The sequence below is a fragment of the Neofelis nebulosa genome, chromosome 12 (genome assembly GCF_028018385.1).
Source record: "Neofelis nebulosa isolate mNeoNeb1 chromosome 12, mNeoNeb1.pri, whole genome shotgun sequence".
Lineage (NCBI taxonomy): Eukaryota > Metazoa > Chordata > Mammalia > Carnivora > Felidae > Neofelis > Neofelis nebulosa.
In genome coordinates, this window is record NC_080793.1 from 93,250,306 (window position 1) to 93,394,484 (window position 144,179).

The 144,179-nt window shown below is 42.3% G+C and overlaps 2 protein-coding genes, 2 long non-coding RNA genes and 1 pseudogene across 7 annotated transcripts; all 5 read left to right on the plus strand.

Moving 5' to 3' along the window:
• Nucleotides 1-9,604: 9,604 nt before the first annotated feature.
• Nucleotides 9,605-9,916, plus strand: LOC131490912 (protein transport protein Sec61 subunit gamma-like; annotated as a pseudogene).
• Nucleotides 9,917-12,305: 2,389 nt separating this feature from the next.
• CDK20 (cyclin dependent kinase 20) lies at nt 12,306-19,461 on the plus strand. 2 transcript variants are annotated; one of them, XM_058695903.1, is made up of 8 exons: nt 12,306-12,647; nt 13,073-13,186; nt 15,319-15,507; nt 15,720-15,841; nt 16,026-16,088; nt 16,756-16,879; nt 17,201-17,356; nt 17,786-18,439. In XM_058695903.1, exons 1-8 carry the CDS (start codon nt 12,573-12,575, stop codon nt 17,789-17,791), a joined length of 849 nt encoding a protein of 282 aa, XP_058551886.1. In that variant the 5' UTR covers nt 12,306-12,572; the 3' UTR covers nt 17,792-18,439. The 2 variants fall into 2 exon arrangements, with proteins under 2 accessions (XP_058551886.1, XP_058551885.1); XM_058695902.1 differs by lacking the exon at nt 17,786-18,439 and adding an exon at nt 18,453-19,461 and having other exon boundaries at nt 12,307-12,647.
• A 1,121-nt stretch (nt 19,462-20,582) lies between these two features.
• LOC131492190 (F-box/WD repeat-containing protein 12-like) lies at nt 20,583-69,586 on the plus strand. 3 transcript variants are annotated; one of them, XR_009251926.1, is made up of 12 exons: nt 20,583-20,827; nt 23,491-23,528; nt 31,021-31,184; nt 31,614-31,732; nt 35,207-35,416; nt 59,075-59,233; nt 59,690-59,900; nt 61,183-61,361; nt 61,439-61,566; nt 65,600-65,880; nt 67,046-67,189; nt 69,074-69,586. XR_009251926.1 is itself a non-coding variant. In XM_058695901.1 (10 exons), exons 1-10 carry the CDS (start codon nt 20,621-20,623, stop codon nt 65,724-65,726), a joined length of 1,542 nt encoding a protein of 513 aa, XP_058551884.1. In that variant the 5' UTR covers nt 20,583-20,620; the 3' UTR covers nt 65,727-66,155. The 3 variants fall into 3 exon arrangements, 1 of the variants encoding a protein (XP_058551884.1); XR_009251925.1 differs by having other exon boundaries at nt 67,046-69,586; XM_058695901.1 differs by lacking the exons at nt 67,046-67,189; nt 69,074-69,586 and having other exon boundaries at nt 65,600-66,155.
• Nucleotides 23,535-25,952, plus strand: LOC131492193 (uncharacterized). Its single transcript, XR_009251928.1, has 2 exons — nt 23,535-24,757; nt 24,856-25,952. It is a non-coding gene; the product is annotated as an uncharacterized LOC131492193 (long non-coding RNA).
• Nucleotides 69,587-77,772: 8,186 nt separating the features above from the next.
• On the plus strand, nt 77,773-83,940 carry LOC131492192 (uncharacterized). Its single transcript, XR_009251927.1, has 3 exons — nt 77,773-78,648; nt 79,140-80,049; nt 81,635-83,940. It is a non-coding gene; the product is annotated as an uncharacterized LOC131492192 (long non-coding RNA).
• The last annotated feature ends 60,239 nt before the right edge of the window (nt 83,941-144,179 follow it).

Here is a 144,179-nt window from a genome sequence, read left to right on the forward strand (position 1 = left end):
TGCTTCAATTTCATTGGTGGTAATCAGTCTGCTCAAATTTTCTATTTCTTCCTGCTCCCATTTTGGTAGGTGATGTTTGTAGGAATTTATCCATTTCTTCTAGGTTGCCCAATTTGTTGGCATGTAGTTTCTCCTAACATTCTCTTATAATTGTTTATATTTCTGTGGTGTTGGTTGTTATTTCTCCTCTTTCATTTTTTATTTTGTTTATTTGAGTCCTCTCTCGCTCCCCCTGCCCTGCCCCTTTTTTATGAGTCTGGCTAAAGGTTTATCAATTTTGTTGATCTTTTCAAGAACCAGCTTCTGGTTTTATTGATCTAATCTACTGTGTTCTTAGTTTCTATATCATTTATTTCTACTCTAACCTTTATTATTTCCTTCCTTCTGCTGGCTTTGAGTTTTGTTTGTTATTTTTCTAGCTCCTTTAGGTGTAAGGTAGGTTGCTTATTTGAGATTTTTCTTGCTTTTTGAGGTAGGCCTGGATTGCAGTATACTTCCTTCTTAGAACAGGTTTTGCTGCTTCCCAAAGATTTTGGACCATTATGTTCTCAATTTCATTTGTCTTCATGTATTTTTTTATTCCCTCTTGATTTCTCTGTTGACCCATTCATTGTTTAGTTACATGTTATTTAACCTCCACATATTTGTCCTCTTTCCCGTTTTCTTGTGGTAGATTTCTAGTTTCATAGCATTGTGGTCAGAAAAGATGCATGGTATGACTTCAGTCTTTCTGAATTTGTTGAGACTTGATTTTTGACCTAACATGGGATCTATTCTGAAGAATGTTGCATGTGCACTTGAAATGAAAGTGTGTTCCACTGTTTTAGGATAGAATGTTCTTAATATATCCATTAGATCCATCTGGTCCAATGTGTCTCATCTTCTGAAAGAAAAAAAGAAAGAAGGAAGGAAGGAAGGAAGGAAGGAAGGAAGGAAAGAAAGAAAGAAAGAAAGAAAGAAAGAAAGAAAGAAAGAAAGAAAGAAAGAAAGAGGAAATAAAGAAAGAGGAAGGAAAGAAGGAAGAGAAAGAAAGAAAGATAGATTTCTCCCTGCCCCAACAACTATGCAAACAATGTTTGCAGTCAATGAGATACTGCCACAACCTTGAACTCCTACTCTTTCCCAGTAAACTTTTGTTGAAAACAACCTTTCCCAATTTCTTTCTAAAACCTAATAAAAGCTTCCCTTCCCTTTGTCTCTTCTGATTTGCCTGTGGTTCACCATAGCATGCATGTTTCAAATTATAAGTCCTCTGTTATCCCCAAATAAGCTCATTTTGTTAGTGAAATAACTGGCTCTTTTATATTTAAGGTTGATGCCTTAACATAAAAATTATTTTGAGCTGAAGCATATTGAGAAGCAGCGAACCCAGAAAAAGCTGTCTCTTTACTGCCTAAAAGCAGGAAATAAATTCTCCTTTACTGGAGACAGACTTATCAGGCCAGTGATGGCACCAGAGGAATCTGCAGAAAACCTTATGTCAGTAGTTTCCTCCCGTGTTTCTACCTTCCCACAGTTTGCTGCCTTTGGAGCCTAAAATCCTCCCTTGTCTTATCATTTCTCTGCAAATGTATTATTGTTCATTGAAGATGGTACAGAAGCTGGAGTGCTAAGCCAGACTGCTTTTGAGTTACTTTTTTGAGGTTTCTCTATGCGATGTTCGCTGCTTGCACTATGTAATGTTTTTCTCTTGCTAACCTGTCTTTATGTTAAAGAGCCCCAGCTGAAAACGTCAGATAGGTGGGGGCCATGTTGCCTCCCCTACAAAGCGAAGAAGTCTACATTCCTTCCAAAGAGGTCACAGTCTTAGACACCTGGTTCTATCACCACACTTGATTACCCCCTCACCTCCCAGCCCACCTTGAGACCCTGTACCCCCACACCTGGACTCTTTAATCTTTATTCAAATTATCCCACGGCATGTAAAGCCCCCCTTCAAATGCAAGTCAATTCTATCACCTTCCTCATAGAACTATCTCCAGTTCCTCAGCTGGAAATAACAAGTTCCTCCCTTTGGTTGTCCATCCCCCTTAGATAGTAGCAGGCGAGTCAATGGTAAAATGACAAGAAAAAAACCCTGTAGGGGCGCCTGGGTGGCGCAGTCGGTTAAGCGTCCGACTTCAGCCAGGTCACGATCTCGCGGTCCGTGAGTTCGAGCCCCGCGTCAGGCTCCGGGCTGATGGCTCGGAGCCTGGAGCCTGTTTCCGATTCTGTGTCTCCCTCTCTCTCTGCCCCTCCCCCGTTCATGCTCTGTCTCTCTCTGTCCAAAAATAAAAATAAAAAACGTTGAAAAAAAAAATTTAAAAAAAAAAAAAAAGAAAAAAACCCTGTAAACCCAGCTATGGTGCTCTAGGCAAATCAATTAATAGCTGTGAAATTTCTGTCATCCAGAAAAGAAAATCATGTTGCAGTATATGAATAATATTATGTAAATGATGTACTGTATCCACATATAAATAATATCCTAATTGCTTAAAATGTCCATTTAACTGTTGTAGCTCCTATAATGTGTTATACATACGCATGAAATACATACTCCTAGTCAGTATAACATTTCATAAATGTAAAAGAACAATAGCACTGTTCTCTGAGTGATAAGATTGTGAGATTTTCACCACATCTTCACTGTTTTGAAATCAAGGTACTTTGTCCCCTTCTGTAGCCACACAGCTTCTGCCGATTTGTCAGTTTGTTGCTTCTCAGCTTCAAATTCACCCTTCTTGCCTGTTCCGGACAATGGGCAGCTGATCTGGCCCTTTCCTTTCCCTCCTGTCATGATAGGTATGAATCTCTGCCAGTGGACCATGCTGGAGCACAGAGGAGGAAAGACTTTCCTTCCTGTTTCCAGTGTGCTTACTCATCAGGCCCTCCAAAACTTCTGTCCAACACAAGAGCAACAGGAAACCTGGAAAAAATGGTCAGAAACAACATTTTTGAAACTCTAGAAATTAGGGCTGCCCGGGTGGCTCAGTCGGTTAAGCGTCCGACTTCAGCCAGGTCACGATCTCGCGGTCCATGAGTTCGAGCCCCGCGTCGGGCTCTGTGCTGACAGCTCGGAGCCTGGAGCCTGTTTCAGATTCTGGGTCTCCCTCTCTCTCTGCCCCTCCCCCGTTCATGCTGTGTCTCTCTCTGTCTCAAAAATAAATAAACGTTAAAAAAAATAACAAAATAAAGAAACTCTAGAAATTAAACAAAGACGTAGAGCAATGCAGGAGGCTTTATTCGAGGAAAACAGTGGGATCTCAGTAGGAACAGCAGGCCTTGTGATACCTGCACGTGCCCTACTTCCTTTCCCTCTTCTGAAACCCTACAGTAGCCTCGACAATGAATAGCCCTCGATCTTGGTGAGAATCGAGATGAAAAGGAAGCATGGCAGCTTATGCAAGGGAAGCAGCACTCTGGAAATGTGCTGGAGGTACTTCCAAGCCTCACTCCCAGAGCACCGCCATTACTTGGCCTGTCTGGGAGCTCCCTGGAATCCCCCACTCATAAGGCTATCCTTATTTCACCTGATTCCCAGCTCACCCAGTGCACAAAGCCTTTACGCTGGAGCATTTATTAAGGATATCCCAGGCAATTGACAACTTTGTGGCCACGTGATGCAGAGCATACTAGTGGGGTAGACAACAGGCTAACTAAAAAGCTTCAAAGGAAAAGCTGAGGCCTGAGATGCCCACAGGGGCTGTGAAAAGCTCCGGCATGTTCCTGGGAAGCTAGAAGGCCGTGTGCATATGTAGGGATGTATGCATGCCTGCACTGTGCATGTATCCAGGAAAGGCCTGCAAAGGCTAACCCTGAGGCTCTGCCCAAGCAGCAAGAGAAGCGTAAGGCAGACTTGTCAACCGTCTGACTGAGCGTGAGAGATGGCCCCAACACACACACACACACAGAACCCTTCCGCAAAGACTGGAAAGTCTATAGGAAAGCTCTCCCCAGTTGTTCACCGACAACTAAGCTCCCTGAGCAGAGATTTCAGGGGCCATGCATTGTAAAGAAAGCAGACATTACATGATTAGGTCAGAAAATATACCAAACAAACATCAACAAAAAGCAACAACAGCAAATCTGGCAAGGGAAGATAATCTGATTTCTAGAGCTGCCAAAATATTTTATTTTATTTTATTATTTTTTTCCAAAATATTTTAAAAGTCTAGTTTTTTTTTAAGTTTATTTATTTTGAAAGAGAGAGAGAGAGACTGAGAGTGCAGGTGCTTATAAACAAGCATGTGAGCAAGCAGGGAGAGAGAGAGAAGAGAGAATCCCAGGCTCCAGGCTGTGAGCACAGGGCCTGACATGGGGTTCAAACTCACGAACTGTGAGATCACGACCTGAGCCAAAATCAAGAGTCAGATGCTAAACCAACTAAGCTACCCAGGCACCCCAAAAGCCTAGTTTTCAATACAAAGTTGTAAGACATGGAAAGAAACAAGAAATTAAGGTTCACATGCAGGAAAATATGCATACAACAGAAACTGTCCCTGAAAAGCCCACATATTGGTTTTGTAGACGGACTTTAAATGGTCTATTTTAAATATATTAAAATAACTAAACAAAAGCAAGCATGTCTAAAGAACGAAAGAAAAGTAGAGGAAAGATGTCTTACCTGATAAAGAATGTCAGAAAGAGAGAAAATATAAAAAGTAAAAATTCTGTAGTTTAAAACTATAACTGAAATGAAAAATTTAATAGAGGCTCAATATCAGATTTAAGCATTCAGAAGAAAGACTAGCTAACTTGAAGATAGAGCAACAAACCTTTATCCAGTCTGGGGACAGAATGAAAAAAATCAAGAAAAATGAGCAGAACTAAAAGGGACCTATAGGAAACCATCATGTGTCAATATACACATAATGGGAGTCCCAGTAGGAGAGAAGAAAAGGGAAAAAAGAATATTTGAAGAAATTATGGCCAAAGTTGTCCTGATTTTCATGAAAAACATTAATACGTATATTCAAGAATCTTCACAAACTACAAATGGAACACACTCAGAGAGCCATCTCTAGACATGTCATAGTCAAACTTCTGAAAACCAAAGAAAAAGAGAATCTACAAAGTAGCAGGAGAGAAGCAACCCATTACTTAACAGATCCTCAATAAGACCTAATCATCATGGAGGTTGGAAGGCCAGAAGGTAGAGGAATGGCATATTGAAAGTGCTGAAGGTAAAAGACTATCAGCCAGCCAGTCTACATCCAGCATGATTATCCTTCAAAAATGAAGAAGGAATTGAGACTCGCCCTACAAGAATACTAACAGGAGACATTTAGGATGAAATGAAAGGACACGAGGCCATAATTCAAATCCACATAAAGAAATGTGGAGCTCCAGTAAAGAAAATTATATAAGTAAATGTAAATGTCAAAGACAGCATAAATATATATATTTTCTTTGTAACTTCTTTCCTATCTTATTTAAAAGGCAACTACATAAAGCAATAATTATAAATCTGTGTTGAGCATACTCCATATAATCGTTCATTTGTATGGCAATCACCACATCAAAGAAATGGAGAGGAACAGAACTATATATATAGGAGCTATATAGCAAAGTTTTTCTATAGTGAAATTAAGTTGGTCTTAATAAAAACTAGACTGTGGCAGCTCTTTCTGCCCATGCGTTCCCCATGCTTTAATAAAACCATCTTTAAGGGGAGCCTGGATGGCTAAATCAGTTGGGCGTCCAACTTCAGCTCAGGTCATTATCTTACGGTTCACAAGTTTGAACCCTCGTTGGGCTCTGTGTTGACAGCTCTGAGCCTGGAGCCTGCTTTGGATTCTGTGTCTCCTTCTCTCTCTCCCCCTCCCCTGCTCATGCTCTGTCTCTCTCTCTTTCAAAAATGAATAAACATTAAAAAAAATTTTTTTAAAACACCTTTAAAAGAAATAAAAAATAAAAAATAGATTCTTAGAAGATGTGAATTTTAATCCCCAGAGACACACGAAAAAAAAATCTAAACATACAGTAAAAAAAAAAAAAAAAAAAAAAAAAAAAGGCAAGAAAATTAATATAGAACACACTAGAAAACATCCATTTAACACAAAAGAGGTCAATAATGGAGGAGCAGAGAAATGAAAGGAGACATGGAAAACAGTGATTGGCAGATGTAAATCCTACTTTATAAATAATTACAACAACAAATGAATTAAACACTCCAAAAGGGAGAGATTGGCAGAATGGATTTTTAAAAACATGATCTAACTATGCATTGTTTATATGAGGAGGCTCACTTTAGATAGTAAATCAATGGGAAAAGATACAGCATGCAAATAGCAACCAAAAGAGATTTGGAGTGTTTATGCTCACATCAGTCAAAATGGACTTTTAGGCAAAAATTGTTATTTGAGACAAAGAACATTTATAGCTGTATTTAGCGAAATAAATGGGCCAATCCAATAAGAAGAATAACAGTGACATGCATATATGCACCTAACAACAGAACTCTAAAATACATGAAGCAAAAGCAGACATAATTGAATAGAGAAATATATACATTTCAACAATAAAAGTTGGTAACATCAATGCCTCGCTTTCAATAACGGATGGAACAACTAGGCAGAAAGTAAACCAGGAAATAAAAGACTAGAACAACACTAAAACACAATCAGACCTAATAGCCACCCATAAAAGGATCCACCAACCAACAGCTAATACACATTCTTCTCAAGTGCACAAGAACATTCTCCAGGATACCTCATATGCTGGGGCATAAAATAGTCTCAGTAAATGGAAAAGGAGCGAAACTACACAAAATGTGTTCTAAACTCACAACGGAATGAAATTAGAAATCAACAACAGAATAAAACTTGGCAAATTTACAAATATGTGGAAATGAAGCAGCAGTGTCCTAAATAACCAATGTTTCAAGAGGAAAAACAAAGAAAATGAGAAAATGATACTAATGAAACACAAATACCAAAACTTATAGAATGCAGCAAAAGTGGTGCTCTGAGTGAAATTTATGATTGCAAATGCCGGTATTTAAAAATAAAAAGAAAGAAAGATCTAAAGTCAATAGCCTAAGGAGAGGGCATTGCTACTGACCTAACAGGAAAATAATTAAAATGGAGTGTTATGTACTGACAAATTAGATAATCCAGATGAAATGGATAAATTCATGGGAAGACATGTACTCCTAAAACTGACTCAAGAAGAAACAGAAATTTTGAACATATAGCAAGTAATAAATAATCATAAAGTTTCCCACAAAGAAAACCCAGGAACAGATAATTTCACCAGTTCATTCTACCAAATGTTTAAAGAAGAAGTATTATTAATCCTTCACAAACTCTTGGAAAACATAGAAGAGGAGGGAACACTTTCTAATACGCCGGGAGCCAATCCATCCAGCCTTCCTGATGGCACAGCCCAGGTGGTTGGAGGAAGGGCAATGCACAGCGACCCTCCGAATGGGAAGCTACTGGTATCCGTCCTCTTACTCATCATGGCCATCCCCATGGTCCAATTGGCACTGATGACTCAAAAGAAACCCATGGGGGCAAACTCGGGGATATATTCTGGGGATGAGGGAAAAACCCTGAGAATCCGAAGATGGATAATGAAACCTTATATCCAGCCGGTGCCACCCCTGCCTGCCCGTCCCCTACCTAAAGGAAGGATAGCCCCATATATCTCTCAGCCAGGGAGGGGGGCAAATGGGTTCGAAAGCCCCACTCCGGCAACAAAGGGATGTCTCTATGGATACAAGTTACTCCAACCCCTAGGCCCACTTGGCCCCCAGGAGGCATTCCAGATGGTAACTGGACCTGGCGGGTTAAGGTACAGAATGGTTCATTAGTTCCCAGGTATACACTGTCTCTCTGGGAGCGCATAAGGTGTGGGTTCCCAGGGCCCTCTTGGCTCCCTCCCGGCACCCAGACCTAAGCGAACGCTTTTGTTCCTTGTGCTGCAAACGGTTCAAAGGAACAATCAAGAAGCCAGGTCCCTGTAAACATTCCACTTGAGGTGTTGAGAGCTAGATGACCTTCCATGAAAATAGCAAAGCAAATGCTTTATAGACTATAAATAAACGTAGATACATAATGAAAGTCGTATGAAGAAATCAATCAATAAGCAAAAGGCAGGAGGAAACGTTACAAAGAAATAACCGTGAGGTTCCTTAATGGGTGATCACACCAAGGAACGTTTTTAGAATCAGGTAAAGCCGAGAAACATAGATGACCACGCGACAAGAAAACTGCTAACAAACATAATGCCACGTTTGCCACAATAAAGCGGCCAGTCGAACACACTGCTGTCGTGTCCATTTGTTATTTTCGCCGACGCCGTTCATCCTTCAGGAGCCCCTGGACCTGCTGGGGCTGGACCTCGTCACTAATACATTCTATGAGGCCTGTATTACCCTCATACCAAAACTAAACAAAGATATTACAAGAAAAGTACAAACCAATATCCTTTACGAATATGGATTTTTTTTTAACTCTCGAAAAAAAAAATACTAGTGTCATGAAGCTAGTAGCAAATCATGAGAAGAGAAGCCACAGACTAGGAGAAAATATTTGCAAAAGAGGCTGTAATCCAGTAATAAAGGGCTGTTATCCAAAATGGACAAAGGACCTGAACAGACAATTCAACAAATGAGATATACAAATGGTAAATAAGTGTATGAAAAGATGTTCCACATCATATTTCATTAAGAGATGCAAATGAAAACAATAAGAGACCACTACACAGCTATTAGAATGGTGAAAATCTAAAACACTGACAGCACCAAATGCTGGTGAGGATGTAGAGGAAGAAAAAAGCTCATTTATTGCTTAGGAGAAGGCAAAGAGGTGCAGTCACTTTGGAAGAAAGTTTGGAAGTTTCTTACAAAACAAAACATACTCGGGGCGCCTGGGTGGCTCAGTCGGTTAAGCGTCCGATTTCAGCCCAGGTCACAATCTTGCAGTCTGTGAGTTCGAGCCCCGCGTCGGGCTCTGGGCTGATGGCTCAGAGCCTGGAGCCTGCTTCTGGTTCTGTGTCTCCTTCTCTCTCTGCCCCTCCCCCGTTCATGCTCTGTCTCTCTCTGTCTCAAAAATAAATAAACGTTAAAAAAAATTAAAACAAAACAAAACAAAAAAACATACTCTTACCATTCATTTTTTTTTTAATTTTTTTTTTTAACGTTTATTTATTTTTGAGACAGAGAGAGACAGAGCATGAACGGGGGAGGGTCAGAGAGAGGGAGACACAGAATTGAAACAGGCTCCGGGCTCTGAGCTGTCAGCACAGGGGCCCGATGCGGGGCTCGAACTCACGCACCGCGAGATCGTGACCTGAGCCAAAGTCGGCGCTCAACCGACTGAGCCACCCAGGCGCCCCATACTCTTACCATTCAATTCAGCAACTGTTCTCCTGTTTTGGCGTCTACCCAAAGGACTGGAAATCTCATGTCTATACAACACCTGCAGATGGATGTTTATAGCAACTTAATTCCATAATTGCCAGAACCTGAAAGCAACATAGGTTTCCTTCAGTAGGTGATTGGATAAATAAACCTTGGTCTATCCCGACGATGGGATATTACTGACGTGCTAAAAAGAGATGAGCTCGTCCACTTTTGTGTACATGTCCTTGGCAACTGAGGTGTTGGCAGGCAGGCACCATGGATCAGGTAATGGAGTGCATAAAGCCAAGTCGGCAGTTTGTGAAGGACTCAGTTTGACTGGTTAAAAGATGCACTACACCCGACAGGAAAGAATTCCAGAAGATTGTCATGGCAACAGCAATAAGATATGCTATAATAGGATTCATTGGCTTTTTTTGTGAAATCGATGCATATTCCTATCAATAACATCATTGTTGGTGGCTGAATATCTTTGAAGAAGAGTTTTTCATCTTGGGGATTGGTAAACAAGTGAGAATTTAAGAAGCTCATGGAGTAAAAATTTGCCTGTATGTTTTGGGTTTTTCTATCATTTTTTTTCCTCCAGATGTTTTGTATTTCTAAATTAAAATAATTTTGAAATAACAAAATAAAAATTGAGCTATCAAACCATGAAAAGACATAAAGACATAAAGGAAAATTATATGCATATTACTAAGTGAAAGAAGCCACTCTGAAAAGGCTATATACTGTGTGATTCCAACTCCGTGACATTCTGGAAAAGCCTAAACTGTAGAGACAGTAAAAAGTTTGGTGCTTGCCAGGGGTGAGGGGAAAGGATATGAATAGGATGAACTCAGGGGATTTCTAGGGCAGTGAAACTATATACTATAATATAATACCATAATGGTGGGTATGTGTCATTATGCATTTGTCAAAATTCATAGAATGTACACCAAGAATGATGTAGACCATGGTCTTTGAGCAATAATGAAGTGAAAAACTGCTAATAAGTAAATAAATAAAATTTTTACCTAACCGAAAAGTCATTAAGATATTTTGTTTTCATCTAAAAGCTTCATTGCTTACATTTCATATTTAGTTTTGCAGTACACCTGGAATGAATTTTTGTGTATGGTGTGTACATTTTTTTCTTCATATGACTTTCCAAATGACTCTGTACTATTTTTTGAAAACCATCCTTTTCCCATGCTACACTGTATTTATCCTCACCCTTTGTAATAGCTATAAAGTATTCCATTCTAAGTCACTCCCATTACTTATTTACCATCTGCCACGGTCTCTGCTATCATCAAACAGCATGAACATCTTTGGATATCAAGGCATTCTTCTGCAATTGTTAAAAGAAAAGTGGAACTGAACTTCTGAGCCAGAAAACATTTTTTGAAAATTAATAAATGAGGGGCGCCTGGGTGGCGCAGTCGGTTAAGCGTCCGACTTCAGCCAGGTCACGATCTCGCGGTCCGTGAGTTCGAGCCCCGCGTCAGGCTCTGGGCTGATGGCTCGGAGCCTGGAGCGTGTTTCCAATTCTGTGTCTCCCTCTCTCTCTGCCCCTCCCCCGTTCATGCTCTGTCTCTCTCTGTCCCAAAAATAAAAAATAAAAAACGTTGAAAAAAAAATTAAAAAAAGAAAAAAAGAAAATTAATAAATGATATGGTTCAAAACTGAAAGAATACAAAAAGGCCCAGTGAAAAGTTCACCTCCTACCAATCCTTCCAGTCCCTCCACCAGGTAACTGCAGTCATGAAATCTTGAGTATCTTTGCAGAAACCTTATAATGGACGAACAAGCATTAGTTACATGTTTTTCTTTACATAGCTAGTGGCACACTGTATGTTCTGTTCTGCATCTTGCCTTTTTAGCTAAACAATGTATGTTAGAAGTCTTCCTATTACTGCACATAAACAAGCATCGTCATTCATTTTTGAGGCTACATATTCCATTGGAAGGGTATACCGCCACTTAGTCTCCTACTGATGGACATCTGGAACGTTTCCAGTTTTTGCTGTTCCAATAATGCTACAATGAGTAACTTTGCACATGCCGTTTTACATGTGTGTGGTACATCTGTTGGGGGAATTTCTAGAAGTGGACTTGCTGGGTCCAAGGGGATATGCATCTGGTATGCATCTGTCATTTGATCAGCATCACCAAATTACACTCCCACAAGCAAAGGGTAAGAGTTCCTGTTTTCCCATAGCCCTGGCCTTTTATTTATTTATTATTATTATTTAATTTTTTAAATGTTTATTTACTTTTGAGAGAGAGAGACAGAGACGAAGAGACAGAGCACGAGTGGGGTAGGGGCAGAAAGACGGAGACACAGAATCCCAAGCAGGCTCCAAGTTCTGAGCTGTCAGCACAGAGCCCAACTGGGGGCCGAACCTACGAACCGCGAGATCATGGCCTGAGCCGAAGTCAGACACCTAACCGACTGAACCACCCAGGTGCCCCTGACTAATGGCCTTTTAGATCTGGGATCTTTAGCCATTTGATAGGTGGAAAATTGTAGATTATTTCGCATTTATTTTATCGTGGTGAGATCGCGCATCTTTTCCGAAGTTTAACTTCGCAACTTGTGTTTTTTGTCAAAATCCTTTGTATACACTTCTTTAAAATCGCTCACTGCAATTTCCTCCTAATGTTTCCTCATGAGAAGCCTTGACTTGGGCTTCCTGGTCAGAGTTCGAACTTTTTAAAAGGTCCCAGCTGACCGTCCAGAAGGGAGGCCCCGTTGATGCTCCTTCCACAGCTTGGTCCTGAACCGGGCTCCCTTCCTCACTGACTCCTGAGTAAGCTTGAAGCTTGCATCTCCAGCTACAGATGGGGAACCCTGGCCGGCTGGGGAGGAGTTGGCCCCGCCCAGTCACCAGGAGTCCCCGCCCCAGACGCGTAGCCCCGCCCCCGCCCCGGCCTATCGCTACCACGCGGCCCCGCCCCCTCTGCGTGCCCTGGCGTCGCACGTCACGTGACGTCCAGAAGCTGCGGGCAGGGGAAGCCGTCCGCCATTGATCCCCCGCCCCGGCGCTGGCGCCCTCCGCGCACGATGGCTTCCCCCGAATGAAGGGCGCTGCGGCCGGACCGCGGGGAACCGGCGAAGGCGCAGACGACGCCCGGACACCGTCCCCAGCTCCGGTCGGCCGCCCGGTCCGGCTCCCGGAAGCAGCCCGTTGCTAGGCAACCGCGTCGCTCCAGCGGGGAGGGGCGGGGCGTGCGGAGGGTCTGCATGGACCAGTACTGCATCCTGGGCCGCATCGGGGAGGGCGCGCACGGCATCGTCTTCAAGGCCAAACACGTGGAGGTGAGCGGGGCCGTGGGATCTCCGTCTGCAGCGGTTCCTGGCCGAGGGACGCCCCCCCCCCACCCCCCGCTACCGTTTCCCCTGCCCGCGTGTGCACCGCTGCGCCTGCCTCCTCGCCCCGCTTCGTGGTGTGCGCCCACCACTTTGGCCCCCATCAGTGGGGGCCGTCCGGGTTGCAAGCTTCCCACCCACCCGCGAGGCCACAACAGCTATGCCGCGAGTGCCCGAGGAGCGTGGCCTGAAAGCCTCTTAGCTGTTTGCGCGGCGCTGGGACAGCTGGTCCCGGGCTGTACCTGATTTCCCTCCCTTCCCACCCCATGAGGCCCCTGGGCCTCTGCGTCCCACCCAGGTGGCGCCTTTCCCGTCCCCGCGGCCCCTTTCCCAGCCTGGGATGGGTGGCAGTGTCTGCGTTCTGTCCTGCACAGACTGGGGAGATCGTGGCCCTCAAGAAAGTGGCCCTGCGGCGGCTGGAGGATGGCATCCCCAACCAGGCCTTGCGGGAGATCAAAGCCCTGCAGGAGATCGAGGACAATCAGCACGTGAGTGGGGCTGGGGTTGGAGGGCCTCTCCTTCCCTTGTCCGCCTCATCCACCCACCCACCGGCTTCACTCCGCACTCATCCCTCTTACCCACTGATTTCTTCCCTTACTCATTCTCTTCTTCACTGACTTCTTTCCATAAAGCATTTAGTGATTTTTAATGATCATGATCACTGCCACCCATTGAGCTTCTGTTCTGGTCACAGGCTGGGTTAACTGTTTCAGGTATTTGTCATTCTGAGTTCTCCGCTGCTCAGCCAGGCCCATTTCAGGATCTCCCCTCTGCCAGCTTGTGGGCGCTCAGCTGGTCCCGGGAGGCTTTGGTCAGGGTCTGATCGAGGACATTCTAACCTTGGGTCCTCTCATGGGCCCTACCCTGTGCTGGGCGTTGGCCCTGAGCGGACTTCTGATGATTTAAGTGCTGCAGGGGAGATGGACAGAGGCTGCAGGGCCCACGTGGCTTGGTCCATGGGGCTGGGAGGCGCTGTGGGCACGCGAGGAGGGGCACTTCCCCCCAGCCCCGTTGTTCTTCACGGTGCTCTCTCTCATCCCTGGGAGGTGACTGGTGTATCCTGTCGTGCTCTGACTTGCTTGTTATCCTCTGGAGATGTCCATGACGTGTTGGCTATGTAACAGAAGCACTTTGTAAACTGCTTGTAAAACACATAAACTATGCGCCCTAGTTTTGTACAAACATGTGTACCTATATGTGAGTGTGGGATTGTACGTACCCTGTCTGTTGTAAAGTCGGCTATAAGAATGTGCTATAAGTTTGATTGTAGGTGATAGGGTTTTTCTTCTGTTGTTTTTCCTTTATAATTCTGTGTATTTGAGTATATGTGTGTGACGTGGGGAATGATTGGGTGCTATCTTCAAATTCTGAAAACCAGCAATAAAAGTCCACGGGCTCAGGGCACCTGGGTGGCTCAGTCGGTTGAATGTCTGACTTCGCTCAGGTTGTGATCTCACGGTTTGTGAGTTCAAGCCCCACATACGGGCTTGCTGCTCTCAGCTTAGAGCCTACTTCAGATCCTCTGTCTCCATCTCTCTGCTCCTCCCCCTCCCCTCAAAAATAAACAAACATTAAGAAAATTCAACAAAAAAAAGGTCCACGGGCTTGCACACACAGCCCATACATGGGAGGGTGACACGGGCCCTCCACCTGTGAGTCAGCAGCCCTGGAGGTCCCACCTTCAGATGCCCCAGCGTGGAGCCCAGACTGCCCTCGTCTCCGACCCGAATGATCGCTCCATTTCCTTGCTGGTGCTCCCCTCCCCACCGTCCAAAAGTGTGGATGAAACCCTTCGCTTCCCTGCTGGAAAAGCCCACTGGCTTTTCTTCACACCGAGAGCTGCAGCCCCTCTTCATCCTACATGACCTCTGAAGCGTCCCCTGTGACGGGTACCGTCCGGGCCTCAGTACAGGGCAAACGTCCTTCCCGTAAAGGACCCTACATGCCTGTGTCCCTCCTGCCGCCTCACTGTCCCCTCTGCCCCCAGGGCTTTGTGCTTGGTGCTCCTCTGTCTGTGCTCCTTCCGCATCCCTGCCCTACTGACTCCCCTCGCCCTATTTATTCTGTCTGTCCTCGTCAGAACCGGGACACCCCAGCCGTTGGCTCGCTCAGTTGTCTGTCTCCCTGTGCTGTGAGCACAGCACAGGCCCTGCCAGGCCTTGCTCCTGCTCCATGTTGTGCAGCCTGGCCCCGCTGACCCGTGGTCCCTTGGGAAGTGTATGTGACGTGTGTCCAGCTCTCCTGGTGCTGGGGTTTCATGGCCCTAGAGGAGCCCAGAGGAGACCTGTGCCCTGTGTGTGTTTGTGTGTGTGTGAGTGACGGGCAGGGGGTGGGGGTGGGGGGACACTGCAGGTGGTTTTCCAGTTCCTGGGCTGGGGGGATGCCCAGTCACTGCCCTGGGTGACCTTCCCACCTCCTCTTCCCTGAGTGAGTGAGTGGAGTGTTAGATGGGGACCATCTTCTCTCTGGAGAGGGGAACAACTGGGGGTTCCGCATCCCTGGTTCTGAGCTCAGGTCTCACGTCACCCACCCGCCTGGTCCTCTGTCTGGGGCAGGGCTGGGGTCCCCCAGCGGGTCTGAGTGATGTGGGTCCCAGGGCTGACGGGATGCCTGCCCGCAGGTGGTGCAGCTGAAGGCCGTGTTCCCGCACGGCGCAGGCTTTGTGCTGGCCTTCGAGTTCATGCTGTCGGATCTGGCCGAGGTGGTGCGCCACGCCCAGAGGCCCCTGGGCCAGGCACAGGTCAAGAGCTACCTGCAGATGCTGCTCAAGGGTGTGGCATTCTGCCACGCCAACAACATCGTGCATCGGGTCAGTGTCAGCACGGGCTGCGGCGGGACCTGCGGGCCAGCCCTTGAAGAGGGGGGCAGAGGGGCAGGACCTGTGGTGTGGCCACACCACAGAGTCAGTGGCCCTGGAGAGGGTGGGGCCTGGGCTGACCCGGGTGCTTAGCCTCCCGCGTCCTCCTGCCCCAAGGTCCTCCAGGGGTGTGGAGGAACTGATGCCTCCTTTGGTGTCTTCAGGACCTGAAACCGGCCAACCTGCTCATCAGTGCCTCAGGCCAGCTCAAGATAGCAGACTTTGGCCTGGCCCGGGTCTTCTCCCCAGATGGCAGCCGCCTCTACACACACCAGGTGGCCACCAGGTAGGGAGGGCCAGTTCCCAGGCAGGAGTTGGCAGAGGACAGGCCCCAACCTTCTCACCGGGATGGGATGCTTCTGGACCTTCTGTTCAGACATTGCTTGTGGGGCTGATGTGGGGTGGGGGTGACCTTTCTGGGCAGCCTCCGTCAGACTAGCGAGCTGGCTGTGCCCACCCCCTCCTCCCAGGTGGTATCGAGCCCCGGAGCTCCTGTATGGTGCCCGCCAGTATGACCAGGGCGTCGACCTGTGGTGAGACTTCTGTGGGCTGGGCACGGGGGAATGTGGGGTTGCTAAGCCATTTGGGGGTGTCTTCGTGCTGTGAGCTCTAGGTTGCTTTGGGGGTGTTTCCCCTCGTTGGGGAGTCTCTAAGGAGTCTGGGGTCAGTTTTCACTTGGGTGGGGGTCAGGTGTGATGGGAGTGGGAAGCATCTGGGCTGGAGTCAGGGAGGCAGTTGAGGCTCAAGGCATGGATCCTCTAATCTGGTAGGCAGGGGTTGGTTATATGCCTGGGTGTGAAGGCTCTGAGCCTTTATTTGAGTAGGATGGTTTGCCCTTGCCTAGGCACTTGAGATTTAGGGGCTATTTTGGAGGTCTGTCCCAGAAAGTGAGGAGTGAGAGACGGTGGCTGCGTGTGCCAGAAACTGAGGCTCTGAGAAGTCTCAGAACCACTGAGGGGGTTGCTATGTTTTCTAGGGTTGAGGCCAGTGAGCTGTTGGAGAGGGGGATGTGGTCTGTGTTCTAGGCTTGTGGGTTTTGTTTACGAGTCTGTAGCCTCAGGTACGAAGCTGCTGTGCTATTCTGTGGTTCCTTGGCCCTAGTATGGGGTGTGGGTGCAGTGTGGGGAGATCTGTGTCATAGTGTGAGGCGACCGAACTGGTGTGGGGAGATCTCTGAGCTGTCTGGGTCTGTGTCTGCAGGGCTGTGGGCTGCATCCTGGGGGAATTGTTGAACGGATCCCCTCTCTTCCCTGGGGAGAATGACATCGAGCAGCTTTGCTGTGTGCTTCGAATCCTGGGCACCCCCAGTCCTCAAGTCTGGCCGGTTTGCAGGGGTTCCCGGTGGGGAATGGGTGGGGGCAGGTGTCTTCCCTTCCCCCCAACAGCTAGGACCACCCTCTGTGCCTTTTCTCTTGTGGCTCCACACCTCCCTGGCCCCCTCCCGTCCCCCCAGACCACTGTTCTGGCCTCTCTTGGCGGCTCCTCCCATCCTGCCCTGCTGGATGCAGGAAGCCGGGTCCTGTCCCTCCCCTCCTGCCGGCACACTGGCACTTTGTACACATGCCTGAGATGTGGGGGGGTGGGAGGTGGGATGACCGGTGAGCAGGTGGGCCACGGCCGCACGGACTGATGACCATGGTCCTAGGAGATCACGGAGCTGCCCGACTACAACAAGATCTCGTTCAAGGAGCAGGCACCTGTGCCCCTGGAGGAGGTGCTGCCCGACGCGTCTCCCCAGGCCCTGGACCTGCTGGGGCTGTTCCTCCTTTACCCTCCGCGCCAGCGCATCTCAGCCTCCCAGGTAGGGTGATCCCGTTTCCCTGACCCTCCTCACTCGGGGCCCTGTGATAGGCTGGCACCAGAACCCGGGGGGCCACGGGCAGGCGGGGGCCCCAGTAGAAGGCATGGCCACCTTGCCGGAGAGCGCGCCTGGGTTGTGGGTGACCGGCTGCCTCATCCCTCCAGTGGATATTTACTCTGCATCTGCACATGCCTGGCATCTTCCTGGGCCCTGGGGGTGGGCAGGTGGGACTGACTCTGGGGGGGGTGCCAGTTTAAGCTTGGGGAGGTGTTTTTCAGGGAGAAATGATGAGCAGAGGTCTGGCGAGGGGGACCCGGAAGGGGGTTGTGTGGCTGGGAAGGAGAGGCAGGACCATGGGCTGACGTGGGAGCCTCTCTCAGGTGTACCCGTGCCCGCAGCCTCACCGTCCCCGTGCCCTGCCCGCCCCAGTACTAGCAGGCCCCTGGTGAGCCATCTCAGCGGACCAAGGCTCCTGGACCAAGGCCACCTGTCCGCCTCCCTGTCTACGCCACTGCCTCTCAGATCCTGCTTGTGTCTCTTCGGGGCACCCTCCCCTGGCAGGCCAGCTCAGACCCCAGCAGGGCTCTCCTGTGGCTCCCTCTCCGAACAATCACATGCTGGGGGACATCACCTCTGTGACCCTCCTGGCCACTCTCCCCCCGCCCCCGGGCCCCAGGCCTGCTGTGTGTCCTCAGGCCTTAACTGTGCACCTCTGGGATCTCTGCTCCGGCCCCCCTCCCTGGAGCTCGCCCACACTGCTCTGCAGGCCCGCAGCCTCTCTGGTCCCCTCAACCTCCGCTGTCGCTCTGACACAGCACTAGTCATCTGACGCTCCCTGTCCCTTTCTCCTCTGTCTTGTCTGTCACCCATACCCCTGACTTGGGGAAGACTCACGGGGAGGCTCTGTGTTCTGCCCCCTGCTGGCTCCCGAGAACCTGTAACGGTGTTCAGGTGCTGAGCACGTGGAGATGCTGTGGAGCAGGTGTGGGAATGAGCCTTGGCAGGGCAGTGCTCCATCCTCCCTCAGGGGCAGGTGAGCTGAGGTTGGGACGGGGAGGTGACTCATTGCCTTCTGTCCCTTGCTTGCCGCCCGCAGGCCCTCCTGCATCAGTACTTCTTCACGGCTCCCCTGCCTGCCCACCCCTCGGAGCTGCCGATTCCCCAGCGCCCAGGGGGACCCACCCCCAAGGCCCACCCGGGCCCCCCCCACGTCCATGACTTCCACGTGGACCGGCCTCTCGAAGAGTCACTGTTGAACCCGGAGCTGATTCGGCCCTTCATCCCTGAGGGCTGACGCTGGGCCCGCCCTGCCGTCCTGTCCCCCAGAGCCCCCTGGGCTTCTTGTTTCTCTGCTGGGCCTGACCCGACCTCCTGTGGCCTCCACACAGCCTCACCAGGTCCACCCCTCACCTGGTCTGCTCCCAGGCTGGGGATGAGGACATCTGGCTCCAGCAGAGAGGACCTACAGCCGGTGCTGTTGTCCTCCCATGTGCGTGCTGCCAGCTGACCCATCAGAGGGAGACCGTGAGCTCTGTGGCTGTGGCTGTGGCTGCCGTGGTGCTGGTTGTCCAGGCCCTGACTTCCCGGTCAGGGATGGCCCTGGTGGGGCCATCTAGGGGAGCGGAGAGTGTAAGGTGTCCTCACGTGGGAACACGAGTGGGAGGGCAGCTTTGTTTGATTTTGTTTTCAGAGGCATTGAAGGCTAGTTCACTTTGGAGGTTTATCGTAAAAAGCCCAGGTAGTTCTGCCTGGTGTCAGCCCTCCTCCATTCCTACCGAGGGAAGTGGCCAAGGTGGCAGTCATCATTTCCTGGCCCTTGTTTCTCTGTGGTCACCAGGAATGCGGCTCCATTCACGGCTCCTCCGGTCCTGGGGGCTTCATGCAGTGGGGCTCCCATTTGGAGGTGCAGTGGCAGGATTCAAGCCCCAGGATGGCTCAGGTTGGGGACCGATCAGGGTCAAGCCACTTACCAGCATCTCTACCCTGAGGACAAGGGTGAGCCAGGACCAGACGTGCCACCTCCTTACTCAGGTACAGAGCAAGTGAGGAGATAGGCATTCTTGGAAGTCATTTGTTAATTCAGTAAATCCGAATATTTAAGCCCAGTTGGCTCTTGTTTGCTTGCTTAATAAATTTTGATCAGCTGATTCTATAATCTACACAGAAATGAAAGGGTTAAGAGAAGGCAGAAGAGAAAAACCAGGGAAGGACTCACTGTTAGACCTAAGACTTTTCATAGGGCCTGTTGAGACAGTGCAGTCCTGGTTCAGGAAGTTAAAAACGGACCAGAGAAACAAACATATCCTTAGCAATCTCTTACTCTTAAAATGTGCATTTTGTTCTTCATGTGGCTAAACCCGTGTCAGCCCTGAGCACAGGTGACACTGCCAGGCATTGCCTCCAAGCTTCTGGGGAAATACAAAACAATAGACACAGCGTTGCTTTCAGGGAGAGGTCTGATGTTTTAGGGATCTGTCCTCTGCCTGTTTGTCCAGCCACATCTTCTGTCGATGCCAAGCTCCAGTCTAGCTAATTTCTGGGAGCTCTCAGCTCCGTATAAATTTGAGCCTGTACCCACCCTCCACCAACTCCATCCACAGGATACTCTAAACTTGCCCTTGAACCTGACCTCACCTTGAATGTCAAGGTCAGAGTGAAGCTGAGGGTCACTGTGAAAGCAAAGGTGAGGCCAGGGTGAAGATCCCAGTGATGGTCACAGTGAGTGTGAGGGTCAGGTGAGGGTAGGGATTCAGGATAGCGTGGATGGCAAGGTTGAGGGTTGTGAGCAGGGCGAGGTTGGAGGAGGGTCAGGGTCAAGGGTGAGTGTCGGGACCAGGGGCAGGCCCGAATCTGGTAAATGAGAGGCCCATGTCAAAGGCCAGGTTGAGAGCGGCAAGGGTCCGAAATGGAGGACAGGTCAAAGGTGAAGTCAAAAGGCCAGAGCAAGGGCTTGGGAGGGGCTGGGTTCAAGACCGCCACAATGTCCAACGTGAGGGTCAGTGCAGGGGTGAAGGTCAAAGTGAGAGCCAAGGGGTGGTCAGAGGCAAGTGGAAGGTCAGGGAGGAGCGGGGCCGACTGGCTCCAGCTTAAGGCAGAGGGCTGACAGGCTGGCAGAGGATTGACCCAACAGAACGGAAGCATTGAGCACTGGGTGGGTGTAGTCTGCGGGGCGGAAGTGGGGTGGGATGGGCGGGGTTTGGCCGTCCGGAGCGGAAGGAAGCATCTTGGCGAGCTCCCCGGCCTGCGGGGCAGAAACACGGCGTGATGGGCGGGGTTTGGCCCTCGGGGCGGAAGCGTGGCGAGATGGGCGGGGTTTGGCCGGAAGGCCAGAAGCGCGTGGAAGGCGTGGCCGGAGGGCGGAGGCTGGGCGGTGCGGGCGAGATGGAGCCGAAACTTGGGTTCCATGAGCTCCTGCACGTTTTCTCCTTCCTGGAGGCCCGAGACCTGCTCTGCGCCGCCCAGGTGGACAAGGTAGCGCGCCCTGTCCGGGAGGCAGGACTGGCTTTATGGTTCCTGCGTGTCCAAGGCTGGCCCTTTTCTGGGCCTCAGTTTCCCCGTTTGGGGGGCGGCGTCCGGCGGCCAATTCCGTGGTGGGCCGAGCGCGCTGAGGCCGGGGTGGTGACCTGGAGGCTTGTGTGGGTGCTGCGAGCCGCCGCCCCGGGGACTCCCAGAGCCCTGTTCGCTGGTCTGCTGCGGCCCCCCTGCCATCAGCCTTCACTGCCTGGATGGGCTTGGGGGACCTGTTTCCTTGCCCCTCCCACCTCTTCTGGAACATTCTATAATTTCCCTCTGGGTCTTGTCTGGGAAGCCAAGAGTTTCCTGGGAGTGGTGAGTCCCCTGGGGTCAGGGCGCCCGCACGCCTGGGTCCTGGCTGTCATCCGCCCCGTGTGCACCTGCGCCGGCTCCTCCTAGGGCTCCGTACCCCTTAACTGCTGGTATAGTGTATGTAGTTCATGTCCTCTTTCCCCCCGCTGGATTCATGCCCGACAGCCAGCATCCTGTCTCTAGCACCCAGCGTGCCCTTTGTAAATACTTGTCGAGTCAGGGAATTTCATAAAGGAACCTAAAATACATTTGTTAACCTTAGATAGAAAACTGCCAGTTATCTTACCGGCAAAAATGGGTTTATTTGGGAATAACGGAGAATTGCAATTCAAGACCAGCGGGGCCTGGCAAAACAATAGGCGAGTCCAGAGAAGAAAGCTGAAGAGAGGCTCTTTTACAGAGGAAGGCGAGGCAGGAAGGGCTGTTGTGAACTAAAAGTCCATTGCAGTAAACTGGGGACTGGACGTGTGGTGGCTTGTCCCTGGCTGGGCTGTGACGGTCTCCTTTGCTGGGCTGTTGGGAGGTGGGGTGGGGAGAAATCTTACTCCCTCTGAGGCAGTGAAGGAGTAGCTAAACTAGCATTGGTTTGCAAGGTGCTGGGTCTGCAACTGACCGGGGCTGTGGCCTGAGAGCCCCCCTGCTGGTCTCCAGAGGATTTTCTTTTTCTTTTTTCGTTTTTAAGGTTTATGTATATTTTGAGAGAGAGAGCGTGAGGGGGAAGGGGCAGACAGAGACGGAGAGAAAGGATCTGAAGTGAGCTCTGTGCTGACAGTAGAGGGCCCGGTGTGAGGTTGAACTCCCAAACCGTGAGATCGTGACCTGAGCCCAAGGCAGACATTTAACTGCCTGAGCCACCGAGGCGGCCCTCCTGAAGATTTTCCTTATTAATTGTCACACATTATCATATCGTTTTACAGAAAGATCAATAAACAGATTCGTGTTTGGATTCCATAACTATATTTAAAATGTGTCAGGTAAAATACCGGGTTTTCATCCCCTTTTTTACCAATAAAGAGACAGTCCCACCCAGCTAGTCCCATACAGGGCTGGGACTGGATCCCTGCAGCAGGCTAGGGATGGCACAGGGGCAGAGTTAGGAAGGAGGGCGACTGGTACCCTTGGGCAGCACAGGCTTCTCTGGGACATGGTTTCCCTGCTGGGTAAGATGAAGTCACTTATCCTTGCCTCACTGTGTTGTCGTGAAGGCCAGCATCTAACAGAGGGGTCCTCTGGGTGGGTGGTATTTATTTTTCAGATTATATTGCACATCATACCATACTCTGTGTTTGGGAAATAAGGTCTCAATTAGGTTTTGAACTGGGAACTCCATAAAAGGAAAATGCGTAAATCTTCTTGACTGTCTTGGCTTGATTTCTGCAAATTATAAACTTCACATTCCTGCCAAAAGGACCGAGGCACTTTGATCCAGCAGGTGAGCGAGGGCTGTGTGAGCGGGGCCCGGGCTGCGAGGATGGTGTTTGCTTCTGCCAGGGACTGGACAGCCAGGTTCTGGGATGGGGCCTTCAGTGCGTCTGGACCACAGACAACTCTGCAGAGTGGTTCCCTCCGGGATGCAGGCTGGCCTAGCTGGAGAGGCCAGGGCGTCCCAGCACGCAGCTGTGGGTCTGGGTGAGGGCAGGCACGGCACTCTGGTTCCCTCCCAGGACTGACGGATCCCGAGCCTCTCTCAAATACTTCTGCAGGGGGCGGTTTGTGGGAGCAGGGCTGACCGTCTCCCAAGACGGCTGTTCTACCACCTTGGCGTCCCTGGGATACCCTCCAGGCCAGTGCCTTTAGTTACTCGCTGCGGCAGCCTTTCTGGAGCCTGTTGCCCTGCCCTCATTTCCAATTCTTCCTTCTCGAAGGAGCCAGTGATCCAACTAAACAGGCTACCCCGCCACTCCTCCATTCACAGTTGCCAAGTGGCTTCTCACTGGTTTTGCCATTACGACTTTGCGAGTTGGGTCTAAGCAGATTTCCAGCTCCTTTCCCCAGAACGCTTTACTCCACTTAAGGCAGAATGCTCACTAGTTTTTTCACACTTCACAGTCTTTGCTCCAGCTTCAGCTATTGGGGATTTTGTCAGTAATCACTTCTGAGCCCCTCAGCTCCACCGACACTGTTATACTCCCCTTTCTCACTCGTGGTTGTTTTTATTGGGCCGTCCACATATGTCTGATTCCCCAGGGTGAGTTTTCTTGCCCACAGGCACTGAGTCTCATCTAGCTCTCTGTCCCGTCTACGGTGCCTGGCAGGCTAGGTGCCAACTGCATACAGACTGACCAGACTTCTCTGTCCTCTTGTTCTAGGTCTGGAATGAGGTTTCAGGGACCAAGGAACTGTGGAGGTAAGTGAAGGAAGAGCCAAACGTGGGCAGGAGAGGGTCCTGCGAAGGTGAGGGGTGTAGCGTGTAAGTGTTTTGAGCACCGTGTGTCTGGCTCTACTAAGTACATCAGAAAGGACAATCCGTAGCACCTGTCAGTGGGGAGCTACTCCTGTCATGCATGTAGTGAATACTTTTTTTTTTTTTATAGTATATTGAAATATAAGAGATTTTATTAATTGAATGGGAGGTTGACACGCATCAGGAGTACCAAACTTGGGCAGATATGTACAGCAGATGCATGTGCCAGCTGATAGAAGACAAATCAACAAACCACTTTTATTTTTTTATTTTTAAATTTTCTTAAATGTTTGTTTATATTTGAGAGAGAGACACACAGAGTGCAAGCAGGGGAGGGGCGGAGAGAGAGGGAGACACAGAATACGAAGCACGCTCCAGGCTCCGAGCTGTCAGCACAGAGCCCGATGCAGGGCTCGAACTCAGGAACTGTGAGATCATGACCTGAGCCAAAGTCAGATGCTCAACCGACTGAGCCACCCAGGTGCCTCCAAATCACTTTTATTTTAACTCATCTTTGGTGTAACAACATAGCTGTATATGAACGCATATGGTATTAGAATTTTTAAAAATTTAAAAAATTAAAGTTGAAAATAAAAAATATCTTAATCGTTAATTTATTAAGTTTTTTTCTTATTCTTTTTTCCTTTGGAACCTGACTCCTTTTGACCCCAGAGAGGAGTCTCACATCTTCTGTCTCTTGCTGAACACAAGACAGGCCTTGGCCTTGGCCGTCCACTAGGAGCTGTGTTTAGTTTTAGCCACTTATGATGGAAAACAGCTGTTCACACACAAAGAATCTTCCACGCTTGGAGGAAATCTCTGCTTGATGGGTTTTGCTTTCAGGGTAATGTTGCGGTTGTGGTCCTTGAGGATTCTGGATGCCAGGCCTGCCACTGCCGTGTTCGGTGTTCTGTGGCATCTGTTGCTTCTCATCCACTTCTTATTGCTAATGTTTGTTAGAAAAATGATGCTGATCTCTTCAGTTAGTCTTGAAGAGAGCTTTTATCGGATTCCAGTCTTCATCTCTGCACTTTGGGGAATGTCTCTGGAGAGAACATTCAGTTCTGGACGTTGATTTCTCTGTAGGGGAGTGGACAAGATTTTTTGTCTTCCCAAATGTGATTCCCAATGACATTGTGTCCTGGGAAATAAATGGATTGACTCCTGGGTTGGTGTATTTGTGGAAGTGCTCGCAGAGCCGTATTCCCACATTGGAATAGGTAGGAAGCCAGCCCTAACCCTGCTCTTTGTTCTTATCTCTGCTGAGAAGCCAGGAAGGAATTTGAGTGATGGGAGTGAGTTCCTTCCCACAGCTCAGAAACTATCTTCTGAGGCTTATCACCTGACCTCTGCGCGTATGTGTGTGTTATCACGTTGTGCTTCCAGGTGCCTTGGGTAGATGGTTTGGCGTTTGCAAACCAAGTCACAGAGTAGTTTCAGTTCATCACTGTTTCATAATTGGTGCTAAACTTTTAGCATAAAGTCATTCCTCAAGATTGTATCCTTGGACTGCGTTCTTATAAAAACCCTGGGTTTAGGGGCGTCTGGGTGGCTCAGTCAATTAAGCATCTGACTCTTGGTTTTGGCTGAGGTCATGGTCTCACAGTTCTTGAATCAAGCTCCACATCAGGCTTCGGATTCTCTCTCTCTGCACCTCCCCTGCTCATGTGTGCGTGCGCGCTCGCGCTCTCTCTCTCTCTCTCTCTCTGTCTCAAACTTAAAAAAACACACACATACAAAACAAAAAACACGGAGTTTATGTTTCTGGAGCTGGGACAACAGCATTTCAGGAGCATTGTCATCTGTGGTCACATGCATGTCATTTCTGATGCTGTGTCTTATGAGGACCGGGCCCCAAAGTTCCCCAGGCCCGTTAGAAATTCTCATGGACACAGTAAATTAATGTAGTTAACTGGTCATGTATTTTTAATATGTATTGTATAATTTTATTTTGTTTCTTTTATTTTTTAATTTTTTAAAGTTTATTTATTTTGAGAGTGAGAGAAGAACAAGACTGCGAGCTAGGGAGCGGCAGAGAGAGGGAGGGAGAGAATCCCAAGCAGGCTCCGTGCTGTCAGCACAGAGTCCAAGTGGGGCTCGATCTCATGAACCATGAGAACATGACCTGAGCTGAAATTAAGAGTTAGCCCCTTAACCAACTGAGCCACCCAGACGCCCCTGTATTGTGTAATTTTAGTTGGAAATGCTGCAAGGTCCTTTTTTTAATGCCTCAGGACCTTTTAAATTCTGTTTCTTCAATACAGTAAGCGTTATGTTTTGGTTAGAAATAAAATCGCAGATATTTGCTTTTGTTTAAGGTACATAATTTCTGTTGTGTACAATAGATTATTTTGTCATTAGTTGCTATCTGAAAAGTTTTGGTATCAGTATTTTTTTCACTTGATATATTGCCATTCAGAGGCATATCACATAATTTATTCATCTTCATACTTCAACCTTTTTGATGGTCTGCCTTCATTTTTGTCAAATCACTTTTTCATTTCTCAGTATTGCTCATAGGTCCTACTTAAGTTTTGAGTGTGTAATATGTAGAAATAGACTTAACTTCCACAAAGAAATGTGCCTTCTCCTCTTTTTCTTAAGCCACATTATTTTCTTGGTCTAGCTTTTGTTTTCACACTTTTCAGATTGAGGTGCGGGTGCAAGAAATCTGTCTTCTTATTTCAACTCAAAGCCAACAACAGGAGTGGTGGTTTGAGGTGTCTCGGTCTCACCACCCAGAAGAGAAAAGAGACGGTGAAGCCGAGGGCTCGTTCTTGTGTGAAGGGCTCAGCTTCATGTGGCTCCAGACCCCTTTTGTCCAATGGGAATTTAGGTTCAGCATAACCAGACCACCTGCCTTTTCCTGATTTTTATGTGAAAACTCAAGAGTTTTAAGTGTCGGCAGCTAGTTCACTGGGCTAATCCTGTGCAAGCCAGACAGAATAATCTGGGGGTCCATTCTGCCCACAGGCTGCCAATATGGTGCTTCTGATAGAAGGACTAGAGTTCCAGAAAACACAGTAAAACCCGTTCGGAGCGCAGGTGGGGGGTCCTTCTCCGTGTGTTAGAAGGTCCCTAGTGCCTAGCACAGGCCTGGCGTGGAGGTACTCGATGAGTGGAGAGGCAATGAGGACTGGGTGTGGTACTTGTTGAGGCCACGGACCGTGAGCATTTCCCACCTGACCTTGTGTTCTCCGTGAGGTAGGAGTGCTGGGCTGGAGCCACATGATGCCACTTCAGCTGTGGGGACAGTAAATGCTGGAAGCCTCTGCCCGTGAAGCCTCCCCAGCCCCCTCCCGGCCGGACATCCGCTCTTGGTGCTCAGTACCCATAGCTCCACATGTTGCCCCTCCTGAAACACCACGTTTCTCCCCCGCACTTTTGTTCTGCTCATCCTCCTCCCAACCACTGGCTGAGAGTGCCCTTGGCAGAAGCCATGTCTCACTTGCTCTGGTGCCCACAGACCGGGTGGGGATTCTGTAGTTCTCTACAGTGTGGCTGAGCTAACATTTCTCTCCTGAAAAGTCTCATGAGAGAGGTGCTGTCAGAGAATTGACACTAGTCGCACGGAAGCGCAGAATGCAGGCTCTTGGGAAATGGTGGATTTGAAGTTTTTCTCCTCCCTAAAAGCAACGAGGAAACTGACACAAAGTGTCAAAATCAATTTTTTCAGGACTCTGGAAATTAACAAGAGACTTGTAGTAGCTTAGGAAGTGTTTGTTCAAGAAGAAATATTTGAATCTTAGAACACCAGGTTTTCTTGCCCTGTTCCCATAAAGCCCTCCAGTTTTGTGTTAGCCTTGAATGTCATCAGCGCACAATCACAGCGAGACCAGGAGCCTGGCAGTCACTGGAGGGAGAAGGATGGGATTGGATTTTTGTTCCTGGAAAATTGTCATTATTTGACCTGTCTGGTATTTCTTGGAAGACCCCATGGGCAGACTGTTTTTATTTGGTCTGACTTCGAGTTCACCCAGTATGAAAAGCCTTTTCTTTGGGACCTTTGTCCAAATAATAACAGACAATTGATGAACTTTGTGATTGTCAGAGCTGATGGACAGCAATTGAGCAAACAAGTAGGCTAACCAAAAAGCTTAAAAGGAAAAGCCGAGGATGTGACATCTTTAGGGACTTGGACCTTGAAAAGCTGTCACATTCCTAAAAAGCCCAGGCATGTGTAACAGGGTTGTGCACAAACTCAGGGAAGACCTAAGAAGGCTCTACACTCACATGTTTGGCTAACCCTGAGGTTCTGTGCAAGTAGGAAGTTAAGTCTAGGGCAGAGTGGTCAACTACCTTACTGGGTGTTGAGTCCATGCCCCAGCATGCACAGAAGCCCTTTGGTGATGACTGGGAGAGTTGGTGGTTCTAGGTGTTTGGGAAATCCCTGTCCAATCATTAGTGAGCACTAATTTAACTGGGCGAGAGTTCAGTGGCCACAGGTAACAAAGAATGCAGGCTTTTCAGAATTTATTCAGAAATATCACTAAACAAACAATAACAGTAAGGAGGTAGAACAACAAATCTAGGGGTGGGGTCAGATTTCCAGGGTCCACATTATTTAAATGTTCAGTTTTCAACAAAAGTAATGAGTCATGCAAAGTAATAAGGTGTAGCTTCTACACAGGAAACAAAGCAAACAACAGAAACTGTCTTTGAGAAAGACCAGGCCTTGGACCTACTAGATAAAGACTTTAAATCAGCTATTTTCATTATGTTCAAAGAACTAGAAGAAACCATGTACAAAGAACTAGAAGTAGGACAACATCTCATCCAATAGAGCATATCAGTGAAGAATCATTATAAAAATAACTAAATAGAAATTATGGAGTAGAAAAGTATACTATTGATCTTTTTAACTTTTTTAAGTGTTTTATTTATTTTTGAGATAGAGACAGAGTATGAGCAGGGGAGGGACAGAGAGAGGGAGACACAGAATCCAAAGCAGGCTCCAGGCTTTGAGATGTCAGCACAGAGCCCGATGCAAGGCCTGAACTTGTGAACCACGAGATCATGACCTGAGCTGAAGTTGGACTCCTAACCAACTGAGCCACCCAGACACCCTGACCTTTTTAATTTAAAAAACTCAGGATTTGAGCAGATAGAAGATAGACTCAGTGAATTTGAAGATAGGTCGGTGGAGATTATCTGAAGAATAGAATCAATATGAAGAAGGAAGAAAAGTCAGCAGTGCCTAAGAAACCTGTGGGCCACCATCAAGCATGCCAACATTGTATAACAAGAGTCCCAGAATGAGAGGAGAAAGGGAGAAGGAATAAAATATTTAAAGAAATAAGGTGTGGAAACTTCCCAAATTTGATGAAAAATGTTAATTTATACATGCAAAAGCTCAATTAGCTGCAAGTAGGATAAACTCAAAGAGTTCCACATCAAGACACATTGGAGGGACACCTAGATGGCTCGATCAGTAGAGCATGCAACTCTTGATCTTGGAGTGATGAGTTCAAGCCCAACATTTGGTGTACAGATTGCTTTTAAAAATAAAATATTTAAAAGGACCCATTGTAATCAAGAGCTGAAGACCTAGAATCTTGAAAGCAGCAAGAGAGAGGCAACTCATCGTGTAGAAGGGAACCCCAATGAGATGACCAGTTGATTTCTCATTAAAAACCATGAAGCCCAGAAGGTAATGGGATGACATATTGAAGGTATAGGAAGAAAAGCTTGTTACTAAGAATTGTATGTCTAGAAAAATGAAGGAGAAAATGAGGACCTTTTCAGATTAGCAAAAAGCTCAGAGGGTTTGTTGCTATATGCTTGTCCTACAAGAAATCCTAAAGGGAATCTTTCATATTGAAATGAAAGAACATTAGGCAGGAAGTTGAATCCACATTAAAAAATAAAAAACACTAGTGAAGTAACTCTATAGGCATATAGAAAAGGCAGTATAAATATATTTCTTATTTGTAAGTCTTTCTTTTTTCTGTATTATTTAAAAGACAACTGCATAAAACAACTGTAAGTCTCTATTCGTGTATATTTAACATGTAAAATGTAATTTGTAGATGTAGCGGCACAGTTGAGAGGAGCAGGAAATGGCGCTACAAAAGCGAAATTTTTGAATAATGTTGAAATTAAGTTGCTGTTGGGGCACCTGGGTGGCTCAGTAGGTTAAGCGTCTGACTCTTGATTTCAGCTCAGGTCATGATCTCATGGCTTGTGGGTTCAAGCCCAGTGTTGGGCTCTGCACTGACATCATGGAGCCTGCCTGCTTGGAATTCCTCTCTGCCCCTCCCCTGCTCAGGAAAAAAAAAAGAAAAAGAAATTAAATTGATATTAATTAAAACTAGATTAATCCTCAAGGCAACCACTAAGAACTCAAAAAACATGATAGAAGAAATGACAAGGGAATTAAAATAGTATATCAGAAAATATTTAAGGGGTGCCTGGGTGGCTCAGTTGGTTAAGCATCTGACTCTCGATGTCAGCTCAGGTCATGATCTCACAGTCCTGAGATTGAACCCTGCATCAGGCTCTGGGCTAAGTGTGGAGCCTGCTTGGGATTCTGTCCCTCCCTTTCCCCACCTCCCTCACTTGCACCTGTTTTCTCACTCTTTCACAAAAATAAAAATAATTAAAAAATAAAATATTTAACACAAAAGAAGGCAATAATAGAGAAAATGCATCAAACTTATAGAAATAAGTAGCCAAATAACACATAAATTGTGCCTTATCATTAATTACATTAAGTGTATTTAATGTACACTCCAATAGAAAGAGGTTGTTAGAAGGGATAAACAATATTCAACTTTATGCTGTCTACAAGAGACATACTTCAGATTCAAGGACATAGATAAATTGAAATTAAAAGAATGGAAACAGATATACCATGCAACAGTAACCAAGGGAAAGCTGGAATGGCCATGCTAATATCAGACAAAATAGACTTTAAGACAAAAAGGCATTACTAGAGAAAGAATGCCATTTCATGATAAGTCTATCCATGAAGATCAAAAAATTATAAACATATACGCACCTAATAACCGACAAAATACACGAAGGGCTGGCAGAACTGAGAGGAGAAATAGGCAATTCAGCAGTAAGAGTTGGAGACTTCAAGAAATACTCTTGAATGGCAGTTGCATGACCAAAGCTGCATGCCCTTGGCCTTAGGTCAATTGTTAAAGTTCCCTGTCGTATACAAGGGGATCAGGTAGACTTCATGGGGGTGTCAGGAAAACTGGCTAATACACAAGAACCACTGACACCTGATGGTGGTGAGCGCTTGCTCATTGTCACTTCCTTGTTTTCCCCATTTTACGTTGGGGACAGTTAAGGCATAGGTAGGCAGAGTGAGTTGTCTAAGCTACTAGATGGTGAAGCCAGGAATCAAAGCTAGACCTGTCGACACCACAGTACCTTCTTCTAACGTGTGTTCTGTCCTGCCTGGGATCATGGGTCTGTTTTCCAGGCAGCTGTGTCTGAGACGCTGGTCATCATGTAAAACCTCCCAGATGACCTTGGGCACACAAACATGGAAAGAGTACTATCTCTGCCGATCTGAGCTGGAGTTCCGAATGGAATGTGGGCGGCCAGAGAAGGACTTCATCTGCAAAGCCATTCCCGGGCACACAGGTATGGTGGGGAATGTAGTCCTGCGTGCTTTCCCACTGCTCACTCCTGGTCGAGTGTCGTGGGACTTGGTGTTCAGCCATTGAGCAGGAAGGTGACACTTGATGAGTACGTGCCCTGCTGCGTTCTATATTTGCACTGTGTCACTTGGTGCCTGCGGCTAATCCTGTGAAGAAGGAATCGTTACATTTATTTCAGAGTAGAAAGAAAGAGAGATATTAGGCACTTGTTTGTGGCTTTGTGGGTGGTGGAGTGGGGCAGTCCAGGGTGTGAAGCCCTAGTTCTTTCTGTCCACTGCTCACCCCTAACGAGCACCTGTGTGCTTCTGAGAATGCAAGAGGAATGAGTGTCCTGCCTGTCTTTCCCCAGTCTGAGTGTCCATATCCCAGGCATCTGTGTATGCATTCAAGGCCAGTCTGTGTTCTCTTCCAGGAGAGATAGACGAGCTGGCTTACATCTCAACCAAGGAGTGCCGGTTTGATGGGCAAGAGAAGTCCATGGTGTGCACCGTGTCCTCGGACAGCACCGTCCGTGCCTGGGATGTGCAGGAGGTGAGCCTGCGGAGGGGCCAGGGTGTGACCCGCTGGGTCTTAGTGAGGTCTTTCCCTTTCGCCAGCTATTCAGCCCTCCTGGCCAGCTTGGAGGTGGTGGGATCCCCGTGGTACGGACGAGAACTCTGAGCTGCAGGAGACCTGGTCACACTTGGAACTCAGGTCTGATCGCAGATGGAGCCTGATCTGCCTTTGACTCTGTGCTGCCTGCCTCGGAGAGGTGGCCACCTGCCTCAGTGCCAGTCCCGGACCTGCGGTGTCTACTTTGGAGCCAGTGCCCAATCTGGGTGGTTTTTCCCAGACAATTGCCACTTTTAGTTACCCTCGTATACCAATTAAGCGTTGAGACCTTGATAACACAATCGGCGTTTTCACGCTTGGTTGTCACAGTTAAAAAGCTTCCTGGTCTTATTTTCTCACGTGGTTCTCACAGCAGCCAAGCAATATGTGCATTGTTATCATCATGATTTTATAGACCGTCAGCCTGAGACCAAGAGGGAAGGTGTCTCGGAGTCTTGAATCATGTGGTTCCCTGTAAATCCATGGGTTCTGTGCATGTAGACAGAACCCAACCTCCTATAAAGGACTTTTTCCTGGATAACTACAGATCAACTCACGATTTTCCAGGTCCTTGCTACATTAGGTAGGGAGCCTGCTCATGGCCCCGTTGGTCAGGTCTGCTGGAAGTGCCCGGTCCTGCTCATGGGAGCCTCGTGCACCAAGAGCAGAGGGGCTCCCCCGACCCCCCTGGCCCCTGTGAACAGGGCATCCTGACTCTCAGCAAACTTCCTTGTCAGTGTGCGAGGGAAGCAGACCACTGGGAGCTGCATCTTTGCGCCCCCATGCTAGCCGTGGGGTCACTGCTCTGCCCAGATGTCACGTTAGAGTCTGGTAAGTGTGGGTGTGCACCACATTTGGCCACATGGGGACACTTGAGAGGCCACCCGAGGCTCCTGGTGGTGAGTGAGCCTCAAAAGCCTTAGCTGGGCTCTCGCCAGATCGTGAGGACCAGGGGGCTGGGGCAGGGTCTGGGGACAGAGGCAAGTGGTGCTGGGTGGGGGGACTTTGGGGATGGGCTGTGGTTAGTTACAATTTATTTTGCTTTTGAATCATGAAAGTGAAGCAGTTGAGGGTTTGGGAAAGTCAGGACTAGGAGATATTTCATGAGTGAAATAGTTCTCCCTGCCTGTTCTCAGCAGCTCTTCCCAGAGGTGACCACTGTTCAAGTGCTGTCTGAACCGGTTCCCGGTTCAATTCACCAGTGTTTATGTTAGTAGACTCGGTTTCTCGATCTGCATGCTTCGGAGGACATGTTGTCTGCCTACTTTACAGAAACTTCTCTAGTTTCCAGGTCCCCATTCTTATCCCCTATTGTTCTGTTTTGTTTAAAGGGTCCAGAGTCATTTGTGTCCTTTCTCTCTTCTCCGTGGTCAGGTTTTAGGTTGTTGTTGGGTTCCTCTTTCTTGTGCTTGGTTTCTAGGGTCATTTCATGGGAGGGCCCTGCGTGTGCCGGTGTGGGGGCTGCCCGCCTCCCTGTGCCTTCTCTGAGGACCCGCCTCAGCTGCAGACCCCTAGCTGAGGTGTGTGGCTCCGGGTGGGGACCCGGCAGGAGACCCGGTGGCTGGGAGGGCCCAGTGCTGCCCAGATACATGGTTCTCAACTTGAAAGGGGCGGGCGCCTGGGTGGCTCAGTCAGTTAAGCGTCCGACTTCGGCTCAGGTCATGATCTCAGTCTGTGAGTTCGAGCTCTGCGTCAGGCTCTGTGCTGACAGCTCAGAGCCTGGAGCCTGCTTTGGATTCTGTGTCTGCCCTTCCCCTGCTCATGTTCTGTCTCTCTCTGTCTCAAAAAGGAATAAAAACATTTAAAAAAAAAAAGGGGAGAGTGCTTTGGTGCAGGCTCAGCCGACATTTTCTGGAAAGAGCCCTGTGGTCCTGTTGCAACCACTCAGCTCTGTCCTGCAGGAGCGGAGAGCAAAGAGAGATACGCTGTGTTCTGGCTGAGCTCGTGATGTGGCTGATGGACAGGTGCACGTGTTTCCATGTGTCGTGAAGTATTCCTTTGATTTTTTTTTTTCCACCAAAATACAAATATGGGCAGTGGGCCAAGTTGTACTTGCGTGTGGTCTGTGTTTCCATCATGGGCCTGTTTCAGAGCGGTCTGTGCACATTCTGCCTGGTTGCACAAACTCAGTACTGTGCACGAGCAAATCTCTTGTAGAAGACGACCCCTCTTTCCTCCTCCTACATCCACACAGGATAACCTTCCCGTCCCCACATAATAATGTGTATTCTTAGTATTACAATCATTGTGTACAAGCTGTTCACACCAAGCCAAGAGGCGAACTAACATTTTGCTTTTCCAGAAGTGAATAAATATTCCTAATCTGTTGAGACCACATTTTTGACTGGTGATACTGGGGTCTGATCTGGCTGTCCATCTGGTTGTATCCGCTGCCCCCGGAGAATTCTAGGGTTTGAGTTTGTCTTTTTCTGGCATCAGTCTTGGTGCCACCAGCAGAGCCCCCTTCCTTCCTGTGGCAGGCGTGTGGCCTGCAGTCCCTGGCACATTCCTGCGCTCTGTCCCCCTGACCTCCTGCAACCAGGAGTCTCGTGCCTTCTTCACTGACGCTGTGTTCCTCAACACTCCCTGCCCTTCCCCCATCACTGGTGCCCAGCTTCTGCTCGCCGAGCTGTTGCTGGTTGATGATGGTCATCACCTTGCTGCTTGAGCAACAGAAATCAGCTGAGAAAGCAACCCATAGAGGAGTCAGACATCTGGTTGGAAAGAGATACAGATCGTGGTACAATGCACATGTGCTAGAACAAGGTCGTAATGACCCGGCACTGGAAAGGAAGCCCGGGGGCAGCCCTGGGACACTGGAAGAGTGGTTAGTGGATGGTTCTCTGCCCCCATTCAAGTACCCTGGGCCTACTGGCACTGACTCTTTACCACTGATTCCAGTTGTACAGTCCTGGGAGAGGCTGTGGAATCACCCAGCTCGGGCCTCGGCCAGGGCACGCCATAGGAAAGGGGGTGTTCTGCGCAGGGCAGCACAGACATGCCCTGTGAATATTCATACCTGCGAGCCTGAGTTAGCCGATCTAAATGGGGCTGCCTGAGGACAGGTGAGAAGTTTTCTCTATGCAGCCATAGTGGCCCCAGCTGCGCTCCCTGGCCAGCCTTCCTCAGTGGAGCTGGGTAACCACCGTGTGCACGCCTGGCCCCCCGCCCCCCAGTCCCGGTGGTGCCTCTCAGCCCTGGGGAATTTCCACACACCCTCAGTTTAGCCACTGCTCTCCAACGTCTGTGTTGTGCTCTTTGCTGCGTGGATCCCGTGAGGGTGGGGACCCTGCTCTTTCCCCCTGTGCATCCCCTGTACGCACTAGGGAATGATTGTTGAATGAATAAAAACAGTACGTTTGTGAAACGAACAGCCCCCAAGTAAGTTGTTATGTTCCTTTTGTTGTTGCCCAGGGCACAGAGATCTGGTCAAGCCCTCTGCAGCCTGCTGCTCTGGTGAACGTGGTGACCTTCCCTCGGCTCCAGCTGGCCATCACCGTGGATGAACGGGGCCTCATCAAGGTTTGGGGAGCGGAGAATGGATGGGAGCAGGCCTCCTTCCGCCTGCCTACATTCTCGTCTGCATTGCAGGCCTGCGACCATCCAGAGGGCCCTTTCCTGCTGGTGAGTGACTGGCTCTCAGGAGCCTCTGCATGTCCTAGCCGTCCCCCAGGGTCGTGGACACTGTGATGGGGGGCGCCTGGAGCTGGGCACTCGCTGTGGCAGACCAGGCAATGATTCTGCTGTCTGCACAGCCGGTCTCCCTGGCCCCCCTCTGCCAGTCCCCAGGTGTCAGCGAGACCGGGCCGTGGGCTGCCTGTGCCCTTGCTTTCTGCCTCCTGACCTTGCTTGTATTCTTTCTTCTTCGGCAGTTCCTTCTCTCTTCTGCATTCTTACCCTTCCTTCCCTTGTTTCAAGTCCCAGCTATGGTCCCACTCAGGAGAAGCTGAGGCACGTTTGACAAAACATGAGCGTTTGCCCAGGACACCAAAGGCTACTGTTACCAGGATGTCCATTTAGAAGTGACTCAGGCATCAGGAGGGTTTGGCAAGAAGAAACCAGGAAAGTGGGTTTACAGTGGCAGGTGGACGAAGTGGCTCTTGGCTGGAGGCAGTGTCCCCACCTGTGGGGAGGAGGCCCTGGAAAGGACGGGCAGGCTGGTGTCCCAAATATCAGGAGGAGCGGGTATCCTGGAGCAGCTTTACGTGCGCACAGAATCAAATGGAAAGGGACTAAGCTCAGCAAACAAAACAAGTAATGTCTAGTGAAACAGATTTCTCATAAACCACTCTGCAGTTGTTGAAGACTTTAGAATAAGTGTGATTGGTATCCCCAGATGCGTTTGAGAATCTGTCACGCAAATGAGGAGGCCGTGGGCTGTCCCTGGGAGTGGTAGACGGTGTGATGCCCAGTTACTTGTCTGCGAAGGGCAGTTGGAGAAGTTAGAGCGCACACAGTAGTGGAGAGCAGAGAGCTGGGTGCAACAAAAGGGTCTGGACCGAGGTTCAGGAGATGCGGCGGAGACCAAGTGCTGAGCCCAACGCTGCGGCTGCTTTGCCCTGGAGACGCTTTCCCCAGGCAGCCGAGAGGCCACAGACCTTTGAGAGCTGAGGGGACGAGTTGGGGTGCGGGGCCACTGAGGGTCAGGCCCCGTGCCTCCCCTTTTACTTGGGGGTTGTCGAGTGGTACGGCCCAAGAGGAGGGTGTGAAGGTTGGCAGTTGCCCACCCTGGCTGCAGCCTGGCACCCTGGCCACCTGGGAGGAGTTTGCGAAAATCCTTCCTGGACCAGGATAACACCACCGAGACCTCATGTTATTTCCGTTTGCAAGTGTAGCATTCAGCACACACTTAGAGCTAAGGGGACCACGAGAGAGGAACTAGTACCAGCCACAGTGGCTGGGTGAACCGCGGGTGACGTCGGGAGAGCCACAGGGTTTCAGACGCTGCAGTTGCTGCACACTGAGACAGCTGTGGCCTCTGTGTCCAGGGAGGTGACTTTGAACAGAGAGCTCAGAACTATGAAAAATGACGCAACAGATTTAGAAAAGAGCCAAGTAGAAATTCCAGAACAGAGAAATGGGGCACAAAGGTTAGCTCGTGGGCTGGGGGTCATAGCAGGGTGGACAGTGGAATCACTCCAAGATGGGGGGCATAGGGGAGCTTGTGGGCCTCTGGCAACATCCTGTTTCTTACTTGCATGGCGACGTGAATATTTGCTTTGTAACAATGTATGGAGCGCTATATTTGTGTTTTGTGCACTTTTCTGTCTATGTGTTTTCTGCATCAGTGAAAAGTTCATAAGAGAGGTTACCTGGAGTGACATGGAGATGTCGAGTGAGGTGAATGGGAAGAGAGGGGAGGAGATGTAGACAGTGCTTCTCAGGCTTTGGTGGGTTGTGAACCACCGAGATGTTGTTTAAATGCAGATTCTGATTCGATGAGTCCCTGGGGGTGACTAAATTCTGACTTTTTAAGAAGCTTCTTGGTAGTATTGGTACTGCCTGTCCGCAGACGACACTTTGAGTAGCAAGGCCATAGAGGAAGACCCATGACAAATTCTGATATTTGGTAGCAGGAGCAGGTGAGGGAGTGCATGGGTCAAAGGCAACATTTGAAGAGGTGACGGCAGACGTTTTCCTAAAGTAGACTAAGGATGGATGTTAATCTCTGGAATCAAGAAGGCCTGTGAACCCCAAGGGGGATAAACCAAAATAGATCTGCACATGGGCCTGTCAGAGTGAACTGAGATTATCCAAGGACCAAGGAAGCACACGGGCCCATCAGAGTGAAGATTATCCAAGGACCAGGAAAGCAGTCTGGGGACGTAGACTGCCTTTAGCATCTGACTTGTTAACAGCAACTATGGGACCTCAGAGACAGTAGAATGGTATCTTGGAAGAAATAATTGCCGGCCAGGAATTCTAGAAGAGAAAGTGTCCTTTAGGAATGAAGGGGAATAAAGGCATGTCAGATAAAATGGAGAATTAGCACCAGCCACACCACCAGTGAGAAGGACAGGCGTGGGACTTGAAGCAGAAGGAAGATAAGCAAAGCTGGCATCCAAGGGTGTTGGGAGACGTTGATGAACAGCACTGGTGGGGGCAAGGAGATCTGAGGGTACCGACTGTAGAACAGCAGTAACCATGTCTTGTGGATTTTAAACTTAGGTGCAGAAAAAATATTTGTGATGTCAGCATTTACATTAGGAGAAGGTTAGGAAGCACTAAACAGCCCAAGATCCTTGAATTGGGCAGGCTGAGTCATGTACTGATGGGCAGGGACGTCTGTAAGGCAAGGCTGCATGTAACAGCCTGTTCCCTGACTCCCAGAGAGAAATGGAGGAGCGTGTAACCTTTAAATCGTGAGAGGAAAAGGGGTAGGATCAACTCTGGCACCAAATTTGGCTTATCAAGCCTGATGAAGCCACATGAGCCCCAAGAGGATATGAAGAGGTAATCTGCCATATAACAATCTGCTTTTGGGGACAGTGGCTCCCAGGAGGCTGGTCTGAATGGCTGGAGGCCAGCAAGTGACTGGCTTACTCTTCCTGTGGGTGGAGTAGGTGGTGGGAGGGCTAGTGCGCAGGGGCCGGGTTTCTGTGGGTCGAATTCTCCGCAGGTGCTCTTTATCTGCTCGGCCTGATTGGGAACAGAGCCAGGGGACCAGCAGGCCTAAAAGCTGTCAGCAACCAAACATCAAAGATGGAGTCGGACTCCAATATGCTTCCCTTCTGATGACTTTACTGTAATTCTGTCTTCGGGCCGATGGCTGAAATGTGCAGATTTTATCTCCTTGAACCAGGACTTGTGTAAGCCAGCCATTTGTGCGGTGCCCCATGAGGTTCATAAGGTTCGTTCGGGTGCTCAAGTGTTGTGTATTTGAGAAGTGAAGTGAGTACCTTGGTCACTGTTGGTATGTCTGGGTCTCCAGAGGGGAGGCGGTGTGTGCTGTGTGCGGAGACATGTGTGATGGCCATTTATGTCTTGGTGGGGGGGTGGGGAGTCCAGGGTTCCTGAGGTCTTCACCAAGAGGGAGAATTTTGGACGAGACGCTTTGTTTCTGGCCACATGGCTGCAGCGCTGGCAATGGCCTGAGAGCGTAAATGTGCATCTGTGGCTGGTCCTTACTTGGGGCTTCCCAGGCTAAGGTGACCGCCCAAAGTTAGGTCCACATTTTTCAGGGATGTTCCCGTTAGCAGGTGGGCTGCGGTGGTGGGCCCTTCACGTGCGATGGCAGCAGTGCGGCCTGTACACTGCAGGATCGCTCTTTCCTGTTTATCTAGAGGGTGGCCTTCTCCAGGGTCCTTGCATGTGACAAGGGTCTGAGGACAACAGGAAGCTCCTTCCTTGTGCAGAGGGAAAGCCCAACATGACCCAGGCAGGCCATTTTTAGGTCAACAGGGAGGCTTCTGTGGCTGTGCTGAGCCTGCAAGGTGCTGCCCCCACATCCCCAAGACGTAAGGCCTCCCTGGGAAGTTGGGGGCTCAGGCCCTCTGAGCACCAGCCACACCACAGGGCCCAGATGTGACCGGCAGCATTCGCTGGATGGGTTGTGTGGACAGCTGGCTTTGGCCACAAGCACTCGTGTGTTTTGGGTTGCCCTGTAGGAGGATGGGGCAGGGTCAATTCCCTACTGAGATTTGGCTCAGATTTGGAGATTGCTAATTCTGTACATGTACCTGGAGAGGATGGTAAAGGGTATCCCCACTCACCACCCCCCAAATTCATGTCTACACAGAGCCTTAGAATGTGACCTTATTTGGAAATGGTGTCTGGTTAAGGATCTCAGGTAAAATCATCCTGGATTTAGGTTGGGCTGTCATAAAGGGAGGAGAAGACACAGACACACAGAGAAAGCCCTGTGCACACTGAGGCAGACAAGTCAAGGAAAGCCCTAGAGTCTTTAGAAGGAAAGGGCCCTGCCGGCACCTTGATTTTGGGCTTCTAGCCTCTAAAACCATGAGAGAATTAAAAAAAATAAATAAATAAAAAAAAAAAAAAAAAAAAAAAAATATATATATATATATATATATATATATGTTTAAGCCACCTGATTTGTTACTGCAGCCCTAAGAAGTTAATATAAGACTCTAAAATGGAACACTTTGGGGCCTCTGGCTGGCTCATTTGGTAGAGCGTGCGACTCTTAACACCAGGGTTGTAGGTTCAAGCCCCATATTGGGTGTGGAGATTTATTAAAAATAAAATCTTTTAAAAAACCCAAAAAACAAAAAACAGCACTTAAGGACGTTTGGAATGAAAAGGATGAGAAGAGGACACGCACTGGAGATGCTAACCAAAAGCAGGCTGATAAGCTATTAATGTCAGGCCAGAAGACTTCAAGATGAAAGTCATTGCTAGATATTCAGGGACACTTTGCAATAATAATTAGATCAGCCTCCTAGGAAGATACAGCAAAGCTAATTTTGGATGCACCTCAAAATTGGCCTGAACATACATAGAACAAAATTTGTGGGATTTCAAGGAGACTGGTCAAATCTACAGGCATTATGAGAAGTTTGTTACACAGCTAAAGGAAAATGATCTGGGTGGGCCCACTGAAATCCCATGAGTGCTTTGAAGGCAGAGAGTTTTCTCTGGCTGGACACAGAAGAAGTCAGAGGCTGGAGCCCTGGGGGGCAACTCACGTGAACCGGTCATTGGCTGCCATGTTGGGGGGGGCCTGGGAACCAGGAACGCCCCACCCCTCACCACCAGGGAGACTTCAGTTCTGCCTGCAGCCACAAGGGACTGAGCTGCCAACAACCCTAGTGGGCCCCCAGGTGAAACCCTGGCACCTAGACTCAGCTTTGTGTGACTTCTCTTACCCATGGATTACTTGGAAGTGCTACATGTAGATCGCTTAAAGTTAAATTATATGTGTGTGCAAGGTCAGCATTGAGGTTCTTTTTTATTTACAAATGGATATCCGGAACATGTAGGAAAGGCCATCCTTTCTTCACTGAATTACATCAGCACTTTTGTTTGTCAGTATACCAACATCATGTGTGAATCCATTTCCACTGCTCTGTGTGTCTGTCTTTAAGACACAGGCTCTCGTTAAAGTAAGTCATGATCTCTAGCAGCTTCTTTCTTTCTTTCTTTTTTAATGTTTATTTTTCGGAGAATGAGAGGGACAGAGTGTGAGCAGGGGAGGGGCAGAGAGAGAAGGGGACACAGTATCCAAAGCAGGCTCCAGGTTCTGAACTGTTATCACAGAGCCTGATACGGGGTTTGAACTCATGAGCCACGAGATCATGGCCTGAGCTGAAGTCTGATGCCCAACTGACTGAGCCACCCAGGCGCCCCCTCTAGCATTTTCTTATTTCAAAATTAGATTTCTAAAAATTTTCAAGTCAGCTTGTCAATTTCTATTAAACTGCTTACTGAGATTTTGATGACATTGAATCTGTAGATTAATTTGGGGACAGCTGACATCTAAATATGTAATCTAAGTCATAATAAGGCATATATGTCTCTATTATAAAGTTTTTTTTAATGTTTATTTTTGAGAGAGAGAGAGCAAGAGAGAGACAGAGCACAAGTGAGGGAGGGGCAGAGAGAGAGGGAGACACAGAATCCGAAGCAGGCTCCAGGCTCCGAGCTGTCAGCACAGTCCCGACACGGGGCTTGAACCTACGAGCTGTGAGATCATGACCCAAGTTGAAGTTAGACACTTATCCGACTGGGGCACCCAGGCGCCCCAAAACATATCCATTTAGAGGGGACTTTACTTATGTCTCTCAACAAAGTTTTGTAGTTTTAAGTGAAGAGGGCTTGCATATATTTTATTAAAATTATTTGTTTGTATTTTATACTATTTTAAATGTTATTGTTTAAAAAAATAATTTTCCAATTTGTCCTTGCTAGAATATAGCATATATAGAAATATATGGAAATGTGTAAATAATTTATAAATGCATAGTTTTGCATTTGTAAATTGCTTTACATACTATAGCACACATAAAAATTATTTCTATATAAACATACATGGGAATACATTTGAATTTTGTATATTTTGTATCTAGCAGCCTTACTAAGCTTGTTTTTTAATTTTAATAGGTTTTTTTTTTTGGTGGATGAGAAAATTTTCCTAGGTAAAGATTTCTTAGGACACAAAAAGCACTAACTGTACAAGAAAAAAATAAATTGCACTTCATCAAGTTGAGCAACTTTGCTCTTTGAAAGCATTGTTCAGCAAAAGAAAAGGCAAAACTTAGGAGAAAAAATTTATAATAATGCAAACTGTCTCAGGACTTTGTCTAGAATATATAAAGAGCTATTATCACTCAGTAGGTAGGAGACAGCCCCACTTTTAAACTAGGCAGAAGATTTGAACACTTCACAAAAGAATATAAACAGGTAGCCATTAGCACATGGAGAGAGAAGCTCTATCAGTCATCAGTGAGATGCAACTTAGAACCATGGTGAGATCCAGCACCATATTGTCCTAAAGAGCTGAAATTAAACACGTGTTTACAAAGATGCAGCACTTTGGAGAATTGTTTGACAATTATTTTAGTATTAAAAAATGCTTACCATATTTTCCAGCAGTTTTCACTTTTAGGTATTTACCCACGAGATACAAAAATCTTTACACAAAAAGACTTGTACACAAATATTTGTAGGAGTTTTAGTAATAATAGCCAAATTGGATGCACCCCAAGTGCTTATCAACAGGTGAATGGATTTATAAAAATGGTATATGTGTACAGTGGAATATTAATCAGCATGGAAAAAGAACAAGGTTGTGGATCTGTGCAGCAATGTGGATGAAACTCAGAAACATGCCAAGTGAAAGAAACCAGCTACAACAGAGTATGGATATACCATAGGATTCTATTTCTGGAAAGTCCAGGCCCAAGAGAATAATCTGTACTGTCAGCAGACTGGTGGTCCTTAGGTATGGAAGGGACTGATAAAGGACACAACTTTTTAGATGATGGAGATGTTGCAGAACTGGATTATGGTTGTGATATCTAGTAAGTCTGCCTCCCCTTTTATTTTTTCAAGGTTTCCTTAGCTACTTTCATGTTTATTTTTCATATGAACTTTCTATCTCCTGGAAAGAAAATGATGTTTTCATTGATACCAAGTTCAGTTTAAATACCAACATGGAGAAAATGGACATCTTTATGATGCAAAGTCTGTCCAAGAATAAATGATGTATTTCCATTAATTCAGGTTTGCTTTTTTGTTCTTCAGAAGTGATTTATATTTTTTTCCTCAGATTAGTTTAGCACATTTCTTGTTGTTAACTTTATTCCAAAGTATTTTATTTATTTTTTTGTTCCACTAATATGTGAGAGTATTTTCTGTCCTATTGTTTTCTTTTTTTTTTTTTTTTTTAACGTTTATTTATTTTTGAGACAGAGAGACACAGAGCATGAACGGGGGAGGGTCAGAGAGAGGGAGACACAGAATCCGAAAAAGGCTCCAGGCCCTGAGCTGTCAGCACAGAGCCCGACGCAGGGCTCGAACTCACGGACTGCAAGATCATGACCTGAGCCGAAGTCGGCCGCTTAACCGACTGAGCCACCCAGGCGCCCCTGTCCTATTGTTTTCTAACCAGATGGTGTTTGTTTAAATGAAGGCTGCTGTTGTTCTTTTTTTTTTTTTTTTTTGATTTTTTTTTTAAATTTTATTTTTGTATTTTTAAAAATTTACATCCAAATTAGTTAGCATATGTGCAACAATGATTTCAGGAGTAGATTCCTTAGTGTCCCTTACCCATTTAGCCCATCCCCCCTCCCACAACCCCTCCAGTAACCCTCAGTTTGTTCTCCATATTTATGAGTCTCTTCTGTTTTGTCCCCCTCCCTGTTTTTATATTATTTTTGTTTCCCTTCCCTTATGTTCATGTTTTTGTCCCTTAAAGTCCTCATATGAGTGAAGTCATATGATTTTTGTCTTCCTCTGACTAATTTCACTTAGCATAATACCCTCTAGTTCCATCCACGTAGTTGCAAACGGCAAGATTTCATTCTCTTTGATTGCCGAGTAATACTCCATTGTATATACATACCACATCTTCTTTATCCATTCATCCATCGATGAACATTTGGGCTCTTTCCATACTTTGGCTATTGTTGATAGTGCTGCTATAAACATGGGGGTGCAAGTGTCCCTTCGAAACAGCACACCTGTATCCCGTGGATAAATGCCCAGTAGTGCAATTGCTGGGTCGTAGGGTAGTTCTATTTTTAGTTTTTTGAGGAACCTCCATACTGTTTTACAGAGTGGCTGCACCAGCTCACATTCCCATGTTGTTCGTTTTATATTCTGTCATCTTATTGAATTCTCCTACTTGCATTTATTTTATAATTGATTCTCTTAATTTATAACGTTTATTCATTCATGAGAGACAGAGAGAGACAGAGCATGAGTGGGGAAGGGGCAGAGAGAGAGGGAGACACAGAATCTGAAGCAGGCTCCAGGCTCCAAGATGTCAGCACAGAGCCCGACGCGGGGCTTGAACTCAGGAGCTGCGAGACCATGACCTGATCTGAAGTCGGACACTCAACTGACTGAGACACCCAGGCACCCCCTTTTTTTTTTCCAATTTTTTTTTTAACATTTATTCATTCTTGAGAGGCAGAGAGTGACAGAGCATGAGTGGATTCTCTTCATTTTTTTTTTTAGGTAAATACTTTATCATCCAAAAGTAGAGATACTTATTTTTTCCAAGCCTTCGGCATCCAGCTTTCTTTTCTCTGACTGCTCTGGCTAATACTTCCAGGAAATGTTAATTAGTGCTGGCACTGGTGGCCATTTCTCCATGTAGCTGAGCATAGTGGGCCGACCTGGAGAGCTTGGCTCTGGGGGAGGGGGATGCTGGCTTCAGGAATGATGTTAATGAAAAAGCCATCAATGACTATTTGACTATTAGTTTTGTTTTGTTTTTTCTCAAAAAGAGTCCATGAGTTTTATTAGATGTGCATGTGAGTGGAAGAGAGAAGCGACAGTTTCTGGTTTGAAAACTCTCTAGATATTTACACCTTTTAGATAATAGAAATAACCATTACAAATTCATTACCAGGCAGCAAGTATCAAATAAAACAGTCTTTCAGAGTTTTTTTAAGATTTTTTAAAACTATATAAAAGCGTATTTTTAAAAATAATTCATTGTCAAGTTAGCTAACATACGGTATATACAGTGTAGTCTTGGCTTTGGGAATAGATTCCCGTGATTCATCACTTACATGCAACACCCAGTGCTCCTCCCAACAAGTGACCGCCTCAATGCCCATCACCCATTTCCCCCACCCCCATCAACCCTCAGTTTGTTCTCTGTATTTAAGGGTCTCTTATGGTTTGCCTCCCTCTCTGTAACTTATTTTTCCTTCCCTTCCCCTGTGGTCTTCTGTTAAGTTTCTCTAATTCCACATATGAATGAAAACATAATATCTGTCTTTTTCTGACTAATTTCACTTAGCATAATACCCTCCAATTCCATCCCTGTTGTTGCTAATGGCAAGATTTCATTCTTTCTCATTGCCAAGTAGTATCCCATTATATATAAACCACATCTTCTTTATCCTTTCATCAGTTGATGAATTTGGCCTCTTTCCATATTTAGCTATTGCTGATAGTGCTGCTATAAACATTGGGGTACGTGTATCTCTATGAAGCAGCACTCTTGTATCGTTTGGATAAGTTCCTAGTAGTGCTATTGCTGGGTTGTGGGGTAATTCTATTTTTAATTTTTTGAGGAACCTCCACACTGTTTTCCAGAGCGGCTGCACCAGTTTGCATTCCCACCAACTTCACTATTAGTTTTTAAAAATCATGATAAGGTGTAGAATTTTGTGAAAGGCTTTTTCAGCATGCAGATATAATTACAGGACTTTTCTTCTTAGGTTTATTATGGTGATGTTTTTAGATTTTAAAGTATTAAATCACATATTTCCTTTTTTTAATATATACATATATATGTGTGTATATATATATATATATATATTTTTTTTTTTTTTTTTGAGAGAGAGAGAGAGAGCACGAGTGGGCGAGGGACAAAGAGAGAGGGAGACACAGAATCTAAAGCAGGCTCCAGGCTCTGAGCTGCCAGCACAGAGCCCATCGCTGGGCTCGAGCTCACTAACTGCGAGATCACGACCCAACCCAAAGTTGGAGACTTAACCAATTGAGCCACCCACACACCCCATATATTTCTTTTTAAAGTGCTTTTTAGATGCTAGTATTTTAGTTGGATTTTGGATCTATGTGAAGTAGGTCTTTAGTTTTTTGTAGCTTCCTTTATCAGGTTTACATATAAATGCTATACTTCATTTGAGGAATCTGCACATTTTTATTCTTTTTTAATGCCCTGGAACAATTTAAGTTACATTGGGATTATATGGTTTTTTCAGTTTGGTAGAATTTATTTTTGACATTATTTGGTGCTGGGTGCTTTTCTTGTGGGGAAGTTTTAAAACAGTTTTCTCAGTGTCTTCTATGGAAATTGGTCTGTTCAAGCTTTTCTTTCTCTGCTAGGATCAAATTTTAATATATTGTATTAAACTACCCACTGTATCTAGGCTTTCAACTTTTTTATGCATACGGTTGTCTAGAATACTCTTTAGAGATTCTTTCCTTAAATTTCCTGTTTGAACATTTGTTTCCCCTTGTCATTTCTTTCTGTATATATGTCCTTTTTCCCATTTTTTGTGCTTATTTTAGCTGGCACCTTGTCTATTTTATTTAATATTTCCATTAATTTCTAGTTTCATTTCATTTCATTGTGATCATTGTGATCAGGGACTGTTGTATTACTTTACCATATAGAATTTACTGAGATTTCTTTGTGATGATATATTCAAGTTCTGTGAAAGTTTGTGTGTGCTTGCAGGGAAGGGGTATTCTCCATTATTATGATGCAAAGTTCCAAATTCTGTCATTAATTATATTGTTAGGTCTTATATTTATTTACTGTTTGTCTACTTGGCCTGCCTTAGACTGCGAGCATTGTTACTATTTATTTTTATATAATAATATATTTAATTCTGGGGCACCTGGGTGGCTCAGTCAGTTAAACAACTGACTCTTGATTTCATTTCAGGTCATTATCTCACAGTTGTGGGATCAAGCCCCATGTGGGGCTTTGTGCTGGGCATGGAGCCTGCATGGGATTTTCTTTCTTTCTCTCTCCCTTCCTCTCTGTCTCTCTTTCTTTTCCTATTCCCCCTCTTGAAAAGTCACAATATATTCATAAATATTTATTTATTATTTTTTAATGTTTATTTACTTTTGAGAGAGAGAGACAGAGACAGAGACAGAGAGAGAGAGGGGAAGGGCCAGAGAGAGAGGGAGACACAGAATCTGAAGCAGGCTCCAGGCTCTGAGCTGTCAGCACAGAGCCCGATGCGGGGCTCGAACTCACAAACCATGAGATCATGACCTGAGCCGAAGTCGGATGCTTAACCGACTGAGCCACCCAGGCGCCCCATAAATATTTAAGTATTATTGTGTTTCACTCTGTTTCTCCTTGTATCTGCTTCATAAAGGTGATTGGGGGTGTTTCTTTAATAGGTGTAATAGGTTTTATTTCTTTGTTGTGAATTACAGCCTTTAATATTGTTAACTTTGAAAATAAAACTTCCAGTTATTTTATTAGCAAAAATGGATTTATTTGGGAATAGCAAGGAATTGCAATTCAAGACAAGCTGGTCATAGCAAAACTATAGCTGAGTCCAGAAAATAAAGGAGAGAGAGGCTCTTTTATAGAGGAAAGGGGGTATAGGGAGGAGCTGTTGTAAACTAAAAGTCTGTTGGAGTAAACTGGGAGCCGGAAGTTGAGTGGCTTCTCATTGGCTGAGCTGTGACTGCCTCTCATTGGCTAGGCTGTACTGGTGAGGAAGGAACCTTCCTCCCTCCTGCTGGGGTAGTACAGTAGCATCCACCTGTGAGCTCCTTCTCTTCTTGTTGGGTCTACAAGTAACAACCAGTGTTTGGCATGGGCACTCCCAATGCCCACCTCCTGACTCCCATCTTATTTTATTATTATTTTTTTTAAGTTTATTTTTTTTGAGAGAGAGGGAGCACGAGTCGGGGAGGGGCAGAGAGCTAGAGGGAGGGGAGAGAACCCCAAGCAGGCTCCGTGTTGTCAGCACAGAGCCCAGTGCAGGGCTCGAACTCACAAACTGTAAGATCATGACCCGAACTGAAGCCAAGAGTTGACACTCAACCAACTGAGCTACCCGGGTGCCCTGGACTCCATTCTAAACGAGGTTTCCTTTTGTTTATTTTCACAGTGTGGGGAAGTGTCTATTGTTGCATTTCCTACTTTGGGCCTGAGTCCTCCCTTTTCTGGTATCAGGCCCACTTCACCTGCTTTCCAAGGATTTGTGTGTGCCTGGACACCATTACCCTTCCATCATGGTTAAACTTTCTGTTTTGATTGAGCCTCTTGAATATTCAGCCATGTTTTCTTTTGTTCATCAATCTGATCATCTTTTTATTCTAACAAAGTGAGTTAAGCCATTTATATTGAACAGTGTAACTTACGTGCCTGATCTCAACTTTTGTTTTATGTCACATTTAGGGTGTGATGTGGCCCATCACTGAGCTCCTTTCTCTGAATATGTTTCCCCATTTTTACATGTTTTTGGGTAGTGGTGATATCTTATGTTATTTAGAAAGGTTTGTATTTTTGTGGGGGTGGTTACCTTTGTCTTAATACTTTCTGTCTCCATTTTCTCTATTCAAGCCTATGTACTATTTTGTTGGCTTTAAATGATACCACTTACCTCCCATGGCAATCGGTGAACTTATTCTACTTTGATACTTCGCCCTTGTCTTCCCACTTTTGAAGATCCATTATTCCCACCTTTTTGAGAACATGCAACATTTACACACCTTTTCCTTGTCTCCTTTTTTTCTTTTCTTTTTTTAATTCTTTGACCCATAGTGTACTGTACGTAGTAGCCACACCAGTTCTGTGACATTTTCCCTGTATCTTGTGATCTGGTGGGACCCATTCTCTAGTAGATCCCCAAGGAAGTCTCGTGGATGCATCCTTGTGCAGATTCCAGTGGGCCTGACACTGCTTTTCTGTAGCCTGGAGGCTTGAAGGATGGCCTGGATGGGCCTTAAATCCCTGGCTCAACTTGTCTTGAATTTTGTGAAAATATTATTTCACTGTGTATGTGTCTTTTGAAAAGTCTACTCCGACCTTGACTTTTCCTTGTTAGACACTTGGGACTTTTAAATCAAAGACCCATACGATTTTTGAAATATTTAAAGGGTAGTAGTTTTGTTGTGAGATGTCTATGGTAACTGTCTGGAGTTGAATTTTCCAGGAACATATGTACTCTCAGTATATGGATTCAGGTTTTATTTGCAGAAAGTTTCATTGTACATGAGTTTTAAGTATTCGTCTGTTAATTGTTTGCTTTTCCTGCAGGAGCTTCACTTGTCTTTTTACTAGCTCGTCTTTGCCTGTCTTCTTGGACACGTACTCTTGGATGCATCTTAACTCTTTATTCCATCTTTGTTCTCTTGCCCATTTTCCTTCTTCCCTTTAGTGTCCTTATGGGTCCAGTAGAATGTATTCTCCCTTAGGCATATTGCTATTCTTAAGATAATTTTTTCTTCATAATCTTTCCTGAATTAATTTAACTCTTATTTCACATCTTGGCTTTTTGTCCATTTCGGTCTGAGTGTAAAATTTCTGATTCAGAGTGTTCTTTCATGTCTGCACATGCTTATTTTATGATAACTTGATTCATGTTGGGGTGTGGCTACCGGTATCTTGGTTCCTGGTTGTTCTTTGGGGAATCAGCTAAAAAGTTTTGCTTCTCACTTACTTTCTCTTCCTTCTAATGACTTTGTTTGAATGTTGCCTGCCATTTTCTGCAATTGTGAAGCTTTTGTGTTTTCTTGGCCAGTAGAACAGGTATCTTTATGTAAGTTGAACAGAATACAAAGTCCGGAGAGGACTTTGTGTAAATGTAAAATTTACACAGGTTCCATGTGTAAATGCCTGTGGAAAGATGTCCTTTTAAAACAGTAGGTGAAGTCTTTTTTCCAAGATGGCGGAGCAGCATAGACGTTCTCAGCTTGTCTCATCCCTGAAATGCAGCCAGATCAACACCAAACCATTTTGCACACCTAGGAAATTTTGTCTGAGGATTAACACAAGAATCTGCATAACTTGAGCCACAGAACTTGGCAGGTATGTGAGGTGGAGAGGTGAACTGGGAGAGAAAAATCCGTGGAGGGTAAGGAGCTGTTTTTGCAAAGAGAGGACAGAGAAAGGGAAAGGGGGAGAGTGCAGCACACCAGGATCGTGCAGGAAAAGCACTCCCCGGAAAGTAGCTGGCGAGAAAGAGAAAGAGTGGAAACTCTTACAAAGGATTGAACAATAAATCTGTTCCCCAAAGACATTCATGGGAAGAAAGAAGAGGGTTTCACCACCATTAGGATTCTATAAACAGTGGAGCATAGAGTTGGAAATTCTGGGGCTCAATATCTGGCAGTGCTCTGGTGAGGAATGAATCTCCAGGAGCAGGCAGTGAGGTCCAAGGGGTCTGTGGGCCACATGAGAAGCGGTTCCCCTGCTTGGAGTGCATTTGGTAGAGGCCATACAGCCTCCCCACAGGCAAAAGTCCCAGCCGACCCTGGAGAGCAGCCATGCTTGCTGGTATTGGGACAAAGGTGCCACAGTGTGGTGAAACCTGATGCTGGCTGTGTGTTGTGATCTGTCACAATCTCTCAACCTCTTGTTGCAGTGTGATTGCTGAACATTTTCTGGGGCAAGCTGGCACCCGGCCATTGCTCAGCGAGACCCTCCCCCAGAGTGTCAGGGGGCATCCAAGCCTTAGGGTTCTCTGAAGTGAGGGGTTTGGAGATACAGCCCCATCTGAGCTGAAACTTGGAAGGGAGGTGCACCTGGCAGGCTGACAGCTTGAACACAGACAGGATAGAAGTGGGGAGTGGACAGAAGCCTGAGACAAAGCAAGGGGCTTGATTACCAGTCGGTGAGAGCACAGAGTTCTTGTGCCAGAGGCTAGGAAGCTAGGTGAAGCCATTTCCACCCCACCCCACTCACACGCGCACACACACACATACACATGTACATCACGCTGATCCACCTCAGTAAGCTAAGCAGTGACATCTAATGGAGAATGGAGCCATTACACCAAACCCCGCCCAACTGTACCCTCCAGGCACATCCCCCTAGAAGACCAGCACAAGTCACTCTGCCTGCTTAGTGTACAGACTATACAGTGCTTCATAGTTTTATTTCCAGGGAAACTGGATTCATTTGGGTTTCAATCTGTTTGCTGGCTCATCTTTTGTTTCTTTTGTTTCTTTTTGCGCCTGTCTTTGTTTAAATTTTTTTTTCTCCTTTTTCTTGGATACAGAAAGAGAAAATTTTATTTTTCTTTTCTTTTTTTCTTTTTTAAAGTTCTTTTTACTATGTTTTTTATTTTTTCTAAATTTTAAATTTTTTTTTTTTAATGTTTTTTTATTTATTTTTGGGACAGAGAGAGAGACAGAGCATGAACGGGGGAGGGGGAGAGAGAGGGAGACACAGAATCGGAAACAGGCTCCAGGCTCTGAGCTGTCAGCCCAGAGCCTGACGCGGGGCTCGAACTCACGGACCGCGAGATCGTGACCTGGCTGAAGTCGGACGCTTAACCGACTGCGCCACCCAGGCGCCCCTCTAAATTTTAAAATTCTATTTCACTTTCTTCATTTTATTCTATTTTATTATATATATTTTTAAATTTTTAAACTTTTTCTTACCTTTTCTTTTAATTTTCTTTTTTTTCTTTCCCTTTTTTCTCTATTACATCAAGCTTCTTTCAACAACCAGACTAAAACACACCTAGGATCTAGCTTCCATTATTTGATTTTTTGTGTTGTTTTTAATTTTTAGTTTTTAATTTTTATTTATTTTATTAACTTTTTCTTCCTCCAAAATGACAAAATGAAGGAATTCACCCAAAAAGACAGAACAGGAAGAAATGACAATCAACACAAATATAAGATGTCTGAACTAGAATTTAGAATCACGATAATAAGAATACTAGGTGGGGTTGAAAAAAAGCATAGAATCCCTTACTGCAGAGATAAAAGAAGTAAAATCTAGTCAGTACAAAATTTAAAATGCTGTAACTGAGATACAATCTCAAATAGATGCCATGGTGGCAAGGATGGACAAATCAGGGCAGAGAATCAGCAATATAGAAGACAAAATTCTGGAGAATAATGAAGCAGAAAAAAAGGGAAACTAAGGCAAAAGAGCACAATATAAGAATTAGAGAACTCAGTGACTCATTAAAAAGGAGTAACATCTGAATCATAGGAGTCCCAGAAGATGGAGAGAGAAAAAGGATAGAAGGTTTATATTAGAATTATAGCAGAAAACTTTCCTAATCTGGTGAAAGACACAGACATCAAAATCCAAGAAGCACAGAGAACTTCCACTAGATTCAACAAACACTGACCATCAACAAGGCATATCATAGTCAAATTCACAAAAAACACAGACAAGAAAAGAATTATGAAAGCAGCAAGGGGAAAAAAATCCTTAACCTATAAGGGAAGACAGATCAGGTTCACACCAGACCTACACACAGAAACTTAGAAGGCCAAAAAGGAGTGGCAGGATATATTCAGTGTGCTTAATTGGAGAAATATGCAGTCAAGAATTCTTTATCCAGCAAGGCTGGATTCATTCATAATAGAAGGAGAAATAAAGAGTTTCCCAGACAAAAACTAAAGGAGTTTATGACCACTAAACCAGCCCTGCAAGAAATTTTAAAAGGGATCTCTGAGTGGAGAAAGATGAAACAAAACTAAAAAGACCAAAAGCAACAAAGACTAGAAAGGACCAGAGAACATCACCAGAAACTCGAACTCTACAGGCAACATAATGGCACTAAATTCATATCTTTCAGTTCTCACTCTAAATGTCAGTGGACTAAATGCTCCAATCAAAAGACACAAGGTAACAGAATGGGTAAGAAAACAAGATCCATCTATATGCTGTTTCCAAGAGACCCATTTTAGACCTGAAGATAACCTTCAGGTTGAAAGTAGGGGGGTGGAGAACCATCTATCATTCTAATGGTGGACAAAAGAAAGCTGGAGTAGCCATGCTTCTATCAGACAATTTAGATTTTAAAATGAAGACTGTAACAAGAGATGAAGAAGGGCATTATATCATAATTAAGGGGCCTATCCACGAAGATCTAATAATTGTAAACATTTATGCCCCCAAGTGGAAGCACCCAAATATATAAATCCATTAATCACAAACATAAAGAAACTAATTGATAGTGATACCATAATAATAGGGGACTTCAACACCCCACTTACAACAAAGGACAGATCATGTAAGCAGAAAATCAATAAGGAAACAATGGCTTTGAGTGGCACACTGGACCGGATGCACTTAATAGATAATAGAACATTTCATCCTAAAAGCACATTCTTCTCAAGTACACATGGAACATTCTTCACAATAGATCACATACTGGGACACAAATCAGCCCTCAACAAGTACAGAAAGATCGAGATCATACCATCCATATTTTCAGACCATAATATTATGAAACTCAAAATAAACCACAAGAAAAAGTTTGGAAAACCAAGAATACCTGGAGATTCAAGAACATCCTACTAAAGAATGAATGAGTTAACCAAGAAATTAAAGAGGAAATCAAAAACCTCTGGGATGCAGCAAAGGCAGTCATAAGAGGGAAGTATAGAGCAATCTAGGCCTTCCTAAAGAAGGAAGAAAGGTCTCAGACACACAACCTAACCTTACACCTTAAAGGACTGGAAAAAGAATAGCAAATAAAGCCCAAAGGCAGCAGAAGTCAGGAAATAATAAAGATTAGAGTAGAAATCAATGGTATTGAAACCAGAAAAAAAACAAAAACAGATTAATGAAACCAGGAGCTGGTTCTTTGGTTCTTTGAAAGAATTAACAAAATTGATAAACCCCTATCCAGTTTGATCACAAAGAAAGAGGAAAAGACCCAAATAAATAAAATCAAGAATGAAAGAGGAGACATTACAACCAACACAGCAGAAATACAAACAGTAATAAGAGAATATTATGAGCAATTATATGCCAATAAAATGGGCAATCTGGAAGAAATGGGAAAATTCCTAGAAACATATAAACTATCAAAACTGAAACAGGAAGGAATAGAAAATTTGAACAGACCCATAACCAGCAAAGAAATTGAATTAATGGGGCGCCTGGGTGGCTCAGTTGGTTAAGCATCCGACTTCGGCTCAGGTCACGATCTCACAGTTCGTGGGTTCGAGCCCCGTGTCAGGCTCTGTGCTGACAGCTCAGAGCCTGGAGCCTGTTTTGGGTGCTGTGTCTCCCTCTCTCTCTGCCCCTCCCCTGTTCATGCTCTGTCTCTGTCTCAGAAATAAATAAACATTTAAAAAAATGTAAGAAATCAAATTAGTAATCAAAAATCTCCCAAAAAAATGAGTCCAGGGCCAGATGGCTTTCCAGGGGAATTCTACCAAACGATTATTTTTTTTTTTAAGTTTTATTTTATTTATGTTGAGAGAGAAAGAGTGAGGTAGGGGCAGAGAGAAGGAGAGAAAGAATCCCAAACAGGCTCTGCACTGATGTGGGGCTTGAACTCACAAACCTTGAGATCATGACCTGAGCCAAAATCAAGAGTTGGACGCTTAACCAACTGAGCCACCCAGATGCCCCCAAACATTTAAAGAAGAGTTAACTCCTACTCTTTTGAAGCTGTTACAAAAAAAAGTAATGGAAGGAGAACTTCCAAACTCATTCTACAAGGCCAGCATTACCTTATTTCCAAAACCAGACAAAGACCCCAATAAAAAGGAGAACTACAGACCAATTCCCTCATGAACATGGATGCAAAAAATCTCAACAAGATACTAGCCAGTTGGATCCAACAATACATTTAAAGGGTCGGGGCGCCCGGGTGGCTCGGTCGGTTAAGCGGCCGACTTCGGCTCAGGTCATGATCTTGCGGTCCGTGAGTTTGAGCCCCGCGTTGGGCTCTGTGCTGACAGCTCAGAGCCTGGAGCCTGTTTCAGATTCTGTGTCTCCCTCTCTCTGACTCTCCCCCGTTCATGCTCTGTCTCTCTCTGTCTCAAAAATAAATAAACGTTAAAAAAATTTAAAAAAATAAAAATAAAAAAATAAAGGGTTATTCACCATGATCAAGTGGAATTTATTCCTGGGATGCAAGGCAATATCTGCAAATCAATCCATGAGATACATCACATTAATTAAGGAAAGAATAAGAACCACATGATCCTCTAAATAGATGAAGAGAAAGCATTTGACAAAATACCCCATCCTTTCTTGATTAAAACCTTTAAGACAGTAGGGATAGAAGGATCATACCTCAAGATCATAAAAGCCATATGTGAAAGATTTACCGCTAATGTCATCCTCAATGGGGAGAAACTGAGAGCTTCTGCATAAAGTCACAACACTGTCCACTCTCGCCATTCTTATTCAACATAGCGTTGGAAATCCTAGCCTCAGCAATCAGACAACAACAACAAAAAATAATAGGCATGCAAATCGTCAAGGAGGGAGTCAAAACTTTCACTCTTTGAAGAAGACATGATACTCTATGTGGAAAACCCAAAATATTCCACCAAAAAAACTGCTAGAAGTGATCCATGAATTCAGCAAAGTTGCAGGATATAAAATCAATGTACAGAAATTGGTTGCATTTCTATACACCAATAATGAAGCAACAGAAAGAGATATCAAGGAACTGATTCCATTTACAATTGCACCAAAACTATAAAATACCTAGGAATGAACCTAACCAAAGAGGTGAAAAATCTGTACACTTAAAACTATAGAAAGCTTCTGAAATATATTGAAGAAGGCACCAAAAAAAAAAAAAAAAAAAAGGAATACATTACATGTTCATGGATTGGAAGAACAAATATTGTTAAAATGTCAAAACTACCCAAAGCAATCTACATATTCAATGCAATCCCCACCAAAATAACACCAGCATTCGTCACAGAGCTAGAACAAACAATCCTAAAATTTGTATGGAACCAGAAAAGGCTCCGAATAAGCCAAAGCAATCCTGAAAAAGAAAACCAAAGCTGGAGGCATCATAATTCCAGATTTGAAGCTGTATTACAAAGCTGTAGTCATCAAGACAATATGGTACTGGCACAAAAACAGACACATAGATCTAAGGAACAGAATAGAGAACCCAGAATTGGATCCACAAACATGTGACCAACTAATCTTTGACAAAGCAGGAAAGAATATCCAGTGGAATAAAGACAGTCTCCTCAGCAAGTGGTGCTGGGAAAACTCGACAGCCACATGCAGAAGAATGAACCTGGACCACTTTTTTACACCATACAGAAAATAAATTCAAAATGGATGAAAGACCTCAATGTAAGACCGGAAGCCATCAAAATCCTCGAGGAGAAAGCAGGCAACAACCTCTTTGACCTCGGCTGCAGCAACTTCTTACCTGACATGTCTCTGGAGGCAAGGGAAACAAAAGCAAAAATGAACTATTTGGACCTCATCAAGATAAAAAGCTTCTGTACAGCAAAGGAAACAATCAGCAAACTAAGAGGCAACCAATGGAATGGTTTCCAAACACCGAGAAGATATTTGCAAATGACATATCAGATTAAGGGTTAGTATCCAAAATCTATAAAGAACTTACCAAACTCAACACCCAAAAAACAAATAATCCAGTGAAGAAATGGGCAAAAGACATGAATAGACACTTCTCCAAAGAAGACATACAGATGGCCAACTGACACACGAAAAAATGCTCAATATCACTCATCATCAGGGAAATACAAATCAAAACCACAATGAGATACCAGCTCACACCTGTAAGAATGGTTAACATTAACAACTCAGGCAACAACAGATGTTGGTGAGGATGTGGAGAAAGAGAAACCCTTTTGCACTGCTGGTGGGATTGCAAACTGGTACAGCCACTCTGGAAAACAGTATGGAGATTCCTCAAAAAATGAAAAATAGAACTACCCTACGACCCAGCATTTGCACTGCTAGGTATTTATCCAGAGGATACAGGAGTGCTGTTTTGAAGGGGCACATGCACCCCAAAGTTTATAGCAGTGCTATCAACAGTAACAAAGTATGGAAAAATCCCAAATGCCCATTGACAGATGAATGGATAAAGATGTGGTATATGTATGACAATGGAATATTACTCGGCAATCAAAAAGAATGAGATCTTGCCATTTGCAACAATGTGAATGGGACTAGAGTGTATTATGCTAAGAGCAATTAGAGAAAGACAAATATGCCTTCACTCATGTAGAATTTAAGATACAACACAAATGAACATAAGGGAAGGGAAGCAAAAATAATATAAAAACAGAGAGGGGGAAATCCATAAGAGACTCTTAAATACAGAGAACAAACAGGGCTGCTGGAGGGTTTGTGGGTGGGAGGATGGGCTAAATGGGCAAAGGGCAATAAGGAGGACACTTGCAGGGGTGAGCGCTGGGTGTTATGTGTAGGCAATGAATCACTGGATTCTACTCCTGAAACCATTATTGCCCTATATGCTAATTAAAAAAAATAAATTTAAAAAAATAAAACATAAGTGAAGGAGAAGCTATTTGAGAAACTGAAGACTTGGTCAGGAAGAGAAAACAAGTTATTCCCATGTCATTCAGTAGAAATATATTTAGAGTAATTAAAAACTAATGCAGAAGGCAAGAGTATAAAGTTAAATGGTTTTGAGTCAAGAAAAATTACATAGGTTTGATTTACCTAAAAGTCTGTTCAGATTACCAAAACATCTGAACCAGAGAATATTGTAACATTAAGATCCATGAAAAATTGTGAGTAAACACTGTATCTTCTTTAACAAAGCACTGATAGCAGATGATATGAAGCATAGAGTGTAGGTGAAAAAAACAGCACAATGGTCAATAATATGTAATTACTAACTGGTAAGAAAGTGACATTAGGATGAGGCTTTTCAAAAATTTGAGGAAAAAAAGTTAAAAATAGAAAAAAAAAGGTTGAGGCTTTTATTTTCACTTATTAGGTGAGCAAACATTTTCAAAGATTAGCATTGTAATAAGTTGGATGAGAAAAAGGTATTTTTTTGTACATGCATGAGAACATAGATTGAGCTCTTTTCAAAAAATTTTTTAAGTTTATCTTGTGAAAAGAGGGAGAGAGCGAGAGCACACATGTGAGCAGGGTGAGGGGCAGAGAGAGAGGAGAGAGAGAATTCCAAGCAGGCTCTGTGCACTGTCGGCCCAATGTGGGCTTGAAGCCACAAACCGTGAGATCATGACCTGAGCTGAAATCAAGAGTCGCATGTTTAACCAACTGAGCCACCCACGTGCCCCAGATTGAGCTTTAAAAAACAAATGTCTATTTACTTTGAAAGAGAGAGAGCATGAGTGGGGAAGGTGCAGAGGGAGAGAGAGAGAGAAAGAGCCTAATCAGGCTCCACACTGAGTGTGGCTCAGTCCCACCACCCTGGCATCATGACCTGAACTGAAATCAAGAGTCGCATGCTCAACCGACTGAACCATCCAGGCACCCCAGGTTGATCTTTTTTGAAAAGCTTATTGAGGGCGCCTGGGTGGCGCAGTCGGTTGAGCGGCCGACTTCAGCCAGGTCACGATCTCGCGGTCCGTGAGTTCGAGCCCCGCGTCGGGCTCTGGGCCGATGGCTCGGAGCCTGGAGCCTGTTTCCGATTCTGTGTCTCCCTCTCTCTCTGCCCCTCCCCCGTTCATGCTCTGTCTCTCTCTGTCCCAAAAATAAAAAAAATAAAAAAAAAAAAAGTTGAAAAAAAAAGAAAAGCTTGTTGGTTTTCTTCTGCTAAAAGTCTTCAGTCTGATGCTCTTTGACCTAATAAAGCCGCTCTCGGGATCTCTCAGGAGGAAATCCTCGTGTCGGTGCACAAAGCTTATGCACAGAAGTGCTCGGTGCTGCAGTGGCCAAAATTGTGAACAGCTCACATTTCCGCCGCAGTGAGAGAAAGTGAAAGGTCGTGGGAAGTCTCCTCTGACAAGAAATAGTTCCGGGGAGTATTACAGGCAGAAAGGCAGTCTGCAGACAGCGCCTGAGTCTCACACAGAGAAGAATCCCTGGAGGTCCTGCCCTGAGGCTGCAAAGAGCGGGCGGAGGGTTCCCTCTGAAGGCTTACCTCCTGTTCGGACGTTCCTGTTTCTGGTGTCAGGAGGTGGCATTGCCTCAGCAGGGAGGCGGGCAGGCAGCTGACCTCTGCCCTGGGGTGAGGCCACGTGCTGACCGTGGCCCTTGCCTTGCAGGTGGCCTGTGCCGAGGGCTTCCTGTATGCGCTCACGGTGCCCCAGCTGCAGCTGCGGTCCAGGACTCGCGTGTTCCCAAGCAGCCCCACCAGTCTCCTCTGCTCTCCTGACTGCCAGTGGGTGTTTGCTTCAACCCAGAACTCAGACCTGGGCCCGAAGGTCAGTGGTGGGCTATGTCCCTTGCTCGGGGGGCCTGGCTTTGCGCACGTAAGGTGGTGGGGCCTGTGCCCAGGCTTGTGGATGCGTCTAGGAGGGTGGCTTCCGGTGCAGGACCAAGCCCGCCAACAGCACCGGCACCTTGACGGGATGGTCCAGGGACAGAGGAGGCATCTGAAGCAGACTGCAAGCAGATAGGACAGGAAAGCAGAGGCATGCCAGGGACATGCGCTGCCCCAAACCACCAGAGTCATTGATTCGGTTGTCCTGGTACACTGACCGACGAGGGACTGGTGGGCAAGGCGTTTCCCGCCAGACCAGACGGGCTGGTCCCGGCAGTCTGGGGGTGCACAGGTGGTTCCGGCAACCCTGTAAGACAGAGTGAGGTCACTGGGTGTGGGTCTGCGGCGCTCCTGGGTGGTTGTCAGCGGCATGGGCCACGTGATGGTGTTTCCCCAGGTGTTCCACACTCGCTCCCTGCTGTGTCTGGTGGAGGATGAGCCTCCCGTCTCCACCACTCTACCCATCTGGCTGACCTCCAGAGCCTGCTGGGCCCCTGACGAGACAGCCAGGCTGATGGTGACGCACAGAAATGACAACGGCATGCAGCTGGTCATCACCACCTACGAGCTCAGGACCAAGCAGTCACGGGAAGGGGTAGACGTCGTGGGTAAGGATCCCCGTACCAGGACTGTCACCGTTGTGCTGTGGTGCTTCAAGCACAGATTGCTCAGGTTTCCTTCGGGCCACTTTTCTTCCCTCTCAGTGAATACAGTGGCCCAACAATTGTTTTGTTGTTTGTGATCGTATGTACTGGCCGAGTGGCTGAGCACTTGCTGTGGGCAGGGCCCTCTCTGTGGCCCTGGAAGCCAGACAGTAACCGCTGGCCTCGTAGTCTCGCCTCCTCACTGTCTTGTCACAACTCTGACAAATACACTCTTCTCAGTCCTCAGTGTGCACAGAGGTGACTAAAAGCCACAACCATTTCTTCCCCAAGGAGCTCCTAGGCCAGCAGGCAAATAAGACCCACAGTCATCTCCTTTTCTGCCTTCTCTGTCTCCCAAACCACACGTCACTGTGCCTGGCCAGCCCTGTGGCCCTTAGCATTTTTTCTTTTATATTATGTTCATTTGTTTTCATATCATCATTTGACAATAAACTTTACTCTGAGCTTCCTAGCACCTGAGGAAAAAAGGGAAATGGGATGTGTAATATAATCCCTTGTCTGATACAAGCATGCATTCTTCAAGAGAGGTAATTTTTGGGGTGCCTGGGTGGCTCAGTTGGTTGAGCGTCCAGCTTTGGCTCAGGTCGTGATCTCACAGTTCATGGGTTTGAGCCCCACATCGGGCTCTGTGCTGACAGCTCAGAGCCCGGAGCCTGTTTCAGATTCTGTGTCTCCCTCTCTCTCTGCTCTTCCCCTGCTCATGCTCGCTCACCCCGCCCCCCTCAAAAATACATAAACATTAAAAAAAAAAGAGAGGTAATTTTTTTTTCCTGGTGCTAAACAGCATAAGGAAGTGATCCAATTAATTGTTTTTAAATGAGGAACGCCATCCAATATAAAAGATAGTATTGTCAACAGCAGTTTTTCGCAGATGTTGTGAATGTCATAATTCTCATGTAGCCACTTCTTACCTCACCCTGCCGTAGATGGGGAAGCGCGGGGGGGCCCATTCCCTGGAGGGTATGTGTGCAGATATTGTCACTTCCACATGCATATTGCCTCAAATCTTTGTAGTGCCCGTAACTAGGGTGTTGGCATCGGTGTTGGAGAGCTGGTGAAGGGGAGGCTCCAGGGGGTAAACGCTTGGGTTGGGATTGAACGTAGGCGTGACCGCAAAAGTGCTGCTCTTTTCAGTGCCACGCACGGCACATTCGGTGAGGCCCGTGTGCTCCGGACCCCCAGCTGTATCACAAGATGACAGTCCGTGTGTTTTTCTTTCACAAAGTACAACAGATGGCAAGTTTCCTCCTGCCCAACTCCATGATACCTCCTCACCTCATGAAGGGCCACGGCTCTCAGGTGATCCTGCTGGTGTCCGGGTCGGAGCTGGCGCTCTTCACCATCCACGGGGTGCAGCTGGCAGCCTTCCAGGACCACCAGAGGCCCATCACGTCCATGTGGGTGGTGAGTGTGGGCTTGCCTGTGTTGCACCCCCACCCGAAGAGCCCGTGGCCCCACCTCACCTGGCTTTTCATTTCAAGGACCAGAGCCGAGTCATCACCGCTTCCTTTGACCTATCCCTGCGAGTCTATGTGTGGAATAAAGAAACGAAGCCTCCCGTCCTCAAGAGCTGCTATCACCTGCTTGGGGGCTCCCACAGATGGGCCAGGTAACTGCTTCCACCTTCCTTCACAGTGGCCTCACCCAGCCTGCCAGCGGCATGTGTAAGATGGCCATTGGAAAGGGTGAGACTGCGGCTTGGGTCTTAGCTCCGCCGTTCCGTCACTGTCTGGGCACCCGAGGCAAGTCACTGCTCAGGTGCTATTTCCTACTGTGCTTAAAAAAAAAAAAAAGATGCTAAGCATCATGTACATTATCTCCTCTAATGTACAAAGCCACCACCTGAAGTTGGTGTTACCCACTTTTCCAGGTGAAACAGAGGCTCTGGGATGTGGATGCTTTGCTCAGAGTCCCCCAGGGACGTGTAGTGAGGCCCAGGTGGGCCCAGCACTGCCCTGCAGTCCAGCTCTCACGTGATTCCGAAACCATATACCACGTACAGGTGGTGGTGGAGTCAGTGGGGGTGAGATGGTGAAAGTCCCGAAGAAGGCAGTTTTGCTTTGGGTTCTAAAAGTGGTGTTTGGAATCACTTATGTTTCTTCTTGCCACAGTGAGTTCTACAAAGTAGACAGGCCATGGATCTTACTCCCCCGGCCTGCTCACGACAAGAGTGCTGACAGCCATCATTTACTTGGTATGAGGTCTGGGGTAAATTCGACCTCCTGGGGCAAACATCTTACCTTCGTAAATGAAAAAACACTAAGCCCAAAACCAAATATTTTAAAAACTAGATTTCTATAACCTACTTCGTTTCTGAGTTTTCAGTTAGTTGTCATTCGAAGATAATTATTAAAGCAAACTCCTAATTAACACAGAAGAATCTTCATTTTTAGTAAACAACTCAACTTTCTGATAAGGTAAAGAATTAACTAGAGAGTCAACTTAAATCTTAACGACAACTGGCCTGTAAGTCGGTTTTAACCCTCTCTCTTAAATTTCTAAACAAACTGTACTGGACAGCCTGATGCTCTCTTTCTTATTGTTTTTTAAAGTTGATTTATTTATTTTGAAAAAGAGACTATGAATGAGTGGAGGAGGGGCAGTGAGAGAGAGAGAATCCCAAGCAGGCTCCGTGCTGTCAGCACAGAGCCTGATGCAGGACTCCATCCCATGAAATCATGAGATCATGACCTGAGGTGAAAGCAAGAGTTGGACACTCAACCGACTGAGCCACCCAGGCCCACTGCGCCCCCCGTCCCCCCCCTCCACCAGACGCTCTCATTCTGAGAAGGACTTGGCATCTTCACAGTTGCTTCTTCACTCAGGATTCCTCCTTAAATTCCTTTGAAGTTCGAGGCCACGTTCACATCTGTAGGTGCTGTGTTTTTGCTAGTTAATGCCCCAGTGCTGTTACCCCTTCAGGCCCCTGCCCTCAGCGTGGGGGTCTTGCGGCCTTGTGGTGCTGAGTCTGCGAGTGACCAGAGGCCTTTGCAACAAGCCTCTCAGGTGGGGGAGGTCCCGATTTATAGGCCGCAGACACTCAGACTGTCGGTGATGGCTTACTTCTGCAGCGGCAGGAAAGCCTCTGTCTTCTGAGGGACACACAGCACACAACTTGTCCTCATGGTCGCTGAAAAGAGGCTGGGTGGGGAGGCTGCCTGCCAGGGATTGTGCTCCCATGTCAGCCTCAAAATACACTTTTTGTCCTGTCTTTTCTGTACGCGTCTTTGAAGAATTCTCTACATCATTACTGAGTGGTTAGAACAGCCTCTCACTGAAATAACACTGTTCTCAACTTAGCAGGCAAGTGGCACTTTTAGAAATTTATTTTTTGCATGTCTTTTAAAACACATACCCATGCATTACACAACACATCCATTCACTGACATGACCCTGTTCCTTCATGCTGAGCACGTAGCACTCTTAGAATCTTCTTTTCCGTATGTGTTTTTACACACTGAATTACACGGATGTAGAATGGTGAATACATCCTTCACTGAAATGACACCATTCTCAATGTGACAAGTAAGTAGGACACTAAGAAATATCTTTTTAAAAATGTGCTTTAGGGGCACCTGGGCGGCTCCGTTGGTTGAGCATCCGACTTTGGCTCAGGCCACGATCTCGCAGTTTGTAGGTTTGAGCCCTGCACCAGGCTCTGTGCTGACAGCTCAGAGCCTCGAGGCTGCTTTAGATTCCGTGTCTCCCTCTCTCTCTCTGCCCCTTCTCCACTTGTGCTCTGTCTCTCTCTCTCAAAAATAAATAAATGTTGGGGCACCTGGGTGGCTCAGTGGTAAGTGTCCAATTTCGGCTCAGGTCATGATCTCACGGCTTGTGGGTTCGAGCCCCATGTTGGGCTCTGTGCTGACAGCTCGGATCCTGGAGCCTACTTTGGATTCTGTATCTCCCTCTCTCTCTGCCCCTCCTCCACTCATGCTCCATCTCTCTCTCTCTCCCCTTCAAAATAAATAAACATTAAAAAAAATTTAAAAATAAGTAAATATTAAAAAAATTAAAAAATAAATATAAATTAAAAAATAAAAATAAAAAATGTGCTTTAATCAGGACCCTGGAATGAATCATGATAATGAATTATGCCCCATTCCTAACTGAAAACAGATTCCTCAGGAAATCCTTAGTTGAGTGGTAATTTCTCTTGGGGAGCTTCATTTGACAACAAGAAATCCTGCCATCTTGTTTCATGCTGTACCCCATAAATTTTTTCCAGCATCTTTTGAATGCTGCAAGACATAACCAGTACTTTCTGAGAGCTTTTCAGTTTCCCAAAATGTTATCATCTGTGAATACCTACTGATTCTCTAAAGAAAACAGGGAAGACAAGTATGTTAACTATAAATTTACCAGCAACCTAGCTGCATACTCCCAGGTATCTACCCAAGAGAAATAAAACTTATGTCCACACAGAGATTTGTACATGAATGTTCTTAGCTTTATTCAACATACCCCCAAAGTGCAAATACTGTGAGTGCCCATCTGCTGGTAAATGGATAGATTCAGTCGGGAATCTGACTCCACAGTGACAGGGAACAGCTTTTTGACACGGACACTGTGGGTGAACCACAAAAACATTGTGCTACACGAAAGAAGCCAGATGTGTGAGACCTCGTTGTGTGATTCCATTTACATGACCCTTCTAGAAAAGATGAGTCTGTAGAAACAAGGCTGCCTGGGGCTGGGCGTGGGAGGGGATTCACTGCCGACGCGCCCCACGGATCCTCTGGAGTGATGGAAATCCAAACTGGATAGTGGTGATGGTTGCACAACTCTGCACACTTACTAAAAATCAATGGACGAAAAAAGACTAAGGAATTCTCTAAAGAGAATAAGAAAGGAAGCAGATGCGGGTTCAACTTTTCTTGCCAACAAACCGTGAGGACCACTGGCTGACTGACTATGCTGCCTGCTTCCTGCCCAGCCCCAGTGTAGACTATCCAATGCTGCAGTTTTCTGAGAGTCTGGAGATGCCACCTTGCATTCTTGATACTAATTTCTAAGTTAAGTAGAACTTCAGTTGCTACTTAAACTCAGTAAGTCAGTGTGGAATTTACTCCAAGCTAAAAGGTATTTCATAAAAGTCAGAGTGGCAGTGTTTTTAGAAGCAATCTATAGCCAGAAACAGCTTCTGCAGGAAACTCCAATCCCTTCCGTGGTTCGGTTGGTTTGGTTCTCTCACCGGCTCATTCTCTGTCATGCTCAGAGCAGCACTGTCTGGTCTTTCTAGGTGAAGAGAACACTGTAGAAAATGATGGCCCCATTAGCTCCTGCATTTGTCTTTCACTGAGACTGGTCAGGAATTGATGGGCTGATTCTCACTTCCAGGGAAATGACTCTACCCTGCCAAGATTGGATTAGATACCAGTTCTTCTCTATCAGGAGATGTTTCTAGACCAGCTGGAATCGTTGTGATTCAGGCAGCTACTGTCAGGAGGGCCCCAAGCTGTTATCCCCACTCCAGAATGTGATCATCTTGCTATCTGTTAGAGTGAACACAGGTCTCAACACAGACGGGGTGCGCTGGCTGGAGACAGGACGTTGCACTCCATTCTCTGTGTAAAGGCTTAGCTACTTAACCACATGTCTCTTCCTCAAATTAACGTGCAACCTGTCCCTTCCTTTCGCAGTGGATTCACCCATGTGGAAGGCGACAGTATGAGCATTGTAGGTGTGGAAGCCAGAAACATTGGGACGAGTATTCTGAGGTCATATTGCTTCAAAGTGCAGCGTGGCTCAGATGACTGCATCAATTGAAGATGATCTCACTTTGGTGAAGAGCTTGTCTGCATACAGACTAAATGATGACTTAACACCATTGAAACAGAAATGAGCAATTCTCAGATACCTGTTATGGACCAGGCACTGTGCTATGTGACTTTTTTTTAATCCTCACAAACCAGTTAAAGAGGTATGATGTCTCTGTTTTTCAGATGAGGAACAGGACCAGTAATGGGAGAGTAACCCATTATTGGCCTGTTGTCCAGCTGCCATGCCACCTGCCTAAGCTTGTTCAGATAGTAAGTGGTAGAGAGGAGTGGATGCCAGAAGGCCCAAGTACAAGGGCCTGGGCTTGTACCATGATTATTTTGTTGTTAGATATGTAATGAAGTAAGGACATGGTTTTTCCCCCCATTCTGTTATGTGCTTTAGGCACACGTTAATAAATGGTTGTGTGGCACCACACTGCCCAGCTCTAGGGATGCCATTCTGTGTCTTGTACAGATGGCATCCCTGGAGTTGGTCCACAGGGAGGCCCTGGCTGCTTTGGTGGGTGGGTCACCGGGGTTCTCAGCTACAGGCAGCAGGGACAGAAAGCTAGCTCACTAACACCAAGAAAGGAATTTACTGGAAGGAGATAGAGAAGTGTGCCGGGCCAGCGGGGGGGCTGGCGAAACAGATCTGGAACCGTAGGAAGCAGGGCCTGTTCCAGCAGTGTCTGGCCTACCGTCCCTGTTTTCCCCAACACTTCCACGCTGCTGCCACTGCATCTGTGGCACTGACACCGTCTGAAAACTTACCAGCTGCTTCTGGGGAAGGGTGACTTCAAGGCTGGGAACACCAGGATGTGAGTGTGATTTTCTGACTTTGCCGCAAGCCCTCACCGTCCAGGCCAGGATGGGAGAGTCTGACCCTTTAAGCTTCAATAGAGCAGCTCCCAGTCCGGACTCACACTGTGAAAAATTCTTCCAAACTAGGAAACGTTCCTGAGAAACAGACAATGAGGATGAAAAGCTCGCCACCGCGGCCTGCCGCTTCAGCTGTCCAGCACCGACACCCCCTTGCCCACTTGCCCACTACTTGCACGTCGTACCCGACACAGCACCTGTGTCCCACATAAGCCCAGACGCAGTTATTTACCCAAGAGGAGAAGATCTGTGTCCTCCCCCTTTTGAAATCTAAGGTTTGTTTTGGGGTGATTTTACATTTACAGAAAAGTTGCAAAAACAGGGCAGTGGATCCCCATATATCTTGCTCAGCCTCCCCTCGTGTGGATACCTTACATAAGGTGGGCATTTGGAAACCCAAAGTCTCTGTCAGCTTGAAGTCAGAACTCTCTGTTTGTCCCATCACAGTCCTACCAGGTGTTCAGCGGTCCTAGTGCATCCTGCTTACAGCCATGGGGGAAGGGAGAGGAGGCAAAAAATTCGCTGAAAAACACACACACATGACACAGCAAGAAAGGAAATAGCTGTGCAGAAGATAAAGGGAAGATGCAGGTAAGCTGAGATAGAGGAGTTTTTGCTGAAGACACGGGAAAGGGGTTGGAATGTTGGCAAAAGAGGGGAGGTCCGATAAGGGACTGGTGAGGGTACAAGCCACCCGAGAGGCATGGACATGTGATAGCTGGGGAAGCAGTGTGGTCAGTTCTTAGGGAAGGCAGCCCACCAGGGCCTCATATGTGCTGGCAGCAGCATTAAATGGTGTCACGTCTGGGTGTGGCGGCCCTGCCCAAGGACAGCTCTGTGGTGCGGGAGGCTTAGGGAGAGAGTTGCCCTAACTCGAGCACAGGAGACTCTTGCAGAAACCATGTGTTGAGTCTGGCAGATGGGCTCCTTAGGGAAAAGCAACATCTATGAGGTGTGATGCCACAGCCTGGGGGAAACACAGGAAGTGTGTCCTGCTCCCAGGTACTCTCAATCCAAGTTCTGAGGCTTCTTTCCCTTTGAGGGCTGATGCTGCCGGGGAGCATGAGGGCCTTAGCAGCACCTCTGATTCCTGCCAGCAGGTAGATCTCAACCTTCCTCAGAGCCTCTGTTACTGCAGGTGCAGCCCAAGATATTATGTATAAGTACAGAAAATACTGAAAAAAATTCCCTAGTTCTTGGCCACAGGTGACGTCTTAACAATTTCTAAAATATTAATTACTAACTATAATAATGCCTTTTTAAAAAGACAGTTACCACAAACACAATCACTCTTTAAATTCACTTTTATTTTTTAAAGTTTATTTTTATTTATCTTGAGAGAGAGAGGAAAGAGAGAATCGCAAGCCGGCTCCATGCTGTCAGTGCAGAGTCTGACACAAGGCTTGGACACACAAACTGTGAGATCATGACCTGAGCTGAAACCAAGAGTCAGGTGCTTGACTGATTGAGCCACCCAGGCGCCCCTAAAATTCACTTTTAAGTAATTGATGGGTTAAGTAGAAAGTACAAAATAACAAAATAAGAATGGAAGATAATTTTCTTAACTGGATAAAGGGGATACAAAAGAGCAAATATGCTTAATGATGAGTAGTCAGAAATGTTTCCACTGATGCTAGAAACAAGGTAAGTGTGACATTGGTCACCACCATAATTAAGTATTGCCCTACAGGGGGAGGAGTCAACATGGTGGAGAAGTAGGGGGACCCAAAGTTCCCTTGTCCCTCAAACATAGCAGTATTGAGGCCAGAAGACTTGGAATTCCAGGCTACAGAGTGACAAAAACATCTCCAGGGGCCCATGAGGATAGCTTGGCAGGCCATAGGTGCATGACTGTGAATTGGGAGAGAGAAAATGGACAGTGTAGGCATGGAGGGGAGGAATCCCCTTCGGTGGAGAGACAAAAGGAAGAGACTGTGTAGGATTGTATTTGGACAAAAGAAAAACGTCCAGACCATAGACTAGGGAACAGAAAAAAAACGGAGAAGGAACAAATTCCTAACACAATCCAGGGTTGCAGGGCTTTCTCTGGACTGGGGGCTGCTGCCCTACACACGTGCCCTGGGGGAAGGGGGAGGCAGAGCCCAGCCCTGGGCTCAGTAGCCAGCCCAGAGGTGCAGTCAGAGGAGTCCTGTCCCTTGAGTGCTGTGGGAAGAAGGTATATAGCCTCCAAGGACAAAAGACCCTGCAGGTGCCCACCAGCCAGAAGCCCTTTGTCATCTGGTTGGGTAGAGTGGCACGACCCCAGAACCGGGGCTTGTGGAGTGGGATCCCTTAAGACATCAGGGTTTGAGTCCCAGCCGAGTCCCTGGGAGGTGTGGGAGACTCTGGAGTGGGACAAACTGGCCTGCTTGTGCCCCTGCAGCACTGTGAGAACAACCTGAACAGAGTGGTCTGGGACACCCAGTCCGGGAAGGAGAGACTGGGGTTTTACCATTTTTCTCCCCATCCAACAAGGTGGGGCTTCAGGGAAGGGACAGCAGGCCCACAGTGGAGGTGGGACTCACCTCTACAAATTGTGCCCCTCCATGCCTGGTAACTGCGTATCTACAAGAGCAGGATTGATGCTGACAAATCAGACAGCCTCTCCTCCAGACCAGCACAGCCACCGACTCCAAGGCACTGTCATATATTGGTCCAGTGGTTTTGCATTTTCTGATATGATTATTGGTCAATTCTTATTATAGATTATATACATATATATATTATTATATGTATACACATATATCATTATATGTATGTGTGTGTGTGTGTACATATATATGTGTATATATGTATATGTATGTGTATACACACACACACACACACACACACACATTTCTTCCTCATTTCTTTCTTCCTCATTTCTTCCCTTCTCTTTTCTGGTTGTCCGTTTGTTTAAGCAGACACTTTTAATCTAGTCTTTTTACACCTATTCTGTATCTCCTTTATTTTCCTCTCTCTCTGGATTAAACCATGTAGTTTCTCTGATTCTCTCCCTGGTCAATTTTTTTTTTCTTTTCTTTTCCTCACCACCATCATTTCTCTCTTTCTATGGGATAAGGCTTCTTCCACCACCACCCCCCTTTTTAAAATTTTTCCAGGGTCACTTCAATGAACAAGTCAAACCACAACTGGTGGAAGATCCAAACCGCCACTATGAGTAAGAAGAGAAAGCAACCAGAGTCACAACAACAGAGAGCACGCAACACACTCCAAAAACACCTACTGAAGGGTCAGGCCCTGGACAGTGTATGACCCCTTTTTAATATAGTAGTGCTTGTAGGTGCAGGACACATAACAAGCTATTAAAACACATGAAGGATAGAAAACTAGCCCAAATGACAAAACGTAACTCTCACTAAAAATTCCAGTAAGAAATGGCAGCTAGAGAATTGCTCAAAACAGATAAAAACAATATAACTGATCAAGAATTTAGAATAATAGTCATAAGATTAATAGCTGGGCTTGAAAAAGCATAGAAGACAGCAGAGAATCTATTGCTGCAGAGATCAAGGAACTAAGGCATAGTCACGACAAATTAAGAAATGTTGTAAATGAGGTGCAAAATAAACAGTGCAATGACAGCAAGGATGGAGGAATCAGAGGGGAGAATAAGTGAAATAGAAGACGAAGTATGGAAAATGATGAAGCTGAGAAAAAGATAAGAAAATGCTAGACCATGAAGGGAGAATTAGAGAACTGATTCAGTGAAATGTAATAATACCCATATCATAGGAGTTCAGAAGAAGAAGGAGAGAGAGAAAGGGGCAGAAGGTTTACTTGAACAAATTATAGTTGGGAACTAACCTAATCTGGGTAAGGGAGCATAAATCCAAATCCAGGAGGCACAGAGAATTCTTCAGAATCAACAAAAATAGGTCTTCAACATGGCATAACATAGCTAAACTGGCAAAAACAAAGATAAAGAGAATTCTGGAAGCAGTTGGGGGAAAAACAGGCCTTAACCTATAAGGATAGACACATAAAGGTAGTAGCAGACCTGTCTACTGAAATTTGTTAAGCCAGAAGGGACTGCCAGGAAATATTCAATGTGCTGAATAGGAAAAATATACAGCCAAAAATCCTTTATCCAGCAAGGCCATCATTTAGAAGGAGAGATTAAGGCTTTCCCAGACAAGAGCTGAAGGAGTTCATGACCACTAAACCAGCCTTGCAAGAGATCCTAAAGGACACTCTGAGTGGAATGCTGTAAAGACTACAAAGGACCAGAGACATCACCACAAACATGAAACCCACAGATAACACAGTGACATTAAGTCCCTATCGTTCAGTAATAACTTTGAATGTGCATGGACTCAATGCTCCAATCAAAAAACATAGGGTATCAGAATGGATTAAAAAAAAAAAAAGATCCATCTATATGCTGTCTACAAGAGACTCATTTTAGACCTGAGGACACCTTCAGATTGAAGGGGATGAAACACCATCTATCATTCTACTAGAAGTCAAAAGAATGCTAGAGTAGGCATACTTATATCAGACAAACTAGGTTTTAAACTGAAGACTGTAACAAGAGATGAAGAAGGGCATTATATCATAGTTACAGGGTCTATCCATCAAGAAGAGCTAACAACTGTAAATGTTTATGCCCCCAACTTGAGAGCACCCAAATATATAAATCAATTAATCACAAACAAGTAATCTTATTGATAAGAATACAGTAATTGTAGGTGACTTTAATACTCCACTTTAATACTCCTCTAGGCAGGAAATCAATAAAGAAACAATGGCCTTGAATGGTACACTGGACCAGATGGACTTGATAGGTATATTCAGAACCTTTCATCCAAGAGCAGCCAAATACACATTCTTGAGTGCACATGGAACATTCTCCAAGATAGATCACATACTGGGTCACAAAAAATGAAAATGAAAACACGACGGTCCAAACCCTTTGGAATGCAGCAAAAGCAGTGCTAAGAGGTATATACGTTGCAATCCAGGCCTATCTCAAGAAATAAGAAAAATCCCAAATACAAACCTAGCCTCACACCTAAGGGAATTAGTAGCAGAGCAGCAAAGAAAGCCCAAAGCCAACTGGAGAAGGGAAATAAAGATTAGAGCAGAAATAATAATAATAAAAAAAAACAGTATAACAGAGCAATGAATCTAAGAGTTTTTTTTGAAAGAATAAACAAACTGGATAAACCCCTAGCTAGACTTCTCAAAAAGAAAAGAGAGAGAACCCAAATAGATAAAATCATGAATGAAAGAAGAGAGATCACAACTAATGCCACAGAAATGCAAACAATTATTGAATATGAAAAATTATATGCCAACAAACTGGACAACCTGGAAGAAATGGACAAATTCCTAGGTGCCCACACACTACCAAAACTCAAACGGGAAGAAATAGAAAATTTGAACTAAATCAGTTATCAAAAATCTCCCAACAAATAAGAGTCCTGGTCCAGATGACTTTCCAGGGGAATTCTACCAGACATTTACAGCAGAGTTAATACATTCTTCTCAAGCTGTTCCAAAAACTAGAACTGGAAGGAAAGTTTCTGGACTCATTCTATGAAACCAGCATTACCTTGATTCCCAAACCAGACAGAGATACCACTAAAAAGAAGAATTATCCCTGATGAATATGGGTGTGAAAATTCCCAAGAAGATACTAGCAAATCAAATTCAACAGCACATAAAAATTATTAACCGTGATCAAGTGAGATTCATTCCTGGGCTGCAGAGCTGGTTCAACATTTGCAAATCAATCAGTGTGATACATCACATTAATAGAAGAAAGGATAAGAACCATGTGATCCTGTCAACAGATGCAGAAAAAGCATTTGACAAAATACCGCATCCTTTTTAAGTAAAAACCCTCAAGAAAGTCAGGATAGAAGGAAGATACCTTAACATCATAAAAGCCACATATGAAAAGGCCACAGCCAATATCATCCTTAATGGGGAAAAACTGGGACCTCTCCCCCTGAGATCAGGAATATGACAGGGATGTCCACTCTCACTGCTGTTGTTTAACATAGTGTTGGAAGCCCTAGCCTCAACAATCAGTCAAAAAATGAAATAAAAGTCATCCAAATTGCCAAAGAAGTTAAACTTTCACTTTTCACAGATGACATGATACTCTACATGGAAAACCCGAAAGACTCCACCAACAAACTGCTAGAACTGATACATGAATTCAGCAAATTTGCAGGATGTAAGATCAATGTACAGAATTCAGTTGCATTTCTGTACACCAATAATGAAGTGACAGAGAAATCAAGAAATTGATCCCATTTAAAATTGCACCAAGAACCTTAAAATCCCTAGAAATAAACCTAAGTTGCAAAAGCTCTGTATGCTGAAAACTTTAGAAAACTTATGAAAGAAATTGAAGAAGATACACAGAAATGGAAAAACATTCCATGCTCATGGATTGGAAGAAAAAATATTGTTTAAATGTCAACACTACCCAAAGCAATCTACACATTCAATGCAATCCCAATCAAAATCGCACCAGCATTCTTCTCAGAGCTAGAACAAACAGTCCTAAAATTTGTATGGAGCCACAAAAGACCCGAATGGCCAAGGTAATGTTGAAAAAGAAAACCAAAGTTGGAGGCATCACAGTCTTTAGCCTCTACTACAGACTTTAGCCTTTGCTACAAAGCTGTAATCATCAAGACAGTATCATATTGGCACAAAAACAGTCACATAGATTAGTGGAATAGAATAGAGAACCCAGAATTGGACCCACAAATGTATGGCCAACTAATCTTTGACAAGGCAGGAGAAAGTATGCATTGGAAAAAAGAGAGTCTCTTTAGCAAATGGTGCTGGGAGAGCTGGACAACAACATGCAAAAGGATGAAACTAGACCACTTTCTTATACCATACACAAAAATAAACTCAAGATGTGAGTCAAAACTAAATGTGAGGCAGGAAACCATCAAAAACCCTAGAGGAGAAAACAGGCAACAACTTTTTTGGCCTCAGCCACAGCAACTTCTTACTTGACATATCTCTAAAGGAAAGGGAAATAAAAGCAAACATGAACTATTGGGACCTCATCAAGATAAAAGTCTTCTGCACAGCAAAGGAAACAACAAAACTAAAAGGCAACAAATGGAATAGGAAAAGATATTTGCAAATGACATATCAGATAAAGGGTTAGTATCCAAAATCTATAAAGAATTTACCAAACTCAATACCCAAAAAACAATCCAGTGAAGAGATGGGCAGGCAGGAGACATGAATAGTCACTTTTTCAAAGAAGACATCTAGATGTCCAACAGACACATGACAAGATGTTCAACATCACTTCTCATCAGGGAAATACAAATCAAAACCACCATGAGATACCACCTCATATCTGTCAGAATGGCTAAAATTAACAACTCAGGAATGAACAGATGCTCATGGGGATGTGGAGAAATGGGAACCCTCTTGCATTGTTGGTAGGAATGCAAACTGGTGCAGCCACTCTGGAAACAGTATGGAGGTTCTTCAAAAATTAACAATAGAATTATCCTATGACCCAGCAATAGCACTACTAGGAACTTATTCAAAGGATGCAGGAGTGCTGATTCATAGGGGCACATGTACTCCAATGTTTATAGCAGCACTATCAACAATAATCAAAGTATGGAAAGAGCCCAAGTGTCCATCAACTGAAGAATGGCTAAGAAGATGTGATTTATATGTACAATGGAATACTACTTGACAATGAGAAAGAATGCAGTCTTGCCATTAGCAACAACGTGGATGGAACTGGAGGGTATTATGGTAAGTGAAATAAGTCAGTCAGAGAGAGACAGATATCATATATTTTCACTCATATATGGAATTTGAGAAACTTAACAGAAGACCATGGGGGAAGGGAAGGGGGAAATAGTTTCAAACAGAGAGGGAGGTAAACCGTAAGAGACTCTTAAATACAGAGAACAAACTGAGGGTTGATGGAGGAGCAAGGGAGAGGGAAATGGATGATGGGCATTGAGGAGGGCACTTGTTGAGATGGGGCACTGGTTGTTGTATGTAAACAATGAATCATGGGAATCTACTTCTGAATCCGAGAGCATACACTGTATGTTAGGTAACTTGACGATAAATTGTATTAACAAAAAAAAAAAAAAGTATTGCCCTGGAGGTGCTGATTAATTGTAAAATTTTTAAAAATTAAATTCTAAAAATATTAGAAATGGATGTTTGTTGTAATTTCCAAACAGTACCTTCTCCCTTAGAAACCTAAGAAAAGCATTAGAACTAGCAAATCAGCATGATTTGAAAATAATATTTGAAATCAGTGTAACATATTGAGATCAGTGTAATAATAATTAGAAAATATGATAGGAAAATTATCCCATTTGCCACAACACTGGCAACTATGATACCTTGGAATAATCTAAAATGAAAAAAACTTTATGAAGAAAAAACACAGCTTTTCTAAAGGAATAAAGAATAGAGAGATATTCCATGTTCATGATAGAAGAATTACTACTTTTAAGAGGCCATATATTGAAAGCAATACTGATAAAATTGCTACCGTTTAAAAAATAGAATGTAAAAAGATGATTATCTGGTTTATATGCATCTGTACAAGTACAAGAGTAGTCAAGACAATCTTGCAGAAACAAAAAAGCAGAGGAAGGGGTAGACCTGCCCTGTGAATTATGAAGACAAAGTTAAATTTTATCATTGAGACCAGCAGCATCAGTGCATGAATAGACAATAGAGGATCAAGAAACAGACCTATGTATATTTTGAAATTTGGTATACAATAGGTGACATTTCAAATCAGAATGGAGAAATGATGCTTCAGTAAGTGATCTTGGAAGGACCGGCTATCCACATGGAATAAAGCAGATTCTTTCCTCATACTGTGCACAAAAATAAGTTTTTTATGTGTGAAGGATCTAAACTTTTTTTTAAGTTATAGGGAAAAAATTAGAAAAGAGTAGGCTTTTAAAGCAGGATTAAATAATACAAAAACAAAACTTATAGCAAAATAATTAGTCTATATAAAGATTTAAATCTTTTGTACAAGTGACACCATAACCAAAATTAAGACATGCTGTTGACAGCAACCCCTAAATTGAGCAAAGAGGAAACATAATTTGCAGAAGAAACCAAATCCTAAAGTACAGATAAAGTGCTCAAAATCATTAGTAATCACAACAAAATAAAACAGTAATGACCTATCACTTTGTACTATTAGGCTGGCCAATAAAAAGAAAGAAAGAAAGCTGGATGATGCCGAGTGTTTGCAGACGCATAGAGATATGCGACCCAATGATGGAAGCTGCCTCTGCCTGGCTCACATCTGAACGTCTTTGGCCAATCCAAGGTATGTGTTCCCAGTAGTGCGGGTTCCGGGTAACAGTGTCTCAGCTCCCCACCATGTCCCTGCCCATCCCCTGTTCTGATCATCAGAAGGCTGCATTCTCTACTATTCCCTGCATCTGGCAGGAGGGGCACACTTAGATGCTAATCTCCTTTGCTCTGAGGGTATAGCTTTTTGAAGTCCTAGTTCAGTGTGAGGCTGACTCCTGTGCACCTCCATTATGCACATCCAGCACCTAGGTGGCTGACAGAGAGCCAGCTCCAAATGCCCTGCAGTATATACCTCAGTCAGTTCCAAGTTTGGGGCAGCCTGGGGTAGACGGGGTGCCAATCGCAGGAGAGCAGGAACTGGTTGAAGGAACTGGAGAAGGTGTACAAGCTTTGTGCCCCAGCTTAGTCCACCATTTGCATCACTCCCATTGTGTACAGCTTTCATACACATCATGGGGCCTGCCTTCCCCGAGCCTCCCTCGACTGAGAACAAAGGCATCGTTACTCTTTGCAAGTGTGATTGGAGTCTCCGAGTTGATTATGACCTGTTCTAATCTGAACACCTGTGCCAGAGCACTAGCAAAATGAGCAAGAGTTCTTCTGCTGGATTCCCTTTACTCTAAGCAGCACTTTGGGCTCTGTGGGTTGCTTGTTTGGTGGGGTGATCCAGACCTTCACCCCCAGGGTGATGTTGTGGTGGTTTTCCTTGCTCATTGAAAGTCATTGCTGGGTATGACAGTTAAGAGATACCCAGTTATTTACATGGACACACCCCACTCTACTTGATTCTCTACTAGCAGTCTAGTCCCTGATGCTTGTCAGTTACAATCCCAACCATCAGAGCCAATCCTTTCTTTACCTTTGGGCCACTGGCCAAGAACAGAGAATAGCCAGGTGGTAGTCATAGCTTCCACTTAAGAGGAATGTTTGCTGTGACCCTGAAAGAAGTGTCTCCACTCATATCTCCAGGAGCTAGGACCTGTAATCCCAGAGAGCCAAAGGTTGCATGAATGGGAAACAAAAAAATATGTAGGGTTGCTGTCTGTCATAAGAGAGGGGGCCACCCCTACACTTGTTGGTTCTCAGACTCATGTATTCTAGCGATAGTGGCACTATTGGTCATCAGTCATTATTGATTCAGAATGTATGCCACATCCTGGATTGGAAGATGGTATCCAAGCCACACTAAGTATTGACTCTTGGCCAGCACCTTAGGGGAACCATCAATAGGGCATCCCACCATCATATCAGACCAGTTGATTCTGGATGATGGGTAGGGGACAAGATCAATGCATTCCATAGTCATGAGCTCATGGTTACACCTCCTTTGGTGTAAAATGGGCCCTTTGTTCTGAGGCAGGACTGTGGGATATCACAGGTAAGGCATTCTGCAGGTGTCTGGGTGATGTGCTGGTAGAACCATGGGCAGGGGTCATAAGGACAAAATCCTGCCTTGTGATTAATGGTGCCAAGTTGATAGCATCAGTCTGCTGTCTACTAGATGGGCCTTTGGCAATGGTGGCAACTATGTCAGTCTTGATACAGGAAGCCCTTGCCATTGGGCCTGTGCTTAGCTCTTACCCCTGACACTGTTCACGGGCCTTTGCACAAGGACTGGGTTGTCAAGAATAGTCTGTCTGGGGCGCCTGGGTGGCGCAGTCGGTTAAGCGTCTGACTTCAGCCAGGTCACGATCTCGTGGTCCGTGAGTTCGAGCCCCGCGTCAGGCTCTGGGCTGATGGCTCAGAGCCTGGAGCCTGTTTCCGATTCTGTGTCTCCCTCTCTCTCTGCCCCTCCCCCGTTCATGCTCTGTCTCTCTCTGTCCCAAAAATAAATTTAAAAAAAACGTTGAAAAAAAAAAAAAAAAAAGAATAGTCTGTCTGGCATGGCAGCCAAAAGATGGTCATCCTGTTACCAGTAATACTGAGAGCCTTTTCTGCACTGTGTAGTCTCTGGCAGGCTTTCAAGTAAGACACAAAGATCTCATGCTGTCTGCCCTACTGCACATCTCTTTCTCAGACCTCAGACCCTTCTAGGCCCCTGACCAGACAAGCCATCTGCCACTGTCAAAAGTCCATGTGTCTCTGTACCTCTAGTCATTTTCTTTCATATGAATGAATTACTAACAGAGCCACTCCAAGCTTGGCTCACCTGAAGGACTTCCTTTCATGGTGTCTTTCAGGGATGTCCCAAGTGGCATTCTAATGAGGCAGGGGTGCAGCAGCAGACCATTTCAGCCAACACCCACATAATGAGCCAGCCTAGTTGTGATTCACTCTGAGTCATTTCTTCATGCTGGTTAGTCATAGGAAGCCCCCGTGAAACATGGGTGCTGGTTGAGGGAGAGGCAGCACAGATAGGAGTCCAGGCCACCTGTTCCTGTGATTTACCTGGGCCTTATGGCCCCGCTTAAGCCCAGTCCCAAATGGGCCACTACCATTACACGATTGATCGTTGCTGTACACATCAATTTCTGTGATGATGGATCATATCAAATCTAGTTTATGAAGGCAAACTCAGATCACTTGTCACTTTGTGTCCTGTGGTGGGGTGATCTGTAACTACCAGGGCATGAGAGCTGCTCTTCAAATGACTGGTGCTCCTCTGTAGAGGGTATCAGTTTACTCCAAATCATACCTCTCTGTTCTGTCTTCTCTATTGGAGATTTCCAGATTCCAAACAACGTCCTTACCAACCGTAGATCTCACGAGCAACTTCCGACCTGCTGAGTTCTAGGATCAAGAAGGAGGTAGGGGGGGCGCCTGGGTGGCGCAGTCGGTTAAGCGTCCGACTTCAGCCAGGTCACGATCTCGCGGTCCGTGAGTTCGAGCCCCGCGTCAGGCTCTGGGCCGATGGCTCGGAGCCTGGAGCCTGTTTCCGATTCTGTGTCTCCCTCTCTCTCTGCCCCTCCCCCGTTCATGCTCTGTCTCTCTCTGTCCCAAAAATGAATAAAAAATGTTAAAAAAAAAAAAAAAAAAAAAAAAAGAAGGAGGTAGGGGCGCCTGGGTGGCGCAGTCGGTTAAGCGTCCGACTTCAGCCAGGTCACGATCTCGCGGTCCGTGAGTTCGAGCCCCGCGTCAGGCTCTGGGCCGATGGCTCAGAGCCTGGAGCCTGCTTCCGATTCTGTGTCTCCCTCTCTCTCTGCCCCTCCCCCATTCATGGTCTGTCTCTCTCTGTCCCAAAAATAAATAAAAAACGTTGAAAAAAAAAATTTAAAAAAAAAAAAAAAAAAAAAAGGAGGGCAGCTTGTGCCACAGTTGGGATCTTCTCTGGACCCTTGGGAATTTGGCAGCCTCTGGGGTTATCCAATAAATGAATCAGAGTATTCCCAACTTTGGTACTTGTTTCCTCCAAATTCAAATTCCAAAGAGACCCACAATGTATTGTTTTCATTGTTTTTATTGAAGTGGAGAGATATTTCAAGGGCAGCAGCTTGCCCATCACCTGTGAAGAAACATCCCGACCTGACCTTGATCTACCCAGTGCCTGGAAATAGCCATAAGCTCCTTTGAGAAATGGTTGCAGGAATATTTACTGTGTACATTTGCATGGAGTTACAGGAGTGTTACTAAAGGGGGACTGACCTTCCACTTCATGTACTCTGAGTGTGTAAATTTAGAGCTGAGCCCTGGGTGTGGGACCCTGATTTTCCATTAAGGTAGCAAACGGCTAATTATTTATTTATTTTGCTTGCTTGTTTATGTAAATAAATTATCACCCTAGAGAACTGTGGTATCAGCCACCACCTGAGATCCCTGCAGATCAAACCATCTTGATTGCCACTCCAACTTTGCCTGTGCTTAGTCTGCTGAGATGGCTTTAGGTATTTTTGCTTAAGTAAAAATCATGAATCAAAGGTGAGTGCCCGGGTCAATAAATGATCTCTCTGCTCTTAAATTCTACATTCCCTTATCTAACACCAGGGTCCACTTTTACACAGACTCCCCAGGCCCTATTGTTAGGCAGCTCCTGTAATACCTTTTGTTATATAGGCATTTTTTTCTCATAGGAGGACTTTTTACTTCTCTCCCCAGGCTGTGCTGGTACCTGACTCTTGGTATCAACACAGAGACAATGAGGAGCTGGGGGAATGGAGGGGCAGGTAGGTCCTGAGAAGGACAAACATCATCATTTAAGGCATCCACTTCAGGTGAGGCTAATGTGGAAAACGCTGTTTCTGCCATCAGGAAGTGTTCAGGGACATGAGGGGGAGGGGTATCAAAATTATCAGATTGTGCTTCCAAATATCCCAATCCCAAATATTAGAGTATTACTCATCCTGCATCTGGGCCTGATTTTCACATAAAACCTGCTGAGGCTGTAAATGTAAACTCCTTTGCATTCCACCCTGTGTTGACAGAAGATAAAGTTCTCTGGCTTTCAGATATTTTCTTAAGTTGGAGAATGACTGTCATTTAATTTTTGTAAACTGACATGATATTGAATTTCATCCAAGTACTAGAAGGTAAACTAATTCAAGTAGGTCACTGACCAAGAGAAAGAAGCAGGAGTTCTTGAGAATATAAGGAGGTACACAGTTTACTTCCCAATATGGACATCACATCTACAACTACAGAATCTATTTTCTTTGCAAGTACACAGAGCATTTACAAAAAAAATGAAATATACTGGGAAATAAATCAAGTCTCAGTAAATAGTAAAGAATTACTATTATTCAAAGTATGTTCGCTGACCACAATAAAATTATTTTAGAAATAAATGACAAAAATATCAGAAATTTCCATGTTTTGAAATTAAGCTTACTACAAAATAACCACATGTCAAAGAGCACGTTGAAAGAGAAATTTAATTACTTTTGAACAAATGATGAAAAAATACTATGAATCAAAACCTGCAAAGTGCAGCCAACTCAGGATGAGGTCGAATTTTATAACCATAAGGGCCTATATTGGGAAAGAAAAAAAAAGCTACAAATTAATGAGCTTCCAATCGATCTTAAAATGTTATAAAAAATAACAGGAAAACAAAAATGGAAATGAAACAATAAAAACAATGAATTCATAAAACAAAAAAATGCATAATAAAAAGGAACAACAAAAGTTAACATGTGGCTCTTTGACAAGACTAATAAAACTGACAACTCCTTACGAAGACTAACAGAAAGAAACAGCACAAAAAGCCAACAGTGGGGATGTGAAAGAGGACATTACTAAGGAGAGTGTGGAGGATATCATGAATAATGATATGCCGGTAAATTCTCAATCTGGATGACATGGATGAATCCTACAAAAGTATTACCCTGCTAGAAGGAGTCAGAAAGCTGAAGAGTCCTATATTCATTTAAAAAAAGAATTGAACAGAGTTGAGAGTTTCCTCAGAAATTAACAGAGAAGATATGTAGATGACAAATAGCGCTTGAAAAATGTTCAGGATCATTAGTTACTGTGGAATGAAAATTACAATCACAGCTACTAGTATAGGTAAAATTTTAAAGGTAAGAGTGGAAAATAACAATTGTTGGCCAGGATGTGGAGCAGTAGGAACTCTCCTGGCCTGCTGTGGGAAAGACAAAATGGTTCATCCTCTTTGGAAAATGGTTAAACAGTTTCTTACCAAGTTACACATGCACTTAACAGACCAGCAATCCATCCCATTTCTTGTGTTTACCTAAGAGTAAAAAAAAATACATGTGTACCATAAGAAAGAGTCTAACATCTTTTGATGTTTTTGGACAATTTTTAAGCCTAACACCTCTCTCTTCCCCTTCTTCCCAGTTTCAAGCAAGCTAATAATACCTCAACACAGGTGCTCTCTCACTGCTTTCGTGAAGATATGAGGCTCAAACCACACAAGTCCCTGCCCATGCTCTGGAACCTTCCTCCAGCCCCACTCCCATAAAACTCCAAGCCAGTCTCCTTTCCTTGATCTTCTAAGTCATTTTTTGGGCCTGCTTGGCAGGCATTCTGCTCTCCCCAGAAAGCCTCCTTATGTGAATAAGTGAGTAAGAAGTCTTTTCTTAATTTGGGGTGCCTGGGTGGCTCAGTTGGTTCAGCATCTGACTTCAGGTCATAATCTCACAGTTTGTGAGTTTGAGCCTCACATCGGGCTCTGCTGACAGCTCAGAGCCGGGAGCCTGCTTCGGGTTCTGTGTCTCCCTCTCTCTCTCTCTCTGCTTCTCCCCCGCTTGTGTTCTGTCTCTCTCAAAAATAAATAAATAAACATTAAAACATGTTTTGTTTTTTTTTTTTTACAAAAAGAAGTCTTTTCTTAATTTGTGCTAGCATCATCAGTCTGGACATCCAAACCAAACTTGGCAAATCTGCCTCTGCAAGGTGACTGCCATATCCATGCAAAGGCTTGCGTGTGAATGTTTATAGGAGCTTATTGAAAACAGCCAGGTACAGGAACAACCCAAATGTTCATCAACTGGTGAGTGGATAGACAAGTTGTAGTTCATCTATATACACAGTGAAATACCACTCAGCAATAAAAAGGAACAAAATCCTGATACATACACAAGCATGGATGAATCTCAAAGGCGTTATGCTAGGTGAAAGAAGCCAGTCACAAAGGCTATATACTGGTTGATTCCACTATAGGAATAGAAACCAAATTAGCAGTTTCCTGGGCCTGGGTAAGGAGAGAGGATTGAAAACAAAGGAGCATGAAAAGATTTTTGGTTGGTGTTAATGGTCTACATCTTGTGGTAGTGGTATATGATGTGTACATTTGTCCAAATTCAATGATCTGTACATAAACCTGACTTAAAAGGAAAAAACTTCCTCAAAATGGAAGCTCCAGGCTTCACTGGTGAGTTCTGCTAAATATTCAATGAAAAAGTAATTCTAAACCTTATACCGTTCCCAGAGAATAGAAATAAGTGAATATTCCCAACATTTTACAAGGCTAGCATAGCTTGATAATGAAACCTGACAAAGACATAAAGAGAAAAGAAAATTATAGGTTTATAATTATAAACATGGATACAAAATGGCAAAATGTCAGTAAAACAAATCCAGTGATATATTTTAAAAACACAATATATCATAGTCAAGATAGGTTTATTCTAGGAATGTAAGGTTTGTATATTAGAAAACCTATCAATGCAACTTACCACATTAACAGATTAAATAAGGATAAAAATCATGTTACACCTCAGAAGATGCAGAAAAATTATTCAGTAGAATTTAAAATTTATTTTAATAAAAAATTAGCAAACAAGGAATAAAGGGTAACTTATATTGACAAATGTGTCTATATTAAACCTACCACAAAGCACCCTTACTGGTACAATGAAATCTTTCTATTTATAATCAGCAACAAAACAATCCACTTCTGTTTAACGTTTTATATATCTATATCTAAATCTATATCTATATAATTTATTGTCAAATTGGTTTCCATACAACACCCAGTGCTCATCCCAACAGGTGCCCTCCTCAATGCCCATCACCCACTTTCCCCCTCTCCTCCACTCCCTCATCAACCCTCAGTTCTCAATATTTAAGAATCCCTTATGGATTGCCTATTTCCCTCTCGGTAACTTTTTTTTCCCCTTCCCCTCCCCCCTGGTTTTCTGTTAAGTTTCTCAGGATCCACATATGAGTAAAAACATATGGTGTCTGTCTTTCTCTGACTGACTTATTTCACTCAGCATGGAACCCTCCAGTTCCATCCATGTTACTGCAAATGCAGGATTTCATTCTTTCTCATTGCCAAGTAGTATTCCATTGTATATATAAGCCACATCTTTATCCATTTGTCAGTTGATGGGCATTTAGGCTCTTTCCATAATTTGACTATTGTTGAAAGTGCTGCTATAAACATTGGGGTACAAGTGCCCCTATGCATCAGCACTCCTGTATCCCTTGGGTAGATTCCTAGCAGTGCTATTGCTGGGTCATAGGGTAGATCTATTTTTAATTTTTTGAGGAACCTCCACACTGTTTTCAAGGGCGGCTGCACCAGTTTGCATTCCCATCAACAGTGCAAGAGGGTTCCCATTTCTCCACATCCTCTCAAGCATCTATAGTCTCCTGATTTGTTCATTTTAGCCACTCTGATTGGCGTGAGGTGGTGTCTCCATGTGGTTTTGATTTGTATTTCCCTGATGAGAAGTGACATTGAGTATCTTTTCATATGCCTGTTGGCCATCTGGATGTCTTCTTTAGAAAAGTGTATTCATGTCTTCTACCCATTTCTTCACTGGATTATTTGTTTTTCGAGTGTGGAGTTTGGTGAGTTCTTTATAGATTTTGGATACTAGCCCTTTATCCGATATGTCATTTGCAAATATCTTTTCTGATTCCATTGGTTGCCTTTTAGTTTTGTTGATAGTTTCCTTTGCTGTGCAGAAGCTTTTTATCTTGATGAGGTCCCAATAGTTCATTTTTGCTTTTAATTCCCTTGCCTTTGGAGATGTGTCAAGTAAGAAATTGCTGCGGCTGAGGTCAGAGAGGTTTTTTCCTGCTTTCTCCTCTAGGGTTTTGATGGTTTCCTGTCTCACATTCAGTTCCTTCATCCATTTTGAGTTTATTTTTGTGAATGGTGTAAGAAAGTGGTTTAGTTTCATTCTGCTGCATGTTGCTGTCCAGTTCTCCCAGCACCATTTGTTAAAGAGACTGTCTTTTTTCCATTGGATACTCTTTCCTGCTTTGTCAGAGATTAGTTGGCCATACGTTTGTGGGTCCAATTCTGGAGTCTCTATTCTATTCCATTGGTCTGTGTGTCTGTTTTTGTGCCAATACCATACTGTGTTGATGATTACAGCTTTGTAGTAGAGGCTAAAGTCTGGGATTGTGATGTCTCCCGCTTTGGTATTCTTCAACATTACTTTGGCTATTCAGGGTCTTTTGTGGTTCCATACAAATTTTAGGATTGCTTGTTCTAGCTTCAAGAAGAATGCTGGTGCAATTTTGATTGGGATTGCATTGAATGTGTAGATAGCTTTGGGTAGTATTGACATTTTGACAATATTTGTTCTTCCAATCCATGAGCACGAAATGTTTTTCCATTTCTTTGTATCTTCTTCAATTTCCTTCATAAGCTTTCTAAATTTTCAGCATACAGATCTTTTACATCTTTGGTTAGGTTTATTCCTAGGTATTCTATGCTTCTTGGTGCAATTGTGAATGGGATCAGTTTCTCTATTTGTCTTTCTGTTGCTCCATTATTGGTGTATACAAATGCAACTGATTTCTGCACATTAATTTTGTATCCTGCGACTTTGCTGAATTCATGTATCAGTTACAGCAGACTTTTGGTGGAGTCTATCGGGTTTTCCATGTATATCATGTCATCTGCAAAAAGTGAAAGCTTGACTTCATTATGCCAATTGCTGATTGCTGATGCTAGAACTTCCAACCCTATGTTAAACAACAGCAGTGAGAGTGGACATCCCTGTCGTGTTCCTGATCTCAGGGGGAAAGCTCACGGTTTTTCCCATTGAGGATGATATTAGCTGTGGGCTTTTCATAAATGGCTTTTATGATGTTTAAATGTGTTCCTTCTATCCCAAATTTCTTGAGGGTTTCTATTAAGAAAGGATGCTGAATTTTGTCAAATGCTTTTTCTGCATCAATTGAGAGGATCATATGGTTCTTATCTTTTCTTTTATTAATGTGATATATCACATTGATTTATGAATATTGAAGCAGCTGTGCAGCCCAGGAATGAATTCCACTTGATCATGGTGAATAATTCTTTTTATGTGCTGTTGAATTCGATTTGCCTAGTATCTTGTTGAGGTCTTTCTCCTGTCCAGATATGGTCCTGCACTTCCCTAGCCACTCTTTCTCTTCCCTTTGTCTCTCCACAGAAGGGGGTTCCTCCCCTCTGTGTCCACGCAGCCTTTTTTTTTTAAATCTCCCCCAGTTCGCAGTTACCCACCTATCTTTTTTTCCAGCTTTCCCATTTTCTTCCTAGTAGATTCAGTCTCTTTTCCTCCTGAGCTCTGGTGTTCAAAGTCCTTTGGCTTCTACACTTCTTTGTTTGAGAGACGGGAAGGATGGATCCCCCTACTTCTCCACCATGTTGGCTCCCTGCTCCTTGCTGTTTAACATTTTTATTGGAGAACTGAGCCTGAGCAGTAAGGTACATAAAAATAAGTGTATAGTGATTGGAAAGGATGAAATAAGAGACTATCCTTTTTGGAAATAAGATGATAATATATGTAGCAAATCCCAAATAGACTTCAGGTCAACTATTAGCATCAATAAGACATTTTAACAATTTTGCTAGATAAAAAATGAGTAAATAAAAATCTAGTGTTCGTCTACATGCCAATTATTTACAAAATAAAAGAGATACTAATTACAATGCAATAAAAAGTTTTATTTTTAAGTAGGCTCCACACCCAATGTGGGGCTTGAACTCACAACCCTAAGAGAGATCGAGTCAGGTGCTCTACTGACTGAGCCACCCAGGCATCCCAATGCACTAAAAAGTTTTAAGTACCTAGGAATAAATGTAATAAAATGTGTATACAGTCTTTTTAAGTGAAATTATAAATCTTTAATTAGATTTATTAAAGAAGACCCAAGTAAGTGCAGAATATTATGTTCCTGGATCAGAGGACTCTGGATATATCAATATCCTCAGTTTATATCTTTCCCCCCAATGCAATCCCAACACAATCTCAATACATTTTTGTCTGGAATTTGACAACATGGAAATGCAGAGGGCTGAGAATAGCTAAGGAACGGTAAAAAATGGTACTTGTTTTTTAATGTTTATTTTTTTGAGAGAGAGCACGGGCAGGGGAGGGGCAGAGAGAGAGAGAAACACAGAATCTGAAGCAGGCTCCAGGCTCTGAGCTGTCAGCACAGAGTCTGACGGAGGGGTTGAACTCATGAACCATGAGATCATGACCTGAGCTAAAGTCATATGCTCAACGAACTGAGCCACCCAAGCACCCCTGTAACAGTCAAAAATGAAATTAAGGTGTAATATGAACACTTGTTATGAAGAAGATTAAGATAGTACAGTGTTGGTAGTGGGATGAGGAAGGTGAGAGAGATCAAGGAAAGAAGGGAGAGCCCAGAAACAGATCCATGGACATAGTAACACAACAGAACAGGAAGTAACACTGAAGAGCAATGGGAGGGAAGGATAATGTTTAGAAATAGTGTTGGGATAATTGAGTAGCCATGTGGAAAAAAAACTGGAATTCTTCCTCAAACCATATGCAAGGATCAACTCTATGACACATGGAAAGTAAACTATAAAGCATTTAGAAGAGTGAGCATATGGAAGAGTTTGTTTGTTTTTACTGTGTGGTATGTTAGAATTATTTAAATCAGTCATAATAGAATTGCCCATTAAGGAACAGATTTATAATTTAACTACATTAAAATTTAAAAATTCTGTGCATTAAAAGCACCATTTAAAACTTGAAGAGATAAAGTAAGCGTGTCAAATTTTTCCAACATATAAACAAAGGGTTAAAATGTAGACTGTATATATTTAAAAGTCTCGGGGTGCCTGGGTGGCTCAGTCGGTTAAGTGGCACACTTCGACTCAAATCATGATCTCGCGGTCTGTGAGTTCCAGCCCCGCGTTGGGCTCTGTGCTGACAGCTCAGAGCCTGGAGCCTGTTTCAGATTCTGTGTCTCCCTCTCTCTGACCCTCCCCCATTCATGCTCTGTCTCTCTCTGTCTCAAAAATAAATAAACGTTAAAAAAAAATTTTTTTTAAAGTCTCTTCAATGAGAAAGAGCAGGCAAAGAATGGAAAATAGATGGGAATTGATAAATAAGAATTGCCAAATATGAAAATTTACTTAAAATTATTATTCAGGAAATGTATATTAAAGTACGGTGAGATACCACTCTAAGCCCTCAGATTGGCAAGAAACTTAGAAAGCTTAAAAGTAACAAATGTTGAAGATATGTCACAACAGGAACTCATTCATCACTGGAGTGCCTATTAGTATCTCCCCTTGGAAAAATGTTTATTAAATGGTAAAGTCAGAGGTACTCATATCACCACTCCTAGGAATATATATCTTTAGAAGCTCTTGCACATGTGAACCATGGCATATGAACAAGATTTTTCATAAAAGTGTTCAGTAGCCCCAAAGTAGAAAAAAAAAAAAACCCAGGAGTTCAAAAATAAAATAAATATTCTATGGCAGAGTTACACAACAGGAATAATAATACAAATAGACTACATGCAGCTACATGCAACAACACTGGTGAATCTTACAGAAGGTTGAGCAAATGAAGTAAGATATAAAAGAATAAATCTAGTACAGTTACACTTAGATACAATTCAAAAATAAGCAAAATGAAATGGTATTACTTACAGATTTAAACATAGGGGGTAAAACCATGAAGCAAAACAAAGAATTGATTACAACGAATTCAAGATTCAAGATTGTGATTACATATAAAGTGGATTAAGAGGGTTTTTATCATGAAAGAACACATTTGTTCTTTCTAGGGACCTGCAGTTTTCTATTTCTTAACCTGAGTAGTAATTGCATTAGTGTTTGCTTTATAATACTTTGCTAAACTGTACATCTATGTTTTATCCATTTCTCTGTACATAGTTTCACAATAAAAAGTTTAAAATTGTATGTTGTCTGTTGTATAACAAATCACCACAATATTTAACAGTTTAAGCAATCAAATATTAATTATTTCACACAGTTTCTGAAGGTCAGGCTTCTGGGGATGGTACTGGCTAGGGCTGTGATCATCTGACTGGGACTGGAATCCACTTCCATGATAGCTCACTCTCATGGCTGTGGGTGGGAAGTCTCAGCTCCTCACCACACAGGCCTCTTCAAAGGACTGAGTGTCCTCACAATGTGATGGTTGGCTTTCTCCAGAGAGTGATTTGAGAGAGAGGACAAGTATGCAGTGCCTTTCATTACCTAGTATTGGAAGTCAGACAGTGTCACTGCCACATTCTGTGCAAAAAAGGAAGTCATTCACACTCCAGTCATGCTGAAAGATAGGGATTAATATGATCAATTTCTCCAAGGGAGGAATATCAAAGTATTTGTGGACATACTTAAAATCACCATAAATTTTATAGAAAGCCTACTATAAACAAAAGTACTTGCAACATATATGAAGCAGAAGACTATTACAAACAAGGACAAAGACCCAATATGCATACCGACAAAGGACATAAAACACATTCCAGGGAAGATATAAAAGAAACTATCAAGAAACATTGCTAATAAAAAAAATCTGGGGGCGCCTGGGTGGCTTCAGTCAGTCGAGTGGCCGGCTCTTGGTTTTGGCTCAGGTTATGATCTCATGGTTCCTGCGTTTGAGGCCCACATCAGGCTCTGTGCTGATAGTGTGGAGCCTGCTTGGGATTCTCTCACTCCCTCTCTGTTCTACCCCCACTCGCACGTACATGTGCACGCATGCTATCTCAAATAAATAAACTTAAAAAAATTTAGAGTCTCTTGTGGTTTGTTTACTTCTGTCCTTGATTCGCCTCCCTTCCCATATGTTCATCTTTTCTTTCTTAAATTCCACATGAGTGAAATCATATGGTATTTGTCTTTTTCTGATTGACTTATTTCGCTTAGCACAATACATTCTAGCTCCATCCATGTTGTTGCAAATGGCAAGATTTTATTCTTTTTTTTTAATTTTTTTAACGTTTATTTTTGAGACAGAGACAGAGCATGAACAGGGGAGGGGCAGAGAGAGAGGGAGACACAGAATCCGAAACAGGCTTCAGGCTCTGAGCTGTCAGCACAGCACAGAGCCTGACGCGGGGCTCGAACTCATAGACTGTGAGATCATGACCTGAGCCGAAGTTGGATGCTTAACCGACCAAGCCACCCAGGCGCCTCAAGATTTTATTCTTTTTGATAACTGAGTAAAAGATTCCATAGTGTGTGTGTGTGTGTGTACACACACACACACACACACACACTACATCTTCTTTATCTATAAGTTGATGAACCTTTGGGCTCTCTCCATATTTTGTTTATTGTTGATAATGCTGTTATAAACATTGGGGTTCATATACCCCTTTGAATCTGTATTTTTGTATCCCTTGGATAAATACCTAATAGTGTAATTTCTGAATCATAGGGTAGTTCTATATTTGGTTTCTTGAGGAACCTCCATACTGTTTTCCAGAGTGGGTGCACCAGTTTGCATTCCCACCAACATGCAAAAGGGTTCCCCTTTCTCTGAATCCTCACCAACATCTGTTGTTTCTTGTGTTAATTTTAGCCATTCTGACAGGTGTGAGGTGGTATCTCATGGTTGTTTTGATTTGTGTTTCCCTGACAATGAGTGATGTTGAGCATCTTTTAATGTGCCTGTTAGCCATCTGGATGTCTTCTTTCGAAAAGTGTCTATTCATGTCTTCTGCCAGTTTCTTAACTGGATTGTTTGTTTTCTGGGTGTTGAGTTTGATAAATTCTTTATAGATTTTGGATATGAACCCTTTATCCGATATATCATTTGCAATTATCTTCTATTCTGTAGGCTGCCTTTTAGTTTTGTTGTTTCTTTCACTTTCACATCTTTATCTTGATGAAGTGCCAATAGTTCATGTTTGCTTTTGTTTCCCTTGCCTTTGGCAACTTGTCTAGTAAGAAGTTGCTATGGCTGGGGCGCCTGGGTGGCGCAGTCGGTTAAGCGTCCGACTTCAGCCAGGTCACGATCTCGCGGTCTGTGAGTTCGAGCCCCGCGTCAGGCTCTGGGCTGATGGCTCAGAGCCTGGAGCCTGTTTCCGATTCTGTGTCTCCCTCTCTCTCTGCCCCTCCCCCGTTCATGCTCTGTCTCTCTCTGTCCCAAAAATAAATAAAAAACGTTGAAAAAAAAATTTTAGAAGTTGCTATGGCTGAGGTCAGGAGATGCTGCAAGTCCTCTCCTCTAGTACTTTGAATGTTTCCTGTCTCATATTTAGGCCTTTCATCCATTTTGAATTTATTTTTGTGTATGGTGTAAGAAAGTGGCCTTGTTTCATTCTTCTGGATGTTGCTGTCCAGTTTTCCCAGCATCATTTGTGGAAGTGACTGTCTTTTTTCCATTGGATACTCTTTCTTGCTTTGTCAAAGATGAGTTGGCCATATAGTTGTGGGTCCATTTCTGGGTTTTCTTTTCTGTTCTGTTGATCTTTGCGTCTGTTTTTGTGCCAGTACCATGCTGTCTTGATGACTACAGCTTTGTAGTGTAGCTTGAAATCCAGAATCGTGATGCCTCCAGTTTTGTTTTTCTTTTTCAGGATTGCTTTGGCTATTCATGGTCTTTTGTGGTACCATAAAAGTTATAGGATTGTTTATTCTAGCTCTGTGAAAAATGCTGGTGGTATTTTGATAGGGATTGAATTCAATGTATAGATTGTTTGGGGGTAGTACAGACATTTTGACAATGTTTGTTCTTCCAATCCGTGAGCATGGAATGCTTTTCTATTTCTTTGTGTCCTCTTAAATTTCTTTCATAAGTGATCTATAGTTTTCAGAGTACAGATCTTTTACCTCTTTGGTTAGGTTTGTTCCTAGGTATCTAATTGCTTTTGGTGAAATTGCAAATTGGATCTATTCTTTGATTTCTTTTTCTGCTGCTTAATTATTGGTGTATACAAATGCAACAGATTTCTGTACATTGATTTTATATCTTGTGACTTTGCTGAATTCATGTATTCTTGCAGGGTTTTTTTGGTGGGGATTTTCAGGTTTTATACATAAGCTTTCATGTCATCTGAATAGTGAAAGTTTGAATTCTTCCTTGCTGATTTGGATGCCTTTAATTTCTTTTTGTCTGATTCCTGAGGCTAAGATTTCCAGTACCGTGTTAAAAAGTAATGGTGAGAGTGGAAATCTGTGTCTTGTTCCTGACCATAGGGGAAAAGCTCTCAGTTTCAGTTTTTCCCTGTTGAGGATTATATGAGCTGTGGGTCTTTCGTATATGGTGTTTTTGATGTTGAGGTATGTTCCATCTATCTCTCCTTTGTTTTTAATCAATAATGGAGCTGTATTTCTCAAATGCTTTTTCTGTATCTAGCGACAGAATCATATATATGGTTCTTATCCTTTCTTTTATTAATGTAGTGTATCACGTTGATTGATTTGTGAATACTGAACCATCCCTGCAGCCCAGAAATAAGTCCCACCTAATCATGGTGAATAGTTCTTTTAATGTACTGTTGAATTTGATGTGCTAGTATCCTGTTGAGAATTTTTGCATCCATGTTCATTAGGAATATTGGCCTGTAATTCTCCTTTTTAGTGGGGTCTTTGGTTTTGGAATCAAGGTAGTGTTTGCCTTATAGAATGAGTTTGAAATTTCTATTTTTTGGAACAGTTTGAAAAGAATAGGTATTAACTCTTCTTTAAATATCTGGTAGGGGAGCCTGGGTGGCTCAGTCGGTTAAGTCTCCAACTCTTGGTTTTGGCTCAGGTCATGATCTAACAGTTCATGGAATCAAGCCCTGAGTCAGGCTCTGTGCTGACAGTGCAGAGCTGACTTGGGATTCTCTCCCACTCTCTCCCTCCCCCACACATTCTCTTTCTCTCTCTCTCAAAATGAATACACAATAGATATATAGATATATAAATATAGATATAGATATATAGATACATATAGATATAGATATATAAATATATAGATATATCTGGTAGAATTCCCCTGGGAAGCCATCTAGCCCAGGACTCTTGTTGGGAGTTTTTTGATGATGGATTCAATTTCTTTGTTGGTTATAGGTCTGTTCAGATTTGTTTCTTCCTGTTTCAGTTTTGACAGTGCATCAGTTTCTAGGAATTTGTGCATTTATTCCAGATTGCCCAGTTTGTTGGCATATAGTTTTTCATAGTATTCTCTTATAATTGTATTTCTGTGGGATTGATTGTAATCTATCCTCTTTTATTTGTGATTTTATCTATTTGTGTCCTTTCTCTTTTCTTTTTGATAAGTCTGGCTAAGGGTTTATCAATTTGTTTATTCCTTCAAAGAACCAGTTCTTAGTTTCATTGATCTTTTCTACTGTTTGTTGTTGTTGTTTGTATATCATTATTTCTGCTCTAATCTTTATTATTTCCATTCTTCTTCTGGCTTTAGGCTTTATTTGCTTTTCCTGTTCTAGCTCCTTTAGGTGTAAGGTTAGGTTGTGTACTGGGGACTTTTTTGCTTCTTGATATAGGCCTGCATTGCAATATACTTGCCTCTTAGGACTGCCTTTGATGCATGCCAAAGGATTTGGATTGCCATGTTTTGTTTTCATGTGCTTCCATGTATTTTTTTAATTTCTTTTTTAATTTCCTGGTTAACCCATTCATTTTTTAATAGAATGTTCTTTAACCTCTCAACAGTGTTGATAGTACACATCTGTGTCTTACTCCTGACCATAGAGGAAAGGCTCTCACTTATACCCTACTGAGGATGATATTAACTGTGGGTTTTTCATATATGGCCTTTATGATGTTGAGGTATGTTTCCCTCTATCTGTACTTTGTTGAGGATTTTTATCAAGAATGGATGCCATATTTTGTCAAATGCTATTTCCGCATCTGTTGACAAGACCATATGATTCTTATCCTTTATTTTATTAATGTGGTGTATCATGTTGTTTGATTTGCAAATATTGAATCACTATTGCAACCCAGGAATAAATCCCACTTGATCATGGTGAATGATTCTTTTTTTAAGTTTATTTTATTTTGAGAGAGAAAGGGAGAGTAGGGGAGGAGTGGGGAGAGAGAGAGAAAGAGAGAAAGAGAGAGAGAGAGAGAGAGAATATATCTCAAGCAGACTCCACACAGTCAGCACAGAGCCCAACGTGAACTCACAAACCTTGCGATCATGACCTGAGCCAAAATCAAGAGTCAGACACTTAACTACTGAGCCACCCAGGGTCCTCATGGTGAATGATTCTTTTAATGTATGGTTGGATTTGATATCCTAGTATTTTGTTGAGATTTTTTTGTGTCCATGTTCATCAGGGATATTGGTCTGTAGTTTTCTTTTTTACTTGAGTCTTTATCTGGTTTTGGAATCAGGGTAATGCTAGTCTTATACAATGACTTTGGAAGTTTTCCTTCCATTTCTATATTTTGGAATAGTTTGAGAAGAATAGGTATTAACTCTTCTTTAAATGTTTGGTCGAATTCCCCTGTGAAGCCACCTGGCCCTGGACTTTTGTTTTTTGGGAGGCTTTTTAATTAATGATTCAGTTTCATTGTTGATTATCAGTCTGTTAAGTTTTTCTATTTCTTCCTGTTTCAGTTTTGGTAGTTTATATGTTTCTAGGAATTTATCCATTTCTTCCAGATTTTCCAATTTTTTGCCATATAATTTTTCATAATATTTTCTTATATTTGTTTGTATTTCTGTGGTGTTGGTTGTGATTTCTCTCACATTTGTGATTTTATTTTCCAGTTCCTTTCTCTTTTTGGTAAGTCTGGCCAGAAATTTATAAATTTTACTAATTTATAAACAGCTTTGGTTTCACTGCTCTGTTTTATTGTTTTCTGGGTTTTGTTGTTGTTGTCGTTGTTTCTATATCATTTATTTCTGCCCTAATTATTTACCTTCTCCTGATGGCTTTAGGCTTCATTTGTTGTTCTTTTTCTAACTCCTTTATGTGTAAAGTTAGGTTGTGTATTTGAGATTTTTCTTGCTACTTGAGGTAGGCCTATATTGCTATATATTTCTCTCTTCTGACCATTTTTGCTGCATCTCAAAGGTTTTGGACTGTCATGTTTTCATTTCCATTGATTTCCATGTAATTTTCAATTTCTTCTTTAATTTCTATTTATTCTTTAGTAGAATGTTCTTTCTTTTTTTTTATTGAGGAGAGACAGGATGCAAGTGAATGAGGGAAGAGAGAGAGAGTCTAACGAAGGTCAGAGAGAGAGAGAGAGAGAAGCGGAGTTCACCCAATGCAGGGCTCCTGCTCACCCGATATGGAGCTCAGGTCACCCAAAGCAGGAGCTCACCTGATGTGGGACTTGAACTCACAAACCATGAGATCATGACCTGAGCCAAAGTCAGGTGTTTAACCAACTGAGCCACCCTAGTAGAATGTTCTTTAACCTCCAGGTATTTGTGGTCTTTTCTAATTTTTCTTGTGGCTGAATTCAAGTTTCATAGCATTGTGTTCTGAAAATATGCATAGTATAATCTCAATCTTTTTGTATTTGTTGAGGCCTGATTTGTGACCTAGTATGTGATCTGTTGTGGAGAATGTCCCATATGCACTGGAAAAGAATGTGTATCCTGCTGCTTTAGGATGAAATGTTCTGAATATATCTGTTAAGTCCATCTGGTCCAGTGTGTCATTTAAAGCCACTGTTTCCTTGTTGATTTTCTGCTTAGATGATCTGTCCATTGTTGTAAGTGGGGTGTTAAAGTCTCCTAATATCATTGTATTATTACCAATAAGTTTCTTTAAGTTTGCAATTAATCGTTTTATATATTTAGGTTCTTTCAAGTTGGGGGCATATATATTTACAATTGCTAGATCTTGTTGGGAAGACCTCTTTATTATGATATAATGCCCTTTTTCATCTCTTGTTATTGTCTTTGATTTAAAATCCTGTTTGTCTGATATAACTATGGCTACTTTGGCTTTCCTCTGATATCTTTTTGCATGGTAAATGTTTCTCCATCCCCTCATTTTCAGTCTGCAGGTGTATTTGTGTCTAAAGTGAATTAAACAATTCTCTTATAGGCAGCATTTAGATGGGTCTTTTAAAAAATCTATTCTGACATCCTATGTCTTTTTTTAAGTTTTATTTATTTATTTTGAGAGAGAGAGAGGAAGAGAGAATCTCAATCAGGCTATGTGCTATCAGCATAGAGCCATTTGCAGAGCTCAATCTCACCATGAGGTCATGACCTGAGCTGAAACCAAGACTCAGGTGCTTAACCAACTGAGCCACAAAGGCGCCCTCACCTTGTGTCTTCTGATTGGAGCATTAAGTCCATTTACATTCGGAGTAATTATCGATAGATATATATTTAGTGCCATTTTATTACTTGTTTCGTCATTGTTTCTGGAGATTTTCTCCCTTCCTTTCTAGTCTTTGTCACTTTTGGTCTTTCCCACTGAAAGAGACCCCTTTAATATTTTTTGCAGGTGGGTTTAATAGTCATGAACTCCTTTAATTTGTGTTTGTCTGGGAAACACTTTATCTCTCCTCTATTATGAATAATAGCCTTGCTGGATAGAGTATTCTTGGTTGCAGATTTTTCCCATTCAGCACATTTTCTATATCATGCCACTCCCTTCTGGCTTGCCAAGTTTCTGTGGAGAGATCTGCTAAACTTATAGGTCTTTCCTTGTAAGTTAAGAACTTCTTTTGTCTTGCTGTGTTTAGGATTTTTTCTTTACATTCTGCAAATTTAACTACAATATGTCTTTTGTTTATTAGCCTGCTTTTGTTGATTTTTCTGAGTTCTCTGTGCCTCCTGGATTTGGATATCTGTTTCCTTTCCAAAATTAGGAAAGTTTTCAGCTATAATTTCCTCAAATAAACCTTCTCCCCCCTTTTCTCTCTCTCCTCCTGGGACTCCTATGATCTGAATGCTATTACATTTGATGGAGTCACTGAGTTCCCTAAGTATATTTTTGTGATCCCAAGATTTTTCTTTCCCTTTGTTGCTCAGCTTCATCATTTTCCATAATTCTATTTTCTGTATCACTTATTCATTCCTCTCCTTCTTCTGCCCTCATGGTCTTTCCATCCAGTCAGTTTCAAATGTTGGTTATTGTATTTTTTATTTCATTCTGATTGGTTTTAAGCTCTTTTATCTCTGCAGTAAGGGAATCCCTGATGACTTCTATGCTTTTCTCAAGCCCAGCTAGTATCCTTATAATTGTTGCTTTAAATTCTGGATCAGGCATATTACTTATATCTGTTTCAGTTAGATCCCTGGCTGTGACCTTTCTTGTTTTTTCTTTTAGGATGGATTCCTCCATTTTGGCATTTTGTTTAGGTCTCTGCCTTCTTCTCTGTGTTAGGAAAGCCTGTTATGTTTCCTGCTCCTGAGTAATGGCTTTATGAAGAAGAGGTCATATACTATCCAGAGCCTGGAACTTCAGGGAGTGTCTCTGGTGTGTGCTGCATGCACTCTGCTGATATTACAGCTGCTCTTTTCCACAGGCCAGTGGCTCTGCAGAGTTTCTTCTTGTCTGCAATGCAGAGCGTTTGGACCTTGGGCTCATGGTGGTGAGTTTTAATTAGGTGTGCTTTGAGCTGCTTTCAAAGAGACCTGATGCTCTTCCAGTAGAACTGAAGCTTTGCAGAACTCTGTGACCAGTAGACATGGTGTTGTGCAGGGGTTTGTGCTGGTCTTCAAGGAAAGAGGCCTGCTGCACTCGTCCTAAGGTACACCTGCCAGAGAAAAGCAGCACTAGCAGAGCACAGGGGGGGGTGGGGTGGGACTTGGTGTAAGCAGGCAGCCAGTGTTGGCTTTGTGCTGTTTACTGAAGTTTGTCTATGCGGGGTAGTGGGTAGGGGGAGGATGGGAGGGAAATGGTGCCAGCCGTCTCCTTTGTCCCTGGAGAGGGGAGTTCATGCTTACTGCGGTCAGGGAGGCCCTCCCAGAAGAGTGAATAATTTCCCCTTGTTCTTCCTAGAGATTTTTAAGATTGCTCTTTTCACATTGTGTCCAGTTTGCTTGCCTGCCTGAAGCAGCTCGGTGCACCTTGGGCTCTATCCCAACCAGGCCAGCTAACTTTAAAAACTCCAAACTTTAGGGACCTAGTATGGTGGGGACCTGTGCTGGTCTTCTGGGAAAGGGTCCCACTGAGCTGGGACTGATACAGTCTGATCAAACTGATCAGACTGATAAAGACCCAGAAGATCTGTTGCATCAGAGCACAGAGGCATGGGATTTGGAGCAAGCAGCCAGTGTCCAGGTTAGCCCCCCTCAGCAGGTGTCTCTGCACCTATACTGAGGGTTGGGGAAGGGAAATGGCACCCACTGACTCTTTTGTCCCCAAAGAGGCAATGCTATCTCTCTCAGATGTGCTGTAAGAAGGAACAATCTCTCCCAGTGTATCTTAAGTGATCCTGATTGTGCCATCTGTCCCTGGGTTACTTACCTGCCTCCTCTGCTGGAGCACTGCAGCACCCTCAGGGCTATATGCCAGCCACACTGCAGGCCTCTTAAACTCCAGTCTTTGAGCCCTGGTAGTTGCAAAAACTCATGAAAATAAGCCCCTCTCATTTTCCCAGTTAATGACTTTGGTGAAGTGTTCTCCTTGTATGTTCCCCTATATGTTCTCTCTCTCACCTTTCTCTGTGATCAGGGCTCCTTCCCCCCCACAGCACCAGTGATCCATTTCTTCCCCAAACCACGCCTCCACACCTACCTTCCACAATGTGGCCTCTTCTCTCCCTTGAGTTGTGCAGTTTGCTCCATAAGTCCTCAGCTTGATTTCTTGGGTATTCAGAATGATTGGATATTTATCTAGCTGTGTTTAAGGGATGAGGAAAGACTAGGGTCCTCCTATTCCTGTACCATCTTTTCTCCTCTTCCAGGATATGCCTGAACTTTAATGACCAAGGTAAGGAGTACCTTGTGGATATTCTCAGAATCTCCAAAGTTCACATGCTGTGATTGGTTGAATATAATATCTAATAAACTTTAACACAATGTGCTTTGCAAGGAACATTATTTTGTGACAGACACCATACTGAGTGTTGACTGTATGTTATTGTCTTCATGAAATTTATTATATTAGTTATTTATTTATGAACTGGATAATTCATGGATTATGCATATTTGCTTTATAATCTTTATAATCTGTGATAATCTTTGCTCTCAGAGCAAAAATTGTGTCAAAGCAGCCTTGGTTACATTAGATTCCTGTAGAAATACTCAATAATGATAATCCTCTATCAGATGGGAGTATTCTCACTAACTCCTATTGTGAAATATTCACATTTTATATCAATATAAAGTGTGTGTGTGTGTGTGTGTGTGTGTGTGTGAGAGAGAGAGAGACAGAGACAGAGACAGAGACAGAGACAGAGAGAGAAAGACAAACAGGGAGGGAGATGGAGAGGGAGAGAGAAATTGGCTTTCAACTTCCGCAAGTGACCTAGGTTTGTTTTCATGTGCTTATTTTGTATTATAGAACTCTGAGTCATTGTAAAATATTTTATTTTAAAGTGAAAATAAGATGATAGTGATTATGAGGCTCAAGATGATTCAGGGATGATGTTTTACCAAATACCTTTTACATTAACAGGTTTGGAAAATTGCTCCATGTAAATTTATGTCAGTCTTCAATTTTCCCTACAAATGTAGAGCTTTGAATTCCAGTATACAAGATAATTTATTAAATTCTCTTTTGCATATTTGAATAATCACAGGGGTTGGTAGGTGTCATATTTTTGAAGCCCTGACATTAATGTAAGAAACTGAGCTGAAAGGATATTTATGTTTACTGTGTCAGGAAATTTCAGGCAAAGTGACATCCACAATTAAGATTTAATTTATCACTTGTTTGCATTCTGCCCAGATAGAGAAACTCTCCACATGGCCCTTCATTTGTGGTTATAGTAAAGCAATTGATTTGAATTTGATGCCATAAAATCAGTGAACAGTTTATACAAACTTTAAGTATTGGTCATTTGAAAGAATCCTCTTGTTTCTGAGTATTGCTCCTTTTTGTTTTGTATTTCTGATGATACTTATAACTCCCCACCCACGTAGTTATTTTTATTTTTGAAGGTTCTAAAGTATGTAATAGAGTATGGGATAGGCATATGGTATGAAGTTTGTTATTTAACTTTCTTCATTAAAGTGCATTTGTATACACTTCTTAGCAATTATTCTGAATCAGAGTGTTTCATTTGTACACTGCCTTTGCCATTATTTTGGAAATGCACTCTGTCTTATTGCCATTATTATCCCTGAAATTCTTCAAGAATTTATATTCTTAGGTTTAGCTGTTCATATTTTGTTTTTATAATTTTATGTGGGCAGAAAAGCCACTTTTCTTCCTGTCATGAAATTTACCCAGCCCACAGATATAGAAATTTTCATGAGATTTTTTTTCAAAGAAAAAAGCTAATAATACACATCTTTCCTTTTTTTCCCCAGAAGTTCCTGAGCCATGACCATTCCATTTTGAAGGAGGATTAGTATACTGAAGAAGAGAGTAATGATAATGACAGGTGTTTTCCTTGCTAAACTTGAGAGAAAAAAATAAAGGAATGAAGAACAGGTTAGTGAGGTGAGATTGTATTTTTGTATGTTATTTCCATAGTACTGAATCTCAATATTAAAAATACTTGGCATTAAAGCATTATATTCCTTATGGGAGGGATTATACTATCCTTGTGAATGTTTTATTGTACCTTTAATATTAAATTTTTAATGTTTTTTTTTTTTGAGAGAGAGAGAGAGAGAGAGAGAGAGAGAGAGAGAACGAACGAGTTGGGGAGGGATAGAGAGAGAGGGAGACACAGACTGAAGCAGGCTCCAGGCTCTGAGCTTGTCAGCACAGAACCCAATGCAGGCTCAAACTCACTAATTGTGAGACCATGACCTGAGTTGAAGTTTGATGCTCAACGACACCCAGGTGCCCCTTTATTGTACCTTTGGAACTATAGATCTGAGATTATAATTTCCCTGTCATGATAGGAATTACTTATCTCTACTTTTGTCTGAGTCTCCCACTTTGCTACCATGTTTCTTAATTTCCATTAATTTTCAGGAGTTGTTTATATATACTTGCAAAGAGCCCTTTGTGACTTAATATGTGTTATTAATATTTCTTACAGTGTGGACTGCTGATAACCTTCTTATGGTGGTTTTTGGTACACACAGTATTTAAGTACTTCAAATATCAATATTATACTTAAAACTTAGAACTATTCATTCATTTTTTGGTGACATATTACAATTTTTCTTTTCTCTTTTTTCATTCCATTATATATATACATATATATATATATATATATATATATATATATATATATATACACACACACACATACATACAGTGTAGTCCTGGCATCAGGATTAGAACCCAGTGATTCTTCACTTACATATGACACCCAGTGCTCATCCCTAATGATGAGCATTTAGGGCATCCCTAAAAAGTGCCCTCCTTAATGCCTATCACCCATGTATCCCACCCCTTACCCACACCCCTCCAGCAACCCTCAGTTTGTTCTTTATATTTAAGAGTCTCTTATGGTTTGCCTCCCTCTCTGTTTTTATCTTATTTTTCCTTCACTTCCCCTATGTTTCTCAAATTCCACGTATGAGTGAAATCATATATTTGTCTTTTTCTGACTTATTTCACTTAGCATAATACACTCTAGCCCATCTACGTTGTTGTAAATGGCAAGATATCATTCTTTTTCATTGCCGAGTAGCATTCCATTGTATATATCTACCACATCTTTATCCATTCATTAGTCAATGGACATTTGGGCTGTTTCCATAGTTTGGCTATTGTTGACAGTGCTACTATAAACACTGGCATCAATGTGCCCCTTCAAATCAGCATTTTTACATCCTTTGGATAAATACCAAGTAGTTCAATTCCTGTGTCATAGCGTAGTTCTATTTTTAATTTTTTGATGAATCTCCATACTGTTTTCCAGAGTGGCTGCACCAGTTTGCATTCCCAATGGTGCAAAAGGGTTCTCCTTTCTCTGCATCCTCGCCAGCGTCTGTTGTTTCCAGAGTTAATTTTAGCCATTTTGACAGGTATGAGGTGGTATCTCATGGTGGTTTTGATTTGTATTTCCCTGATGATGAATGATGTTGAACATCTTTTCATGTGTCTGTTAGCCATCTGGATGTCTTCTTTGGAAAAGTGTCTATTCGTGTCTTCTGCCCATTTCTTCACTGGATTATTTGTTTTTTGAGTGTTGGATTTGGTAAGGTCTTTATAGATTTTGGATATGAACCCTTTATCCAATATGCCATTTGCAAGTATCTTCTCCCATTTAGTTGACTGTTTCCTTCACTGTGCAGAAGTTTTTATCTTGATGAGGTCCCAATAGTTCATTTTTGCTTTTGTTTCCCTTGCCTCTAGCGACATATCAAGTAAGAAGTTGCTATAGCCTAGGTCAAAGAGGTTGCTGCCTCTTTTCTCCTGTAGGATTTTGATAGTTTCCTGTCTCACATTTAGGTCTTTCATCCATTTTGAATTTATTTTTGAGTATGGTGTAAGAGTGTGGTCCAGTTTCATTCTTCTGCATGCCGCTGTCCAGATCTCCCAGCACCATTTGCTAAAGAGATGGTCTTCTTTCCATTGGATGTTATTTCCTGATTTGTCAAAGATTAGTTGGCCATATATTTGTGGGTCCTTCTCTGGGTTCTTTATTCCATTGATCTATTTGTCTGCTTTTGTGTGCCAATACCATACTGTCTTGATTACAGCTTTGTAATACAGCTTGAAGTCCAGGATTGTGATGCCTCCAGCTTTGGTTTTCTTTTTCAACATTACTTTGGCTATTCAGGTATTTTGTGGTTCCATACAAATTTTATGATTGTTTGTTCTAATTCTGTGAAGAGTGCTGGTGTTATTTTGATAGGGATTGCATTGAATGTGTAGATTACTTTTAGTAGTATCAACATTTTAACAATATTTGTTCTTCCAATTCATGAGCATGGAATGTTTTTCCATTTCTTTCAGTCTTCTTCAATTTCTTTCATAAGCTTTCTGTAGTTTTCAGTGTACAGATTTTTCACTGGTTTAGTGGTTAGGTTTATTCCTAGGTATGTTATGGGTTTTGGTGCATTTGTAAATAGAATCAATTTCTTGATGTCTCTTTCTGTTGCTTCATTACTGGTGTATATAAATGCAATGGATTTCTGTACATTGATTTTATATCCTGTGACTTTACTGAATTCATGTATCAGCTCTAGCAGTTTATTGGTGGAGTCTTTTGGGTTTTCCATGTAGAGTATCATATCATCTATGAAGAGTGAAAGTTTGACTTCCTCATTGCCGATTGGATGCCTTTTCTGTTTTCTGATTGCTGAGGCTAGCTAGGACTTTATGTTGAACAACAGTGGTGAGAGTGGACATCTCTGTCGTGTTCCTGACCTTAGGGGGAAAACTCTCAGGTTTTCCTCATTGAGGATGATATTAGTTGTGGGTCTTTCATATATAGCCTTTATGATTTGAGATATGTTTATTCTATTCCTAATTTTGAGGGTTTTAATTAAGAAAAGATTCTGTATTTTGTCAAATTCTTTTTCTTCATCTATTGACAGGATCATATGGCTCTTATACTTTCTTTTATGAATGTGGTGTATCATGTTGATTGATTTGTGAATATTGAACCATCCCTGCAGCCCAGAAATAAATCCCACTTCATCATGGTGAATAATTATTCTAACGTATTGTTGAATTTGATGTATTAGTATCCTGTTGAGAATGTTTGCATCCATGTTCATCAGGGTTATTGGCCTGGTTTTGGAATCAAGGTAATGTTGGCTTCATAGAATAAGTTTGGAAGCTTTCCTTCCATTTCTTTCCTTTTTTTTTTTTTTTTGGAACAGTTGAGAAGAATAGGTATTAACTCTCCTTTAAATATCTGGTAGATTTCCCCTGAGAAATCATCTGGCTCAAGACTCTTGTTTGTTGGGAGATTTTTAATAACCAGTTCAATTTCTTTGTTGATTATGGGCCTGTTCAAATTTTATATTTATTCTTAAGTTTTGGTAGTATGTGAGTGTCTAGAAATTTGTTCATTTCTTCCAGTTTGTTGGCATATAATTTTTCATAGTACTCTCAAAATTATTTATATTTCTGTGGTGTTGGTTGTAATCTCTCCTCTTTCATTTGTTATTGTATCTATTTGGTTCCTCACTTATTTTTGAGAAGTCTGGTAAGAGGTTTATCAATTTTGTTTATTCTTTCAAAAAGCAATCACTTTGTTTCTTTCTTTTTTTTTTTATTCTATATCACTTATTTCTGCTCTAATCTTTATTATTTCCCTTCTTCTTCTGGCTTTGGGTTTTATTTTCTGCTCCCTTTCTAGCTCCTTAAGGTGTAAAGTTAGGTTGTGTATTTGGGACTTTCTTGGTTCTTGAGATAGGCCTGAATTGCAATGTATCTTCCTCTTAGGACTGACTTTGCTGCATCACAAAAGGTTTGGGCTGTCATGTTTTCATTTTCATTTGTTTCCATGTATTTTTAAATTTACTCAATTTCCTGATTAATCCATTCATTCTTTAGTAGGATATTCTTTAACCTCCATGTATTTGAAGGCTTTCCAAATTTCTTCTTGTGGTTGATTTCAAGTTTCATAACATTGTGGTTTGACAATATGGTATGGTCTCAATTTTTTTGCACCGGTTGAGGCCTGACTTGTGACCCAATATGTGATCTATTCTGGAGAATGTTCCATGTGCACTTGAGAATGTGTGTTCTGCTATTTTAGTATGTAATGTTCTGAATATATCTGTTATGTCCATCTGGTACAGTGTGTCATTCAGAGCCATTGTTTTCTTGTTGATTTGTTGCTTAGATGATCTGTCCATTTCTATAAGTGAAGTATTAAAGTCTCCTACAATAATGGTATTATCAATAAGTTTGCTTATGTTTGTGATTCATTTATATAGTTGGATGCTCTCAAGTTGGGGGCATAAACATTTCCAATCATTATCTCTTTTTGATGGATAGACCCCTTCATTATGACATAATGCCCTTCTTCATCTCTTATTATAGTCTTTGTTTTAAAATCTAGTTTGTTAGATATAAGTATGGCTACTCCAGCTTTCTTTTGACATCCAGTAGTATGATGCGATGGTTCTCTATCCCCTCACTTTCAATCTGCTGGTATCCTCAGGTCTAAAATGAGTCTCTTGTAGGCAGCACATACATGGATCTAATTTTTTATCCATTCTGATACCCTATGTCTTTTGATTGGAGAGTCTAGTCCATTTACATTCAGAGTGATTACTGAAAGATATGAATTTAGTGCCACTGTGTTATCTGAAGATTTTGTGTTTCTGACAATGTTCTCTGCTCCTTGTAGTTTTGCTGCTTTCCACTCAGAGTCCCCCCTTAAAATTTCTTGCAGGGTTGGCTTAGTGGTCACGAAATGCTTTAGTTCTGGTTTGTCTGGGAAAGTCTTTATCTCACCTTCTATTCTAAATGGCAGCCTCACTGGTTAAAGGATTCTGGGCTGCATATTTTTCGTATTTAGTATATTGAATATTTCCTGCCATCCCCTTCTGTTCTGCCAGGTTTCAGTGGACAGGTCTACTACTAACCTACATGTCTACCCTTGTAGATTAAGGACCTTTAGTCCCTAGCTGCTTTCAGAATTCTCTATCTTTGTATTTTGCAAGTTTCACTTTGATATGTCTTGGTGTTGACCTGTTTTTGTTGATTTTAAAGGGAGTTCTCTCTGTCCCTTGGACTTGGATGCCTATTTCTTTCCCCAGATTAAGGAAGTTCTCAGCTATTATTTGTTCTAATAAACCATCTGCCCCTTTTTCTTGCTCTTCTTCTGGACCTCCTATAATACAGATATTGTTTTGTTTCATACCATCGCTTAGTTCTTCAATTCTCCCCTTGTGATCTAGTAATTCCTTTTCCCTTTTTTTTCAGCTTCATCACTTTCCATAATTTTATCTTCTGTTTCATCTGTTCTCTCCCCTGCTTCTTCTATCCTCGCTGTCACTGTATCTAGTTAATTTTGCATCTCAGTTACCGCGTTTTTAAATTAATCCTGACTAGTTCTTACATCTTGGATCTCTGCAGCAAGGGTTTCCCTGGGGTCTTCTATGCTTTTTTCAAGCCTGGCTGTTAGTCTTATAACTGTTGTTCTAAAATCTTGTTCAGATATATTGTTTATATCTGTTTTGGGCAATTCCCTGGCTATGATTTTTTTTCTCGACCTTTCTTTTGGAGAGAATTCCTCCATCTTGTCATTTTGACGAAGTTTCTGTCTTTTGCGTATTTCAAAAGCTTATTATGTGTCCTGCATCTGAGAGTACTACTTTGTTAAAAAGGTGTCATACAGTGTCCGGGGCCTGGTGCTCCAGAAATTGTTTCTGTTGTATGTTGCATGCACTCTGCTTTTGCATTTGGCTGCTCAATTGCACTGCAGTCTTCTGCAGAGTTCCTCCTTGCTTGCAATGGTGGAGTGTTTGGACCTTTATCTAGGTGTGCTTTGATTTGTTGAAGTAACCCTAGGGAAAAAAAAGGTGGGGGGGGGAGGGATGGGAAGCCTGATCCCATAAAAAGAGAAAAAGGAATGGGAGAAAAGAAAACCAGAGAATCAAAAAACTGTAAGGCTAATTAAAAGGAAAGAAAAAGAATAAAAGCAGAAGAAAAAAGATTGAACGTGAATAGAAGTAAAAAGCCTGATCAAAAAAAAATTACATATATATATATATATATATATATATATATATATATATATATATATAAAACAAAAAAATCAGAAACTATGAGCCTGATTAAAAGAAAAAAAAGAAAAGGGAAGAAAGAAATTTGTCTGTTGGTGCCTGGGGATTGGTGGTTGTGCTGGTCAGGAGAAGCCAGCTGCCTTGGGTCAGTCAGTCTTGCTCTAGTAAATAAGCACTTGCCTGGCATGGAGGGGTGGGGTTTGATATAAATGGGACCCACCTTCACTGGGGGCCGCTGTGCTGCTCTCTGAAGGCCCACTGTGTTGGTGATGGGAGGAAAAATGACCATCACTCCAATCTCTCCTCCCTGGACTGGGACTCTCAACCCACGTTGTTCAGGAAGCCTTCACAGAATAGTGAGGGCGGTCAGCTTGCTCCATGCTACAGTTCTCCTGAGATTTCCTTTTGGTGCTTGACTAGGATTCAATACCAGATGTCTTAATAGACCCAGCACCACATGGATCTGCTCCGGTCTTCCGGAGTAGAACCTTTACACTGTGCTGATGAAATGCTTTTGGCTGGCACCTGCAGGGTCTTTTGTCCTTGGGGAGGCAATAACTTCTCTTCCCAAAGTACTCTGGGAAGAGGACTGTTCTCTCCCAGTGTGTCCTGGAGATTGCTACACCACGCTATGCACTCTGGGGCCAGCTCCCTCTTCCCCAGGAGTGCATGCCATGGCTCTGCTCCAGACAAAGTTGCCCACTTCCGAAACCTCCAAGTTTCAGCTCCCAAGGCTGTTTACAAAAAAGAACTGGCAATCTCTGTACTTCTCATTCCCCAGTATGTGGTCCAGAGAGGTTTTCTTCTTGTGCTAGCTCGATGCTGCACTTTCACAACCCCTCTCTTTCTCTTTTGTCTCTCCACAGAAAGGGTTCCTTCCCTCTGTGGCTATGCCATATTATCTCCCCCAATTCACATACATACACCTCTATCTTGCCAAGCTATCTCCCTTCAACTGTGGAGATCCTTATGCTGCTCCACACATCACTTTCCTGGATATTCCAAGTGATCTGGCCTCAAAACAGCTGTGTTTGAGGGATCAGGAAAATTCTGGTCCCACTACTTCTCCACCGTCTTAACTTAGGATTGATATATTTCCGTGTTATTTCACTTTCCTTTAAAAACTGAGGTGAAATACACGCACTCATGCACACACAGTCATCTTTATCAGTTTATCTATTTGTCTATTGATGGACATTAGATTGTAACCATATTTTGTCTATTGTAAATAATGCTGTAGTAAGCATAAGGGTGCATATATCCTTTCAAATTAATGTTTTCATTTTCTTTTTTAAAATTTTTTAATGTTTATTTATTTTTTAAATAAAGAGACAGCGTGAGCAGGGGAGGGGCAGAGACAGAGGGAGACACAGAATCCGAAACAGGCTCCAGGCTCCAAGCTGTCAGCACAGAGCCCACCTCGGGGCTCGAACTCACAAACTGAAATCATGACCTGAGCCGAAGTTGGTCATTTAACCGACGGAGCCACCCAGGCGCCCCAATGTTTTCATTTTCTTTAGGTAAGTGCCCAGTAGTGGGATTATTGGATTATATAGTATTTCTATTTTTAATTTTTTGAGGAATATCAGTGCTGTTTTACACAATGGCTGTATCAAATTACATTCTGACAGTGCACTAAGTGCACTAAGATTCCCTTTTCTCCACATCCTTGCCAACATTTGTTATTTTTTGTCTTTTGACACGAGCCATTCTGACAGGTGTGAGATATCTCATTGTGGTTTTGATTTGCATTTCCTTGATGATGAGTGATGTTGAGCATATTTTCATGAGCCTGTTGGAGAAATAGCTATTTCAGGTCCCCTACCCATTTTGAATCATATGATGGTGATGTTGATGATGATGATGTTGATATGATGAGTTTGCTAATGAGTTGTATTCTGGATACTAACCCTTATCAGATATATCATTTGCAAACGTCTTCCCCAATTCCAAGGTTGTCTTTTTATTTTGTTGGCTTCCCTCACTATGCAAAAGCTTTTTATTTTGATGTAGTCCCAGTAGTTCATTTTTGCTTTTGTTTATCTCACTAACTGTAGCCAATGTCTGAGAAATTACTATGTTCTCCTCTAGGACTTTTATGGTTTCAGGTCTCACATTTAGGTTTTTAATCCATTTTGAGTTTATTTTTGTGTATGATGTTTGCAAATTGTTTAATTCTTTTGCATGTAGCTGTCCAGATTCCCGAACCATTTGTAAAAGGGACTGTCTTTTCCCCATTGTATATTCTTGCCTCTTTTGTGATAGATTAATTGACCATATAAGTGTGGGTTTATGTCTGGGATCTTTATTCTGTTCCATTGATCCACATGTTTGTTTTTATGCCAATACCATACACCTTTGATTACTACAGTTCTGTAGTATATCTTGAAACCTGGGGCTGTGATACCTCCAGCTTTGTTTTTAATTAAGATTGCTTTGGTTATTCAGGGTCTTTTGTACTTCCATGCAAATTTTAGGATTATTTCTAGTTCTGAGAAAAAAATACTATTGGTAGTTTGATAGGGATTGCATTGAATCTGTATATTGCTTTGGATAGTGTGGAATTTCAACAATATTAATTCTTCCAATCTTTGAGCATGGAATATCTTTCCATTTCTTTGTGTCAGCTTCAATTTATTTCATATATATATGTTGTATTTTTCAGAATACAAGTCTTTTAATTCTTTGGTCAAATTTATTCCTAGGTATTCTTTTTGGTACAAATGTAAATGGATTTTTAGAAATTTTTCTTTCTGATTTGTTATTAGTGTACATATTTCTGGATATTAATTTTGCATCCTGCAAGTTTACTGGATGTATTTATTCTAGAAGTTTTTTGGTGGAATGTTTAGGGTTTTCTGTGTATAGCATCATGCTGTATGCAAATTATGACATTTTAACATCTTCTTTCTCAATAATAATGTGTCTTATTTCTTTTTCTTGTCTGATTTCTGAGTGTAAGATGTCCAGTACTATGTTGACTAAAAGTGGCAAGAGTGGACATCTTTGTCTTCTTCCTGATCCTAAAGAAAACCTCTGTTTTTACAGAGTATGTATGGTGTTAGCTATGTTTTTTTTTAATGTTGATTTATTTGGAGAGAGCACAAGTAAGGGAGAGACAGAGAGAGGGGCAGAGGATCCGAAGGAGGCTCTGTGCCAACAGCTTTGGTGCTTATGGCAGTGAGCCTGATATGAGGCTTGAACTCATGATCCATGAGACCATGACCTGAGCCAAAGTCAGACACTCAACCGACTAAGCCACCCAAGCACCCCAATGGGTTTTTCATATGTGGCCTTAATATGTTATGTTCCCTTAAGCCCACTTTGTCATTATCATGGATGTTGAATTTTGTCAAATTCTTTTTCTGCATTTATTGAGATTATATAAATTTTTCCTTTGTTTTATTGATGTAGTGTATCATGTTGATTGAGGGGCAAATCACTATCATCCTTGCATTCCCAGAATACATCCTACTTGATCATGGTGAAGTATCCTTTTAGTATATTCTTTTTTTTCTGACTAACATTCTCTTTTTTTCTTCCAACATATTATTTAAATTCACTTAGTTCACATATAGTGTAGTACTGGATTCAGAAGTAGAATTTAGTGATTCATCACTTACATATAACACTCAGTGCTCATCACAAGTGCTCTCCTTAGTGCCCATCACTCATTTAGCCCATCCCCCCACCCACCTCTCCTCTAGCAACCCTCAGTTTGTTCTCTATAGTTAAGAGTCTGTTATGGTTTCTCTCCTCTGTTTTTATCTTATTTTTCCTTCCCTTCAACAGTGTTCATCTGTTTTGTTTCTCAAATTCCACATGGGTGAAATCATATATTTGTCTTTTTCTGCCTGACATATTTTGCTTTGCATAATACACTCTAGTTCCATCCCCATCACCGCAAATGACAAGATTTCATTCTTTTTGATGGCTGAGTAATATTCCATTATAAATATACACCACATCTTTATTCATTAATCAGTCGATGGACATTTGGGCTTTCTCCATACTATGGCTATTTTTTAATGTTTATTTATTTATTTATTTTTGAGAGAGAGAGCACAAGTGGGGGAGGGGAGAAGAGAGGGATGGAGACACAGAATCGAAAGCAGGCTCCAGGCTCTGAGCTGTCAGCACAGAGCCTGACGCTGGGCTCAAACCCACAAACCATGAGATCATGACTTGAGCCAAAGTTGGACACTTAACTGACTCAGCCACCCATGTTCCCCTGGCTATTGTTGGTAATGCTGCTATAAACATCGAGGTGTATGTGTCCCTTCAAATCTTTATTTTTCTATCATTCAGTAAATACTTAGTAATGCAATTGCTGGGTTGTAGGGTAGTTCTATTTTTAATTTTTTGAGGAACCTCCATATTCTCCAGAGTGGCTGCACCAGTTTGCATTACCATCAAAAGTGTAAGAGAGTTTCCTTTCTCCACATCCTTGCCAATATCTATTGTTTAATGAGTTGTTCATTTTTGCCATTCTGACAGGTTTGAGGTGTTATCTCATTGTGGTCTTGATGTGTATTTCCCTGATGATGAGTGATGAGCATTTTTTCATGCCAGCCATTTGTATGTCTTCTTTGGAGAAATGTCTGTTCACATCTGTTGCCTATTTATTAACTGGATTACTTATTTTTGGGGTGTTGGGTTTGATAAGTTCCTTACAGATTTTATCAGATACATAATTTGGAAGTATCTTCTCCAATTCTGTAGGCTGCTTTTTAGTTTTGTTGATTGTTGCCTTCACTGTTAAGAAGTTTTTCATATTGATGAGGTCCAAATAGTTCATGTTTGCTTTTGCTTCCTCTGCCTCTGGAGACGTGTCTACTAAGACACTGCTCTGGCCAAAGTCAAAGAGGTTACTGCCTGTGTTGTCTTCCAGGATTTTGATGGTTTCCTGTCTCACATTTAGGCCTTTCATCCATTTTGAATTTATTTTTGTGTATGGTGTAAGAAAGTGGCCTAGTTTCATTCTTCTGCATGTTGCTGTCCAGTTTTCCTAGCATCATTTGTGGAAGAGAATTTTTTCCATTGGATACTCTTTCTTGCTTTGTCAAAGATGAGTTGACCATATAGTTGTGGGTCCATTTCTGGATTTTCTATTCTGTTCCATTGATCTATCTGTCTGTTTTTGTGCCAGTACCATGCTGTCTTGATGACTACAACTTTGTAGTATAGCTTGAAATCCAGAATCATGATGCTTCCAGTTTTGTTTTTCTTTTTCAGGATTGCTTTGGCTATTCAGGATCCTTCATGGTACCATAAAAGTTTTAGGGTTGTTTATTCTAGCTCTGTGAAAAATGCTGGTGGTATTTTGGTAGGAATTGCATTAAGTGTGTAGGTTATTTTGGGTAGAACAGACATTTTGACAATGTTTGTTCTTCCAATCCATGAGCATAGAATGCTTTTCCATTTCTTTGTGTCATCTTTAAGTTTTCAGAGTACAGATTTTTTCCTTTTGGTCGGGTTTACTCCTAGGTATCTAATTGCTTTTGGTGCAGTTATAAATGGGATCTATTCCTTGATTTTTTTCCTATTGCTTCATTACTGATTTATAGAAATGCACGAGATTTCTGTACATTGATTTTATATCCTGCGACTTTGCTAAATTCATGTATTAGTTGTAGCAATTTTTTGGTGGAGTCTTTTGGGTTTTATAAAATATCATGTCATATGCACATAGTGAAGGTTTGACTCTTTGCTGATTTAGATGCCTTTTATTTCTTTTGTTGTCTGCTAAGGCTAGTATTTCTAGTGCTATGTTAAATAGTAATGGTGAGAGTAGACATCTGTGTCTTGTTTCTGACCATAGGGGAAAGGCTTTGTTTTTCCCCATTGAGGATATTAGCTGTGGGTCTTTTGTATATAGCCTTTTTGATGTTGAGGTATGTTCTATCTATTCCTACTTTGTTGAGGGTTTTAATAAGAATGGATCCTGTATTCTGTCAAATACTTTTTCTGCTTCCATTGAGAGGATCATATAATTCTTATTCGTTCTTTTAGTAGGGTGATGTATCACAATGATTTGCAAATCACCCTTGCAGCCCAGGAATAAATCCCACTTGATTTTGGTGAATCATTCTTTTAATGTACCGTTGGAGTCGTTTTGCACTTGTTGACAACTTTTGCATCTGTGTATATCAGGGATATTGGCCTGTAATTCTCCTTTTCAGTGGGGTATTTGCTTTTGGAATCAAGGTAATGCTGGCCTCGTACAATGAGTTTGGAAGTTTTCATTTCTATTTTTTGGAAAAGTTTGAGGATAGGTATTAACTCTTTTTTAAATGGAAGGGCACCTGGGTGGCTCAGTTGGTTGGGCATCTGACTTTGGCTCAGGTCATGATCTCATGGTCCATGGAATTGAGTCCTGCGTTGGGCTCTGTGCTGACAGCTCAGAGTCTGGAGCCTGCTTCAGGTTCTGTGTCTCCTTCTAGCTGCCCCTCCCCACTCACACTCTGTCTCTCAAAAATAAATAAATGTTAAAAAGAAAAAATTTAAATGTCTGGTAGTATTCCCCTAGGAAGCCATCTGTCCCTAGATTTTTGTTTGTTGGGAGATTTTTGATTACTGTTTCAATTTCTTTGCTGCTTATGGTCTATTCAAATTTTCTATTTCTTCCTCTTTCAGTTTTGGTAGTTTGTTTCTAGAAATTTATCCATGTCCTCCAGGTTGCCCTTTTTGTGGGCATATAGTTTTTCCTGATATTCTTGTAATTGTATTTCTGAAGTGTTGGTTTTGATCTCTCCTCTTTCATTTGTGATTTTTGAGTCATTTTTCTTTTTGATAAATCTGGTTAAGGGTTTATCAATTTTATTAATTCTTTCAAGAACCAGCTCCCAGTTTCATTGATCTATTCTTGTCTGTTTCTGCATTATTTCTGTTCCAGTCTTTATTATTTCCCTTCTGCTGGCTTTACGCTTTATTTGCTGTTCCTTTTCTAGCTCCTTTAGGTGTAAAGGCAGATTGTGTTTTTGAGACCTTTCTTGCTTCTTGAGATAGGCCTGTATTTCAATATACTTCCCTCCTAGGACTGTCTTTTCTGCCTCCCCAAAGTCTCAACTGTTGTGTTTTCATTTTCATTGGCTTCCATGTACTTTTTCTTAATTTCCTGGTTAACTGATTGGTTCTTTAGTAAGTTGTTTTTAACCTCCATGTATTTGTGATCTTTCCAAATTTTTTTCTTGTGGTTTACTTCAATTCTCATAGTGTTGCGATCCAAATATATGCATGCTATGATCTCAATCTTTTTGTAGATGTTGAGGCCTGATTTGTGACCCTGTATATAATTTATTCTGGAGATCATGTGCACTCAAAAAGAGTGTGTATTTTGCTGATTGAGGATGGAATGTTCTGAATATATCTGTTAAGTCCATCAGGTCCAGTGCCATTCAAAGCCATTGTTTCCTTGTGGATTTTCTGCTTATTTAATTTGTAAGGGGGTGTTAAAGTCCCCTCATATTATTATCAATGATTTTCTTTGTTAGTAATGATTTATATATTTGTGTGCTTTCATGTTGGGGGTATAAATATTTATAATTGGTAGATCTTGTTGATGGACAGAGCCCTTAAGTATGATATATAATGCCCTTCTTAATCTCTTGTTATAGCCTTTGTTTCTAAATTTTTTTTAACACTTATTCACTCTTGAGAGAGAGACACAAAGTGTGAGTGGGGAGGGGCAGAGAGAGAGGGAGACACAGAATCTGAAGCAGGCTCCCGGCCTTGAGCTGTCAGCACAGAGCCCGATGCAAAGCTCGAACTCATGAACAGCGAGATCATGACCTGAGCCCAAATCGGATGCTTAACCAACTGAGACACCCAAGCACCCTTATAGTCTTTCTTTTAAAATCTAGTTTATCTAATATAATAAGTATAGATACTCTGACTTTCTTTGGCATCCATTAGCATGAAATCTGGCTCTGCATCCCCTCACTTTCAATCTGCTGATGTCTTTAGTTCTAAAATGAGTCTCCTGGGGGCGCCTGGGTGGCTCAGTCGGTTAAGCGTCTGACTTTGGCTCAGGTCATGATCTCACGGTCCGTGAGTTCGATCCCCGTGTCGGGCTCTGTGCTGACAGCTCAGAGCCTGCGGCCTGCTTCCGATTCTGTGTCTCCCTCTCTCTCTGACCCTCCCCAGTTCATGCTCTATCTCTGTCTCAAAAATAAATAAACATTAAAAAAAATTTTTAAATGAGTCTCTTATATGCAGCATATAGATGGGTCTTGTGGGGTTTTTAAAAAAATTTTTTTTAATTTACATCCAAATTAGCATATAGTGCAACAATGATTTCAGTAGATTCCTTAGTGCCCCTTACCCATTTACCCATCCCCCCTCCCACAACCCCTCCAGTAAACCCTGTTTGTTCTCCATATTAATGAGTCTCTTCTGTTTTGTCCCCCTCCCTGTTTTTATATTATTTTTGTTTTCCTTCCCTAACGTTCATGTTTTCCCTTACAGTCCTCATGAGTGAAGTCATATGATATTTGTCTTTCTCTAATTTCACGTAGCATAATACCCTCCAGTCCCATCCATGTAGTTGCAAATGGCAAGATTTTATTCTTTTTGATTGCTGGGTAATACTCCATTGTGTGTGTGTGTGTGTGTGTGTGTGTGTGTGTGTGTGTGTGTGTGTATAGCACATCTTCTTTATCCATTCATCCATCAATGGACATTTGGGCTCCTTCCATACTTTGGCTATTGTTGACAGTGCTGCTATAAACATGGGGGTGCAGTGTCCCTTTGAAACAGCACACCTATATCCCATGGATAAATGCCTAGTAGTGCAATTGCTGGGTCATAGGGCAGTTCTATTTTTAGTTTTTTGAGGAACCTCCATACTGTTTTCCAGAGTGGCTATACCAGCTTGCATTCCCAGGGTCTTGTGGTTTTTTTAATCTGATATCCTGTGTATTTTGGTTGGAACATTTAGTCCAGTTACATTCAGAGTGATTACTGAAAGATACGACTTTAGTGCCATTGTGTTATGTCTAAAGTTGGTATTTCTGGTGATGTTCTCTGTTCCCTTCTAGTTTTTGTTGCTTTTAGGGGTTTTTTTTTGTCCCACTCTAAGAGTCCCCCTTAATATTTCTTGAAGAGCTGGTTTAGTGCTCACTAAATTCTTTTAGTTTTTGTCAGAGAAACTCTTATCTCTCCTCTCAGGAATGACAGCCTTGCTGGATAAAGTATTCTGGCTGTATATTTTTCCCATTTAGAATGTTGAATATATCCTGCCCCTCCCTTCAGGCATGCTAAGTTTCTGTGGACAGATCTGTGAATCTTCTCTTCCCTTTTAGATTAAGGACCTTTTTCCTTTGCTGCGTTTAGGGTTCTTTCCTTGTCTGTGTATTTTGTGAATTTGACTGATATGCCTTGGTGATGACCAGCTTTTCTTAAATTTAATGGGACATCTCTGTGCTTTTCGGATTTTGATGTCTATCTTTCCCCAGATTAGGGAAGTTTTTAGGTACGGTTTGTTCAAATAAACCTTCTGCCCCTGTTTCTCTCTCTTCATCCTCTGGGACTCTTATGATCAAATGTTATTCCACTTTAATAAGTTGCTGAGTTTCCTAAGTCTACCTTCATGATGCCTGACTCGTTTCCTCCTTATTTTCAGTTTATTTTCCATAATTTTATCTTCCATATCACTAATTGTTCCTCTGCTTCATCCATCCTCACTGTTGTGGCACCCATTCAGGTTTGCAGCTCAGTTATACATTTATAATTTGTGCCTGACTAGACTTTGCTTTTATTTGTGCAGGAAAGGATTCTCTAGGTTCTTCTATGCTTTTTTGAAGCCCACTAGAATCCTTGTAATTGTTTTAAATACTACTTCAGACAACTTACTGTAATGATTAAATTAATCTGTAATGATTAAATCCCTGGCCATGATTCCTTCCTATTCTTTCTTCTGGGATGAATTCCTCTGTTTTGTCGTTTTGGAGACAAAAAAAATAATAATAATAAAATTTAAAAAGCTAAAAACATAAATAAATAAAGGAAGCTAGATTCTAGGTTTTAGTCTGCTTGATAGAAAAAGGAAGAAAAAGATAAAGTAAAATTAAACAAAGAAAATAAAAATTCGCTCTTTCTGTATCCAGGAAAAAAAAAATCCAGAGACATGAAAACAAACCCAAAGGAAGCTAGATACTGTTTCCCCTAAAAACTGATGCTCTGCAGCACTCTATGACTATAGACTTGGTAAAAAAGTCAAATTTTAAGTGAAATGGTAAGGTTCTTGTCTTTCTCTGACTTAGTTCACTTAACACAATACTCTCTAGGTCCGTCCATATTGTCACAAATGGCAGAGTCTCATTCTTTATATAGCAATGTGTATATATACACCACATCTTTTTTATCCATTCATCTATTGATGGACACTTAGGTTGCTTAACATATCTTGGCTATTGTACATAACGCTGCAGTTCTCCCATCACCATTTGCTAAAGAAACACTGTTACACGGAACCCGCACTACTGGGAACACATAACCTTGGATTGGCCAAAGACGTTCAGATGTGAGCCAGATAGAGGCAGCCTCCATCATTGTGTCCTGTGTCCCTATGCATCTGCAAATCCTCGGCATCATCCAGCTAGCTTGCTTGCTTGCTTGCTTGCTTTTTTTTTTTTTTTTTTTTTTGCCAGCCTAATAGTGCAAAGCGATAGGTCATTATTGTTTTATTTTGTTGTGATTACTAATGATTTTGAGCACTTTATCTGTACTTTAGGATTTGGTTTCTTCTGCAAATTATGTTTCCTCTTTGCTCAATTTAGGGGTTGCTGTCAACAGCATGTCTTAATTTTGGTTATGGTGTCACTTGTACAAAAGATTTAAATCTTTATATAGACTATTTTGCTGTAAGTTTTGCTTTTGTATTATTTAATTCTGCTTTAAAAGCCTACTCTTTTCTAATTTTTTCCCTGTAACTTAAAAAAAAGTTTAGATCCTTCACACATAAAAAACTTATTTTTGTGCACAGTATGAGGAAAGAATCTGCTTTATTCCATGTGGATAGCCGGTCCTTCCAAGATCACTTACTGAAGCATCATTTCTCCATTCTGATTTGAAATGTCACCTATTGTATACCAAATTTCAAAATATACATAGGTCTGTTTCTTGATCCTCTATTGTCTATTCATGCACTGATGCTGCTGGTCTCAGTGATAAAATTTAACTTTGTCTTCATAATTAACAGGGCAGGTCTACCCCTTCCTCTGCCTTTTTGTTTCTGCAAGATTGTCTTGACTACTCTTGTACAGATGCATATAAACCAGATAATCATCTTTTTACATTCTGTTTTTTAAACGGTAGCAATTTTATCAGTATTGCTTTCAATATATGGCCTGTTAAAAGTAGTAATTCTTCTATCATGAACATGGGTTATCTCTCTATTCTTTATTCCTTTAGAAAAGCTGTGTTTTTTCTTCATAAAGTTTTTTTCATTTTAGATTATTCCAAGGTATCATAGTTGCCAGTGTTGTGGCAAATGGGATAATTTTCCTATCATATTTTCTAATTATTATTACACTGATCTCAATATGTTACACTGACTTCAAATATTATTTTCAAATCATGCTGATTTGCTAATTCTAATGCTTAGGTTTCTAAGGGAGAAGGTACTGTTTGGAAATTACAACAAACATATCCATTTCTAATATTTTTAGAATTTTAAAAAAATTTTACAATTAATCAGCACCTCCAGGGCAATACTTTTTTTTTTTTTTAATACAATTTATTGTCAAGTTACCTAACATATAGTGTATGCTCTCGGCTTCAGGAGTAGATTCCCATGATTCATTGTTTACATACAACAACCAGTGCCCATCTCAACAAGTGCCCTCCTCAATGTCCATCACCCATTTTCCCCTCTCCCTTGCCCCCCCATCAACCCTCAGTTTGTTCTCTGTATGTGTATATATGTATATATATATATATATATGAAATTTATATATATATATATATATATATATATATATATATATATATATATGAAATTTATTGTCAAATTGGTTTCCATACAACACCCAGTGCTCATCCCAAAAGGTGCCCTCCTCAATACCCATCACCCACCCTCCCCTCCCTCCCACCCCCCATCAACACTCAGTTTGTTCTCCGTTTTTAAGAGTCTCTTATGCTTTGGCTCTCTCCCACTCTAACCTTTTTTATTTTTCCTTCCCCTCCCCCATGGGTTTCTGTTAAGTTTCTCAGGATCCACATAAGAGTGAAACCATATGGTATCTGTCTTTCTCTGTATGGCTTATTTCACTTAGCATCACACTCTCCAGTTCCATCCACGTTGCTACAAAAGGCCATATTTCATTCTTTCTCATTGCCACGTAGTATTTCATTGTGTATATAAACCACAGTTTCTTTATCCATTCATCAGTTGATGGACATTTAGGCTCTTTCCATAATTTGGCTATTGTTGAGAGTGCTGCACTAAACATTGGGGTACAAGTGCCCCTATGCATCAGTACTCCTGTATCCCTTGGGTAAATTCCTAGCAGTGCTATTGCTGGGTCATAGGGTAGGTCTATTTTTAATTTTCTGAGGAACCTCCACACTGCTTTCCAGAGCGGCTGCACCAATTTGCATTCCCACCAACAATGCAAGAGGGTTCCCGTTTCTCCACATCCTCTCCAGCATCTATAGTCTCCTGATTTGTTCATTTTGCCCACTCTGACTGGCATGAGGTGATATCTGAGTGTGGTCCCTGATAAGGAGCGACGTTGAACATCTTTTCATGTGCCTGTTGGCCATCCGGATGTCTTCTTTAGAGAAGTGTCTACTCATGTTTTCTGCCCATTTCTTCACTGGGTTATTTGATTATCGGGTGTGGAGTTTGGTGAGCTCTTTATAGATTTTGGATACTAGCCCTTTGCCCGATATGTCATTTGCAAATACCTTTTCCCATTCCGTTGGTTGCCTTTTAGTTTTGTTGGTTGTTTCCTTTGCTGTGCAGAAGCTTTTTATCTTCATAAGGTCCCAGTAATTCATTTTTGCTTTTAATTCCCTTGCCTTTGGGGATGTGTCGAGTAAGAGATTGCTAGGGCTGAGGTCAGAGAGGTCTTTTCCTGCTTTCTCCTCTAGGGTTTTGATGGTTTCCGGTCTCACATTCAGGTCCTTTATCCATTTTGAGTTTATATTTGTGAATGGTGTGAGAAAGTGGTCTAGTTTCAATCTTCTGCATGTTGCTGTCCAGTTCTCCCAGCACCATATATTAAGGAGACTTTTTTCCATTGGCTGTTCTTTCCTGCTTTGTCAAAGATTAGTTGGCCATACGTTTGTGGGTCTAGTTCTGGGGTTTCTATTCTATTCCATTGGTCTATGTGTCTGTTTTTGTGCCAATACCATGCTGTCTTGATGATGATAGCTTTGTAGTAGAGGCTAAAGTCTGGGATTGTGATGCCTCCTGCTTTGGTCTTCTTCTTCAAAATTACTTTGGCTATTCGGGGCCTTTTGTGGTTCCATATGAATTTTAGGATTGCTTGTTCTAGTTTCGAGAAGAATGCTGGTGCAATTTTGATTGGGATTGCATTGAATGTGTAGATAGCTTTGGGTGTTCTCTGTATTTAAGAGTCTCCTATGGTTTACCTCCCTCTCTGTTTGAAACTATTTCCCCCTTTCCCTTCCCCCATGGTCTTCCGTTAAGTTTCTCAAATTCCATATATGAGTGAAAATATATGATATGTCTCTCTGACTGACTTATTTCACTTACCATAATACCCTCCAGTTCCATCCACGTTGTTGCTAATGGCAAGACTGCATTCTTTCTCATTGTCAAGTAGTATTCCGTTGTACATATAAATCACATCTTAGCCATTCTTCAGTTGATGGACATTTGGGCTCTTTCCATACTTTGATTATCGTTGATAGTGCTGCTATAAACAATGGAGTACATGTGCCCCTATGAATCAGCACTCCTGCATCCTTTGAATAAATTCCTAGTAGTGCTATTGCTGGGTCATAGGATAATTCTATTCTTAATTTTTGGAGAACCTCCATACTGTTTCCAGAGTGGCTGCACCAGTTTGCATTTCCACCAACAGTGCAAGAGCGTTCCCATTTCTCCACATCCTCGCATCTGTTCATTCCTGAGTTGTTAATTTTAGCCATTCTGACAGATATGAGGTGGTATCTCATGCTGGTTTTGATTTGTATTTCCCTGATGATGTGATGTTGAGCATCTTTTCGTGGCCATCTGGATGTCTTCTTTGGAAAAGTGTCTATTCATGTCTTCTGCCCATTTCTTCACTGCATTATTTGTTTTTCAGGTGTTGAATTTGGTAAGTTCTCTATAGATTTTGATGTCATTTGCAAGTATCTTTTCCCATTCTGTCAGTTGCCTTTTAGTTTTGTTGATTGTTTCCTTTGCTGTGCAGAAGGTTTTTGTCATGATGATGTCCCAATAGTTCATTTTTGCTTTTAATTCCCTTGCCTTTGGAGATGTGTCAAGCAAGAAATTGCTGTGGCTGAGGTCAAAGAGGTTGTTTCCTGGGGTTTTGATGGCTTCCTGGCTCACATTTAGGTCTTTCATCCATTTTGAGTTTTTGTGTATAGTGTAAGAAAGTGGTCCAGTATCATTATTCTGTATGTTGCTATCCAGTTCTCCCAGCACCATTTGCTAAAGAGACTGTCTATTTTCCAATGGATACTCTTTCCTGCTTTGTGAAAGATTAGTTGGCCAGACATTTGTGGGTCCAATTCTTGGTTCTCTATTCTATTCTATTGGTCTATGTGTCTGTTTTTGTGCCAATATCATACTATCTTGATGATTACAGTTTGTAGTAGAGGCTAAAGTCTGGGATTGTGATGCCTCCCACTTTGGTTTTCTCTTTAGATATTACTCTATTTGGGGTCTTTTGTGTTTCCATACAAATTTTAAGATTGTTTGTTCTAGTTTTGAGAAGATACCTGGTGCAATTGGCATTGCAGTGAATGTGTAGAGTGCTTTGGTTAGTATTGACATTTTAACAATATTTGTTCTACCAATCCATGAGCATGGAATGTTTTTCCCTTTCTTTGTGTCTTCTTCAATTTTCTCGCAAGTTTTCTATGGTTTTCAGCATACAGATCTTTTACATCTTTCGTTAGGTTTATTATTATTTGGTTGGTTAGGTTTGCTTTCTCTTTCTGTTGCTTCATTATGGGTGCATAGAAACACAACCGATATCTGTACATTGATTTTGTATCCTAGGGTTTTGCTGAATTCATGGATCAGTTCTAGCAGCTTTTTGGTGGAGTTGGGTTTTCCATGTAGAGTATTTTGTCATCTGCGAAAAGTTAAAGTTTGACTTCTTTGTCGATTTTGATACCTTTGATTTCATTTTGTTGTCTTAATTCTGACGCTAGGACTTCTAACACTATGTTAAACAACACTGGTGAGAGTGGACATCCTGGTCGTGTTCCTGATCTCAGGAGGAAAGCTCTTAGTTTTTCTCCATTGAGGAGATAATAGCTGTGGACTTTTCATATATGGCTTTTTTGATGTTAAGCTATGTTCCTTCTATACTGACTTTCTTGAGGGCTTTTATTAAGAAATGATGCTGTATTTTATCAAATGATTTTTCTGCATCTATTGACAGGTTCACATGTTTCTTATCCTTTCTTCTATTAACGTGATATATCACACTGATTGATTTGCAAATGTTGAACCAGCTCTGCAGCCCAGGAATGAATCTCACTTGATCATGGTTAGTAATTCTTTTTATATGCTGTTGAATTCGATTTGCTAGTATGTCACTGGGAATTTTCACATCCATGTTCATCAGGGAAATTGGCCTGCAATTCTCCTTTTTAGTGGTGTCTCTGTCTGGTTTGGGAATTAAAGTAATGCTGGCTTCATAGAATCCAGAAGGTTTCCTTCCATTTCTATTTTTTGGAACAGCTTGAGAAGGATAGGTATTAACTCTGCAGTAAATGTCTGGTAGAATTCCCCAGGGAAGCCATCTGGTCCTGGACTCTTATTTGTTGGGAGATTTTTGAGAACTGATTTAATTTCTTCACTGGCTATGGTCTGTTCAAATTTTCTATTTCTTCCCATTTGAGTTTTGGTAGTGTGTGAGTGTCTAGGAATTTTTCCATTTCTTCCAAGTTGTCCAGTTGGTTGGCATATAATTTTTCATAGTATTCTCTGATAATTGTATTTCTCAGGGGTTCATTGTGATATGTCCAATTTCATTCATCATTTTATCTATTTGGTTCCTCTCTCTTTCTTTTTTTTTTCTTTTTTTTTTTTTTTTTGAGAAGTTTGGTTAGGGGGTCATCAATTTTATTTTTTTTAAAAACTGAGCTCTTGGTTTCATTGATGTGTTCTACTGGGTTTTTTTATTCTATATTCTTTATTTCTGCTCTAATCTTTATTATTCCTCTCCTTTCTGGCCTTTGGGTTTCTTTGCTGTTCTGCTTCTTACACAGGTTAATGATTACTATCTGTTTTCTTCACATTCACACAGTAAGATCTTGAGAGATCAATAAATATGGGGGTGAAACCCCTGTTTGGGGCTCTTGTCTCCTTCCAGACATTAGCTTCTCTTGTATTCAATTCTGCATCCTCTGGGTCCTCTGGGACCTCTGCCTATGGGAGAGACCATACAGCCTCTACAAAATGCCCTTCTAGCACGGGAAACTGCTTCTCCCCATGTGGCTTGTGGACCCCTCAGACCTCGCTGCCTGCTCCTGGAGGATTCATCCTTCCCACCAGAGCACCGCCAGGTATTGAGCTGCAGAATTTCTGACTCTGCCTTCCCCTGTTTATAGAGTCCTAAAGGTATTGAAACCCTCTCCTATCTCCCTTTCTTGTTCACTTGTGGGTGTTTCCACTCTTTCTCTCCACCTACTTTCCCTGGGAATGCTTTTCCTGTACTCTACCCCCTTTCTCTGTCCTCTCTCTGCAAAAACAGGTCCCTACCCTCTGTGGCTTCTTTCTCCTCCACTTCACCTCTGTTCCATGTACCTGTCAAGTTATGCAGATAATCCTCAGACCAATTTTATAGGTGTGCACAATGGTTTGGTGCTGACCTAGTTGTATTTCAGAGACAAGAGAGGCAGAGAACTTCCATGCTGTTCTGCCTTCCTAGCCTCCCAAGATTTTTGTTTCTTGAGGTAGGCCTGTATCACTCTAAACTTTCCTCTTATAACTACTTTTGCTATGTTCCAAAGATTTTGGACCATCGTGTTTTCATTTTCAAGTGTCTCCATGTATATTGAAATTTGCTCTTTGATTTCTTCACTGACCCATTAGTTGTTTGGTAGCATGTTGTTTAGTCTCCATGTGTTTGTGTTTTTCCTTTTTTCCCTTATGATTGAATTGCAGTTTCATATCATTGTGGTCTGAAAAGATGCTTCCTGATACAATGCTAACCTTAAATTTGAGACTTGTTTTGAGGCTTAACATGATCTATCCTGGATAAGGTTTCATATGCACTTGAATGTATATTTTGTTTTGGGGGGGATGGAATGTGTGTATGTATTATCTGTTAAGCCCCTATGTTCTAATATGTAACTTGTGGCCACTGTTTCCTTATTGATTTTCTGTCTGATCTATCCATTCGTGTTAAATTTTCCTACTATTATTTTACTGTCAATTTCTCTATGTCTGTTAGTATTTTATGTATTTAGATGCTCCTATTTTGGGTGGATAAGTATTTATAATTGTCCTATCATTTAGTTTGACCTCTATCATTACATGGTTAATTCCCTTCTCTGTTTCTTGCTACCATCTTTGTTATAAAGTCTACCTTGTCTGATTAATAAGCATTGCTACCATGGGTTTTTCCCCCACTTCCATGGAATATCTTTTTTCCATCCTTTTGCTTTCGGTATATGTCTTTAGGTCTGTAGTGACTCTCTTTTAGGTAGCATGTAGATGAGTCTTTTCTATCCATTTAGTCACTTTTTTTTTTAATTTTTTTTTTTAACGTTTATTTGTTTTTGAGACAGAGAGAGGCAGAGCATGAACAGGGGAGGGTCAGAGAGAGGGAGACACAGAATCCAAAACAGGCTCCAGGCTCTGAGCTGTCAGCACAGAGCCCGACGCGGGGCTCGAACTCACGGACCGTGAGATCATGACCTGAGCTGAAGTCGGCCGCTTAACCGACTGAGCCACCCAGGCGCCCCTAGTCACTTTAAGTCTTGATTGGAGCATGTGGCATGTAATCCATTTCCATTTAATTATTGATAGGTATGTACTTACTGCCATCGGAATTGTGTGTGTGTGTGTGTGTGTGTGTGTTGTAGTTCTCTGTTCCTTTCTTCTGCTTTCCTGCTTTTAGCATTATGCTTGGATTTGTCTTTATTGGGCATCTAGTATAGATTTAGATTTGTGGTTACCATGGGGTTCATATAGATCCTATATGATTAGCAGTCTAGATTAAGTTGATGATCACTTAAGCTTAAATACATTTTAAAAGCACTGAAGTTTTACTCCCCGTTTTATGTATATATTTTATATCTTCTTAATGTATCCTTTGACTAGTTTTTGTAGATGTTAACTGATTTTACTACATTTTTACTACTTTTGTTTTAATCTCCATACCAGCTGTTATAATGTAAACCAATGATTTTTTGATTTTATGATTCTATTTCACATTTGGCAGAAAACAGCCTTAGACTGATGTTTTAGTCCACTTACAGTAATTGTACCTACTCACAACATAGGATTTCTGCCGTATTTCTGTTTCCTCCATATTCTATTGCCTTTTTATCTATCTTTTAAGTATTTTGAAATACATATTTTAATTATCTCATGCTGTAGACTCTAAGTCTAAAGTTCTCTCTTGGCCAGCAAGACAGCAGATGCAGGATTAAAAGCGAGAGACGGCTAATGTCTGGGAAAAGACAAGACCCCCAAGTAAGGGTCCTTACCCCATATTTATTAAAATCAGAAGGCTTACAAACGTGATGGGAGTGCACAAAGAGACAATGAATTGGTAAACAGGAACTCATGGGCATGAGGGAAAGGGGGTTTTGAGGATATACCGTTGGGGTTTGGGTCAATATAAAACAATCCTGGCACCGGGCAGATGGTTGTTAACAGCAGACAGGAGGTGCCCTATCTGTTTATCTTAGCCAGCCTAGGGGATAAGACAGAGCAAGTAACCTCAGGGTTAACAACGCACCTTTTCTTTTGCTAATCAGTCTGCTCTGCAGTTTTGTCTGCAGTGCAGTGGTCTACAGCCCTATTTACCTGTTTGCCTAATTTGGTCCGTCCTTCCTGTGAAAGCAGCTTTCTGCTATAGTACTAAATTGGGGGGCACTTTTGCCCTGAATACCTAAGCTTGCTTACCTCATATACCTTTGTATTGGGGGCCTTTGCGCCCCCTCCTCTATTCTGGGGGCAATTCTGTTTCCCAAGCGTGGATGTGAGCATCCTATGGCTTTGTAATTCTTTATGCCTTGTTAACCCATCAGTGCAGACTCAGGGAATACCTAAGCTTATTCCCCACAATCTTGTCATTTATTTCACTCTACATCTCTTAGTTGTTTTCTTTTTGGTTTCCCAGGGAATTACTAATAATATAACAACCTAGCTTGCATTAACACCAAATTCTTTTAATAGTATCCAAAATACTTGTTCATATACGGTTTTTGTCGTTGTGCCTTCCTTTGTGCTGTTACGTCACACAAAATCTCTTGTATATTTTGTGCCAACAACACAGATTGGTGCTTTATGCAGTTCTTTTAAATCAAGTAGGTTAAAAACAACAAATACATTTGTAGTGTCTTTTATATTTACCTCTCTGTAGTTAATACTTGCTGATGCTCTTTATTTCATCATGTGAGTCAAGTTTTCTCCATGTTTTTTCATTTAGTATTAATGACCTATATATTTTTTTTAATTTGAATTTTTTTAATTCTGTATTAAAAATTTTTTTTGATGTTTATTTTTAGAGAGAAAGAAGAAAGAGAGAAGTGAGAAAGAGAGAAAGAAGAGAGAGAAGTGAGTGGAGGAGGGGCAGAGAGAGAGGGAGACACAGAATCTGAAGCAGGCTCCAGGCTCTGAGCTGTCAGCACAGAGCCCGTCGTGGGGCTCAAACCCAAGAACTGTGAGATCACGACCCGAGCTGAAGTTGGACGCCCAACCGACTGCGCCACCCAGGCGCCCCTTAAATTCTGTATTTTTGAGAGAGAACACATGCAAGCAGGGGAGGGCCACAGAGAGAGGGACATGAAGTGGGCTCTGCACAGACAGCAGCTTCAGTTCAGCGAGCCTGATGTGGGGTTTGAACTTATGAACCATGAGATGATGACCAGAGACAAAGTCAGATGCTCAACCAACTGAGCCACTCAGGCACCCCAAGCATCCGACTCTTGATTTTGGCTCAGATCATGATCCCAGGTTTGTGGGATCAAGCCCCATGTCGGGCTCCGCACTGAGTGTGAAACCTGCTTAATATTCTCTCTCTCCCTCTGCCTCTCTCCTCTGCTTGTGTGAACTCTCAAAAAATAAAAGATTTAAAATATTTTTATTCAAGGGTACCTGGGTGGCTCAGTCAGTAGAGCATCCAACATTGGCTCAGGTTATGATCTCAGGTTTGTGAGTTTTTGTTTTTAATTATTTTTAATTTGCATCCAAGTTAGCATACAGTGCAACAATTATTTCAGGAGTGTATTCCTTAACTCCCCTTACCCATTTAGCCCCCCCTCCCACAACTCCTCCAGCAACCCTCTGTTTTTTCTGTGTATTTAAGAGTCTCTTATGTTTTGTCCCCCTCCATGTTTTTATATTATTTTTGCTTCCCTTCCCTTATAGTCATCTGTTTTGTATCTTAAATTCCTCATGAGTGAATTCATGTGGTATTTGTCTTTCTCTAATTTTGCTTAGCATAATACCCTCTAGTTTCATCCACGTAGTTGCAAATGGCAAGATTTCATTCTTTTTGATTGCTGAGTAATACTCCATTGTGTATATGTACCACATCTTCTTTATCCATTCATCCGTTGATGGAAGTTTGGGCTCTTTCCATACTTTGGCTATTGTCAATAGCACTGCTATAAACATTGGGGTGCATGTGCCCCTTCAAAACAGCACACCTGTATCCACTGGATAAATACCAAGTAGTGCAATTGCTGGGTAGTAGGGCAGTTCTATTTTTAAACTTTGAGGAACCACCATACTATTTTCCAGAGTGGCTGCACCAGTTTGCATTCCCATCAGCAGTGCAAAAGAGATCCTCTTTCTCTGCATGCTTGCCAACATCTGTTGTTGCCTGAGTTGTTAATGTTAGCCATTCTTACAGATGTGAGGTGGTATCTCATTGTAGTTTTGATTTGTATTTCACTGATGATGAGTGATGTTGAGCATTTTTTCATGTATCAGTTGGCCATCTGGATGTCTTCTTTGGAGAAGTATCCACTCATGTATTTTCCCCATTTCTTCATTGGATTATTTGTTTTTTGGGTGTTTGAGTTTGATAAATTCTTTATAGATTTTGGATACTAACCCATTTGCAAATATCTTCTTCCATTCCATCAGTTGCCTTTTAGTTTTACTGATTGTTTCTTTCACTGTGCAGAAGCTTTTTATTTTGATGAGGTCCCAATAGTTCATTTTTGCTTTTAATTCCCTTGCTTCTAGAGACATGTTGAGTAAGAAGTTGCTGCGGCCAAGGTCAAAAAGGTTTTGCCTGCTTTCTCCTCTAGGATTTTGATGGCTTCCTGTCTTACATTGAGGTCTTTCATCCATTTTGAGTTTATTGTCTTTGATGTAAGAAAGTGGTGGAGGTTCATTTTGCTGCATGTCGCTGTCCTGTTTCCCCAGCACCATTTGCTGAAGATACTGTCTTTATTCCATTGGATATTCTTTCCTGCTTTGTCAAAGATTAGTTGGCCATACGTTTGTGAGTCTGTTTCTGGGTTCTCTATTCTGTTCCATTGATCTGAGTGTCTGTTTTTGTGCTAGTACCATACTGTCTTGATGACTACAGCTTTGTAATACATCTTGAAGTATGGGATTGTGATGCCTCCAGCTTTGGTTTTCTTCTTCAAGATTGCTTTGGCTACTCAAGGTCTTTTCTGATTCCATACAAATTTTAGGATTGTTTATTCTAGCTCTGTGAAGAATGCTGGTGTTATTTTGGTAGGGATTGCATTGAATATGTAGATTGGTTTTGGTAGTATCGACATTTAACAATATTTGCTCTTCCAATCCAGGAGCATCAAATAGTTTTCTTTTCTGTTTATCTTCAATTTATTTCATAAGTTTTCTATAGTTTTCAGTATATAGGCTTTTCACCTCTTTAGTTAGATTTATTCCTAGACATTTTATGGGTTTTGGTTCAATTGTAAATGGGATCAATTCCTCGATTTCTTTTCTGTTGCTTCATCATTGGTGTATAGGAATGCAACAATTTTCTGTGCATTGATTTTATATCCTGCAACTTTGCTGAATTCATGGATCAGTTCCTGCAGTTTTTTGGTGGAATCATTTGGGTTTTCCATATAGAGTATCAGGTCGTCTGCAGAGAGTGAAAGTTTGACTTCCTCCTGGCCTATTTGTATGCCTTTTTTCCTTAGTGCTTCCTGACTGCTGAGGCTAAAACTTCCAATACTATGATGAATAACAGTGGTGAGAGTGGACATCCCTGTCGTGTTTCTGACCTCAGGGGGAAAGCTCTCAGTTTTTCCCCATTGAGGATATTAGTGGTGGGTCTTTCATACATAGCTTTTATGATCTCGAGGTATGATCCTTCTATCCCTACTTTCTAAAGCGTTTTTACCAAGAAAGGATGCTGTATTTGTCAAATGTTTTCTCTGAATCTATTGAGAGGATGATGCAGTTCTTGTCCTTTCTTTTACTGATATGATGTATCACATTGATTGTTTTTGCAGATATTGAACCAGCCCTGCATCTCAGGTGTAAGTCCCACTTGGTCATGGTGAAGAATTCTTTTAATGTATGGTTGGATCCAGCAGGCTAGTGTCTTGTTGAGGATTCTTGCATCCATGTTCATCAGGGTAATTGGTCTGTAGTTCTCCTTTTTGGTGGGGTCTTTGGTTTTGGAATCAAGGTAATGCTGGCTTCATACAATGAGTTTGGAAGTTTTCTTTCCATTTCTATTTTTTGGAACAGCTTCAAAAGAACAGCTGTTAACTTCTCTTTAAATGTTTGGTAGAATTCCCCTGGAAATCCATCCAGCCCTGGACTCTTGTTTTGGGGGAGATTTTTGATTACTAATTTCTTTACTGGTTATGGGCCTGTTCAAATTTTCTATTTCCTCCTGTTTCAGTTTCAGTAGTTTATATGTTTCTAGGAATTTCCCATTTCTTCCAGATTGCCCATTTTATTGGTGTACAGTTGCTCATAATATTCTATTATTGTATTTCTGCTGTGTGGTTGTGATCTCTCCTCCTTCATTCTTATTTATTTTGGTTCTTTCCTTTTTCTTTTTGATCAAACTGTCTAGGGGGTTTATCAGTTTTGTTAATTCTTTCAAAGAACCAGCTCCTGGTTTCATTCATCTGGTCTACTGTTCTTTTGTTGTTGCTGTTTGTGGTTTTGCTTTTTGTTTCCAGAACACTGATTTCTGCTCTAATATTTATTATTTCCTGTCTTCTGCTGATTTGGGTTTTATTTACTGTTCTTTTTCCAGATCTTTAAGGTGTAAGGTTAGATTGTATATCTGAGATCTTTCTTCCTTCTTTAGGAAGGCCTGGAATGCTATTTACTTCCCTCTTATGACCACCTTTGCTGTTTCCCAGAGGTTTTGGGTTGTGGTATTATCATTTTCATTGGCTTCTATGTGCTTTTTAATTTCCTCTTTAACTTCTTGGTTAGCCCATTCATTCTTTAGTAGGATGCTCTTTAATCTCCAAGTATTTATCTTTCCAAAGTTTTTCTTGTGGTTTATTTTGAGTTTAATAGCATTGTGGTCTGAAAATATGTGGTATGATCATGATCTTTTATGTACCTGTTGAGGGATGATTTGTGTTCCAGTATGTGATCTATTCTGGAGAATGTTCCATGTGCACTGGAGAAGAACGTGTACTCCGCTGCTTTAGAATGAAATGTTCTGTATATATGTTAAGTCCATACGGTCCAGTGTGTCATTCAAAGCCATTGTTTCCTTGATGATTTTCTGTTTAGATGATCTGTCCATTGCTGTAAGTGGGGTGTTGAAGTCCCCTACTATCATGGTATTATTATCAATGAGTTTATGTTTGTGATTGATTTATATATTTGAATGCTTCCACATTTGGAGCATAAATGTTTATAACTGTAAAAACTTCTTGGTGGATAGACCCCCTTAATTATGATATAATGCCCTTCTTCACCTCTGGTTACAGTCTGTATTTTAAAATCTAGACTGTCTGATATAAATATGGCTACTCTGGCTTTCTTTTGGCAACCATTAGCATGATAGATGGTTCTCCATCCCTTTACTTTTCATCTAAAGGTGTCTTCAGGTCTAAAATGGGTTTCTTATAAACAGCATATAGATGAATGTTGTTTTCTTATCCATTCTGTTACCATATATCTTTTGATTGGTACATTTAGTCCATTCACATTTAGAGTGAGTACTGGAAGATACGAATTTAGTGCCATTATGTTTCTTGTAGAGTTGGAGTTTCTGGTGGTCTCTGGTCCTTGCTATTCTTTGTTCCTTTTTGTCTTTTTAGTGTTTTGTTTGTTTTCGACTTTTCTCCCCTCAGTACACCTTAAAATTTCCTGCAGGGCTGGTTTAGTGGTCACAAACTCGTTTAATTTTTGTTTGGGAGACTTTTAATCTCTCCTTCTATTTTGAATGACAGCCTTGCTGTATAAAGAATTCTTGGCTGCATATTTTTCCAATTCACCACATTGAATATATCCTGCTACTCCTTTCTGGTCTGCCAAGTTTCTGTGGATAGTTCTGCTGCAAACCTGATCTGTCTTCTCTTGTAGGTTAAGGACTTTTTTTCCCCTGCTGCTTTCATGACTCTTTCCTTGCCTGAGTATTTTGTGAATTTGACTATGATATGCCTTGTTGATGGTCAGCTTTTGTTGAATCTAATGGGAGTTCTCTGTGTTTCTTGGATTTTGATATCTGTGTCATTCCCCAGGTTAGGAAAGTTTTCCAGTATGATTTGTTCACATAAACCTTCTACTCCTTTCTATCTTCTGGGACCCCTATGATTCTGATGTTATTCCTTTTTAATGAGTCACTGAGTTCTCTAATTCTTACACCATACTCTTTTGCCTTTTTTTTCTGCTTCATTATTCTCTGTAAGTTTGTCCTCTATATCGCTGATTCACTGCTCTTGCTTCATCCATCCTTGCTGCCGTGGCATCCTTCAAGATTGCAGCTCAGCTGTAGCATTTTTTATTTCATCCTGACTAGCTTTTACTTATCTCTGCAGAAAGGGATTCTAATCTTTTTTCAACTCCAGATAGTATTATTATCTTGACTCTAAATTCTGGTTCAGACCTCTTGCCTGTATGTGTGTTGATTCTTACTCTTCTTCCATTCTGGTGATCATTACATGCAGTCAGTTTCAAAACTCTTATTGCACTTTTCATTTTGGCCTGATTTATTTTTAGGTCTTTTATCTCTCTGGTAAGGGTCTCTCTGATGTGTTCTATGGTTTCTCAAGTGTAAGGGTCTCTCTGCTGTGTTCTATGGTTTCTCAAGCCCAGCTAGTATCCTTATGATTGTTGCCTTAAATTCTGGATCAGCCATATTACTTTTATTTGTTTTTATTAGATGCCTGGCTGTGACCTTTTGTTCTTTCTTTTGGGATGAATTCCCCCATCTTGGCATTTTGTCTAGGTCTGTCTTCTTCTGTGTTAAGAAAGCCTGTTAATTTCCAGCTTCTGAGAGTAATGGCTTTACAAAGAAGAGGTCATAAAATGTCCAGAGCCTCGTGCTCCAGGAAGTGTCCTGCATACACTCTGCTGCTGTGTTTTGGTGCTGTATCCCTCAGGTAAGTTGCCCACAGAGTTTCTTCTTACCTGAAGTGGGCAGTATTTGGACCTTGGCCAGAGTGTGGCAAGTTTTAACTAGGTGTGCTCTGCTCTGCTCGTTAAGAGAGACCTGATGCTACTTACACTAGAATTGAAGCTTTGAAGAACTATGGTCTGTAAACATGTACAGGGGTGTGTGCTGGTATTCTGGGGGAGGGGTCTGCTACACTGTTCTTTAGGCACACTTGCCTGAGAAAGTACCAGAAGAGTGCAGGGGGGGGGTGGGACTTGGTGTAAGCAGGTCAGGCAGCCAGTATTGGTGCTGTGCTCTTTGCTGGAGTTGGTTTATGCTTAGGGATGTGGGAGGGAAATGGCACCAGCCAGCTTCTCTCTGGAGAGAGGAGTACATGCTGGCTGCTCTCAGGGAGGCAGTTTCAGAGGAATTAATACATTCCCCTTGTACATTTTTCAGATCCCTAATTTCAGTCTCTGGGCTGCTTGCCTTCCTGGAGCAGCTCAGTGCACCGTGGGCTCTATCCCAGCCAGGCCAGCTGACTTTTAAAATTCCAGATTTCCAGGACCTAGTATGGTGGGTATCTGTACTGATCCTCTGGTAAAGGGTCTCACCATGCTGGGACTGATGAGGGTTTGACCCAGAAGGGCAACTGTGCCAGAGCACAGTGGCATGCAATATGGAGCAGAAAGTGTCTGGGTTGGCTGCCCTCAGCAGGTGTCTGTGCACCTATGCTGAGGGCCAGGGTAGGGAAATGGCACCCACCAGTTCTTTTGTCCCCAGAGAGGTAATGCTACCTCTCATAGCTGTGCTCTAAAGAGAATGAACAGGCTCTCCCTCTGCCACTTAGGTGTTCCTTAGATTGCACAGTGTGCCCTGGAGGTGTTTACCTGCCTCTGTCTCTTGAGTAAGACAATGTCCTCAGGGTTCTATCCCAGCCAAGCTAGGGAAACTCTGATACTCTAATCTTTGAGCCCTGCTGCTTGCAAAAACTCATGAAAATCAGCCCTTGTCATTTTCCCAGCCAATGGCTTTAGGGGAAGTGCTCTCCTTGTGCTTATCCTTGTGCTCTCTACTCTCTCTCGCCTTTCTCTGTGACCAGAGCTCCCTCCTCTCTGCAGCACCATGATCCATTTCTTCCCCAAACCATGTCTCTGCATTTCCTGTCTTCCTCAAAGTGGCCTCTTCTCTCCCTTTAGTTGTGAAGTTTGTTCTATCCAACTCAGGTTGATTTGTTGAGTAGTCAAAATGATTTGATAGTTATCTAGCTGTGTTTGAGGGATGAGGCAAGCCTAGGGTCCTCCTGTTATGCTGCCATCTTAGCTTCCTTCTGATTATAGTGATTTTTTATTTATCTGTGTAGTTATCTTTATCAGTGTTATTTCTTCATATGGCTTTGAGTTACTGTCTAGTGTCCTTTCATGTAAACCTGAAGGACACCCTTAAGAATTTATTTTGAGGGAGAGAGGGTTTGAGTGGAAGAGGGGCACAGTGGGAGAGAGAATCCTAAGAAGGCTCTGCTCAGTGCTACCCCAGCTGATGCAGGGCTCAATTCCATGAACTTTGAGATCATGACCTGAGCCAAAATCAAGAGTCAGATACTTAACCAATGGAGCCACACAGGTGCCCCTAAACATTTCTTACAGGGCATATCCAACAGCCACACTCTCCCTTAGTTTTTGTTTATCTTGTGATGCCTTAATTTTTCCTTTACTTTTGAGACAGTTTCACCAGATACAAAATTATTTGTTGACAGGTATTTTTTTTCTTTCAGCAATTATTAAATATATTATCATCCTACCTCTTGCTAAAGCAATCTTCTGAGAAAATGGCTTAATTTTATTGAAGATCCCTTTTATATGATGTTACTCTGACTGCTTTCAATATTCTTTTTGTTTTTAGCTTTTGATGCTTTATGTTTTGGTGCAGGACCCTGAGGTTTACACACTTGGGAGTTAACTGAGCTTTTTAGATTTAAAGATGCATGATTTTTTTTTTTTTTATCACTTTGGGGGAGTTTTGGCCATGATTTATTCATAGATTCTTCCTGCCCCTTTCTTGCTCTTATTTCTGGGAGTCCTATGATGCATATGTTTGTATTCCTTTTTTTAAAGTTTATTTTATATTTTATTTTAAACTTTATTTGAGAGGGGGAGAGAGAAAAATCCCAAGTAGGCTCCATGCTGTTGGCGTGGAGCCCAAATTAGGGCTTGATCCTATGAACCACGAGGTCATGAACTGGGCCAAAATCAAGAATCGGCCACTTAACTGGCCACCAAGGCACCCCCATATGTTTGTATTCTTGATGGTATTCTACAGGTCTCTTCTCTGTTCACTTTTCTTTTTTCTTTCTGCTCCTCAGACTTGATCATTTCAGTTGTCTTACCAAGTTTATTGACTCTTCTGTTCAAATCTTTAAAAATTCTAGCGAATTTTTCATTTGTTATTGTATTTTTCAGTTCTAGAATGTTATAATTTCTTTATATAATCCTTTATGTTGAGAAACTTTTTCCTGGTTTTGTTTAGCTCTTTTGAGCATATTAAAGATAGCTGATTTAAAGTTTTTGTATAGCAAGCTCAATTTCTGTGCTTCTGGAGCTCAGTTTCTCTTAATTTTTCCTCTTTGTGAGCCATATTTTCTTGTTCCTTTGCATGCTTTGTCATTTTTCTTGTTGAGAACTGTATGTTTTAAATACTATAATTTGGTAACTCTGGACCCCAGATTCCTCCCCCTCTTTAAGGTTTGCTTTTGTTACTTAGTGTTGGTTGTAGTAGTTTGTTTAGTGACTTGAGTAAAGTTTCTATTTGTGGGATAGTCTCTAAAGTCTCTGTTCCTTTAATGTATGGTCAGTTGAATTCCTAAGGAAGGAAGCAAAGGAAAGGAGGAACGAAGGAAGGAGGGGCAAACACAAAAGGAAAGGAGGAGGGAAAGGAAATGAAGGAAGGAAACAAAGAGGAAAGGAAGGAATAAAAGAGGAAAAAAATACTTCTTCAGTCTTTTACAGATTGGCTCTGTGTTGGAGCACTCACTCATCGTTTATTAGGCTTTTATAACACAGAACATGGAACAAGAATTTAAGGAAACCAGGAGAATAGTGTCCTAACAAATATACAGTATCAATAAAGAGAAATTATGAAAAAGAATGTAAATTCTAGATTTTAAAAATATAACTGAAGTGAAAAATTCTATGCAGAAGTTCAATAATAAGCTTAAGCTGGCAGAAGAATGAATCAAAAAATTTGAAGATATGTCAACTGAGATTATCCAGTTTGAGAAACTGATTGAAAAAAAAAACTAACAAGAACATAGCCTGAGCTACCTGTGGAATGCCATCAAGCATGCCAAAATGTACATAAATAGATATACAGAAGGACAGGACAGATATAAAGAGGCAGAAACAGCATTTGAAGAAATAGTGATTGCAAACTTCTCAGATTTGATTAAAAACATTAAAAAGTGGGGGAGAAAGGGAAATGGCAGAGTAGTAAGGTCCTGAGCTTACTTCATCCCACGGACACACCGAGGGAACAACAAAGATGTATTGTATTTCACTCTGAAAATGACCTGAAAACTGACAGATCTTCCACAGCGACTCACACAGGGAAGGCGACATCAGAAATGGCAGGAGGGGCAGAGAAGTGGTTGGGAACCAGGTCCCCAGGGTGAATGACTGCAACAAAAGGGGCATCACAAGCTTGGAGTGAGGGAATCAGATCCCACAATGGGCACCACTACCCTTAGGACATGAACTGGGAAGATGAGTCCTCATATGTCTAGTTTTGAAAATCAGTCTGGCTTAACTCTAAAAGTGTCTGAAAACTATGGGAAATCTAGCCTCCACCATGTTTAGCCAGCATGCTAAACAACTATGCCAAGACAACCACAGAAGCAGCAGTTTCAAAAGTGCCTCAAGTACATGGGGTAGAAGGGAAGGGATCTCCAGATTTCTCCAGGAACAAAAGTATTGGCAGGTACCATTTTTCTTACCCTTCCCCAGCCTAGATAACTGGACCTTGTAGGAGCTAGTTCTAACATTCTCCATCTACATTGCTAGCGCCACATGCCCTGCCCACGTGTTCCTCTGATGACCATCCCCACCCAACTCATCCCAGCACATGCCCCTCCAAAGCAGTTACTATCCTGCCACATCCAGCAGGCAACCCCACTGGTACCAACACCCCTGCAAAACAACTCTTGCCCTGAGTATGTAGGTAGCTAACCCCATACACTAACATGGCTGTAGCTCCTGCAGGTAGGGCTCTTACCTGGGTGTGCAGTGAGCCAGCCCTGCCTTTTGTTGCCCCTGGTGTCACAGCAGGTAACTGCAGACAACCGGACTAAGCGCTGGTCATGCCCAAGAGCAAGCTTATGGTGGATGCAGCCAGTCCTCTCAGAAGCACAGGGAGAAACTCTTCCCACCAGTGAGCCTGCAGCAGCTGCACTGGACCTCTCAGCCACTAGTGTATGGAGTAAAACCTGTCCACAATGCACCTTCAGCATCCAGAGGAGATCATTACAGCCAGTTCTTCCCACCAGTATGCCCACAGCAATTAACAATTAAGGCTCAATGTCAGCAAAATATTAGCAACCCAAATTCAACACTACAGAAAAGGATCGTTCACCATAATCAAGTGGAATGTATTCCAGGAATGCAAAGATAGTTCAATATTCACAAATCAATCCGTGCAATACATCACATTAACAAGAGGAAGGATAAAAACCGTACAGTCATCTCAATAGATGGGAGAAAGAGCGTTTGACAAAATACAACACTGGTTCATGCTAATAACTCTCAACAAAGTGCATTCAGAGGGAGCATATCACAACATAATAAAGCCCATATACAAAAATCCCACAGCTAACATCAGACTCCATAGTGAAACACTGAAAGCTTTTTTCTCTAAGATCAGGAATAAGGTAAAGTGTCTACTTACCACTTTTACTCAATACATTACTAGAAGTTCTAGCTGTAGCAATCAGACAAGAAAAAGAAGGAAATGGCATCTGAATTGGTAAAGAAGAAGTTAAATTGTCAGTATTTGCATATGACATGATACTACAACTTGAAAGGCTCCACAAACATTATTAGCACTAACAAACTCATTAATATTGCAGGATACATAGTTAATATACAGAAATTTTGTGTTCCTATATGCTATGAATAGTGTAGGAGAAAGAAATTAAAACTGCCATTTGTAAATGCACCAAGAAGAATAAAATTCCCTAGAATAAATTTAACCAAGGAGGTGAAAGACCTACACTCTACAGGACACTGATGAAAGAAACTGAATATAAACAAATGGAAAGATATACCACGCTCGAGGACTGGGAAAATTAATATTGTTAAAATGTGCATACTACCCAAAGCAATCTTCAGATTGAATGTACTTCCTATCAAAATACAAATGGTGTTTTTTTAGAACTAGAAAATAAGCCTAAAATTTATACAGAGACACAAAAGACCCCAAACAGCCAAAGCAATCTTGAGAAAGAACAAAGAAGGTATCACAATACCAGATTTCAAGAGATGCTACAAATCTGTAGTAATCAAAAACAGTGTGGTACTGGCACACAAAGAGACATATACTTCAGTAAAATATACAGAACAGAAATAACAAGTTTAAAATTTTTTTTTCCCAAACGTTTTTTATTTATTTTTGGGACAGAGAGAGACAGACCATGAACGGGGGAGGGGCAGAGAGAGAGGGAGACACAGAATCGGAAACAGGCTCCAGGCTCCGAGCCATCAGCCCAGAGCCCGACGCGGGGCTCGAACTCACGGACCGCGAGATCGTGACCTGGCTGAAGTCGGACGCTTAACCGACTGCGCCACCCAGGCGCCCAGAAATAACAAGTTTATATGGTCAATTAATCTCCAACAAAGGAGGCAAAAACACACAACGGTTAACAGGCACTCTCCTCAGTACGTGGTGCTGAGAAAATCAGCTGATGCAGAAGAGTAAAATTGGATCACTTTCTTACACTATACACAAAAATAAATTAAAAATGGCTGACTTCTGGGGAAAATGGTAGAGTAGGAGGATACTAGGATCACCTTATCCCATGGATACACCTAGAGAACACCTGGCAGACTGGCAGAACAGACTCCCCAAAGCTAAATGTAGAGAAGAAGCCACATCAAAGAGGGTTGGAAGGGTAGAAACAGAGTCCAGAGTTAAATAGACCCATGGGACTATCCCTAGTAGGGAGGAACACCTTATACATGAAGAGGGAAGAGAAACAGACTCTCACACCAAGCACCCCAGGCATGGGGGTACCTGCATAAGACGAGTCTGTGTAATATTTGGCTGTGAAAACCAGAGGAGCCTAATATTTTGAGTTTGTATAATTTGTGGGGCTTAACACTGGAAGTTTAAAAATCAGTGGGCTCCACTCTGGAAGAGTGGCCATCTGATGGGCAATAGGAAAATGAGTCCCTGCCCTTAAAGAGACAGAAAAAATGGCACCATGGTGATACAGCATAGAAGCAGCAATTTGAAAACCATTAGGGGTGTACAGGAGGGACATTTGTTTACTAATCTCATGTGTGTGCTGGAGGGGCAGGGATCTCTGGGGGGCTTCTCCAGGAACAAAGAAGCTGCCAGATGCCATTTCCCTCCCCTGCCCCCCCCCCCAAGCCTTGACACACGGACCCCCTCTGGGAACCAGTGCAGTGCAAACACTTTTGGCCTAGCGTGTTAACAGCACCCACACCCTGTGTTCTCTTGTGGACCCAGCCCTCCAATATACCCTAGGCCCAAGCCCATGCAAAGTGGTGCCACAAACCTGGCAGTGTGCAAGCAGCCTTTACAGGAGGCAGCACCACTCCAAAGTGACTCCTGTCCAGGGTAGAGGGGGAAGATGACCACACACAACAGTCCAAATGTGAACCCAGCTGTGCACTAGGGTCAGACATCTGTGGGAATGGCCAGGTCCACCAACAAAAGCTTCTCAGGGGACAACACAGAGAAATCACCCTGCAGTTTGGTGCTACTGTATCTCTGGCAAATACCTGGTCTGACTCAACTCAAGCTCACAGTGGCCCAACACTGGCCCACTAACAACAACAGGGACCAAACCCTGCCCGTGACAAAGAAAGCCACTGCAGATGACTGAAGACAAAAGTGGCTCAGCCATAACAAGAGGGCTCACACAACACATATAGACACCCCTGAAGCACCAGTCTCTGGTGAGTGGGAGACTTTGCACAGGAAGATCCAACAGAGCCTATTCTTCATAAGGCCACAACTTTCAAGAGTGGGAGATATAGCTGACCTTTCTAATACATAGAAACAGACACAGAGAAGTAGACAAAATGAGGATACAGAGGGATATGTCCCAAAGAAAGAACAAGACAAAATCACAGCAAGAGAGCTAAACAAAATGGTCATAAGTAATATGCCCGCTAGAGAATTTAAAGTAATGATCATAAAGGTATTCACTGGATTTGCAAAAAAGAGTACAGGACCTCAGTGAGACTCTTAATCGACTGAAAACATAAAGAACCTATCAGAGATGAAAAACTGAAATTTAAAATAAAGAAAATAAATAGACCAAAGGAAGCAGAAGAATTGGTTGAGTGATCTGGAGGAGACAGGAATGAAAGCAAGCTGAACAGAAGAGTGAAAAATAATAATAAATGAGAGGGAACTCAGAAATACTATAAAGAGTAATAACAGCTGCATTATAGGGATCCCAGAACAAGAAAAGAGAGGAAGGAGGCAGAAAATGCACTTGAAGAAATAATAGCTGAAAACTTCCAGAATTTGGGGAAGGAAACCAATGAGGATCCAGGAGACACTGAAAGCCTCCAACAAAAATCAACCCAAGGAGGTCTACACCAAGACACCTGGTAATTAAAATAGCAAAAAATACTGATAGACACAGAAATGTAAAGGTTGCAAGAGACAAAGATTACATACAAAGGAAACCCCAAAAGGCTATCAGGTGATTTTTCAACAGAAACTCTGTAAGGCAGAAGGGAGTGGCACAATGTATTTATTCCAAGTGCTGAAAGGGAAAAATCTCCAGCCAAGAATATTATATCTAGCAGGCTATATCATTCAGAATAGGAGAGATCCAAAGTTTCCAAGACAAAAGTTAAAAGAATTTGTGACCACCAAACTAGCCCTACAAGAAATTTTAAGGGGGACTCTGAGTGTAAAACAAAAACCATGAGTAAGAAAAGTAGGAAGCACAAAAGCAAAATAAATAAATTATATCTGTACAAATCAGTCAAGAAAAGCACAAAATAAAGACATAAAATATGATACTGAATATCTGAATAGTGGTGGGGAATAAAGAATGAGTTCAAAATTAAGCAACCATCAGTTTAATATAACCTGCTACATGCAGATGTTATATATACATCTAATGGTAATCATAAATAAAAAGATACGCAAAATCTAAGAGTAAGAAATCCTTCACTAAAGAAAACCTGCAAACCATGAAAGATTGAAAGTATCAGAGAAAAATTACAAAACCCACAGGGCCAGTAACAAAATAGTAGTAAGTGCATAATTATCAATAACTACTTTGAATGTAAATAAAGTTCCAGGTTTTTTTTTTTTTTCACAGACTGAAAAAAAAATACATAGATTGACAGAATGGATTAAAAAAAAATAAAAACCAAGATCCATCTATATGCTGCCTACAAGAAAATCATATCAGACCTAAAGACACATGCAGGTTGAGAGTGAGAGGATGGAAATGGGGAGCTAAGGAGGCTCAGTCAGTTAAGCATCTGACTTTGGCTCAAACCATGATCTCATGATCTGTGAGTTCAAGTCCTGCATCAGGCTCTGTGCTGACAGCTCAGAGCCTGGAGCCTGCTTCAGATTCTGTGTTTCCTCCTCTCTCTGCTCCTCGTCCACCCCCACCCCCCTCAAAAATAAACAAATATTTAAAAAAATTAGAAAGTAAAGTAAGGGGATGGAGAAACATTTATCACAGAAATGGATGTCAAAAGAAAGCAAGGGCAGCAAAACTGATATCAGACAAAATAGATTTTAAAACAATGACTGTAAAAAGAAACACACTATATAAAAATAAAGGGGACAAACAATGAGATACAGCAAGTATAAAAATACATGTACCCAACAAGGAAGCACCCAAATAAAAGCAGCTAATAATAAATATAAAGGAAGTATCTGACAATAATACAATAATAATAGAGAACATTAATGTCCCACTTACATCAATGGACAGGTTATCTAAACAGAAAATAAATAAGGAAACAGTGGCTTTGAATGACACACTGGAGCAGATGGATGTAACAGATATATTCAGAACATTCCATTCTAAAACAGAATATGCATTGTTTTCAAGTGCACATGGAACTTTCTCCAGAATAAATCACTTGTTAGGTCACAAAACAAGTCTCAACAAATTAAAAAAGATCGAAGTCATACCATGCATCTTTTCTGACTACAACACTATGAAATTAGAAATCAACCACAAGAAAAAATCTGGGAAGAATGCAAATCATGGAGGTTAAATAACATGCTACTAAACAATAAGTGGGTCAACCAAGAAATCAAAGAAATAAAAAAGTACATGGAAACAAATGAAAATGAAAACCTACCTACCTCAAGAAGAAAAATCTCAAAAAAACCTAACTTTACACCTAAAGGAGCTAGAAAAAAGAGCAACAAGCAAAACCCAAAACCAACAGAAGGAAGGAAATAATAAAGATTCGAGCATATATATATGTATGCATATATATATAGAAACAAAATGCATGTATATGTATATATGCATAATATAGAAACAAAAATAAACATCAATAGATCAAGAAAACCAGTTGATTCTTTGAAAAGATCAACAAAGTTGATAACCTCTATCCAGACTCATCAAAAAGGAAGGAAGGAAGGAAGGAAGGAAGGAAGGAAGGAAGGAAGGAAGGAAGGAAGGAAGGAAGAAAAAGGACCCAAACCAAATCACCAGTAAAAGAGGAGAAATAACAAACACCACCACAGAAATACAAACTATAAGAAAATATGAAAAACTATATGCCAACAAATTTGACAACCTGGGAAAAATGCATAAATCTCTGGAAACATATATATTAACCAAAATTTAAACATGACAAAATAGAAAACTTGAACAGACCAATAAGCAGCTCAGAAATTTAATCAGTAATCAACAAGTAATCAACTCCCAACAAACAAAAGTCCAAGATCAGATGGCTTCAACAGGCAAATTCTACCAAACATTTAAAGAGTTAATACCTATTCTTCTCAAACTATTCCAAAAAATAAAAAAGGAAGGAAGACTTTCAAATTAATTTTCTGAGGCCAGCATTACCCTGTGATACCAAAACCAGATAAAGACTCCACTAAAAAAGAAAACTGAGTCAACATCCCTGATGAACATGGATGCAAAAATTCTCAATAAAATATTGGGAAATCGAATTCAATACATTTAAAAAATCATCACCACTATCAAATGGGATTTATTCCTCCTAGGCTGTGGGGGTGGTTCAATATTCACAAATCAAGTGATACACATTAAAATAGAACCATATGATCGTTTCAATAGACACAGAAAAAGCATTTGAAAAGTACACCATCCATTCATGATAGAATCCTCAACAAAGTAGGGAGAGAGGGAACATACCTTGACCTAATAAAGGCCATATATGAAGACCCTACAACAAACATTATATTCATTTGGGGAAAACTGAAAGCTTTCCTCCTAAGGTCAGGAACAAGACAACATGTCCACTCTATTATTCAACATAGTACTGGAAGTCCTAGCTACTGCAATCATATAAGAAAAAAAAGGTATCCAAACTGGTAAAGAAGTAAATCTTTTAACTATTTGCAGATGATATAATACTACATAGATAAAACCCTAAAAACTCCACCAAAAAAAAAATACTACTAAAAGTGATAAACTCCAGAATGTCACAGGATATAAATTCAATGTACAGAAGTCTGTTGCATTTCTATACATGAAAAATGAACTAGAAGAAAGAGAGATTAAGAAAATTCCATTTACAACTGCTCAGAAAATAAATTAGGAATAAAATTAACCAAGGAGGTGAAAAATCTGTACTCTGAACACTGTCAAAAACTGATGAACAAACTGAAGATGACACAAAGAAATGGAAAGACATTCCATGCTCACGGATTAGAAAAACAAATACTGTTAGTATATCTATACTACTCAAATCCATCTACAGATTTAATGCAATGCCTATCAAAATACCAATAGCATTTTTCACAGAGCTAGAACAAACAATCCTAAAATTTGTATGGAACCACAAAAGATCCCGAATAGCCAAAGCAACTTTGAAAAAGAAAAGAAAAGCTGGAGGCATCACAATTCCAGACTTCAAATTATATTATAAAACTGTAGTAATCAAAACAGTATGGTACTGGCACAGAAAGAGACACATAGATCAATGGAATAGAATAGAGAACCCAGAAATGGACCTACAAATATATGGCCAAAGCAGGAAAGAATATCTAACAAATGGTGTTGGGAAAACTGGACAGCAACATGCAAAATGAAACTGGACCACTTTCTTACACCATACACAAAAATAAATTCAAAATTCATGAAAGATCTAGATGCAAGACAGGAAACCATCAAAGTCATAGAGGAGAACACAGGCAGGAACTTCCTTGACATCAGTCATAACAATTTCTTTCTAGATATTTCTCCTGAAGCAAGGGAAACAAAAGCAAAAATAAACTACTATGGCTACATCAAAATAAAAAGCTTCTTTCTGTCACAGTGAAAGAAATAATCAACAAGACTGAAAAGGCAACCTACTGAATAGGAGAAGACATTTGCAAATAACATATCTGATAAAGGGTTAGTATCCAAAATATATAAAGAACAGATATAACTCAACATTCAAAAAATAACCCAATTTAAAAAATGGGCAGAAGACATGAACAGACATTTCCCCAGAGGACATCCATATGGCCAACAGATACATAAAACGATGCTCAACATCACTCATTACCAGAAAAATGCATATAAAAACTACAATAAGATATCATCTCACACTTTCCAGAATGGCTAAAATCAACAACATAAGAAGGGATCAAGTGTTGGCAAGGATGTAGAAAAAAAGGAAC

What these genes read in the sequence shown, in the direction of transcription:
- CDK20 (XM_058695902.1), top strand. Translation starts at nt 12,573, where the DNA reads ATGGACCAGTACTGCATCCTGGGCCGCATCGGGGAGGGCGCGCACGGC. An exon ending in CCAACAACATCGTGCATCGG is followed by an intron (nt 15,508 to 15,719) that starts GTCAGTGTCAGC and finishes TGGTGTCTTCAG; the next exon opens with GACCTGAAACCGGCCAACCT. An exon ending in ACACACCAGGTGGCCACCAG is followed by an intron (nt 15,842 to 16,025) that starts GTAGGGAGGGCC and finishes CCCTCCTCCCAG; the next exon opens with GTGGTATCGAGCCCCGGAGC.
- LOC131492190 (XM_058695901.1), top strand. Translation starts at nt 20,621, where the DNA reads ATGGGCGGGGTTTGGCCCTCGGGGCGGAAGCGTGGCGAGATGGGCGGG. An exon ending in GGGACCAAGGAACTGTGGAG is followed by an intron (nt 23,529 to 31,020) that starts GTAAGTGAAGGA and finishes TCTGTTTTCCAG; the next exon opens with GCAGCTGTGTCTGAGACGCT. An exon ending in AGCCATTCCCGGGCACACAG is followed by an intron (nt 31,185 to 31,613) that starts GTATGGTGGGGA and finishes GTTCTCTTCCAG; the next exon opens with GAGAGATAGACGAGCTGGCT.